This window comes from Schistocerca nitens, chromosome 4, assembly GCF_023898315.1.
Source record: "Schistocerca nitens isolate TAMUIC-IGC-003100 chromosome 4, iqSchNite1.1, whole genome shotgun sequence".
Lineage (NCBI taxonomy): Eukaryota > Metazoa > Arthropoda > Insecta > Orthoptera > Acrididae > Schistocerca > Schistocerca nitens.
This window is the reverse complement of record NC_064617.1, coordinates 855,959,194-856,103,372: the sequence shown is the minus strand read 5'-3', so window position 1 is coordinate 856,103,372 and position 144,179 is coordinate 855,959,194. Positions and strand designations below refer to the sequence as shown.

The 144,179-nt window shown below is 42.4% G+C and overlaps 1 protein-coding gene across 2 annotated transcripts; it reads right to left on the bottom strand.

Moving 5' to 3' along the window:
• Window positions 1-59,039: 59,039 nt before the first annotated feature.
• Window positions 59,040-140,560, bottom strand: LOC126251856 (isoaspartyl peptidase/L-asparaginase). Of its 2 annotated transcripts, none has more exons than XM_049952534.1 (7): window positions 140,432-140,560; window positions 84,442-84,642; window positions 80,518-80,595; window positions 80,222-80,447; window positions 64,008-64,126; window positions 60,961-61,071; window positions 59,040-59,595 (listed from the first exon to the last, which is right to left on the bottom strand). In XM_049952534.1, the coding sequence occupies exons 2-7, from the start codon at window positions 84,629-84,631 to the stop codon at window positions 59,390-59,392; spliced, it is 930 nt and encodes a 309-aa protein (XP_049808491.1). In that variant the 5' UTR covers window positions 84,632-84,642; window positions 140,432-140,560; the 3' UTR covers window positions 59,040-59,389. The 2 variants fall into 2 exon arrangements, with proteins under 2 accessions (XP_049808491.1, XP_049808490.1); XM_049952533.1 differs by lacking the exon at window positions 140,432-140,560 and adding an exon at window positions 120,593-120,847.
• Between the last annotated feature and the right edge of the window lie 3,619 nt (window positions 140,561-144,179).

The window sequence follows — 144,179 nt, the reverse complement described above, 5'->3', positions numbered from 1 at the left end:
TAAGTTAATAGGATTTTTAACATTAAACGTCAACACTCTTTTATACCAGGAAAATTGAAACAAAGTTCTGGACAAATACCAAATGCAACTCTTAGCCTTGCCAGAAAACAGATTTATGGATGAAAACATAATGAAATTCGAAGGATATAGAACTTTCAAGGGTAAAAATGCATGAAATCCAATGAAAAAATGGATCCCACACCTAGGAGCAGGATTTATGAAAAGTTATTTCTACCAGATTTTTATTCACCAAATGAGAGCCTTTCAGTTTTAACCCTCTGATGTGTGAACGAATCACTTAAAAAACCAAAAAAGTGGCATGCTTCTGGGAAGCTCTTGGCATGAACTGTCTAAAAGGCCAAGGAACAATAAATAATACTACTGGGTGACTACACTGCACAAACAGGAAAACACAAAAATATAGGAAAACTGTTAGAGAATGTTCAGTTCTCTAAACACAAATAAAACTATAAAAGACTCAGAGAACTGTGGAAAAAGTTCAATCTCTAGTTGATGTCCACAACTTTTTAAAAACTTCCAAGGAACCGTAAACACGGAAATCGCCAAATTCACATTTAGGAGAATATTTCATTTTAACCAAGTGGGTACCTCTTTTGTACAAGTTAAAAAGGCAGTAAATATACAGGGTGCATCATAATTAATGGCATAAATGCATACAGTTGAAAGTACATGATACTAGAAACAAAATAGTCTCAGTAAATATAGGATCGAAAATGCATACCTTAAAAGCTAGGAGTAATTTTTCACCTTTGATACTGTTAAACAAATCTCTTCTACTGCAAGTTCTTTGCTCTCCATATTTTGGATAGTGGTAGTATGGAGCAAGAAGAAAAAGTCTTACAAACATGTTCTCTAAAATGCATATCTTAAAAGTTATGAGCATTAGATCATTAAAGAATCGTGTTACAAAGTAGCCAAGATGAACAAGTGCTCATAGCTCTTAAGGAATGCATTTTAGAGCACATGTCTAATGGACTTTTTTTCTTCTTTTGGTCCATGCCACCAGTTCTCAAAATATGGAAAGCAAAGAACTTGCAGTAGAAGAAATTTGTTTCACAGTATCGAAGACGAAAAATTCCTCATAGCTCTTAAGGTATGCATTTTTGACCCTATGTTTGCTGAGATTTTCTTGCTCCTAATATTGTGTACTTTCAACTGTATGTGTTTACGCCATTAATTATGATACACCCGGTATAAACCATTCTCTTACTACCATAAAAATGAAACTCATACACAGAACAGAAAAAATTATCAAAACGTTAAGAATAGATACAGAAATACTGAATATCAAGAAAAATAGAAAAGAAAAGTTGGTGTACAATCGGAAAGTTTGCGCGAAATTCAGTCTAAATTGATCAAGTTAGCTTATGGAGTTGCCATAGTAGAGAACAAAGATACACTGATGGTGGAATTCACGATGTGAGAAAGCATTATAAATAAGAAAACTAACTTGGATTAGCTGCTGGTAAGCCTTTTGGGATGTGAGATCACAGTCCAAGAAACTCTCCTGTTGCTGACGTTTCATCCAGGACTGCGTTGGACATCCTCAGAAGCGCTCTTCTGCTGAGTCTTGCCGACCTCTGAGGATGTCCAGCGCAGTCCTGGATGAAACGTCAAGAACAGAAGAGTTTCTTTTACCATGATCTCACATCCTGAAAGGTTTAACAGCAGCTATGTCATTCGGTCGTGAAAGCCTTCATTCTATAACTTGAATTAAATGCTACTCTTCAAAAAAACAAAAAAAAAACAGTAGATTGTGTTGTATTTGAAAGACAAAGATCGCTGACAGCTAAAATTATGAGATAAATTAAACAGAACCATGACAAGGATCAACTTTTGCAACTTCATGACGAATTCCAGAAAAATAATACGACTTCATCCTACAAGGCTTTTGAATCTAATTTGCAAAAATACCAACCACCAAACCTGTGTTTCAAAGACGAGAAAGGAAGCTTGATCCTAAATAGTCAGGAAAACTCTAAAATACTGGCAATATACTTTCAGAAACTGTAAAGAACAGAATGAGAAATTGCTAAAGCCACTTCCTTAACATAAATTTGATGATTCACAACTGCCTCATTTGCAGGAAATTCTACAAGTTATTAAAGAACTAAAAAGTAGCAAAGCTGTGGGAGAAGACAATTTGGTGGCAGACATGTAGAAAATGCAGGTGATTGAAAGGTCAAGCAACTACAAAAGGAATTGTAAGCGTCTTGGAAAGTGGACAAATACCAGACAAATTCTTTCATTAAACAAAACACATGTAAATAATTATCGAGAGATATCTCTCCCTCCAGGCGAGTATAAAATGTCAAAATCAAACAGGGGAACAGTTAGAGAAACAGAACAGAGAGTTTATGAGATGACAGTCATATGTTAAGTGATGTTAAACCTAAAGCTTTTAATCAGGTGTTAGAAACTTTGAGTCCCAAGTCTTTACATATCTTTTTTATTTTAATAAAGCCTGTTATGCTATCAACAGAGATACACTGGTCCTAGATGAATCTGGAGCTGACAATTGCCCCTTGCGAATTGTGAACAATGTATCTTTACGTCATGCAGGTCGCAGTAGATACTATCGATAGTCAAGCGCCCAGTGTGCAGGAGTAGTCAGTGTTGAGACTCCAAGTAAGTAAGTTGTTGGTTGCTAAACGAGCAGGACAGATTTCGGCAGGACGGCAGACCTTATTTACAAGTGTTTAACGGGTGTGTGCGTCACCCAACACCATGGCCCTGATCTCCAGAAAATTCGTAAATGGCAGTCACTGACTGAAAAGTTAATGTGTTTAAGTGGCCATTTGTGCACAGAGGTTATGCGACAACTGCACTGGGCACCCACGATTTGGATTGTAGTGAGGACTGTGCATTCAGTGTTACTTGAAGAATATTGGTGTCTGACGAAATTAATAGGCGACTTGTGATGAGTTAACCGTTATTATTTTGTCAGACAAAGGGAGTAAATGTCTCATTCATGCTGTTTAGACAATAGATATAGAACATTAACAACAAAGTATGTACCGATTATTGATACCTGACATCGTAATTAGCTTTGTTTGATTTGATACGAAACAACTCCTGTGCAAATATTAACTGATCATCCTTTATCAGTTGCACATGGTCAAACTATTCTAAACTGTTAGGCTATAATCCACTAGCCAATAATGGTGGGTTAATAAGGGAGTGTTTTGCAATGAAACATTGGCAATCATTAAGTAAACTTAGATTAACACAAAACCCAAAGTAAAATTTTTAGGTGAAATATCAAAATCCTTCTAAATTAAAATAGGCGTCAGGTGGAGGGGTGGACTGTCTTTATCGTTATTTACCTTTTTTTTCAAGAAAATGGCATGGGAATGAAGAATGAACGAAAGAAGAGGAAATTAAATGAAACGTGGATGCTAGGGAGAGTACCTAGAGACTGACTGCTTGGCTTTTGCTGATGATTTAGCAGTCTTGACAAAAAGTCTACGAAATGCAATGAAACAGATAAATATTCTCCCAGAGAAATAAAAAAACTGAATTACAAATCTCATTTGATGAAAAACACATACATGGCCAACATTAAAGCTACACCAAAATGGATGGAATCAAAATATGGAGAAATGAGAAAAGTTTCAGAATTTAAGTACTTGTGAGAAACAATACAGCAAAATTCTCTATATGTTAAAGCTAACATAAACAGAGCTAGAAAAATACAAATGGAATTCAACTTAAAAAAGAATGTGTACACTAAAAATCCTTACCTATTAATACAAATCTGAGTTATAACAATGTAGGATTGAAACTGGGAGTCTTTATACCTCAGAATGTCTTACCATAAATTTTGTAGGCCAAAAATATGACAGTGGAACTTGGAAATTGAGAAGCAACAACCAAGTGTATGAAGGAACTAAGGATGTAATAGATACAATGAAAAAGGTAATGATCACATTTTGTGGATGCTTAAAAACAATGGATAGCAAGAGATTTACAAAAAATCATTCAAATTCTTTGAAAAAACCCAAAAACCCAAATTCATGGTTTATAGATTCTAAGAAAGATCACAAGATCAGTAGGAGTTGGGACTAATAGACAAAGACAAAGAAAATGGGAATGAATTCAGGGAAAAGGCACAAAAAGTTAAGGATTTTCAGAAGAAAACGTGAAAGAAGAGAGAAAGCTCATGGACACAACAAAGAAGAGAATGGCAGAGAGCTAGAATGAAGAACCATTAAGTTATAGCATAAAACATATAAATCTGTTGTTCTTGTTGTGTTCTTCAGTCCAGAGACTGGTTTGATGCAGCTCTTCACACTACTCCATCCCCCGCAAACGTCTTCATCTCCAAGTAACTATTGCAACCTACATCCTTCTGAATCTGCTTAGTGTATTCATCTCTTGGTCTCCCTCTACGATTTCTACCCTCCACACTGCCCACCAGTACTAAATTGGTGATTCCTTTATACCTCAGAACTTGTCCTACCAACTGATCCCTTCTTCTAGTCAAGTTATGCCACAAATGCCTCTTCTCTCCAATTCTATTCAGTATCTCCTCATTAGTTACGTGATCTACCCATCTAATCTTCAGCATTTCGAAAGCCTCTATTCTCTTCGTGTCTATACTAGTTATCATCCATGTTTCACTTCCATACATGGCTACACTCCAGACAACTACTTTCAGAAAAGACTTCCTGACACATAAATCTATAATCGATGTTAACAAATTTCTCTTCTTCAAAACCGATTTCCTTGCCTTTGCTAGTCTACATTGTATATCCTCTCTACTTCGATCATTATCAGTTATTTTGCTCGGAATAGCAAAAGTCATTTACAAGTGCTTCATTTCCTAATCTAATTGCCTAAGAATCACCTGATCTAATTAGACTACACTCCATTATACTCATTTTGCTTTTGTTGATGTTCATCTTATATCCTCCTTTCAAAACTCTATCCATTCCGTTCAACTGCTCTTCCATGCCCTTTGCTGTCTCTCACAGAATTACAATGTCATCGCCAAACCTCAAAGTTTTTATTTCTTCTCTATTGATTTTAATTCCTACTCCAAATTTTTCTTTTATTTCCTTTACTGCTTGCTCAATATACAGATTGAATAACATCAGGGATAGGCTACAACCCCGGCTCACTCCCTTCCCAACCAATGCTTTTCTTTTGTGCCCCTCGACTATTATAACTGCCATCTGGTTTCTGTACAAATTGTAAATAGCCTTTCACGCCCTATTTTTGAGCCATGGCGCCTTTAGAATTTGAAAGAGCGTATTCCAATCAACATTGCCAAAAGCCCTCTCTAAGGCTACAAGTGGCAGAAATGTAGGTTTGCCTTTCCTTAATCTATCTTCTAACATAAGTCGTCAGATCAGTATTCCCCCACATGTTCCAACATTTCTATGGAATCCAAACTGATCCTCTCTGAGGTTGTCTTCTACCAGTTTTTCCATTCATCTGTTAAGAATTCGTGTTAGTATTCTGGAGCCGTGAATTATTAAACTGATAGTTCGGTAATTTTCACAGCTGTCGACACCTGCTTTCTTTTGGATTGGCATTATTATATTCTCCTTAAAGTCTGAGGGTATTTCGCCTGTCTCATACATCTTGCTCACTAGATTGTAGAGTTTTGTCAGGGCTGGCTCTTCCAAGGCTATCAGTAGCTCTAATGGAATGTTGTGTACTCCTGGGGCCTTGTTTCGACTTAGGTCTTTCAGTGCTCTGTCAAATTCTTCACGCAGTATCATATCTCCCATTTCATCTTCATCTACTTCCTCTTCCATTTCCATAATATCGCCGCCAAGTACATCGTCCTGTGTAGACTCTCTATATACTCCTTCCACCTTTCTGCTTTCCCTTCTTTCCTTAGAACTGGATTTCCATCTGAGCTCTTGACATTCAAACAAGTGGTTGTCTTTTTTCCAAAGGTCTTTTTAGTTTTCCTGTAGGCTATATCTCTCTTATCCCCAGTGATATATGACTCTACATCCTTATATTTATCCTCTAGCCACCCCTGTTTAGCCATTTTGCACTTCCTGTCGCTCTCATTTTTGAGACATTTGTATTGCTTTTCGGCTACTTCATTCGGCGCATTCTTATATTTTATCCTTTCATCAGTTAAGTTCAATATGTCTTCTGTCACCCAAGGATTTCTACTAGCCCTCATCGTTTTACATACTTGATCTTCTGCTGCCTTCACTATTTCATCTCTCAAAGCTACCCATTCTTCTTCTACTGTATTTCTTGCTCCTGTTCCTGTCAATCGTTTCCTAACGCTCTCTCTGAAACTCTCTAGAACCTGTGGCTCTTTCAGTTTATCCAGATCCCAGTTCTTTAAATTTCCTCTTTTTCGCAGTTTCTTCACTTTTAATCTACAGTTCAAACCCATAGATTGTGGTCAGAGTTCACATCTGCCCCTGGAAATGTCTTACAATTTAAAACCTGGTTCCTAAATCTCTATCTTATCATTATGTAACGTATCTGAAACCTTCCACTGTCTTCAGGCTCTTCCACATATATAACCTTCTTTCACGATTTTTAAACCAAGTTATACTCTGTGCAAAATTCTACCAGGCGCCATCCTCTTTCGTTCCTTATCCCCAGTCCATATTCGCCTACAACTTTTCATTCTCTTCCTTTTCCTACTATCCTACTATCGACTACAAATCTAAAGGTCTTAAATTCAGCTCCATACTTAGGAATTATAATTATGAGTAACCTAAACTGGAACGATCACATAGATAATGTTGTGGACAGATCATACCGAAGGCTGTAATTTATTGTCATGACATTGAAAAAATGCAACAGATCTGCTAAAGAGACTTCTTACACTATGGTTGTCTGCAGTCTTCTGGAGTATTGCTGTGCAATGTGGGACCTCAGTCAGATAGAACTGACAGAAAACATCGAGAAATTTCAAAGAAGGGCAGCTCACAGCTGGTTTTGTACTATTGTGAAATAGAGTGCCACAAATATATTACAGGAACTGGGGTGGTTTTTTCGTTGCAGCAGGCTCTTCTGATGAAATTGCAATTTGTCCTCCAAGTGTGAAAATATGAAGGAATGCTCATAATAATAAAAATAAGGGAAATAAGAGCTGAAGCAGAAAAAAACTGATTGTTCGTTTCTCCCCCATGATGTTCGAAAATGGAATGGTAGAGAAATACCTTAAAGTTGGTTCCATGGATGCTGTGCCAGGCTCTTACTTGCGAATTTCAGAATAGTCGTGTAGATGTAGATGCGAAAAAAGCAAAAGGATGATGTAATGATGTCATGAATCAGCTGTTCCACGTGATCCTGAGTTGGTCAAATTCGAGAAATAATAACAAGATAATTTCAGTAAAATGTTCTGTGGTAGACCTAGCTACATCTTTAATATCTTTTACTGAGCCAACAGCACCACGGCGCTACCAAGAAGAAGCAGCAACTACAGTAAACTTGATAATAACAGCACCAGTAGATGATGAAGATGGTCTGATGCAAGTAGAAGTTCCTACCAGAACATCAATAATCAATCAGCAAACCTCCACTAGGTTGAAGAAACATACATGTCCTAACAGGGAAGATTTTTATGACATGGAATGGAGCCAAGGAAACTAACCTATCTTTTCTAGGTGGAGACAGAGCAACTGGGAATGTTAATGTGGTGGTTGGTATCGGTTCTCACCCCTCAGCACATCAGTAGTAGAGAGCAACTAGAAACTTAAAATACAGAATTACGGCAGAAGGCAAAGATGTAAATTATTCAAAGATTTTTCGCCAGAATTTGCGATTTGTTAGAAATGATATACAGCATTTAAATTTGTTTTTCAATTACTAAGCACTTTCATTACAAGTTGAAGTATGTACTTTATATATACAATTATTATAGTATTATTTAGTACATTTCCATGGCAAGACAGCTTTAAAAAGGGAAGGCTCTTGTATATAAGGAAACTTATCAGCTTAGAGTAGATGTACTTGCATTGAATGAATATTTGAAGTTTGAAACTAGCCATTATAGGGATGTATGTTTTGATCATGCAAGAGAGACAATCACTTATTCTCTTGTATTATAATTACTGTCAAAAAAGGTAATAATAAATTTAAATGTTACCTGTAACACAAACAGATGAAAAACCAAGACAAAAACTTTTTTCTAAACATTCTAAACATTTTCCCTAACTCGGTATTTTAAGTTTCTGGTTGCTCTCTACTGATGATGTGTTGATGGATGAGAACTGATACCAGTCCTCTCCTCAATTATGTGCAACAAAAATGGACTAAAATTAGCATCAGCAACAGACCACATAATAAGAAATATACATAGAGGCTCATGTGATGTACCTATTGTAGATCTAGGCTTCTAATCACCACAGCAACTTAAATATGCAATATTCAAATTCTTTATTAGTCATTTGCAATAAATGCATGCAATAGACTTTACAAGTGCTCTTAATTTATTAATAATTTGTAATGTCAAATATTGCTTGAACGATCACTGTGAACCTTTACTCATAGTGGCTAAATGACTTTCTAATGAGTAAAATGGGTTTTATATTAAAAAGCTGTGCAGTTTTTTGTTAAATGGTTTGACTAGAAAGCTTTGAGTGTATTTAGAAAATTTATTACACACTTTGACTATTATATAAACGTGGCAGTAGTTAATATTCGTTAAACTGAAAGCTAAAGCTCTGTCTACTGATCCTGTCATGCCATTCAGTATGGAGCAGCTACGGTGTCATCCTTTGTGAATGGCATCAGTCAGATGGAGTGTGGAGAGGTACGAAGGCAGCAAACCACGCTGTAGACAATTGTCAGCGGTCCAGATCTTAGAACCAGTACTTCACATTCAAGCAGCTCCTCAAGTGCAACAAAAGGCTGCGTGCACACTGTTCTGGTCCTCTGATTAAGGAAAAGTCCCTGACAGTTTTTAGAAATCGAACCCAGGTCCTTCAGACATCAGTCAGACATCTGAACTATTGAGGTGGTCTTTAGTTAATCTGGTTCGTGGTAGAACTGGAGGTGTACTGGCATTAGTGTTACACTTGTGAAATACATCATCACTTAAAACACACATGAGAAAGTTCATGGAGTCTGGAATGTATGAGATCTCTGTTGACTTCTTGGTTGAAAACTTAGATGGAGTATTTGCTGCATATTCATGATGAAAAATAGAAGGAAAGGCAGCAAAAGTATTGACATCTACAAAAATGAGAAATAAATGCATTTGGGTGAGAGATGTAAGCAAAATATCATTGAATTAAACACAAAAATCAATCTAATTTTTCTTCATAACCACATAAAGTATAGAAAAATACACAAGACTGTATTTATTCCTACTAAAAACGATCTAACATCAAACCTATTGAAAACTCTGATGAAAATAATTGATATTCTTTCTGGGACATTGCAAAGAGGGACACCAGGACTCATAAATTAAATTATAATTTCCATTATACAAAATAATGACAACCATGTAATTCAATCAAGCAAAATTTATAAAATGGTACTTCTCTAGTATTGCTTTGAAGCTACAGAGTAAAAGTAAATGAAAATTATTAATGTAAGGTATTATAATGAAAATATTTTGCCATTCTTTCCAGTGACAGAATCTGAGTTAGTAGCAACACTGCAGAAACTGAAAAATACAGTCTACAGGGTATTTTAATCTATAATTTTGTAATGGAAGAAAATGTACACAATCTGGAAACGGCTCTAGCCAACATAATCGATGAATCATGAACAGTCACTATCCTACCAGAATATAGAAGACTTGCAAGAATTTTGCCACTCAAAGGAGAATCCAAACAAAAAAATTAGAATGTATAGACACCACAGCAGGCCACCAACCTCACTAAATTGGGGAAGTTCCCCATTGCAGTGGAACTGCATTCCACACTTAACTACAGTAAAGAGGTAGTAATAGGCAGTGACATCATGCATGCAGAGACTGGAGAGTTTAAGGAGGAGGGAGGTAATGAAGATGGTCCTGAAATTCAAAATGTAATGAGATGAGTGAATGGATCGTTATATAAAATAGTATCATTTCCACTCATGATTCATTCTCCAGTTTTGCTAGCTTATATGAAAGCTAGGTTTATAATAGTAAAATTAAGGCCATGCATCAGAAACCACATGAAGTTTTTCAAGTGCCAATAATTGAGGCAGACATCTATGGGATGAAAGTGTGGAATTGTGGAAAGTGTCGAATGGTCCCTCAAACTGAAGGAACAACATTTTCCTTTCTTGACTTCTGGGTTAATTGCCAGTCCAACATACAGCGTGCAGCAGAAAGTGTACTCTCTTTGGAGAAGCAAAAAAGTTCAAGAACTAGAAGTAACTAAGTGTATATCACAAGGTGAGATGAAGAAGTTGTACAAAACTCTTGAGCCCTTTACATTTGCAACATCGTTTGTGGCAGTGCTCATCAAAATAAAACAGTACTTCCACACAGACATCATCAATCGATCCAAATAAACTACATATGTGTGTACACTCATGTTCAGGAGAAACTGAATGCCTTGAACGAATAGAGATAGGTCGTTCATATTCAAAGAACATGTACATGTTCTGCAGAAATGATTAGTATTTCAGGCATCTTGGATCAGCATGTGTTGTGTTGCCTAGTAGGCACAGGGTCTACCATGGTCTGTGATAACTTGTTCCATGCATGATGGCATTGATGTGTACAAAGCGCGAATGGTGTCCTGCGGTATAGCCATCCACGCTGCATTTGTGTCGTTCCAAATTTCATCTGTGGTGGTTGGTATTGAGTCACAGCCCTGTACCCATTGTTTCACCATACCCCATATCCCATCTGCAAAATTGCATCCGGCGATCAGGATCTTCATCATCAATTGTGGGCAGTAATTGTGAAATGTAAACTTTCCACTTTGCAGCTTTCAGAATTCTTTGTACACTTGTACTGCTAACCCCACTTCAAGAGCACATTGCGTAGCAGACTTCTGTGGAGAATTAACAAACGTTTCCAACACGAGAGACGACGAAGCTGGACTTGTAGCTGTAAGCAGTCTTCCTGGTCTTCCTTTGTGAATATCATAAATCGTTCCATGCAATTCAAACTTGTCAGTGATGCATTTAATTGTTATGTGGGTTGGTGGTTCTGTTTCAAACTCCTGACTCAACTGACATTGCACTTGAACAGTATTATCAAGCTCGAAAAACCGCTTCACAATACATTCGTTGCTCGAATGTCAAGCGTGCTCCAGCCATCTTGTTTTCTGAATACCGAGATGAAAGTACTAACATATGTTGAGCCAAAGATCATACTACAACATACTTGTAACTCAAATCGAATGACAACATCGATATCTCGCTAGAGCCTGACAAAGAGTGTATACATTTTTTTGGCGGACTCTGTAAATGGGAAGTGGTTCTACAATATTCACTTAAAACGCAGACTGAAAATACCATTACCAAATCCAGTAAAATTACGTTAAGAGCTATTTGAGACCGCAAAATCTAAGTCCATTTCATGATAATACACAAAAGATTCACCAGCTCTAATTAGTTCAGAGTTCAACATGATGATTCACAAACTGACACACACAGTACGAGGTAGAGTCTTGTAGTGGCCATTCACCATCCACAATCAATCAGCTATAGATTTGAACCAAACATGTTACCATGTTCTTCTTCCAGCACTTAACATCAAGTGTCCCAATCATTCCCTTGAGCTCTTCCTTCGAAAAGTCCCAATCTCCACTTGATTCCCATAGTACTCCACTACTGTCTGCTTCTGCATTTGCTGAAGGCCATCCCCACCAAAAGTACATCGTCCTTACATGCTACAAACATGATCTGACTCATTTTGATAACCTTCCCACATTAAACTAATTTATTACAATAATATATAAATAAAAGCTGTGTTATAAATATTCGGTTACATTCGGGTCATTTACAATAAATAGAGGGTGATTTTTTCACCATGTATAAACTCTAGGGATTTATTGATGAGAGGATACAGAAAGGAGAAAGTCTAATGTACTTATGTCCGGCAATGCAAGCTTTCCATGCTAGAAATCATTTATGCAGCCATACATTGTTACAGAGACTGTGGTCAAATACATGGTGTACCATGCAGTCACAGTTACAGCATGCATGGTTTCCTCGTAGAGTGTGGTACTCTTCCTCATACATTATCTCATAGCACCCTCTCCTGCCATAGTCATTGGTAATGTTGTGTCCAATTCACTTCTCTTGCTGACTCACCTTGTACTGCATGTGATACAGCATGGTTCCATATTCGGATCGAGAGCTTGCCAACATGGTGTTTACCTCTGGAAAGGCAAATGGCAACGAGTGGCGAGCAGTAAGGTTGCATCAGGAGACCTATCCCCACAGACAATAGTTACAGCATTCAATTTTTGCAACAGTATTTCGATGTCTGTCTAAAAAAGGGTCATTCCAAAAAGCAGGAAATCATGAGGGACATACCTGAAATGTTCGGACACCAGACTTGGAGGAGAATTTGATTAACATTGTGGAAGGCGATTTCCATGTCAGTACCAGGCAGTTGGTGTGTGTAGGGCTTACTAGCGACAGACTTTGCACATTGGGAGCAGTTTTGTCGCTAGTTTCTTGTGAAGTCAACCATGATTCCAGGATTTGTGTCATCCACCGTATTCACAGACGAGGCGACCTTTATGTGGAGTGCTATCTTCAACTTCCACAGCAGTCATCTGTGGGATAATATGCAGGGCCCTCATGGTCTGGTGACAGCGAATCATCAGCATTGGTGAAGCTGGAATGAGTAGGCTGGGATAACTGGCAACCATATTTTGGGACAAGTCTTCTTTCCATGTCACCTAACAGGTTGGAACTGTTGACATTTCTTCTTGGTGATTTTGCCTCGCCTGCTGGAAGATGTGCCATTGATGATTCGAATGGTTATGTGGCTGCCACATGATCCAACCCACTTTGCTGTTAATGTACAGACGCATCTCAATCGTGTCTCCTGTGGTCGACGGATCAGATGAAGGGGTCCAGTTGCATGGACTGCCCGTTCACTGGATTGCAACCCGTGCGTTTTCTGATGTGGGGCCATGTCAAAAGTATCATGTATGCAGAGCCCATTCCAGATGTGGAGGCACTGGAGCAGCGTATTTGTGCTGCCTTTGACACTGTTTGGATGCAGCCTGGCCGATGTGAACATGTGATGACGTGCAAATGAATGCGTTGAGGCACATGGAAACCACTTTCAACACGTTATGCATGGTACAGCACGTATTAGATCGCAGTCTCTGTAATAATGTATGGTTGAATAAATGGTACCTAGCATGGAAACCATAGAATTCTGGACGTAAGTTCATTAGACCTTTTTTATTCTCATGGATCAATCCTTAGAGTTTGTACATGGCGGCAAAATCACCCTGTATAAATAATAGTTGATTCATAAATAAATAAGGCAGTTTTATTTCGCAAGTGGGCTCACATTAAATGACTACAGATTACTGAAAGTATTGTTTAAATAATTATTTATGTCTACTTGACAGAAACGTCTTTTGACACTGTTTACAACAGTAGTGACAGCTAACACATGTGGTTGACCAGTTTCAAATTAGAACAATTCTTAATAGAACCTGTGATCCACATTTAAATAGAGTCACTGGAAAAATAGTAAACGGTTCATTAAATAAAACCACAAGTATGACAAAGTGTGAGGTATTGATGCTGTGTTAAATCTCATGAAACGATTAAAAGTTGTTAGTTCTGTGAAAATGTTAATTCAGCATGAAATATTATTAACTTATGTAGCTTTAAAGATATTGAAATACTGTTGTGTCTTTAGGTACACCTCATTCATCTGAGATCGCCGGTCTATTCAGATCTACATTAATACTTGATGTGAGTTATTGTCGAATCTCAAAGAACTGTGACTTAGCCATCTTCAAGATTTTCTGACACTCCCCATTTCTTGGAGCTTTGTCGCCTGCACAAAGGGAGTGCGAGCGACAGCCGTTCAAATTCCTAGCATTGGGATTTACCCTTTCCTGGTGACGCTACTCGTCCCTGCACCTGGACACGCCTGGGTTGGTCACTTGACGTTGTCATCCAGCCAACTTCGAGCCACCCCAGCAGGTAAATTCACCTCTCCTCAGTACCAGTACGAGGTGGACGAAATATGCTGTCTCAGAGCGACTAGAGGAGTACAGCGGTGTCCTTCAGGGATCTGTTTCAAGTTTGACTCCATGTATTGTAGTGAGCAACAGTATTATGTCCACAGGAAAATCTCTTCTTCAGTGTTCATTGTTCATATATGGCTTTGACATATTCTCCTTCTCCTCTTCCTCCTTCCCCTCCCCCAGCCACACAAACGACTAATCGTCAGTTGCAGTTGATCATAAAACGATTGTAGGAGTGGGCAGATAGCATTGGTTTTAAATTTTCGTGAGACAGGTGTATGTGTGTTAATTTTAATTTTTACCTTCGTTTGTAACCTACATATCCTTAAAATAAGGGAACTGTTATCAATTCTGAAAGCACAGTTTTAGATTTGATGAGCAGCTGATGTGGTCACTGCAGTTGAAATATATATAGGTGGAGGACTAAGGGCAGTGAATGTATTAAAATGCGCTAGCCACAGGTCGTGGAAGTTAATCAAACATAACTTCTCCAACTCTACAACGCTTTTGTGTGAATGAGGGGACTAGGATGGCAGTCTGATTTCCCGCCTCTGTGTTGAAGCTGGTGAACCGCCATTTGTCATCCCACTACTCTCGACCATTATGGTTGCCAGCATTCCATACCGTTGTCCACCTTTCTGTGACACATATATTCATAATACTATGGCGCGGAAGAGTAAGTGGTAGAAATTAGAAAAAAAAAATTATTAAAATTGACTCACACCGTTTAAAGGCACATTTGCAGGATTGGTGTTGATATATAGCAAAAACGTAGATATAAGTTGAGACTATAAACAAAGAATTACTTAAGATATTAATTAGTATAAGTGGTTGTATCTATTATGTAGTGAAACTGCTGAAACATTAGAATAATTACGCATTTCAGTTTTCTTGCCGAGAAGACAGCATCTTTTTTGTTCTGGTGGTGCTCCAGATCGGACACATATCTGCAATCGCAGCAGAGAATTATTTGGCACACCACAATTGTTCTATTTTATTGGGACGCCATCTCACTAGGTGTACTCATAGTTACACACAGCAACAGTGTTGATGTAAGTGTCTATGTAATTTAACTTAGTGTAATATTTTGTGAATACAATGATACTATTTAATCTTGTGTCTTATTTATGTTGCAAGCTATTGTTCCAATTAAACGGCGTCTTGGCATGGCTAAAGGCTCCGTTTTACAAATCTTATGAATCGTCCAGCGCGAGCCAATGCTTTGGAATTATGTAATCTACAAAGTGCTATGAATAAATATTTTCAGAAGAGTCACTCACGGTCAAACTTACAATGAACGGACCTTACGCAAAAAGCCATTGTCAAGCGCCCAAAGTTTGTATTAAGCAGCATCAGAAATTTGTCTTCTAATCACATACTATTATCACTATCTATTATCATTTGTTTGTTGGTTGATATTCACAAACCAGACCGGAAAATCTGATAAATTAAAACTGCCACAGGCAAAGTCATGTCATGCTGGAAACAGAGTCGCAAGAAGGAAGCAAACCAGTATGTTAAAATGGGTCAGTACTGTCTGCCACGTAAGTATACTCATTCAGCAGAAAGGATACTGTGACAGAAAGCCAAAGGAAGCGAGACAAGCATATTAGTTAAAACATAAGACATGTTGCAGGAAACTGTATCTCTTTCATAAGAGCATATAATGAGGGACTGACACAGTAGTTATCAGCCTGTTAAAAGAATGTAGCAGACTGAGTAGGACACATCTGGTCATTACGAACAAAGGTTTGCATTATAGTCTCATGCTAGCTCCCATTAAATACTCCAGCTCTCGTCAAGAGTTGACCATTGGGAACAGTGACATTCACAGTAATAGTTCTCAATTCCATGACTGCGATTCTGTAGTGAATCTATGTTCTAAATGCTCCAGCACAGCATATGAACATGCCAAAGATGTACTAATATGATGGCTTTCACTTCCTGCTGCTCGATGCCATCTACTGATGGAGAAACTGACTGTGTTTCGACGACACTATATTGCAGAGTGCTCCCAATAACGGACTTCAAGAAGGAACCCAGCAACAGGGTCTCCTGGGGTCCACATTCCTGTTCAACACTCAGGCACCATCGGGTGCTGGCACATACCAAGGGTATCTGAATGCTAAGGAGGCAGACGTTGGGGAAGAGTTGTCTCACAACAATCAACCAAAACTGCTTAACAGAGAGAAAGGCATCTGTTCCACAGCGGTTATGTGAAATAACTTGTCCCCATTCTAGCAGCAATTACTTATAGGTCGCTCGAGCAACGAAGGTTCCTTAATGATATAGGAAAGTTCTGGCTTACAAATTTTCAATAAGAGTTCTTGAATATATCTTCTGGTAAACCTTCCGGGATGTAAGGTCGTGGTCCATGAAACTCTTCAGCTCCTAACGTTTCGTCCAGAGCTGCGCTGGACATCTTCAGAGGGGTGTTCCTCCTCCGGTGAGTCTTGCCAACTGACGGGTCGGACGTCTGAGAGCGACTTATATATCGTAGAAAGTGGGCGTGGCCAGAGTTACACATGATATGCAGAGATAATCTTTGTCAGAGATAAAACTTAACTATCGATCGTGATCTCGTCACAGATAAAACTGTCTAGCAATTCTGTAGTGCTACTGTCCAAATATCACTAAGTTTCATGGTCTCTTCTTTCCGATTAAAATTATCCCTATGTTTATATATTTCAATTGCTTCTCTACAAAGATGTCCAGCGCAGCTCTGGACGAAACATTAGGAGCTGAAGAGTTTCATGGACCACGACCTTACATCCTGGAAGGTTTACCAGAAGATATGTCATCCGGTCGTGAAAGCCTTCATACTATAGTTCTTGAATGGATCTTCATAATCATAGCTAACTTCAATCTATCAAAGAATTATGAAACATCTTTTATGTTCATGGACCTTTGCCAAGAACGAAAATCTACTATCCACACGCAAAAACCTTACCTTACACAGGGGACTCTGTTGGTCCATGAGATCCAGGGCACCATAGCCAAAGGTATCTCGCCTGGTGTCGAGTTCCCTGACGTCTACAGGACTTTTGATACTGTTCTGAAGTGTCATTTAATGAACAAACTTTAAGTCAGCATGTAACGGATGGGTTCATAATTAGATCCAAGACTCCCTAGCGAATAGAACATAACGCAGTCTTCACTGGACGATAATGACAGATTTCACTATGTGACCAAAACTATCCGGACACCTGGCTGAAAATGACTTACAAGTTCGTGGCGGCCTCCATCAGTAATACTGGAATTCAATATGGTATTGGCCCAACCTTTGCCTTGATGACAGCTTCCACTCTCAAAGGCATACGTTCAATCAGGTGGTGGAAGGTTTCTTGGGGAATGGCAGCCCATTCTTCACGGAGTGCTGCATAGAGGAGAGGTATCGATGTCGGTCGATGAGGCCTGGCACGAATAGGATACAGGTCAGGATTATGTGCAGATCAGTCGATTACAGGGATGTTATTGTCGTGTAACCACTCCGCCACAGGCCGTGCATTATGAACAGGGGCTCGATCGTGTTGAAAGACGCAATCGTCATTCCCGAATAGCTCTTCAACAGTGGGAAGCAACAAGCTGCTTAAAACATGAATGTAGGCCTGTGCTGTGATAGTACCACACAAAACGACAAGGGGTGCAAGGCCTTTCCATGAAAAAATGACCACACCATAATACCACAGCCTCCGAGTTTTACCGTTGGCACTACACACGCTGACAGATGACGTTCACCGGGCATTCGCCATATCCGGACCCTGCCATCGGATCGCCACATTGTGTACCGTCGCTCCACACAACGTTTTTCCGCTGTTCAATTGTCCAATGGTTGCGCTCCTTACAGCAAGCGAGGCGTCGTTTGGCATTTACAGGCGGGATGTGTGGCTTATGAGCAGCCGCTCGACCATGAAATCCTAGTTCTCTCACCTCCCGCCTAACTGTCACAGTACTTGCAGTGAATCCTGATGCAGTTCGGAATTCCTGTGTGATGGTCTGGATAGATGTCTACCTATTACGCATTAAGATCCTCTTCAACTGTCGCCGGTCTCTGTCAGTCAACAGACGAGGTCGGCCTGTACGCTTTTGTGCTGTACGTGTCCCTTCACGTTTCCACTTCACTATCACATTGGAAACAGTGGACCTAGGGATGTTTAGGAGTGTGGAAATCTCGCGTACGGACGTATGACACAAGTGACACCGAATCACCTGACCAGAAGTGCGTTAGTTCCGCGGAGCGCATCATTCTGCTCTCTCAGATGTCTAATTACTTACTACTGAGGTTGCTGATATGGAGTACCTGGCAGTAGGGGCAGTACAACGCACCTAGTATGAAAAATGTATGTTTTTTGGAGTGTCCGGATTATTTTGATCACATAATCTATGAAAGTAGTCCAAGTGTTCCCAAAGGAGTTTCGAGTCCTCCCTCGGGCATGGGTGTGTGTGTTTGTCCTTAGGATAATTTAGGCTAAGTAGTGTGTAAGCTTAGGGACTGATGACCTTAGCAGTTAAGTCCCATAAGATTTCACAAACATTCAAACATTTTTTGAGTTCCCCAAGGAAGTGTTGTAGGGTCATTTCGTTTACAATAAACATATATGATGTAGTGGATAGTATCGAAAGTTCTTTGCTTCTGTTTGATAACGACACCGTAGGACCCGAAGAGTTTCAATTTTTGCAGAGACTGGCAACTGATCCTCCACATAAATAAATGTAATGTTTTTTCCACAACTAAGTGGAAAGATCTATCATTGTCGAATCACGCCATTGTTGATAAATCACTAGAAACAATGAAAGCACAGAATATGAGGAGTGACTGTCAAGAGATCCCCAAAATGGAGTGGCTATTCTAAACCAGTTGATGGAAAAGCTGATGCCAGTCTGTCGCACTGGAAGAACCCTAAAGTAACGTAATTCATCTGTAATGGGAATGCCTAATAGAACAATCGTTCGACAGATTCTTGAACTTTCTCCTCTTCCAGATGTTCTAATCTAGCGAAGTATTCTGGCAGGAGTGGATCTGTGGATCTTATTTGGGGACAGTCGCACTTTTTCACTATCTCTCTCCACCTCATCCAAATATTATTTGCCATCGCATCTATATATATCTGTGGTGCCTGTTCTTTTGGATATGTCCAAAAAAATAGAAAACATTTTGATCTAGCAGTTATTCTGATTTAAGATACAAAGAAATTACAGACATTGGCTGTGAGCGGACATTGATTGAAATCGGTGGGAAAAGTGGAAAATTTATGCTGTACCAGGATTTTAACCTGAGTCTCTTACTTACTAGGCAGACACTCTGATCACCTTTTGTATATATGATTTGTTCCCTATGGACAGTTATGGGAACTACAAAAAGAAGATCTACTTGCCACAGCCACTTGTGACATAAGGAAAAATGAACTGCACCACTTGAGGCATTGGCGCTTGTCTGTGCCTATCCCAAAACAGCTAACCTATTACTAAAAGGAAGGTAGGAAAGGAAGAAGTTAGAGGAAGAACACACAGGAGAGCGATAAAATGTACCAGGATTCCGGCAGTCGCTCGCTGCTACAGATGGTGGAACATATAAACTTGTCTTCTCAAAATTTTTATGGAAGTTCGGTTTGTAGTTCGCTCAGAGCATCTTGTCGGTGAAATAACCATTAGCATCTTATGGCCTGGCGGTTCTACCTGGAATGCGGGTCATGAAAGGCGCTCCATAAAAAAATTTGAAAAGAACTGTTTGTATCTGAGGTTGCGAACAAGTGCACACCGTCGATCATTAAGATACGCCCAATGATACAGTTTTGATTTCTCATCTGGGGCCAAAAAGGTTGCGGACAGTAAGGCCATGTATCCAATTCACAACGATAGTTTTCGTTGCACGATAATGAATCAAGTCTGGGAATAAAAGCTTCCAGAAAGTGATCTGGACAGGTGTCTGTCGGATAGGGAAAGCCAACATATGTTTCCTGAACCTTCAGACGTCAGACTACGGTCCAAGTGAGAACCAGTGGGCGTCTGTATAGTCCACATCTCAGTGAACACATAGGCGTTTTTCAATAAGGTGGGTGTAGTGCAGACAAAACTGGTTTCCCTGTTTGCCATCAATGGTGATTTACGAGGCAGACTGGACTCTGCTGTCGAGAAAGCCTGCATGCACCACTTTCCATACACGATGCTACATGGTCTGGAGAAACTTGTGTTTCATGGGAATGGGAGGCCAATGCATTTGCCGCTCAAGAGGCATATTCCACTGTTACTACATGAACTGGAAAACCCATGTGCTGGAGGACCGACTTCAGAAAGGTGTGATCAACATGGTTGAATGCCTGACTGAAGTGAAGCAATGCCAATGCAGATATCGCGACCTGAATAGTGCAATCAGCTCCCTATAACAGCAATGGGTCATATGAATACTGGTGTCATCACCCAAGGAAGTCTATCAAGAGACATAATGTTTCACACTGCCTTCTTCAATCATGATGCCAACAAATGCATGAAAATTTTCATGTCGCTGTTGACTACATTGATGGGCTGGTAATACAGATCTGTGATCGTCTATGCAGTTTAGGGACCGGGATAATGACCTACCAAGGAAGGTGGATGGAATCGTCGTTTTTGGGGACATCGGTTCATGACAGATGGACATCCAAATATGTACCAACACATAGCTAAAACACTTGTAAAATTCGACGGAGAGGCCATCAGGTCCTGGAGATTTATTGGCGGCTCCCACCTTGATAGCGTCTAGGACTTCATCTGTGGTCACGTGTTCCTGAAGTTCCTGAGCCACGTCCTCCAGTACGGTATTTACGGTGAGTGCTGCTACTTCCTCAATTAAGGGTGGATGATGCAGGATGGCAGTGTACAGCTGGGTCAAATAGAAAATGGGAGCGTGACCAATGGCGCATTTTGCGGTATATCATGGTCCTTCCACATGAGTGAGGTTGTGTATGAGAGCTCGACAACAAAGACAGCATCCTGTGAAGAGGTGCACACTGAAGATGTTTCATGATGCATATGGTCATGGGTGTGAGACGTGGCTAGGATCCCTTCCAAGCATCACTGCATGAGTGAAGTCATATGCACTTTAGCATGATGCTCTACCATCTGACAGATGGAAGAGAATGCCATCGAAGTGCAGTCACATAGGATTACATTATAAACGTCCATGGCACTCGCATGCAAAGCCTTGATGTCTTTTCCATATACCATGAATACCCTGGTTTTGTGCAGTATAGCCACCAGGAAAGGGTGCATTTGTAGGTGGGGCAACATTGAAGGCAGAGGGCCCAATTGTCCTCAACGATTTGCCAGAAATCAGGGGCACTAAAGTGCGAAACATTAAATTTCTACTGGCCATGACTACCACACCTGTTGGCGGGCGAGGGTGACATGACAGATGCAGGCCTTGTGGTCAGAGAAAGCAAAAGGCCAAACTTCAGCATGTTGAGTATTGTCAACAAGGGAACATGTGAGGTAGACACAGTCGAAGTGAATGAACCAGTGTACCATATAGTAAGTTATTTCCACATAGGTACCATGGACCATATATCGACCAGCAGAATTTGGTCGATGGTGACAGAGAGCGCCATATATGGGGAATGTCATGGGAGTTGACCAGTAGACTCTTCTGTAGAGCTGAAGTCCCCACTGAGTGCCAGATCGTCCAGGAGACCCTCAGAAAGTGCCATTACCTCGTCAGAAAAGAAGATGTGTCGTTTATGATGCCGACTGAAGCCAGACAGTGCATATACATCGAGGATGCAAACGCTGAACAGTGTAAGAGCCGTACCTCTAGTATTAGGAATGTACACTACATCTTCAGTGGGGAGCCCTGCTTGGGGGTGGATAGTCACTCTGCTACTGTTGTCAGAGGCATGGGAGATGTGGGCCATGCAGCTAGTGGGAGCATAGAAATCAGTGGCGATCACTTTTTGGAGGAGGACAATGTCTATATCAGAAGAATAAACAATATCTCTGAACATTGCCACGTTATGTGGAGTTTGAATGGGGGCCAGTTTTATCGCAGCAACGTAGTAGTGTTGTGGATGTGTTCCCCCTGTTGGCACAGAGGGTCCTGCGGAAATGCCAGTGTGGCGTGAAATATCTGAGGCAGCCACTGTGGCTGCAATCACTGGGTGGAAGCTGGATTGGGCGCCACTGTGTGGCACCTCCTGACAGGTGGACCAGCGTCCCAATCTGCTGCATCATCGACATCGTGAGCTCAGGAGATTGCCACAGTGGCATCTGGGAACCTCCCTCCATTAGATCCATCACTATTAGATGGGATCCCAGGCAGGGGAAATGATGCTCCACAGACAAGACATAGGGAAATCACTGTCTAGTATCTGGTCCACTACCTGTGATGCCACATGAAGGAGGGCATTCAACTTCGCTTCTTCCATTTTCAAGACGACCACTGCTTTCAGATGTGTTGTTCTGAGTCAGAATGTGGCCGTTTGTCGTCTGACATTGTGCCTGTCCGAAGGGAAGTAGAAGTAGGCCCCACACTCTGTTCGATATCCATCATGTCAGGCAGGCTGTTCATCAAGCTCTCGAGTGTTGTTGGTCCCTTTGCAGTCAGAGGAGACAGTGTCAGTGAGCTCTTATCCACACCATTGTTCCTGAGGGTGAGTGCCAGCGAGAGAACAGGGGCATTCTGAAGTGACACATCAGGGTTGCACATAGCCAACATAGGCGTTTAGTAAAGAAGTGACTGTCGTTTTTGGAGCTGCATCACCTGTGCGGGTCAGGAGCAAATGGCGATGGAGACAGTTGGACCTAACATGGCTCTCTTGTCCACATCCTGCACGTGTCCACATATGGTCATCATACAAGACGATCGCTCACACACCATCTGTCAGCAGATAGGAAGATACATATTTGGATAGTTGGGTCTTGACTGTTCGAACACCATTTAATATGTGGTATGTCGTGAATGTCTGATGGTCAGTAGGCTTCAACGACCACGCCCTGCAGGCGTTCACACCCCCAAAGGAAGCTCAAACACCTGAACTGTTCAAAGACCAAAACCAGTGTGGTCTATTGTAACCTCCCTAACACACACGTCAGAATATTTGAACTTTAATCTATGTTTGTGTTGCCGATCTACGTAACTGCAAGCTTCCTTCATCGTCATTTTAATGATGATGACGCTGCTGGTGACAGAGAAGTGAATACCTACCACTTCTTATAAGTCCTGGCATAGGTCTTGGTGAATGAATTGTTTGATTTGAAAAGCATGTGCTTGTGCATTTTCAGCTTGAGATGTAATTTTAAGTGTTGCTCCATGGTATGAGTGCACCAAGGGGTACAACATTGATGGATGCTATACAACACAAATACTAGGATGCGGAAATAGACAACTACATTAGTGGAGCACTGCCCAGTGCATGGAGCTGGTCCACACATGGCCATGGCCAATAGCCAACTAACCACTAAGCCATGTCTCCGCAATATCCTTTCTTTCAGGAGTGCTAGTTCTGCAAGGTTCGCAGGAGAGCTTCTGTAAAGTTTGGAAGGTAGGAGACGAGGTACTGGCAGAAGTAAAGCTGTGAGTACCGGGCGTGAGTCGTGCTTCGGTAGCTCAGTTGGTAGAGCACTTGCCCGCGAGAGGCAAAGGTCCCGAGTTCGAGTCTCGGTCGGGCACACAGTTTTAATCTGCCAGGAAGTTTCATATCAGCGCACACTCCGCTGCAGAGTGAAAATCTCATTCTGGAAACATCCCCCAGGCTGTGGCTAAGCCATGTCTCCGCAATATCCTTTCTTTCAGGAGTGCTAGTTCTGCAAGGTTCGCAGGAGAGCTTCTGTAAAGTTTGGAAGGTAGGAGACGAGGTACTGGCAGAAGTAAAGCTGTGAGTACCGGGCGTGAGTCGTGCTTCGGTAGCTCAGTTGGTAGAGCACTTGCCCGCGAAAGGCAAAGGTCCCGAGTTCGAGTCTCGGTCGGGCACACAGTTTTAATCTGCCAGGAAGTTTCATATCAGCGCACACTCCGCTGCAGAGTGAAAATCTCATTCTGGAACCACTAAGCAGTCCAGACACAGTGGTAATTGCAATTTCATGGAGTATCCTAGCATGCTTCCTGTCGGACCCAGATTGTCAACTTATCCATGCACTTCTGATATGGTTTTCCTTGCCCATTATCCTCATTATTGGTGGCATTTTGCTGGGAAGAACAGACACCACACACACACACACACACACACACACAAACACACACACACACACACACACACACACACACACACACACATATATATATATATATATATATATATATATATGTGTGTGTGTGTGTGTGTGTGTGTGTGTGTGTGTGTGTGTGGTATCTGTTCTATATAGGGCGAGGACAGTTAATGATCTCTTCCATGCAGATGCACAACAGGCTCAAACTCTTACAGGAATTGGCGAAATGTCACAAGTATTGAGGATAATGGACAAGTGGCACTACATTAGAATTTGTGGGAGGTGAGCTAGGGTAGTCCATGTTGTTGCTATGACTACTGTGTCCAGATGGCTTAGCATTTGCTAGAGCATTTGCCTAGAAAGCAGGAGACCTGGGTTCGAATCCTGATCCAACACAAATTTTCAACCTTCCTCATTGATTTCAGTCAATGCACACTTGCAGGAAATGTTTACAATTCTTTTGTGTCTTGCTGACCTACATATATGCATGCATACATATATGCATATACATCCTAATTTTTATAGTAACCTGTACAGTAAAATCAATGATGATACCTTAGTCCTAGACTAATTGGATGCCTATGTTTCCCAAATACCAGAAAAACTCCCCTCAGAAGTCAATCATGCTACAGACAAGATGAAAATAGGGACCACTCCAGGTAGTGATAAACTCTCAGTCGATATTTTTAAAGCTAATGGATGACGATTGTATAAAGCACTTAGCTAAAAAATTTTCAGATTGTTTGCACTGTGGAAAACAACCAAGGGATTTGGAAATAAAGCCAAAAGAATCCTAATTCATAAGAAAGGTAGTACTAAAGATATAAAGAACTATCGTCCTATCACTGTACAAAGTTTTTACTAGAAATTTGACTACCAGATTGAGCAATACATTCGACCTGGCCTAGGCCATTGTGCAAGCTGGATTCTGCACAGGGTTTGATGCAAGTGATCGTATCCTCACTCTACATGGAACAAACAGTAGTAAAAATGAACACCATCCACCTCTTTACCTTGCCTTCATAGATTTTTAAATGACATTCGATTCAGTCAGTCATCCAGCGGTGTTTGAGGCTCTAACACAGCAAGGAATAGAATAGGGCTATGTTAATGTCTTATACAATATACACAAAACCTCCACAGCATTTGCGAATGTAGTTGAAGAAACCAATGAATTTCCCCTAGCAAATAGCGTAAAACAAGGTGATTTTATATCTCCAAAACTATTTTCAGCAGTCCTCGAAAAAGCGATGTCCAAATTAGATTGGAAAACAAAGGGTATACAAATTCTAGGAGAGAGGTTAAATGAACTGAGATTCGCTGATGATATTGCACTATTTGCAAATAGCATAAAAGAACTTCAAATACTGGTTAGTGAATTTACGTCAGTCCGTTCTGAAGTTGGTCTAAAAATTAACTATAGTATAACCAAAATCATGATGAATGAATAGACACTGGAGGGAAATATATCTGTTGTAGGTAAGCAACTGCAAACGGTCACAGAATATGTCTTCTGGGTCAACAGATAAATATGAAGGAGACCTAAAACCAAAGATATTTCGACATATTAAATTAGGCTGGCAAGCATATGGAAGGCGCTCTTCAGTTTTGAAGTCCAAGATTTCGGCCGAGTTGAAGAAAAGTTTTTGACTAATGAATTTATTGGTAGAAAACTAATAGTAGGGCAAAGTTGAGTTGAGTTACACAAAGAAAGGCAGAAAGAAAGCAGTTGATGTCAGACAGACAACAAAGGTCACTGACATAATGGAAAGAGTGAATACCTTAAAATGGGAGAGGTCTGGTCATGTCGCTCGAAGAACAAATGGTAGATGGCCAAAAGAAGTACCAGATTGGAGTCCAGTGTACCAAAAAAGACAAAGGGGGAGACCATTGAACAGATGAGACAGAGACTTGAGAAAGACAGTCGAATTGAATTGGCAACAGGAAGCTCAAGATCGGCAGAAATGGAAGAAACTGCAGGGATCTCATATTAAGCGCCAACTCAGAGAGGCCACATCACCAAATCATCGAACTGGCTGATGATGATGATGACAATGATGATGATATAAAATGTTTAAATATGATCATAATAATTTGTTTACGTAAATGTATAGTGCAGTGGTTTTGCATTTAGACTGGGGGGTGGGGGGGGGCATTATGTTGCTTCCCCACTGTGGCAAAAGTGCATCTGATAGCACCCAAGATGGCAAAACTGGAAATTTTTTACTTCTGTTTCTTTATCTTCACTTACATAATGTTATGTACGTTTGTTTACTAACTTCACTACACTACAGTACAGTAATTCCATGGTAATCAAGTTCGAATTGGCTGTAACCAGTCAGTTGTGTAATGAGCAAGGACCATGTCTTTGCAATCAGGGTTTCGAGTTTTAGAAGGATATAAAATGAGATTGTAGCGAAAAAGTAACTTCAAAGGCTGAGGGAGTAAGCTCTGAAAGAAAATCCTCACATGCATTAAGTTATCAGGTCAACAGAAGAGTAAAAGATATTATTGATTTCAATGAACTAACGAGCGTCAGACTGAAAATACCTAATGATACCATTTCTTGTACCCATGAAATGAATGATGGCTCTTTGCAGCCTGAAGAAAATGTAAGTAGGCTGTTTAGGTTTTTTTTATTGCTAAAGCCACGTAGCGCTCTGTATGAAAATCACTGGCTGTGCTGTGTGCAGTCTGTGGCTGGTTTGCATTGTTGTTGGCTATTGTAGTGTTGGGCAGTTGGCTGTTAACAGCGAGTAGCGTTGCACAGTTGGAAGTGAGCCGCCAGCAGTGGTGGATGTGGGGAAGTGAGATGGAGGATTTTTGAGAGCGGATGATCTGGACGTGTGTCCATCAGAAACAGTACGTTTGTAAGAATGGATGTCATGAACTGCTATATATACTATGACTTTTGAACACTATTAAGGTAAATACATTGTTAGTTCTCTATCAAAATCTTTCATTTGCTAACTATGCCTATCAGTAGTTAGTGCCTTCAGTAGTTTGAATCTTTTATTTAGCTGGCAGTAGTGGCGCTCGCTGTATTGCAGTAGTTCGAGTAACGAAGATTTTTGTGAGGTAAGTGATTTGTGAAAGGTATAGGTTAATGTTAGTCAGGGCCATTGTTTTGTAGGGATTATTGAAAGTCAGATTGCGTTGCACTAAAAAAATATTGTGTGTCAGTTTAGTGTTGATCAGAATAGGTAAAGAGCGAAATGTCTGAGTACGTTCAGTTTTGTTCAGCTGTTTGAAAATCAAATAATGTAAGAGGTTTATCAGCACAGTAATTCAATAATTTTTCTAAGGGGCATTTCATATGTCGACCCTTAGCCGAGGATATCTCACTGGAATCTTCTGACTTTTCCTTGTAGCTTCTGTAATTAGTGTAGCTATTGTTTATTGCTAGCGCGTAATCATAGAGAGAATTTCCTTTCAGTGGTAGTTTTTCATTGTTGTACAGTAAAACAGTTGTGGCATGCATGTAGATTTGCACCAAAGTATTTCGTAGCTGCGCTTGCAATTAGCTAGATATTATTTTCAGTGCTATGTTAATGTGTTTTCTTATTTTGCTCTTCAAATTGTGCTTTTCTGTGTTATCGTGTGAAATATTGTGACAATAATGGCGTGTGAGAAACGTAACACTAGGCTCCAAAGTAAACTGAGAAATAATATTGATGACAAGCGTAGCTTATCAGCACCACTGTGTAATGAATTAACAGACATTCAAAGTGGTAATTTGGTAACTGTTGTGATATTATTGGATTTCAGACATTTTGCATATGAGAAAAGGACAGCCATCGAGCTGCAGTTTGTAATGATACTAAGCATGACAACGCGAGAGTAAAGAAACGAAATCTGTTTATAACGTGCGCCTATACCAAGAAGCGCGGCCAGCGTTTAAAAGGTACTTTTAAACACTATGACTCGCTGGGAGCAGATATTTAAAATCATTGCCGCAGCGCTTGATAGCTAGAAGCTGCGAAACAGAAGAAAGAACAATTTATCATTTGTTAGGAAAATTCTAGTTAGTTGTACTTCTGGTCGCCGATATGTTAACATGTACTTCATTACCTTTGATGTTTGGTCGCCGACTTGTTAAGACGTGTTGTGTAGCACCGCTACAAGTTACACTCCTGGAAACGGAAAAAAGAACACATTGACACCGGTGTGTCAGACCCACCATACTTGCTCCGGACACTGCGAGAGGGCTGTACAAGCAATGATCACACGCACGGCACAGCGGACACACCAGGAACCGCGGTGTTGGCCGTCGAATGGCGCTAGCTGCGCAGCATTTGTGCACCGCCGCCGTCAGTGTCAGCCAGTTTGCCGTGGCATACGGAGCTCCATCGCAGTCTTTAACACTGGTAGCATGCCGCGACAGCGTGGACGTGAACCGTATGTGCAGTTGACGGACTTTGAGCGAGGGCGTATAGTGGGCATGCGGGAGGCCGGGTGGACGTACCGCCGAATTGCTCAACACGTGGGGCGTGAGGTCTCCACAGTACATCGATGTTGTCGCCAGTGGTCGGCGGAAGGTGCACGTGCCCGTCGACCTGGGACCGGACCGCAGCGACGCACGGATGCACGCCAAGACCGTAGGATCCTACGCAGTGCCGTAGGGGACCGCACCGCCACTTCCCAGCAAATTAGGGACACTGTTGCTCCTGGGGTATCGGCGAGGACCATTCGTAACCGTCTCCATGAAGCTGGGCTACGGTCCCGCACACCGTTAGGCCGTCTTCCGCTCACGCCCCAACATCGTGCAGCCTGCCTCCAGTGGTGTCGCGACAGGCGTGAATGGAGGGACGAATGGAGACGTGTCGTCTTCAGCGATGAGAGTCGCTTCTGCCTTGGTGCCAATGATGGTCGTATGCGTGTTTGGCGCCGTGCAGGTGAGCGCCACAATCAGGACTGCATACGACCGAGGCACACAGGGCCAACACCCGGCATCATGGTGTGGGGAGCGATCTCCTACACTGGCCGTACACCACTGGTGATCGTCGAGGGGACACTGAATAGTGCACGGTACATCCAAACCGTCATCGAACCCATCGTTCTACCATTCCTAGACCGGCAAGGGAACTTGCTGTTCCAACAAGACAATGCACGTCCGCATGTATCCCGTGCCACCCAACGTGCTCTAGAAGGTGTAAGTCAACTACCCTGGCCAGCAAGATCTCCGGATCTGTCCCCCATTGAGCATGTTTGGGACTGGATGAAGCGTCGTCTCACGCGGTCTGCACGTCCAGCACGAACGCTGGTCCAACTGAGGCGCCAGGTGGAAATGGCATGGCAAGCCGTTCCACAGGACTACATCCAGCATCTCTACGATCGTCTCCATGGGAGAATAGCAGCCTGCATTGCTGCGAAAGGTGGATATACACTGTACTAGTGCCGACATTGTGCATACTCTGTTGCCTGTGTCTATGTGCCTGTGGTTCTGTCAGTGTGATCATGTGATGTATCTGACCCCAGGAATGTGTCAATAAAGTTTCCCCTTCCTGGGACAATGAATTCACGGTGTTCTTATTTCAATTTCCAGGAGTGTATATTTCATTTAGTGTGAAAAACCACGTTTTCACCAAAAGAAAAAAAAACGCTTTTGTAAACCTTGTGACCATAAAAAATACTTACGTGCACTCCAGGACATTTAATTTTACAAGATATCACACATACAACAGCAGCAATTGTTGGACTGCTCCATGTATGAGAAAAACATAAAAATGTAAGTTTTGTATTCATTGTAAATTTGTTGATGTTTATAGTTTAACGCCTTTGTTCTTTGAGAATATATTGATGCTTCACTGTACAGAAAATCTATGCTTATTCTTTTCTTTAAATTAAACATAAATAATGTTTGTTTAAATGAACTTTGTTGCAGGTTCGCTCTTTATCGCGGTGTCTCGATTGTATTTGGGAGACCATTAATGTGTTCAATTTCCGATCTGACAATTTTTTTTACAAAATTTCACTGTTTTTCATTCATTTCCAGTTTTTTTTTATTATTCAAATAGGTCCCTTAGGTAATTTCATTGAAGATTCTGACTGCGTGAAACCAATCCGGGTTAAGAGGTCATTTGAGAAACTATTTTCGCGCAATCAATCTGTACGTCCCTGAACACAATCGAGAACCGACGCATCGGCGATCATTCATTAATTTTTCTCTTTTTCCAAGTCGTACCAAAAAACGGCCAAGGAGAACTGCCGTGAGTACGCAATCTAGTGTTAAAGGTTGCATTCTTTATCTTGTCGGCAAACATTGCCATAAATTATCATCATCAATGTTATATTTGGTTAAATGAGAAAAGCAAAAAACCTTTTAACGCTAGATTGTGCATAGGGAAATGGAGCGGGCGGCAAATAATGGCGTAGACAGTGAAACAATTAGTGAACAGGCAAGCATTATCGATCGATCGGTCGGCAACAGCTCGCCTCAGGAATCCGAAATGACAGGACGCAGTCTCGCAAATACTGTAGATTCAGGTTTTGGGTCCTCACCGTTTTCTCAAATAAGTCAAGACACATTTTCTGTTTGTCAAAATGTGAATGTTGCGAGTGCAAATTCACTGCCGAAAAGCACTGAGGAACATGTTTCAGACACCAGTGCATTGTTATTACAATTAATATAACAAATGGGGCAAACACAGCAAAAGCTTAAAAAGTTAGACAAAATGCAACAAAATCTTCGAAAGTTAGACACAATGGAACAAAATCTTCAAAAGTTAGACACAATGGAACAAAATCTTCAAAAGCTAGACAAAATGGAACAAAATCTTCAAAGGTTAGACACCACGCTTGAACAATCACGTGAAGATTTAACTACTGAGTTATATAAAATCGAATCTAAATGTCAAAAACTCTGTAATGACGTAAAAACACAAATTTGTGAGCATTTCCAACCTAAATTTTCGCGGCATGAAAATACATTACAGAATCACGAAGCAGCCATAAAAGAACTGCAAACTATTGTTCATGAAAATCATGAGACTTTGCAAGCTAAGATTGACTCAGTTGCATCTACCGATTCGGTTACGCAACTTGCAAAAACTAAGGAAAACTTAAAGGACACAGTAGATACTCTGAAACTTGGTTCAGAAAAACACACTGAGAAAATAAGTTCACTATCGGAGAAAGTAGCTAACTTATCCACAAAGGTGGATGATGAGCTGAATGACACAAGACCTGTAGCCTTCACTGACACAGAAGTGTACGAACAAATTAGGAAATTCAAACAAAATCAGGATCAAATTAACACGCAACACCAAAGAGAAATCCGGGAAGATCAGTTGACACAGGTAATACAAGAATTACATACTTCAGAGGACATTCGCGCTCTAATACGCGAAGAGGGACATAGAAATACGGAACAGCCACAAAATAATAACACAGGGCACTTCGGAAATTGTGAAAGAAATTGGCAAGGTGCACCGAATTTTGAGATGGAACCACCGAAACGACATAACAATGACCGACATGCGACTCGCCGACATGATGATTTTGACTATACGCTGTTTATTACTACATGTAAATTCAAAACATTTAAGAATTCCGGCAACGACATTCATCCACAAGCGTGGCTTCATCAATTCTCTCATTGTTTTCCTCCCAACTGGTCATTAGAGCACAGATTAGAATTTCTGTGTGGCTACTTAGAGAATGAACCAGCTGTAAGAACGCGATCGGTCATTCACGATTGTCACAGTGAAGGAGAATTTTACCATGCCTTCCTCTTAGCATATTGGTCTCAAGCCACACAAGACCGATGAAACATTTCGAACAATCTGAATTTTCCAGTCTTGTGGAATATTTTGAAGACATGTTGCACAAGAATCAGTACTTGTCAAACCCTTACAGCCCCTCAGAACACATCCGTATTTGCTTAATCAAATTGCCTGACCATTTACGGCATATTATTTTGGCAGGACGTTGCAAAGACGACATTGAAGCTTTTCAGGGACTCTTACAAGAATTGTAAATCGACACTGATAATCGCGGGACGCGAAAACAGGAAAACAATCATTACAGGTCACATCCGTCACAATTCCGCAAGGAAAGAAATAATAACTGGACACGACAAGGCTATTCTTACAACGTAAATCGTGACCAAAACAGACACCACCCGTATGACAACCGTTGGCAGAGTAGTAATAATTAGAGGGAAAGATCACCTCTCCGTGGTAATGACTATCACAGACAATCAGAGAAACAGACAATATGGGAACCAAAACAATTATTATCAAAGGAGACAGAATAACTTCAGACACAACGGTCCTCCGCGCAGTTACGATTCAGGGAGAAATTCTCCACCACGTGACCGACAAGAAAGAAACTATGGAATCTACCGACATGACGACAGACGATATGATCGTAACGACAGACCTGAATTGCATCAGAACTGGCGGGATTCAAACAAGGGCAGGGCCCTCTCGACAACGTGAATTTGTAGAAGTTAGGTCTCCAAATCCCAATAACGACGCGCGCCATCAAAGAAACAGACAATGAGTCGCACCACAGGCAGCCACGTGCACCGGCTGGCTCAGAGAAAAATAACATAGACGATAACCTTGAGAAAAATTTTAGCATTCCTTACCGACGTACACTACATGATAATTGCGTTGAAGTTGAAACTCTGCATACTAGGAAGAGTAAAGGATTGCACCACATTTCACATGTAAAACCGTTTATTGAAAGATAATCTGCTTTTTAACTTTATCTTTGCCATAAAACTTTTCACTTCACATTTCTAGTATGCTTTGTCAGACTTAGAATCTGTTAACATGTAACAATGTTTGAAGTTAAATATCCAGTCAAGAACCAAGAGAACTTATTTAAACAGAAATTACGAATGCATTGTTATAGTGAACAGAGGACACGGTGTTATTGTGTGTGTACATTCTTGCTTGTTAATTGCACGATTATATAACGACTATAAGGCTTACATACTTAGAACATGTACTGCTAATGAGATTTTAATGCAACATTTTGGTTTAGTTGAAAAGACATTCTTTATTTGAAGTACTTTCTGTGAGATTAAATACGACCTAGTATTTGGTTTCTTTGACAGCTACACGATTATATAATGACGCTACTAATGTGTGACACAATTTACATTGTTGCCTTTGCAATGTATCTGTATTATATCTGCACAGTTTTTATGTATTATTCTGGAAAGTGAAACATGGTTTAGTAGCAACTTTTGTGGTATAGCTACAACGAGACAGCCTTTTCCATAGCACAACAATACGTTACAGTACAGTACTTTCTTATCACGGCAATAAGCATAATATCTACGATATCTATACGCAAAGCATTTCACTTTTGTTTATGATGAGGTGAGAACATTGACTTCAGCAGAACTTTGCTTACAGAGGACGATAACTACGACACTTCCACAGGATTATCTTACAGCAAGACGCACATTTAGCGCTACAGGCCACGTATTTGAGTGATTAATTTTGTACTTAAAACATTTGTTTTTAAAGATTTTTGAATTACAAAGAAAGTTTTCCGTGATACATTTCATTCCATTGCTGTAATCTGTAACACCTGAGGGTATAATTAAATTAATCCTCAGGGGGGTACACGTTTACTTTGTGTACCATGTGTTTGGCAAGCACAAGGAGCCCTCGCTAATATGGTATTTGCTTATACAACTTTACACATCGGTACCATATTTCTCTAACACATAAATTACACAACTATGTGATTATTTAACTGAGAGAGACAAACATGTTTTTTTACTATGTCAGTGACAGATGTTTATGCAATTACACAGTTGGATAACTTGATACTTATGAAATTGTATTTTGTCTGTACTTTGTGACCTGTTCATATTTTTTCAGAACCATTGTGATACTATGAGAGCTTTGAATGATGTATTTGGTATGGGATCATGATTTTTAAAGTATGTTTGAGGTAGATGACACTACTGAAATGAGCAGAGAAATTTCTTTAGGTTTTGAAATTATTGCAGAAAGCTACGACGTTTTTGAGATTTAGCTGAGTTTTTATGATGTTATTATTATGATGACAATGTGTATTATGCTGTTGAGGTATATTTATAATCAATAAGCTGATGCTATATGAGGAATTTGATTATGCTATGTATTTATTATGATGAAATATTGAAGAAGTGTCGACGAATATGTATATGTGTAATAAGTAAGTGGTTAGGGACCCTCACTTGTGAAAAAGGATGTTGGAAACCAAGAATTGTACTTTAAGAGTTATGAAATGTATGTACATGTGTGAATGTATCACAATGCCAACGAAAATTTTGTGGACACTGTTATATTTATAAGATTTTGTTTCTACAGATTTGTAACGCAAATATTTTGACCTGTGAAATCTTAATTGTATCAAACCGTCACTGTAGCGGAAACTGATGTAAATATTTCGGTAAGGAAGGTAGTCACCTTGACGTAATGCACTGTAAGCACCCAGCTGCGTGACAGTCGCCTGGAAAAACGCCATTAGTGTGTGCCTATCAGAGGCACAGATGGAGAAAAAAAGAGGCCATTATCCTCGCTATTGACATTACTTTGTAGAAAGCATCGCAAAAACGACACGCTCATTACTTGGAAACATACTGTACTTTGTGCTACTTACTGAAATGCTTATGGACTGGTTGGAAATATTCTTAAATCTGCACACCTGATTATGACAAGTGTCTTTCTACGAGAGTTGAGAGAATTTCTACTAACTTATGAAATGCCACATGACTATTGAATGATATTTTTATGCTTCGCTTTAGATAATTGCGTATTTCATTTGATACATAATGTTAGAGGTTTATCAGTACAGTAATTCAATAATTTTTCTAAGGGGACATTTCAAAAATCCAATTAATGCAGGAAGAACCACTGATAAAGGACGAAAAACTAGAACTCAACACAAAGATAAAAACAAGCTGAGTGTGGGGACATAGAATGTAGTAACGTTGACAGTAAAGAGTGAAGAGATTGTAAACATGATGGAGAGCAGAAAGATTTGTATCCTTGGAATGAGTGAAACTAAATGGACGGGAAATGACTCAAAACAGCTGAGAGGTGGATACAAATTATCCTGGCATGGTTGCAGTAAAATGGCAAAGAATGGAGTGGGCCTTGTGTTTCACAAAGACATTGACCCCATTACAGATGTAAGCTTTATAAGTGAAAGGATAGTTAAAGCCAGAGTGAGCCTGGGAAAGAATAGTTTCACTATACTCCAAGAGTATGCACTTCAGGTGCAGTGAGGATGAAAGAGTAAAATTCGTTGAAACACTGGAAGATCAAGTAGGAGAGGCTAACATTATGATAATTTGGGATTTGATTGCTCAGACTGGCATTGCTAGAAATGGATACGAGGAAGTAATGGGACCTTTTGGATATGGAAAAAGAAATGTTGAAGGTGAAGAAATTCTGAATCTGTGCACAAGGAATAAGCTTTTAGCGAAGAATGTACTCGTCAAGAAACGAAATATCCATATGGTTACTACATGTGGCTGGATGGCAAATCTAAGACAGTTGTCACCTATGTGTTAACAGAAAAATTAATTGGAGGAAAAGTGAGGAACACCAAAGTAACTATTAAGTGAGTGTCTGAATAGTGGTCACAGGTTACTAGTAGCTCATCTTAATTACAAGATTAAAAGAATGACTGCTGTATAAAGAATACGCAAAATGAAGAAATTGAAGGTGAAAGAAGAAGAAAATAAGGAAAGTTTCCAAAAGTCAGTAGCACAAAAAATTTCCAGGAACAGAGCCTGGTAGCATGGTCGAAGAACAGAATCTGTTTAGAACATCAATAGTGAATAATGCCATGCAAGTTTGTGGTAAAATAAAAGGTAAGATAAAGGAAAAAGAAACCAGTTGCTGGAACAATTGAGTAAAAGATAGAATGAAAGGATGCAATGCAACAAAGAAAAACATGGAAGTTGAATAAAGAGATCAGAACCAAGAGCTGGTGTCAAAAGACGACCACAATTTGATAACACTGGAGCAGGAATGTTGATAGACGAAACTCCAAACAGAAAGAGTTATGAAAGAAGAAAAGGAGAAGAGTTGGGAAATATTCACTCAGAAACTAGAGGAAGACAGCAAGGGTAAATAAAAAACTGTTATACAGCCTGCTGAAATGTGAAAAATCTGAAATTTATTGTATTTTAAGGCTTTCATTAAGGCGAAATTACCGACAGTAACAATAATAATGATAATAATAATAATAATAATATAATAATCGTGTAATTGGAGTTGATTTGAAGGATGTAGGGGATTCAATGGAAAATCTACCAGGAGAAAGGGACACAAACTCCCAGTTCCAAAATCTCTAGAGGGCTCATGAGGAACTGTTTCTACTCCTCTTCCCACACCATCCAGAAACATACTTAGAAATTTATTTGATTTACAGATAGAGCCAGGGACAAAAATTATGCTATATGTCAGCAATTATGTGCTTAATAATTTCGTTACCAGCTACATCTATCAGAAAATGTAAAACATCTGACAGCTCCATGTACATTCTGTCCTGTTTTTCTTTTCTCCCTGTTAAACTCATTTTCAGTTCATGATTTTTTTTTAAGTCTTGAGTTTTCTGGCTGGTTTGATGTGATCTGCCATGAATTCCTCACCAGCTGACAGAAATATTATCAGGGCCATGGAAGTCATAAGGGAAGTCATGAAGAATTATTCTGAAATCATACTGAATGGAGAAACTGAATAAGAAAGTGACACCGAAGTCATTGAAGCAGAGGAGGAACAGCATCCAGTGTTTGGGGCAGAAACTGAAAATGCCCTGAAACAGACAGAAGGTGGGAATGCGGCAGGAGTGCATGAGCTGACAATGTATATGATTAAGGCAACTGGAATCCCGGGGATACAGTCGTTATATGGGGTGCTTTGGGTTGATATACACTCCTGGAAATTGAAATAAGAACACCGTGAATTCATTGTCCCAGGAAGGGGAAACTTTATTGACACATTCCTGGGGTCAGATACATCACATGATCACACTGACAAAACCACAGGCACATAGACACAGGCAACAGAGCATGCACAATGTCGGCACTAGTACAGTGTATATCCACCTTTCGCAGCAATGCAGGCTGCTATTCTCCCATGGAGACGATCGTAGAGATGCTGGATGTAGTCCTGTGGAACGGCTTGCCATGCCATTTCCACCTGGCGCCTCAGTTGGACCAGCGTTCGTGCCGGACGTGCAGACTGCGTGAGACGACGCTTCATCCAGTCCCAAACATGCTCAATGGGGGACAGATCCGGAGATCTTGCTGGCCAGGGTAGTTGACTTACACCTTCTAGAGCACGTTGGGTGGCACGGGATACATGCGGACGTGCATTGTCCTGTTGGAACAGCAAGTTCCCTTGCCGGTCTAGGAATGGTAGAACGACGGGTTCGATGACGGTTTGGATGTACCGTGCACTATTCAGTGTCCCCTCGACGATCACCAGTGGTGTACGGCCAGTGTAGGAGATCGCTCCCCACACCATGATACCGGGTGTTGGCCCTGTGTGCCTCGGTCGTATGCAGTCCTGATTGTGGCGCTCACCTGCACGGTGCCAAACACGCATACGACCATCATTGGCACCAAGGCAGAAGCGACTCTCATCGCTGAAGACGACACGTCTCCATTCGTCCCTCCATTCACGCCTGTCGCGACACCACTGGAGGCGGGCTGCACGATGTTGGGGCGTGAGCGGAAGACGGCCTAACGGTGTGCGGGACCGTAGCCCAGCTTCATGGAGACGGTTGCGAATGGTCCTCGCCGATACCCCAGGAGCAACAGTGTCCCTAATTTGCTGGGAAGTGGCGGTGCGGTCCCCTACGGCACTGCGTAGGATCCTACGGTCTTGGCGTGCATCCGTACGTCGCTGCGGTCCGGTCCCAGGTCGACGGGCACGTGCACCTTCCGCCGACCACTGGCGACAACATCGATGTACTGTGGAGACCTCACGCCCCACGTGTTGAGCAATTCGGCGGTACGTCCACCCGGCCTCCCGCATGCCCACTATACGCCCTCGCTCAAAGTCCGTCAACTGCACATACGGTTCACGTCCACGCTGTCGCGGCATGATACCAGTGTTAAAGACTGCGATGGAGCTCCGTATGCCACGGCAAACTGGCTGACACTGACGGCGGCGGTGCACAAATGCTGCGCAGCTAGCGCCATTCGACGGCCAACACCGCGGTTCCTGGTGTGTCCGCTGTGCCGTGCGTGTGATCATTGCTTGTACAGCCCTCTCGCAGTGTCCGGAGCAAGTATGGTGGGTCTGACACACCGGTGTCAATGTGTTCTTTTTTCCATTTCCAGGAGTGTAGAAAGAGAACAAAAAGTTGTGTTACTGGAAAAAGGGAATTATGATACCATTGGTAAGGAAAGGAAGTGGAAAGAAGTGCACCATCTACTGAGGAATCACATTGCTTTGAGATTGCCAAAAAGGTAATGGAAAAGATCATAGAAAAGAGACTGAGAAAAATCCTAGAACATCAATTTGAGAATCAACAGAATGGATTCAGAAGTAACAGGGGAACGATGGATCTCACTTTCCACTCTGCCCATTACTGGAAAAGTACTGGGAAAAAGGAAAGGATCTGACAGTAGTATTCCTGGAACTGTACAAAGGGGCAAAATATGAGAGTACTTGAGAAAACATAATGTCCCTGATCATTAATTTAAAATGTTCCCATATTGTATGAAGGTTGTGAGAGCAGTATACAAGTATGAGATGGAAGATCTAAATGGTTTAAGACAAAGAGAGGTATTCAGCAAGGCAATTCACTTTCCTTACCCTCAAGGACCCAATCATGAAAGAAATTAAGGATGTAGAAACAAAGATCTCAATACTTTTCCGTTTTCTGATATCACCATTTGGGAAGAGACGGAAGTGAAGATTCAGAGGAGACTTGTTTACTGGAATAAAAAGATCAGACAATTCAAGTTGACTGTCAGTAGGAGGAAAACAGTAGCAATGAAGATGAGTAGGGCACCCACATTCTGTTACATCATACTGAAAGGAAAGAATGTTGAATGTGTAAAAAGTTTCAATTGTCTCAGTAGTGTCATATCAGATGATGGAAGTGCCAAACTGTAAGTTTCAAGCACCAGCTTCTTCCGCCAAGTGAAAAACCTAATCTGGAACAAAGTAGTCCTTTTTTTAAGATCAAACAGGCCATATATAACCTCTTCAGGCCCAAGAAAAAGTTTTCTATTATTTTATTTATCTTTTGATAAGGGTGTGGCGTGGTGCTCTTATAAATGAGCAGTGTAACGATAATTTTTTGTTACTGCTCATCCAGATAGAGATTTTCCTATGTCCAGCCAGCTAGACACTGGTACTCAAAGCGTCTAGTCATGATATACTCATATGACCATGAAAGGAACGAGATAAATGTATGTTTTTAAAATATTTATTTAAATTTAGATACATCAGTTATAGAGTATTATAAATACATGACACAAGAAAAGCAGTTTCAGTCTTCAACATTTTTGAAGTTCTGGTAGTACATCGCAATCACTTTTCAGCTGTGGAAGTCAATGGTCTTTCTCACCTGAAAAGTCCCCTATGTCACTCAAATCACTGCGCTCTTTTATTACATTTAGCAGCTCTCTCTCTCGATTTCAACTTCTGTAAGTGGTTCATTCATGTCTGTGTTCGTTGGGAGAAAAAGATGTAGTGAACTTCTAAAGCTAATTACAAATTAATATTTGCAAAAGAATTATTGTGATTTCCAACGAACAGGTAATTTCATACAGCCCACAAAGCACAGACAGCTTTTAGAGTAGATACTTCGCAAAAGAAAAAGAAAGAAAGAGACATTAGTCACCAATCAAGAAGGAACGAAACTGCGACCACCTGTCCAGCTGTCTGGACTTCATTGCTTACTCTTGGCAATAATTAAGAAGTTTTGCAGGCCTAAACCATCGACTCTACACAATGACCAGCGCAGCGCTGCGAAATGGCATCAAGAAGGCACTGACCTGCGCGCCAATGGAAAGAGCGAGCAGCGCCACGTCTCCATGAAGACAGAGTTCAGCACCTCCTGTCAATGCTAATTATTTAGCCGCCCATCGCTGGTCGACCCAGTTCGGCCACTGACTTCGAGAGCATCAGTACTCAGTAACAGGGAGACGTTACTTGGCCTGCGTTCTGTGAGTAGTAATAGCAAGTAACGTAATTGCATATAGGAGATACAGCAGTCCCAAGAAGTTAGGTTTTTTTCATTTTAGAAATAAAGAGTTATATTAATCAGCATGTGATATGTACAGATCATTTTGGATTCCTGCCACAAGCAATCGCAACTTCTCCCCTTCGTTGTCTGTGTCCGTGCCGAATCCCACGGTAGCCAACACAGCAGAAGTAACTGTATTAGGTCACTACATAAACTGTGACATTATTTGTTGAAGTATTTACAACAATGACAACGATAAATAATAACAGAAAACTGAGTATATGACATTTGTACCAAAACATCAGTGAAACGCCCCACCCCCCTTGCTGCACTCGCTGGACAGTGTGTCTAAGGCTTTCAGCCTGACCGGGTTACCTCCAAACACGTCTCCGACGATTGTCTGGTTGAAGGCATAAGCGACACTCATCGGTGAAGAGAACGTGATGTCAATCCTGATCAGTCCATTCGGCATGGGCCCATTTGTACCGTGCTGCATGGTATCATGGTTGCAAAATTGAACCTCGCCAAGGACATCGGGAGTGAAGTTGCTCATCATGCATCCTATTGCGCACAGATTGAGTCGTCACATGGTGGCGTTGCTGTCAGGGTTCCTCCGAGTCATAATCCGTAGGGAGCGGTCATTCACTGCAGTAGTAGTCCTGTCTCTCTGTATCTCCTCCATGTCCGAACAACATCGCTTTGGTTCACTCCAAGAAAGCTGGGCACTGCCCATGTTGAGAGTCTTTCCTGGCACAAAGCGCGATCGAACCGCGGTATTGACCGTCTAGGCATCTACATGGATACTCTGCAAATCACATTTAAGTGCCTGGCACAGGGTATAGTTTGTTTTGATCTTCTGATGAGTTTATTAGTCGATAAACGACAGCGTCATCTGCAAACAACCGAAGACGGCTGCTCAGACTGTCTCCCAAATCGTTTATATAGATAAGGAACAGCAAAGGGCCCCATAACACTACCTTGGGGAACGCCAGAAATCAATTCTGTTTTACTCGATGACTTTCCGTCAGTTACTGCGAACTGTGACCTCTCTGACAGGAAATTGCAAATACAGTCACATAACTGAGACGATATTCCATAAGCACGCAATTTCACTATGAGCCGCTTGTGTGGTACAGTGTCAAAAGTCATCTGGAAATCCAGAAATACGGAATCGATTTGAAATCCCTTGTCAATAGCACTCAACACTTCAAGTGAATAAAGAGCTAGTTGTGTTTCACAGGAACAATGTTTTCTAAACCCATGTTGACTGTGTGTCGATAGGCCGTTTTCATCGAGGTAATTAATAATGTCCAAACACAATATGTGTTCTAAAATCCTGCTGCATATCGACGTTAACGATATGGGCCTGTAATTTAGTGGATTACTGCTACTATCTTTCTTGAATATTGGTGTGACCTGTGCAACTTTCCAGTCTTTGGGTTTGGATCTTTCATCGAGCGAACGGTTGTATATGATTGTTAAATATGGAGCTAATGCATCAGCATACTCCGAAAGGAACCTAATTGATAAACAGTCTGGACCAGAAGACTTGCTGGTTGAACTACAGACAACACGAGCCGTGTACCTCCTTCCTAGTGGAATGACTAGAACTGATCGGCTGTCGGACCCCCTCCGTCTAATAGGCGCTGATCATGCATGGTTGTTTACATCTTTGGGCTGGTTTAGTGACATCTCTGAACAGTCAAAGGGTCTGCGTCTGTGATACAATATCTATAGTCAACGTCTATCTTCAGGAGTTCCGGGAACCAGGGTGTTACAAAATTTTTTTGATGTGTGTACTTGATTGAGGTTACTTAACATAGAAATATTTATAGCTGATTAGGTGGAAATGAAGCAACAACAATAAAGAATGTATAACTGTGATTAATTTCGTGTGTAACATATACAAAATGACTACTACATTTTGTAAACAAAGCTCCGGACGTCTTTGAAGAAATGCGTTATTTCCGTGTTTGTGAACTGTTGGGAACTTGTGGGGTATTTTTAAATGTATCGTAGTTCTTTAATAAAACATACGCACGTTTCCAAATAGTATTTTTATACAAAAACACTGAGGCATGGACATCACAGTCAGTTGTATTTACATAATTTTCTGTTGCTAGTAAAATTTCAAGGACAAATTCACTGACTAGAATTTTGTTTAATGTAACTCCTTTTGAGTAGACATCCACTTTCAAATATTTATTTATTTATTTATTTTATTTATGCATTTATTTTACCTGGCAAGATTAGGGCCTTCAGGCCCTCTCTTACACCTAACCAGGCATACTCAGATTCAACAAATTTCAGTTTCTACAGAACATTAAGGACATATAACATGTTATACAGTATTAATGTTAAAGAAAAAAATAGAGATTACAAAAGTAGTACAATGATAATTATAACAATCAAAAAATAATTATAACAATCAAGAATAGTGATAATAGTAATGACTATGTATATGAAAGTAAACATATTTTTCTTTTATGAATGTCAGTCCTATTGCTAGTTGGGAATTTTCTCGTTATATTCTTGCAGCTTGTGAGTTATTCTCATCAAGCAGAGACATAAGACGATAGAATGGGGTGAAAGAGATATAGAAGAGGTAGATTGGATAAAGGAAGAGAAATAGTATGGTAAAATTCGAAGCTATGATGGAGAGGAGAAAGAAAGAGATGAGAGGGGCACACCAATGGTGGCTATACCGTCCCTAATATGTAAGTCTTGAGTTCCCTCTTGAATGTTGAGTGGTTCTGGATAAGATGCAGATCACAGGGGAGCGCGTTCCATAGTCGTATGGCTGAGATGGAGAATGACACAGAGAAAGATTTTGTGTTATGTAAGGTACAGCCAAGATGCTAGACGTATCCGATCTGGTATTGCGGTTGCGGTTGTGCTTATCAACCATAGAATTAAATTTTCACTCTGCAGTGGAGTGTGCGCTGATACGAAACTTCCTGGCAGGTTAAAACTGTCGCAGGAACAGCACTTCAACTTGCGACCTTTCCCATTCGCGAGCAAGTGTTCTGCCAACATTTTTTTTTTTTTCTTGTTCGTTGTATTTGGTCGTAGCGGACGTCAGACGACATCTATTGAAGTTCGTTGTTGATCCTTTCACTCAGTTTTTTTTAAATACAGAGGCCATCCAGCCCTCTGACTGAACACGCTGAGCTAACTTGCCGGTTCATCTGAGCTACCCCAGCACTACTCACGACCCATCCTTAAAGCCAGATCTTGTCTCCTACCTTCCAAACTTCGCAGAAGCTCTCGTGCAAAACTTGCAGAACTAGCACTCCGGGAAAGAAGGATATTGCGGAGACATGACTTAACCACAGCCTGGGTGATGTTTCCAGAATGAAATTTTCGCTCTGCAGAAGACTACGCGCTGATATGAAACTTCCTGGATGATTAAAACTCTGTGCCGGACCAAAACACGAACTCTACCACCTGCCGCCGAAAGGCAATGGTCCCGAGTTCGAGTCTCGGTCTGGCGCATCGTTTTAACCTGCCAAGAAGTTTCAGTTATCAGTCACAATATCCACTAAGCAATGGGACTGCGCACATATTCACAGATCAATACACACAAAAATAATACACTCTTCTTTCATTATTTTCACTCACTTCTGTAGAGATATTACATCAGTTTTTATCTATCAGTTCCTGAAGCTGATATATGAATTTCTTTTTAAATAATCATTATCGCTGGCTACACTAATCTTGATGCTTTCCTGCACTGCTGCTGCCTCGAAGCGCTCCTTTTTTCTTCTTGTCTTTCTCTGTGTAGTTCTGCAGCTGAAGATAGGTGGGCTAGACGGATCGGAAAAATGTCTGGCACGGTACTTGAATCAAGCCGAGGTTTACAAAGTGAAGCAGTTAATGATTTTTGCGTCTGTGTCTGATTCTTTCCAGATAATGTCGCTAGCTTCTAAATGCCTGTGACAACCTAAAAAAACGAGGAGTAGATTAATCGTAATATATTCAAGCCAAGCAATCTGGCAGACACAAGTATACCACAATCGATATGATGCATTACTAAATTACATTCAAAACAAAACTCACCACTGAATAATTAGTAACTGCGAAATCCCGCCTCGGAATTGAATGAAGCCATTTCTGTCTCATCACATCGTCTTCAGGAAATTTGAAGACATGGACCTTGTTTCCTGCTGCGTAATTTCCATTACCTTTCAGTACGCAACACTTTATAACCCTGTTGAAGATGAAACTGCATAACCGGATATTATGTTGCGCAAACTCACACAAAGCTTAGTAAGACATAAGATGATCCCTATGTGCCGGCCGGAGTGGCCGAGTGGTTCTAGACGCTTCAGTCTGGAACCACGCGACCGCTACGTTCGCAGGTTCGAATCCTGCCTCGGGCATGGATGTGTGTGATGTCCTTAGGTTAGTTAGGTTTAAGTAGTTCTAAGTTTTAGGGGACTGATGACCTCAGAAATTAAGTCCCATAGTGCTCAGAACCATTTGAACAATTTTTGATCCCTATGTACTTGAATAACAATTTCGTAACCATCACATAGCACAACGGGTTTTTTATATTTCCTAGGGTAAACTTTCCCGTCGCCAGAAACTCCGTCACGCCACTAAGTTTTAATTTTGTGAAAGTGGACAGCGTACAGTTTAAATCAGTGCATTCTAGTTTGAATATTTATCTCGTGTAGTAACTTTTCGGTAAACAGGGTTTCTAATACCAGGTATCTGTAAATACTTCAACTTCAGTAAACAAATTTATTTCTGTTTAATAGTTTGCGGCCTCAGAGTACAGTGGGGTAATCTGCACAGCAGTGTATAGTGTTACTTTATTCTCCTTTGGTATGTTTTGTATTCACTTCAAATTCAGTAGCGCCATTTGAGACTTTATCTATTTTATACACATTTATTTCATTATTTCATTAACAGTACAGAGTAACCCACTGACTTGAAATGTAAGGTGGGTCGGAAGCTTCAGAATCCAACAGCAAACACTTCTCATTATTACAATGTTATTAGTATACAGTTGTTAATGCTTTTTTTAAAACTAATATAAAGAACATAACATACAAAAATTTCTCTAAGGTAACAGTGAATTGAGTGCTTCATAGTTGTTAAAATGGTTCTAAATAATTTGTTTCTGCCTATTTGATGAGAATATAATTTATACAATGCAAAAATCAAAGAAAAATAAAAAGAAAAATGTAATACAAAGAGTGTGGGGAAAATATTTGCAATATGTAGAGGGAAGTGATATACTATATCTGGATGTGTAATGTAGCCTGTATAGCATGTTGGTTGGTAATGGCAAATTTCTACCTATTTCAGGTGAGAAAGTCTCGGTAGAACCTCGAGCTTTTCTCTTTTGAAATGGTTTGTGCCTATGTATGTTTACTGTGTTTGTGTGTAGTGGTATATTGGGAGTGTTGCACGTCAGGACACTACATGATATTCAGCAGCTGTTTGTCCTACTGTTGGTAGTTGCGGTATATTCTGTGTGATACCTTACATACATGCACCTGGTATTATACAGATTAAATACTGACTGAGCATTTGATACATGGAATACATGAATTTTAGCTTTACATGAGAAATACGCATATGTTTGTAAATTTGTTAGTACAAATAGAATGTAGTTCATTGCTACCTGAATACATTGTTCCTTAAATAACTTAATACATTACATTTTTAGTTTTATACATACTTTATACAGAAAATACATTTGATGTAGAAAATTAATTCATTGTAGCTTTAAATAGAGAAGAGAATATACTTCTCTCTATACACAATAAGACGAACAATACATTACTGCTTGTGCGTGGTATACTTTAAAGACGTATGCAATATGTCGTTGGGGAGTAGGAGCCTCGGAATAAAATTTCTTCGAGCCTTCTCCTCCCAAGCGACATTACGTTATTACTAGAGTCTTAGTATGTGGTGTCGGTGTTTGTTTTACTATTGTTACTGCCTGTTGTGTTGTTTGTGACTCTCTTGTGGCATGCAGTGTCTTGCATTGTTGGTTTGGGTCCCTTACGTGTTAATCACTTCTGAGTCATGTTCAATTCGTGTGTTGGTTCCTTTCTCGGTTTCGGAATCTGTGGTTGTGCTTGTGTCCGCCCATGTGGTTTGTTGTGTTGTTTGTGCTTGTCTGCGCCTCCTTCCATAAGGGTTTAGGCGCTTGCATTCTTCATGCAGTGTGTTCGATACATTATTGGCTACGCTATTTATTGTGTTTCAATCATCGGGATTACGTACTATTCTGGTAATGTCACTGTCGTTCTGTATAGGTCTCACTTGAGCCAGCGTGTTGCATAGCAGTGCCACATGTTCCGGTGTCCCAGTTTTTCTGCAAACGCATGTTTCAAAGTTAGTTAGTCATATGTGGTTTAAATGTACCGGATACGGCCCGTGGTCTGTCAGGAAATGGACCATCCCCCGGCTTGGGTCGACATGTTTCAGTTGCAATCTTTGACGTACGAGCCGGCGCTTCAGTCCGGAAATGGGCTGCTGCTGCAGTCGCAGGTTCGAATCCTGCCTCGGGCATGGATGTGTGTGTTCTCCTTAGGTTAGTTAGGTTTAAGCAATGTAAGGGACTGATGATCTCAGATGTTAAGTCCCATAGTGCTTAGAGCCATTTGAACCACTTGAACCATTTCACGTACGTCCGGAAGGAAAGAGTGTACTCGGCGACCCTTGTCGAATGCGTCCCACTCTTTCTGCCATACTTGAATCCTCCATTGTTTCATTTGTGTTTTATTCATAATGTTGGTTCCTGTAATTTCGGTTACTTTATCAAGCCTGTCCCTCTTGAGCCAGTAAAGTGCAGCTCTGTACCGTATTGTTACGTCTATAGGGCAGGTCCCCATCACAACGCAAAGTGCCTCTAGTGATGTGGTTTTGAAGGCTCCGCTCATTCTCACGAGTACACTACGTTGACATCATCTTGCAATTGTCTTGTTAGTCTGTATGTTCAGTCTATGAGCCCACGCACTTGCGGCGAAGCATGCGATGGATTCAGATATCGCATGTCGTGGGTCCTTATCGTCTTAATAGGTAATTTGTACTGAGTTGTGTTGAGTCTTGCTAGTTTGCGCATAATTTTGGAGGCTTTGTCAACTGCCAATTTGATATGAGAGTTAAATGTCTGTTTTTCATCAAGATGCAGTCCTAGATAACGTGTGGCTTGCTTCCTCTGTATGCTTGTATTGTCTAATTTTAGATTTGGATTCCTCTGTAGTGTTCCTCTGAGCAGTAAATACACAGTTTTGTTGGGAGCGATTTTTAATTTATTTTCTTTGCACCAAGTGTTAATTTTCTGAAGCAGGTGCGTGCCTTATGTCTCTAGTGCTGCTCTCGAGTTGGCTGACACCACTACGAGCAGGTCATCTGCGTATGCCACCAGGCCTGCTTGTTCAGCAAGGGCTCGACTGTGATAGCCCAGAATAATGGTCCGCAGATCGAGCCCTGTGGACAACCCTTCGTTATTCTCTTGACAACCTTGCGTTTACTAGCCCTCCACTCAGCCACTCTGCCTCTGCAGTAGTTGAGGAGGCTATTGTAGAAGGAAGCTGATAGCCTCATTTCCCTTAACTTGTCGGAGCGGGACGGCCACCACAGATTGTCAAAAGTCCCGGCTATGTATATTAGTATGGCGGCCACGCATTTGTCACTGATGCTATTTGTAACTGTCAGTGCTCGGTTAACGGCGTCTTCTATTGATGTACCTTCCCTGAAGCCGAACTGATGGGGCGTTAGCCCAAGGAGGCTTCTGTGCGATTGTAAGCGGTCACACAGGAGCCTTTCCTGTACCTTGCCGTGACTGTTTAAGAGTCAGATCAGTCGGTACGTTTTCGGGTCTGTTGGCTCTTTGTCTTGTGATTTCCTGATTATTACTTCATTAGCAGTTTTCAAGAGGTTTGGAATTCTGCCTGTTAGTAGTGCCTCGTTGAACATGGTAGTAAGAGAAGGTGTGATTTGTGTTACTGTTTGTTTTAATGTTTCTGAAAGTATTTTGTCTGGGCCGGGTGCTTTTCGGTTTTTAAGCCCGCTGATTGCCGTAAGGACTTCTTCTTGTGCGAATGTATGGTCGCCTCATGCTCTGTCTTAGGCCAGCGTGGTGTCGCTCGTCTTGTGTGGGGTCGTCATCTGGGAGGAGCCTGTTCAGAAGATATTCTGCTGTGCTTCTTCATCCTCTGGTGATTGTGCCGTCAACTTGTTTTAGTGTTGACAGAACTGTCGGTGCCTTAACTCGTTCTGTTTCTGTTTCGAAGGGTTGTTCCGAGATGTCGTTCTGTAGCTGGGTTTTGACGAAACTTGTCGAGTAGTCTTGCCTTGTTAAGTTGTTTTTGGTATTTCTGTTTAGCGTCACGATACACGTCAAGTCTTTAAGGAGATGTCTCCTCTTGTTGGTAGTACTTTCTTTTGTCCCTTAATCTTTGCCAGTTCTGTCGACCACGGTTGTTTCTGTCCCCAACAATTTTTTGCCCGTGGTATAGCTGCTTCCTGTGCTCTTTGTAGGACCACTGTCACTACATGCGTTTTGTAATCTATACTGCCTTGAAGAGTGTTTAGTGACGATGCCTCAACAATATCTAGAACTTTTTGCCAGTCGGTTTTTCCTATGAGTAAATGCTGCTGTTCATGGCCCATCTTATGTGTATTGACAAATCTGTCTGTGATTATGACGATTGCGTTGTGGTCGCTGTGCGTGGCTCTATCCAATACCCTCCATGTGTCGATTAGTGGAAGAGATTTTACGTTCCCTAGAAAAAGGTCTATGTTACTTAAACCACTGGCTTCTCCTCGGTAGGTAGGTGGCTGACATTCCCTATTCAGTATGAAGAGGTCGCATTCATTTAACACGTTAACCACTGGTTGTCCTCTGTCGTCAGTAATATCTGATTTCCACAAGGGGGATTTTGCGTTGATATTGGTTAGAATGAGCAGCCTTTTTCTTTCTGAGTGTTGTGCAATGTCTTTTATTTAGTCTAAGAAAGGTTCTATATCATACGGGTACTGAGCGTAAGTAGACAACATGAGCCATACATCCTGTCGGTCTGTTATTTCTGCTGTGGCGATGTGTTCAGAGCAAAACTAGGTGATCTGTGTTACTACAAGGTTTTTATTAACTACTGTTGTCGTAGCTTTCGCGTTTGGTGTTCCTGCTATTGTGATGTAATGTAAGGGGAGCCCTGAAATATTCCCGCCTCGCAGAAAAGTTTCCTGAACACATACGTAGTACGATATGGCTAGGGACTGTGCTTGTTGTGAGCGGACACAAGAAGAGTTGGCCACTGTCCGTAAATAGCTGGAAGCTGCGTTGGCTACCGTCGACAAGCCTCTACCTATTGCTCAAAGTTGCGGTGACGTCGGGGTGCCATTGACGAGACCTGCGATACCTTTGGTGTCACTGGAATCCCCTGCTGGCCCGGACGTCAATGTGGCTTCCGATACACAACATCTGACCTGTCCGTCTTCACTCCGGAGTGGGTGGCAGACAGTGGTGGGTTCGCGAGTCACTGGGCGAAAGGCGAAAGAGGGAGAAGGCCGTGCGGCTAGCACCCTACGTCTTAGCAACAGGTACGAGGTGCTTCCCAGTGTTGATGATAACTCTGACCCAGCACGGGAAACCTCTCCTGTTGGCCATCGCTTGATTTTCCTGCCAAGTCCGGACAAGTGAAGAGGTTGGGTATGCTTGTCATTGAGAGTTCCAGTGTTGGACAGGTGATGGAGCCCCTCATAGAGATAGCAGGCAAGGCGGGAAAGAATTCCAGTGCGCATTCGGTATGTTTACCGGGAGGTCTCATCCTTGATGTGGATGTGGCCCTGTCGGCAGCTATCGAGCGCTCTGTGTGCAACCGGGTGCATGTAGTGGCACATGTCGGGCACGAATGACGCCTGCCGCTTGGGTTCTGAGGCCATCCTCGGCTCCTTTCGGCGGCTGGCTAAGGAAACTAGCAACGCACGCGGGGGGCAGGCTAAGCTGTCTATTTGTAGCGTCTTACCCAGGGTTGATCGCGATCCTCTGGTTTGGAGCAGAGTGGAAGGTCTAAACCAGAGGCTCAGACGAATCTGCGACGGTATCGGATGCCAATTTCTCGACCTCCGCTATCGGATGCAAAATTGTAGGGTTCCCCTTAATAGGTCAGGCGTGCACTACACGCAGGAAGCAGCTACTAGGCTAGCGGAGTACGTCTGGCCTGCTAAATCAGCCACAGTGACCTCTGAGAATTTTGGTCCTTACAGATTAGAAATAGAAAAGATTACTATGATTTTAGTGAACTGCAGGAGCATCCGAGGAAAGGTCCCAGAACTAGTATCGCTTACTGAAGGTTATAATGCACATATAATGTTGGGAACAGAAAGCTGGTTGAAACCAGACGTCAATGACAACGAAGTCCTACGTTCAGACTGGAATGTTTATCATAAGGATAGGTTAGTCTCCAAAGGTGGCGCCGTGTTTATTGCAGTAAAAAATTCGATAAAATCTAGCGAGGTTATCACGGATTCCGAATGTGATTAATTGCGTGAAATTAAACATCAAAGAACGGTCAAAAATGGTGATCGGATGCTTTTATAGACCACCTGGGTCAGGATCTATAGTTTTAGAGCGCTTCAGACAGAACTTGCAGAATATCAATAGTAATTTTCCTGATCATGCCGTTGTAATAGTGGGTGACTTCGACTTGCCAGGTAAAGTTTGGGAGTGTTATGCCATCAAAACTGGTGCCAGAGACAGGGATTTGTGTGGCACTGTTCTAGATATCTTGTCCATAAATTACCTTGAGCAGATAGAGACACAACTCGTCAGGGTAACGTCTTCGACCTCCTGGCAACAAACAGACCTGAAGTTATCGAATCAGTTAACTTAGAGGAAGGTATGAGTGATCATAAGGCTGCGACAGCATCTATGACGACGGCTTCTACAAGGATGTTAAGAAAAGTAGGAAGTATATTTGCTCGGCAATGGTGACAGGCTACAATTTTCAGAATATCTCAGCAGTCACCATCAAATATTCGCTGATGAGGACGAATATATGGAGTACAAATTGAAAAAAATTCAAAGGCATCGTTTAATATGCCCTAGACAAGTATGTTCCGAGTAAGGTTTTAAGGGATGGGAAAGATCTACCACGGTTTATCAACCGTGTTGGAAAAGCGCTATATAAACAAAGAGCACTTCAGCTCAGATTCAAGAGAAGTAAAAATCTAACTGACAAACAAAAGCTGAACAGCGAAAATGAGTGTAAGGAGAGAAATGAGAGAAGCCTTCAATGATTTTGAAAGTAACACGATGTCAACCGACCTGAGTAACAAACCCTAAGAGAGTTTGCATACACTCATTCTCTCAGCGACCACACCGGCGCCGAAACTGAGGATAACGGAGAGAAGTCCGAAATACTGAATTCGGTCTTCCGAAGTTGTTCCACCGCGGAAGATCGTAACACTGTCCCTCCTTTCAACTGTCGTACAAACGTCGAAATGGCAGATATATCACAGGTTTGCGACATTAAAATTGTTTGAAATTTATTAAGCGATTTGTATAGTGTTTTCAACGCTGATTTCTGGAAAAATAGTGAAAAAATTCCATCGCGTACAGTTATTTCACAAACTGCTTGTCTAGTTTTAGCTTTTTTCGATATTTCAGCGCTCTTTTTTAGGATCTCCATAAACTCTCATTTAGCCGTTTTTATACTAGATATACCTAAAACAAAAAGAAATTAGGAAAAACTAGCAGTATTTTCATGTCAGTTCCTGTGGCGCCGCTCCTTCCCCCGTCATCACGCAGTGAGCTTCTAGTATTGTCCTTCAGTTCACAGTACCTCTTCACTCTGTGCTGTTCACGAGTTGTTGTTACTAGTGCTTTAAAGTAATAATTGTTTTCTTGTGTTGTGAAGTTGTTTTATGGACAATGGGCAATGGCTACCAGAAGATGTATAGACTCGCCAGATTGCTTCTGCTACATTTGTGGTAACTATACCGTTAAAAAGCAACAAAGAAACATTTCTGATTTTGTTGAAAAAGTATATTTCGCCTATTTTGGCATAAAGTTAGGCGATCAAGACAAGCCTTGGGCTCCACACAAAGTTTGTTCCATGTGTGTTGAAGAACTGAGGTAATGGTTTCAACGTAAAAAAGCAGCCCTTACGTTTTGGAATACCAATGGTTTGGAGGGAGCCCAAAACTCATAGTGATGACTGCTATTTTTGTTCGTGCAACGTACGATTTTTCAATTTGAAAAACAAAAAGGATATTTCTTACCCTAACATTCAATCAGCCATTCGCCCTGTTCCTCATGGACCAGGAAGTACCAATACCCTCTCCTCCAGATTCTTTGGATGATATAGATGATCACGAGCCACTGGCTCAACAAGGTGATAGTGAAGAAGAACCTTCAACATCGCAGAGCGTCAACAATCGTTGGTTAATATATTAAAAAACTAAAAACCTGCCTCGATTGCGAAAAAAGCACCTAGTGTTAAGTGTTAACCCAGGTTTCGGAGCAGATAACTACACCTTCTTCAGAACAACAATAAAACCCACAAGTGCCTAAGAAGCCCTTTGTCAATGATTAAAAGAACACCATAGCTATATGATAGTGAAGAAGACAGAGATTGCTACTATCCTGGCACAACCAATCCCATTCCATTCTCACAATCTGAACTGAACGATTTAGTTAAAGACCTAGGCCTTTCTAAAGAATCGGCAGAGGTTTTAGGATCTACACTGAAAGATAAACATATGTTGGCTCCGGGTACATCCTTTTCTTGGTCTCGATCGAGGGAAAAGGTGTTTGTATCTTTCTTCTCTCAAGAAAGTGACCTGGTGTTTTGCAATGATGTTCCTGAATTTATGGCACGTTTCAAAATAGAATATGCTCCTGATGAGTGGGGACTTTTTATTGATTCTTCAAAAAGAAGCCTTAAAGCAGTACTTCTACACAATGGCAAATATGCTTCTATACCAGTTGGACGCTCGATTCACTTAAAAGAATGTTACGAAAATCTTGAACTGGTTTTAAGCAAACTCTGCTATTCAGACCACAAATGGACACTATGTGGTGATTTAAAATTGATTTCAATGCTGTTTGGTCAACAAAGTGGCTGTGCAAAGTTCCCTTGCTTTCTCTGTGAATGGAACGATAGAGACAGAAAGCAACACTACATAAAAAAAAACGTTTGGCCCTTGAGAAAAACCTTACAGGTAGGGGTTAAAAATGTTGAGATGAAAAGCCTTGTGGATCCCAAAAAGGTGTTACTTCAACCACTTCACATTAAGTTCAGGCTGATAAAACAATTTGTTAAGGCATTGCCAAAAGAAAGGAAGTGTTTCAGATATCTTTGTGGACAGTTTGCTGGCAAAGCTAAAGGAAGGAATCTTTGTCGGACCAGACATTAGAAAACTAATGACAGATCCCAACTTTTTGGACAAAATGGAGACAAAAGAAAAGGTAGCATGGACCTCTTTTAAATTAGTTGTTATCGGTTTCCTAGGAAACAAAAGAGATCCAAACTACAAGACAATCGTCGCAGACATACATGCTCGACAACTTTAAGAAGCTGGGCTGTAACATGAGCATTAAAGTTCATTTTCTCCACTTACATCTTGACTACTTCCCTGCAAACCTTGGTCATGTAAGTGAAGGGCAGGGCGAAAGATTCCACCAAGACATCAAAGAAATGGAAAGAAGATATCAAGGAAGCTGGAACGTCAACATGATAGCGGACTACTGCTTGATGATAAAAAGAGATGATCCTCAACGTGTCCACAGCTGGAAAAACAGTAAAAGAAGCTTCGACAGAAAGCGTTATTATAAAGACTTGTGAGCTTAAAGAGAAATTGAAGTGTACTGGAAATGTAGTTTACAACATGATTTATAAATAAAATAAAATTTTATAACGTTGGAAAAAATGTGATAATTGCTTAAATTTTGTTATTATAGCCTACCTAAAAACACTCCCTTTTTGTGATAAAACCTGACGTGATAGAAAAAATGGATTGAATTTTTGAAATCACCGCTGAAATTACATAAAAGTCAGTTATCAAATTTCAAACAACTTTTAAAATATATGTTTTTGCAGTCCTGTGTATTGAGATAACCGTTCGCGGAATTGAAAAGCAGCTACAGTCGCTTAACAGTAGAAAGGTGAGATACCTATAAAATTCTATAAAGATTATGAAAACGAACTTGCTCCTCTTCTAGTAGTAATTTATCGTAGATCGCCTGAGCAACGAAAGGTACCTAACTACTGGAAAAAAGCTGCAGGTCATTCCCGTTTTTAAGGAAGACCGTAAGACAGATCCACACAATTATAGGCCTATATCATTGACGTCAATCTGTTGTAGAATTATGGAACATGATTTATCCTCAAGAATTATGAGGTTTTTGGAAAATGAACATCTCATCTATAAAAATCAATATGGATTTCACAAACAGAGATACTGCGAAACTCAGCTCGCTCTGTTCCTCCATGAGATCCACAGAGCAGTGGACAACGGCGCTCAGGTTGATGCCGTGTTCCTTGATTTTAGTACGGCATTTGACGCCGTCCTGCATTGCCGTTTAATGAAAAAAATACAAGCTTACAGAGTATCGGAGCAGACTTGCGATTGGATTCAAGACTTTCTTGCCGATAAAACTCTACACGTCGCTCTTAACGGAGCTAAATCAATAGATATGAAGGTATATCCAGAGTACCACAGGCAAGTGTGATTGGACTGTTGCTGTTTACAATATATACAAACGATCTAGCAGAAACCGTCGGATGTTCTTTAAGGCTTTTCGCAGATGGTGCTCTTGTCTATACCAAAGTAGCAACGCCAGAGATAGTAAGAATTTCCAGAACGACCTGCAGAGAATTGATGAATGGTGCAGGCTCTGGCAGTTGACCCTGAACGTAAATAAATGTAACATATTGCGCATACATAGAAAAAGAAATCTACTACTGTCCAGCTACACTATTGTTGACAAACAGCTGGAGACAGCGTCTGCCGTAAAATATCTAGGCGTAACATCCAGAGTGACCTTAAGTGGAATGAGCACATAAAACAGATAGTGAGACAAGCAGATATCAGGCTCAGATTCATTGGAAGAATCTCAAGGAAATTAAATTTATCCACGAAAGAAGTGGCTTATAAAGTGCTTGTTGCCCCTTTCTTAAATACTGTTCATCTAGCTGGGATCCCTATCAGACAGGACTGATAGAGGAGATAGGGAAGATCCAACGAAGAGCGGCACGTTTCGTCACGGTATCGTTTAGCTGGCGAGAGTGCGTTGCGGAGATGCTAAACAAACTCCACTGGCAGACGTTATATAAGAGGCGTTGTGCATCACTGAGAGAATTACCATTGAAATTTCTGGACAGCACTTTTCAGGAGCAGTTGGACAACATATTACTTCCCCCCAAATGCATTTCGCGTATTGACACGAGGAGAAAATTTGAGAAGTTTGAGACAATACAGAGACTTACCGGCAATCATTCTTCCCACGCACTATTCGAGAGTGGAACAGGTTTGGAGGCATCAGATAGTAGTACCGAAAGTGCCCTTCGCCACACGTTATTAGGTAGCTTGCGGAGTATAATGTAGATGTAGATGAACACGTTGTTGATACAACACAAGACAGCTGTAGAATTTCTCCGATTCTTGATGACGTCACAGTTTCCAATTCTTACTGTTGTTCCGCCTGTCCATCAAGGTGGTGTTGTACGAACATGAACCTCGATAGCGGTCGGCAAATGAAGAACTCTGGATACACCATATTGTATATCTGTGTTTTCATATTATAACTTTGCGTGTTACGGCAGTATGGCATTTCAAGGAAACGGCGCACTGAACATTTATCGCCAACCGTCACTGTTGCAACCGTTTGTTATAATTAAATTTCAGTTAATGGCACGTCAATGACAAAAACTTTCAGGAGATCCTAAGTTAGGAGGCACTGTTGTTAACACTTCTGTGTGTAATGATTAGAAGTGGAGTTACAGAGTTTAAAAGGGTAATTTCGTGCCATGCCATATTTTCAGGTTTTTTATATATCTTCGGGTTTGTAAAGGATTCTGGGACTTTCTTATTAATGTAATAAAAGTACTTTCTTCAGTATTCGACGTTTTTTACATACAAGAGCACTTTCTCTCGGAGGAGTGATTTTGTAACTTAAGTCTGATTTAAAAACGAAAGGCGACATTTATATTCTTGCTTTTCACAAATATTTGGTTGTTTATTTCCAAATATGTCACCATTTCCGAGGGTGTTGTTAGGTAGGAACCTAGGGGCACAGCTTAACTAACATTTATATTCTTCATTCTTGTTGTCACAAGTATATGGCTGTTTATTTCCAAATACGTCGCGATTTCCGTGGGTCCACCTTCACATAGGAGAAGCTTGTGTCACCGATTACTGAGTCGACTGCTATCGAGTTTGGTGGTCGCATCGAGTGAAACCTCGTTCCGATGTCAATTCACTTTAAGTGGGCAGTGAAACTAGCTTCTCCCCTTTGGGATATTGTAGTTCGCACATATTTAAAGCATCTTCCAAACAGTTGCATCAGTTGTCCTGGATATGACGACGCCATTTTCTGCTCCTGGGCATCTGGATCTCTAGACCTGACGCTTATGGATTTCTTTTTATGAGGGTACTTGAATGACCCTGTGTATGCTTCCTTTAATGAAAACAGTTCCAGAATTCAAAATGTGCATTTATAACGCGTTGGCGTCGGTGACTTCACTTAAGCTTCAAGATGTATGACGTGAAGTGGATCATAACTTTGATGTCCATGTGACTGAGGGAAGCCATCAACCCACCTATGACGTACATAAAAAAATAGAATTTTCTTTTACATTCTGTGTAATTCTAATTTATGTACCTTATGCAATGAATAGTTATGACCCTTTGTAATCGCTATATTAATTTCGAATTTCCCCGTACTACAATTTGACAGAACTTTGTATGGCGCAAAAGGAAGGAAGGAAAATTAGGGTTTAATGTCCTGTGCATCACAAGATAATTAGAGGTGGAACACTAACTAGGGCTGGGAAAGGATGAGGACCGTAATTGGCTGTGTTTTTAGCAAAAGAATTACCTCAAAATTGGTCAAACGAATCATCTATTCAGATGACCACCCTGACACCAAAACGAAAGATAAGATAGAGAAAGTACTGAATTCACTCATCTGTAAGTGATTCACTGCAGATCGTAACGCAGTTCCTCCCTTCAAACATAGTGCAACTGATGGTTTTCTAGAAATGAGAAAAGTGGTAATGGGATGGAAAAATCAACTAAAATCGTCCAACAGAACAATGTAATATGGACCAGATGAGATAACTGTAAAATTCTATACAGATTATGCAAAAGAACTTGATCCACTTCTCGCAGAAATTTATTGTGGCTCGCTGGAGCAACATTTACCCTACACCTGTGTACTGTAGTGTTGGGTAACAGTGGTACTAGACACAGCTGGGGCTCACTGTATGAAGTGGCTGAAACACAATACTCCAGTTATGATGATGGTCTCTGCCACTATATCTCACCTTAATTCATCCAAATGATGAATGTAAGGAGAGTTGTAATGCCAGGATATTGTCAGTTAGCCACTGATGATAAAACCAAGAGAAGTGTCTTCCAGTGAGAACCAATGTAGTCCAGATACAGAGGAGCAAAGAAGTATTTTGTGAGGTAAGATATAACTCCTACTTAGACACCGATACTAAAGCAAACATGCTTTTATTGGCACAGCACTGTCTCAGGTAACAAACAGTTTGTGAACAGAGACTAAACTGATACAATAACATTGTAATTGCATCATTTTTTGCTCTGATTTGAACACATTACTGTTCAGAAGAAAATATAATGTTTCATTTAGGTATTACCTAAAAAATCCTCAACATTCATTCTATTGTGTCAGTTCTTGCATCTGCATTCTTCATTTCTGACATTAATATGTACAACCAATAACACATTCATGGAATTATTATTTTTGTATTGATGTGAATGGTAGAAATTTAGAAAATGGATGATGACAATTCACTATGGTTCAGAATAGTGTCTTTGTGTAGTCACCTATTGGTAACTAGCTTCAGATAATTGTATTATAATGAAAAACAAAAGTATTAATGGAAAAATTATTTTTATACGTTTCTGTTCAACTTCTATGCAATTTATAATATGAGTTTTCATAATCTCTGTGACATACAATAATAACAAAGAATAAAAGCTTGTTTTAAATTAAATAAATGCGCATATTACATTAATAACAGAATTTACAAGACAAAGGATATATGAACAAAACTGAGGAAAAGCAATCAGTAGCTACGAGATGTATAAGTGCATAGAAATGCACATCACCACATAAAATCTGAACAATTACTAGTATTTACTTTTTCTAAGGTTAGTAAATAATTTAAGCACATTTTTCATAAACATGGCATGCCACAAGTACAGTAAGTGGTAGTACAAGTAATTTATCATTAATGTAGTTAACAAGTAATACCATAATTTCAACATAATCAAGGTAAACAATATTATAAGGGGAGATGTAACACAGTGATAATAACAGTAAACAGTATTACATAAATCAGATTTACTAATTAAGATCTTTTATTAATCGAGAAATAGGTTACAAGCAGAAACAGTCAGTTGCAGTGTGATCACAAGTCAGTGTGACTGAGTGTCTGTAGAACTGTTTTTGAGGAAATATACACATGTACTAAGAAAAGTGTTGTAGCTCAATAGGAAGTAACATGTCTGTGTTGTTACATGTTTCGATGTTTCATACATCATGCAACTACATATGAGTGACTGAAGTTCCTGATTTTTGTTTACTGTGTCCATAATATACAATTATGTTGTGTGGAAAATAAACTTTAACATAATTCTGATGTTGCTCAACTGAATATGAAGCTGGTGATTCTCGAAGGCAAAATTAAAATTTAATTGATCTGTTCTATAAAGTCATCACCATCTCTGATACCATAATGTACTTCATTGCCTTTCTGGTATGCCCAAGCCATTTTCTTTGAATTGAACCCAATCCCAATATCTCCTGCATTAGAAAGAGTTATAGCACCTGCTGTTTTACCAACCCTATTTGTCATTTCATTAACCGCTTCGATTGTTGCTTCTTGAGCAGTTTTACCTGAAAAATAATTTAGTTCATGAGGGAACATTTTCGTGGGTACCTCAAACTTATTATACTATTGTTTGTCTGGCATATCATTACTATATCCTCTGATAGGCAGATATCAGATATAAATTAAAAAAACTTTATGATATTCAAAAATACTGTTTGAAAGTAAAGAAATGTCTATTAAAAAGTGCCAAAACAAAAACGACTGAAGCTGGGCAATAGACTTCAGAATTACTTAAAATTTTTCTTGTACAAAAATAAAGAGTGAGTCGCTCAGGTGATGGGTGAAGTGAAGGGAAGGTAGTTCGAGTCTTGTATCAGTTATAAGGATAATACACGTAATGTAATTACGAAGTAAGAATGGAGTAACAGTAGTATTTATGATTCAGAATATAAAGGCCTCCTATTACAGAGATCAATAAATAACTATTTTATTACTACCTAGGTTCCACTTTTTCCTATTGCATATTATTTACATTGTTCAACTATGATGGCATCAATAGAGTATGCATGGTGGTCAAAAATAGATCTATATATTGCAAACTTGAAAATTGGAAAAAGTTTGTGACAGCTGAATTTCAGCATAAACTAAAAAATAAATATGAGTAAAAAAACTGAAACAAAAATTAAGTAGATGCAGGAAAAAAATTAACAAAAATTTACAAAGGGTCCAAAAATGGAAAAAAGCTATTAAAATATATAATAATATCACTAAGTAATTGGCAGCAGACAACTACAATTCAGATTCCAAATTCCATCTTTGCAGTTTGAGTGCACTTGTGCTGGGTAGAATGATGCAAATGATTTTCATGTTGAAACACTCATATTCCTCCTGTTACCATAGTGTCACCAGAACATGGTACCGTATGCTGCTAGTGTAGTCAATACATTGGTGGTCGTAAAACCTACTACAGGTTCCATGATAGCCATTCCAGCATAAAAATTTGAGAGATTAACTGTACCCTCTCACAAGTGACACTTCCTTCGATTATGTGAGTTTTTCTACTTTTAGAACAAGACTGGGGTATTGGCAGTGAGACTAACACAATTTCAGCAACAGGAAGATTCAAGAGGACAGCCAAGGCATAAATGATATTATATTATCCATGTAAACTTACGAAACCAAAATCGGTAAATGTTTATAAATTGTAATTAGGAAATATGTTGATTTAAAAAGGAAGGTAAGAATGCATGCATATTTGTAACTGGGACAACTTGAGAAGTAAGAATCCAATTATATTTTAACAGGAATGCACTGTACAGGTGCCATGTTTGATGGTAAACAGATCTGAATTTTATTGTTATGTTATGCATAAGGTAATATATTGATCACCTAATTACATATTAGACAGAAAATAAATTGTAATGTGTTACCTTGTTTCATAATATTCAAAATGAGATGGGCCAGATTAACTTTCATAATAGATTCACCAACACCAGTAGTGGAAACAGTGCCAATCTGATCATCACTGTATCCTCCTGAACCTGCAGTTAATTTGATGGATTAACTTTTTTTAACATTCGCTGTTATTTTTTCTTTATGTAAATACTACAAAACTAAGCATAATAAAACACACTTTCAGTACATAAGTTTTCAACAATTATGTAGTATGATTCTATACATTCACTTGTAGTAATTTCAGTCAGAATGAGGCCCTTTTTTGAAATTCATAAAGCAAGATTGTACCATCATTGCTGTTATTTTTCTCTGCCTCATACATGAGTGTAGATAAGCGTGATTCATATTTCACCTATCTAAAGACACTACAATGAAATATAGGAAAAGCTGGGTGACATTATGTGAAGTAAGAAGCACATCTGAAAATAATACTGACATAAAAAAGAGCTAAAAAGGGAGTAGTAAGTGTTGATGAAATCAGTGTTTCATCTTATATGTCTCATTCTAGTAACTTAAGGTAAGATTATATTAGAGTAGATTCAGTTTTCATTCTGTAAACCCAAAAATGAGATGATTCTCATGGGTGTGGAACAAGTCAGAATATATAACTTTAAAAAACGTGAAACATTTCAATATAATACTCATTACCCTCATCATTTGTCAGGAGATAGTAAAATAGGCAAATAAATTACAGAAAATTGGAACTGCTAATATTTACAGAATTAATACACTGAAATATTGTTATGCACTTTTAATAAATTTGTCATACACAAAATATCTAATCTTGAGTGTTGTGACCAAGTGCTGTCAAAACTGAAACCTAACAGACATTTGTACTCAAGCTGGTCTAACAGTCCCTGTAAGATACTCATCTATAGAGTAGAAGTAGTTGTCTATCAAAACGTCTTTCAAAATCTGTTTAAATCGTGCTTCATCTGAAACCAAGTTTTTAATGGTTGCTGGCAATTTATTGAAAATGTGTGTTCCTGAATATTGGACCCCTTTTTGGACCACAATAGTGATATTAGGTCTTTATGTAGATTGTTCTTATTCCTAGAATTGATGCTATGTTTTGAGCTATTGGTTGGAAATAGAGATATATTACTTTCAACAAATTTCATTAAGGGATAAATATACTGAGAAGCAGTGATTAGAATACAAATTTCCTTGAACAGGTTTCTACACGATATTCTTGAATTTACATCACAAATGAGTCTTATTACACGTTTTTGCACACTATAAACTTTTGCTTGGTTTGACGAGTTACCCCAGAATATAATCCTGAATGATATAATAGAATGAAAGTAAGCAAAGTATGCTATTTTTTATATTTATATCTTCTACATCTGACATCATTCTCATTGCAAATACAGACTTCTTTAGACGTTTCAGCAATTCGGTAGTATGCTCTTCCCTACTTAATTTACTATTGAACTATAATCCCAGAAATTTAACACTGTCAACCCCTTCGATCTGTATGTCTTCATCTGTTATACACATGATGGAAGGAAATTTCTTACAGGTTAGGAACTGCATGTAGTGGGTCTGTTCAAAGTTTAATGACAGTGAATTAGTTTATTAATTATTTGTTATTTATCAATGCAAGAGAAAATTTGATTAGTAGCTATTTCTAAATCTGTACATGATTTGCTACTTATTGCAAATCTTTGTATCATCTGCAAGCAAAAGAAACTTAGCATGTGGCAATGTAACAGACGAGAGATCATTAATGACCTCAAGAAAAAGCAACGGGCCCAAGATGGACTCGTGAGGAACACCACATGTAAATAATCAGTTGAAGAGTGATTGATTACTCTACATGTGTTTTACAATTACGCCCTTTGTTTTCCGTTAATTAGGTAAGATTTGAATCATTTTGCAGCACTGCCGGTGACATAATATTCTAATTTACTTAAGAGGAAGCTATCTTCAAGTTCAAGGTTGCTATGAACATCACTGTGAATTCTAAGATAAGGTCATACAAGGTAGCTATGCCCTTGTCTTCCTCTGAGCTCACTCATCAAAGCGGTTGATGTCTGCACACAAGTCACACAATTCCTGCAAATTACATGCCAGTGGTTTTGGGACACATGGCTGGCACTCGATAGCACTCCAGATGTGTTCCATCGGGTTCAAAAAAGGCAAATTCGGTGGATAAGACATCAACGTGAGCTCACTGTAGCACAATTCTAGCCTTTTAAAACATACTGTTATTCTATTGGAAAATGTCATCACCGTCGATAAAGACATCAACATGAAAGGGTGCGAGTGGTCAGCAATGATATTCGTCTAGCCACAGCGATCCTGGTGCTTTCAATTACTGCCACGGGTCCCATGAAAGCCCAGTAGAATGTTTCGTGCAGCAGTTGGGCTGCATCCGTGGCATGGTGTATATTTCGAGCATTCATTCGCCTGGATGTCGACGTGTATGGTCTCGTTCATGAAGCAGGTGTAACAACAAACGTGATTCGTTACCAGGCGTTATGTGACGATTCATCCACGGCTGTGTTTTCAAGATATTGTGCCCTCTGCCATCGTAACTGACGATGACATTTGGGTCAACATGGGAGCATGTAGGGTCGTTTGTTGCCAAGCTTCGTGTTCAAGACTGTGCACTGAATGGTGTGGCACAGTTCCATTTCTCATCAAACTTTCACAATTAATGTTTTTAATCATCATTGCTGCATCAGTGATAAGTATCATTTATAGCACATCTGCAGGCAGTGTGTTTAACCACAATATTTAACAGTGTATTCACTTGCGATGTACATTTAAGAACTGTTTCACATTTTTTATATAAGTTTTAGGCAACACAGAAGAAAATGTACACACAACTTTTTGGGAAATTTTTTGTGTGCTTTTTCTGATATTCATATGATGAAAGGTGATATTTCTGGAAATTTCAAGATAATAACATACAGTAAAACTTGAAAGCAAGTCAGCGGATTTGGAATTATATTTCCTTGCAAATTATTTCTCGACAAATTTTCCTTCGAATACGCTCAATATAAAGTAAATTTACCTGGTATAGGAGTGTCTCCAACACGTCCAACCATTTTGCCACTCGTTCCACCAGTGGAGGTTGCACATACTACATGACCCTCAGAATCCACAGCTACTGCCCCTACAGTGCCAACACCTCTGTGGATTTCCAAATTATATTATAATTTTATAAAAAAATTTGAGAAAGTAAATATAAAATATAAATGTGCTATTGTGTAAATGTAACAAGTAATCCACACAAATCTTGAAACATAGGAAGATGGAACGGCTCCATTTCCTACAATACCACTCCTAACTCGAATATTATTTTCTTCTGTTCATCTTTCGGTCTTTCACGTATGTTATTCATATCAAATGTGTCCCCATAATCAAAGCAACTTCTTAGAGCATCATAACATACAAATTAATTGATCAAATTAAACTATTATCACATTATTTCATGATACAATTCAAATGCCTTCGACGACTCTACAGGCTCAATCTCGTTCTTTCGACGAAATTTCCCGTAACTTTTCGCCATATTTGCACCTATAGTTTTGAAATTACACGCTGAATCATGGCCTGGAGTTGTGAAAGTGCTCGTAGTTTGTTAGTGTACACAGAAGATTTCAAATGTCCCCGCAGAAAGAAATCTCATGGTGTCAGATTACAAGATCTATGTGGGCAATTCACGTCATCTGCCACAGAACCTACATCTACATTTACATCTACCTGTCAAGTCGAATGTTGCAAACGATGGCTGATGAGTTGTGCCATCTTCATGAAACCAAAACTCTTCAGTATTCACACGACCCCATTCGGATCACAGAAACTCTATTAAAATATTGCGGTAGCAATACGCCGTCCAGTGGTTAAGCGTTTCTGGCGCCATCTTGGAAGAAGTACGGCCTAATTACGCCCTCAGCCCAAATGCTACATCACAGAGTCACCCGTTGTGGATGTAATGGTTTCTCCATAACTACTCGAGTGTTTTCTGTGTCCCAAATCCCACAGTTTTGCTTGTTCGTGAAGCTATTCAACAGAAACTGCGCCTCGGCAGTGAACGTCATTCTTTGATGAAACTGTTGCCCTCTCTTTGTTCCGCGAGCACCAAATAGGCAAACGCTTGGCAATTTTCGTGATCGTTCGGATTTCCTTCTTGTGCCAGTAGGATTATATAACCCCAAAGGCACAGCCCACCTTTGAGAATTCGTTGCACGCTGGTTCTGGGAATATACAATTGTTGTGAAGGTCAGCAAGTACTCTTCATTGAACCAAGAGTCACATTATTACACAAAATGGCGACGTTCTGTGCACAACGACTAATACAAGGACGCCACGAGGGTGTAATACCCACAACCATACAGCTTTTCTCAAATTTAGCAGTCAGACTCATCTTGGTCAACTTATTCGGTGCATTACATTGACCAAACATTCCACGGAGTTTACAAACTGTCTCTGCTCAATCTTCACAGCATTAGCGACAAGTCGTCACTAGGCCAACACACTGTTCTGTCGTGTACTGCTTTATTACTTACCACAAAGAAAACAGATGTCAATCACGCAACCATCAACCATCACTGCTGTCAACATACTAGAACAGGAATGGCAGGCATTTTAAAAGTGTGTTCTCTATGGGACACTCTTTACTACAAGAAATTCCTATACAAGATGCATTTTTCTATAACTTATTATTCAATGTATTGCTTTCAAGTTGCTGATAAATACAACGTAAATAGTTCTTGTAGAAACACTTTATTAAAAAAATATTCAAAATTTACAAGTGGTGAAAACTAAATGCTCCTGAAAATCAGAGCCCACTCACAGTTGTTTGTTTTGTGATTGAACTACCTTATAAAAATCCCTCATTCTCGTCCTTCTAAAGAACATCTGATCTTTTCTGAAAAGTTAAAAAGTTATCTTTATATAAAGTTGTTGATTTTCAGAACGTTCGAAACTTAGAATGCAATTCTTTCAAAAACGCCATAGTCTGTAGTCCTATCTTCCTCTTTCCAAAAATGTGCAGTATTACTGGGATAACATGTTATTTAATGAAATATTCAATTAAAAAATTTGACGTTCCTGAACATTTTTGGTTGGTTTTTATAAATCCAACGGTAAAAGTGTGGATATAAAATGACGCACATGAAAGTAATACATATCACTTTTGCCATCTGAACAATGTACAATTTATTGTTAATCAAAATACTCTCAATGTCTGTTGCATATATGTATTTTCATTCCGTCAGAATTACTGATATCCTTGGGAGAGACAAAACTATTCCACCTGATGTGCAAGATGTATGAGACAGATTTCAAGAAGAACGTAACAATTCCAGTTCCAACGAAAGCAGGTGCTGACATCTGTGAATATTACCGAACTTCAGTATAATAAGTCATGTTTGAAAAATACTAACACGAATTATTTACAGAAGAATAGAGAAACTGGTAGAAGCTGACCTCGGAGAAGATCAGTCTGGGTTCCAGAGAAATGTTGGAACACGTGAGGCAATACTGAGCCTACGACTTACACAGGGTGTTACAAAAAGGTACGGCCAAACTTTCAGGAAACATTCCTCACACACAAAGAAAGAAAATATGTTATGTGGATATGTGTCAGGAAACGCTTACTTTCCATGTTGGACCTCATTTTATTACTTCTCTTGAAATCACATTAATCATGGAATGGAAACACACAGCAACAGAACGTACCGGCGTGACTTCAAACACTTTGTTACAGGAAATATTCAAAATGCATCCACCCTCCGTCGCATGGAATCCCTGATGCGCTGATGCAGGCCTGGAGAATGGCGGATTGTATCACAGCCGTCCACAATACGAGCACGAAGAGTCTCTACATTTGGTACCGGGGTTGTGTAGACAAGAGCTTTCAAATGCCCCCATAAATGAAAGTCAAGAAGGTTGAGGTCAGGAGAGCGTGGAGGCCATGGAATTGGTCCGCCTCTACCAATCCATCGGTCACCGAATGTGTTGTTGAGAAGCGTACGAACACTTCGACTGAAATGTGCAGGAGCTCCATCGTGCATGAACCACATGTTGTGTCGTACTTGTAAAGGCACATGTTCTAGTAGCACAGATAGAGTATCCCGTATGAAATCATGGCGGTGAATCGAGGAAGTACAGTACATACTGACGAAACTAAAATGAGCTCTAACATGGAAACTAAGCGTTTCCGGACACATGTCCACATAACATCTTTTCTTTATTTGTGTGTGAGGAATGTTTCCTGAAAGTTTGGCCGTACGTTTTTGTAACACCCTGTATTAGGAAATAGTTTAAGGAATAGCAAACCTACCTTGATAGCACTTACCGACTTGGAGCAAGCTTTTGACAATAATGACTGGAATATGCTCTTAGAAATTCTGAAGGCAGCAGGAAAAAAATAGCAAAATGTTATTTACCACTTAAGAAACCAGAAGGCAGTTACAAGAGTCAAGGTGCATGAAAGAGAAACAGTGGTTGAGATGGGAGGGTTGTAGCCTATCCCCAGTGTTATTCAATCTGCACATTGAAGGAGCAGTATAAGGAAACAAATAAATATTTGGAGAAGCGATCAAAGCTCAGGGAGAAAAAATATAAACTTTGAGGTTTGTCTGTGATTCTACCAGAGACACGAAAAGACTTGGAAGAACAGTTGACCGAAATGGACAGTGTCTGGAAAAGAGAATATAATCAACAAAAGCAAAACAAGGATAATTAAATGTAGTTGAATTAAATCAGGTGCTGCTGAGGGAATTAGATTAGAAAACGAGACACTTAGAGAAGTAGAAGTAGTACACAGTATACTAAATGATGATGGCCAGAGTAAAGGATATGAAATGTAGAATGATAATGGAAAAAAAGCGTTCCTGAAGAAGAGAAATTTGTTAACATCGAATATAGTTTCAAGTGTTAGAAAGTATTTTCTGAAGGTATTTGTCTAGAGTGTAGTCTTGTATGGAAATAAATCATGGACGATTAACGGTTTAGACAAGACGAGAATAGAAGCTTTTGAACTGTGGTGCTACAGAAGAATGCTGAAGATTAGATGGATACATTACGTAATTAACTAGCTTAAAATACTAACTTGTATTTTAATATTTTACGATAACTGTTACACCTCATCTTTAAATAGGCCCTGTGCACGAAGCTGCAGTTTCGGTTGTTCATTCATTGAGCTATGTTGATAGTCAGTATTGGATACAAATGTGAAATGACTTCCCACTGCATGGAATATCTCATTAATTTCTCTGCTCAGACTAGTTAATAGGGCTCAATATAAAACGCACTTTAAGAAAATTAGCTCCCTTTCTCCTGTCTTTCTTGCTACAGTGATGGCGTATCGGAATATGTGAATGCACTCAAGTGAAGGGAGAGCCTGAATGCCCAGACTTGGCATTAACGCAATCTGTCACATTTCAAATTAAACCAGACTGCCACATTTTCTGACTGTATCTCAATATATCTCTAGAGAAATTGCATCCTTTTGTTGAAATGATACCATATCAAGTTGCAGCATCCTCACCCACAAAACACACAGTTTTATTACTTGGATAAAATCAGGTCTTTCACAGGAAGAAAGAATAATTAATACCGTGCACTTGCTCCAGTCATATGGCAATGAACCAAACACAACTAACCTAAGTAATAAACTTTAGCTTGTACTCTTGAAGTTATTTGTATACAGACACAAATGAATTATAGACATTGGCCGTCAGTGGGAAGTGGAAAATCTGTGCCAGATCGGAATTCGAACCTGCGTCTCGTGCTTACTAGGCAGATGCTCTGACAGCTGAGCCATCTAGACGCAGTAATCATCGTGACTGCACGGGCTGCCCTAACACGCCTGCCATCAGACCTAAACTCTCACCTTATCCATACACTACTAACGTAGTGCCCCTTGCCCATTATCATCATTACTCACAGCATTTCGGCGATTCCTGTAAGAGTCCAAGCTTGGTGTGCATCTGCGGTGAAGAGATCATTGGCTGCCTTCCCCAGCCTTTATGAATTAAGACACAAAGGAATTACAGATACGTTCGAAAGTATAGACACCGCATATACATATATACAGGGTGATCATAATTAAAGATAAACTTTCCAACCACTGTAGAAATAACACCACTGGTCAGAATGACGTCAAATTGCAACGGAATATTATCGGTGAAGGGGTAAAACATATGGCAGATGAAAAATAAATAGTTACAAAACGCAGCAATAGATCGCGCTGTAAGCATCATAATTTAATAGTGGTCGACTACAAATGACAAATGTATCATACAACACTGGCCAAGGTGTACGTTTGACGTTAAACAAACTGTACTATTCAGTGTATATGGGTGTACAGGTGTGACACTCTTACTTACGTAAGCCCATCCACCACAGCAAAATCGTATCACATCGGATGGGAAAATGCTTTTTAATAGTCCCGAGGCCAAAAACGGCATAAAAAGCATCAATCAAAATCAAATCGGATTATTAATTTCCGTGTGACTGGCGCAAAACATGTTCACTATGTTGTCCACCGTTTTCTGCATCAAGTTGATATCGAGAAACAGCATGTTCCACAACTGATCGAAGTGTTTCTGGGGTCACGTTCTGAATGTGTTGCGCAATGCGTGCCTTCAATGCAGCTAAGTCTGCGATCGGAACATTGAACACATCTTTCTGATAGCCCCACAGCCAGAAGTCAAACGGATTTAGATCAAGTGATCGGGACGGCCAGGCTGTAGGGAAATGGCAGCTGATAATTCTATCATTTCCGAGATGGCGCATCAGCAGCTGCTTAACTGGATTTGCAATGTGCGGAGGTGCGCCATCTTACATAAAAATGATCCCATCCACACATCCACGCTGTTGGAGAGCTGGAATGACGTGGTTGTGCAAAAGACAAAAATGGTTTAAATGGCTCTGAGCACTATGGGACTAGAACTAAGAACTACTTAAACCTAACTAAACTGAGGACATCACACACATCCATGCCCGAGGCAGGATTCGAACCTGCGACCATAGCGGTCGCGCGGTTCCAGACTGTAGCGCCTAGAACGGCTCGGCCGCAGAAGACACTCATAGCGCTTGCCAGTGACGGTACAGGTAACAGGACAGGAAGCACCTGTCTCTTCTAAAAAATGTGGTCCTGTGATAACTGATGCCGTAAACCCGCACCACACAGTGACCTTTTCAGGATGAAGTGGTACTGGTTGATTTGTGTGTGGATTTTCCGTTGCCCATATTTATTCGACAATTCTGTATATTCACATATCCTGTGAGATGGAAGTGGGTTTCGTCTGTCCACAAAATCTTCCACGGCCAATCATTGTCTACTTCCATACAAGCAAGAAATTCTACATCTACATCTACATGTACATTTATACTCCGCAAGCCACCCAACGGTGTGTGGCGGAGGGCAATTTACGTGCCACTGTCATTACCTTCCTTTTCTGTTCCAGTCGCGTATTGTTCGCGGGAAGAACGACTGTCTGAAAGCCTCCGTGCGCGCTCGAATCTCTCTAATTTTACATTCGTGATCTCCTCTGGAGGTATAAGTAGGGGAAGCAATATATTCGATACCTCATCCAGAAACGCACCCTCTCGAAACCTGGCGAGCAAGCTACACCGCGATGCAGAGCGCCTCTCTTGCAGAGTCTGCCACTTGAGTTTGCTAAACATCTCCGTAACGCTATCACGGTTACCAAATAACCCTGTGGCGAAACGCGCCGCTCTTCTTTGGATCTTCTCTATCTCCTCTGTCAACCCGATCTGGTACGGATCCCACACTGATGAGCAATACTCAAGTATAGGTCGAACGAGTGTTTTGTAAGCCACCTCCTTTGTTGCTGGACTACATTTTCTAAGGACTCTACCAATGAATCTCAACCTGGTACCCACCTTACCAACAATTAATTTTATATGATCATTCCACTTCAAATCGTTCCCCACGCATACTCCCAAATATTTTACAGAAGTAACTGCTACGAGTGTTTGTTCCCTTATCAAATAATCATACAATAAAGGATCCTTCTTTCTATGTATTCGCAATGCATTACATTTGTCTATGTTAAGGGTCAGTTGCCACTCCCTGCACCAAGTGCCTATCCGCTGCAGATCTTCCTGCATTTCGCTACAATTTTCTAAAGCTGCAACTTCTCTGTATACTACAGCATCATCCGCGAAAAGCCGCATGGAACGTCCGACACTATCTACTAGGTCATTTATATATATTGTGAAAAGTAATGGTCCCATAACACTCCCCTGTGGCACGCCAGAGGTTACCTTAACGTCTGTAGACGTCTCTCCATTGAGAACAACATTCTGTGTTCTGTTTGCTAAAAACTCTTCAATCCAGCCACACAGCTGGTCTGATATTCCGTAGGCTCTTACTTTGTTTATCAGGCGACAGTGCGGAACTGTATAGTACGCCTTCCGGAAGTCAAGGAAAATGGCATCTACCTGGGAGCCTGTATCTAATATTTTCTGAGTCTCATGAACAAATAAAGCGAGTTGGGTCTCACACGATAGCTGTTTCCGGAATCCATGTTGATTCCTACAGAGTAGATTCTGGGTTTCCAGAAACGACATGATACGCGAGCAAAAAACATGTTCTAAAATTCTACAACAGATCGACGTCAGAGATATAGGTCTATAGTTTTGCTCATCTGCTCGACGACCTTTCTTGAAGACAGGGACTACCTGTGCTCTTTTCCAATCATTTGGAACCTTCCGTTCCTCTAGAGACTTGCGGTACACGGCTGTTAGTAGGGGGGCAAGTTCTTTCGCGTGCTCTGTGTAGAATCTAATTGGTATCCCGTCAGGTCCAGTGGATTTTCCTCTGTTGAGTGATTCCAGTTGCTTTTATATTCCTTGGACACTTATTTCAATGTCAGCCATTCTTTCGTTTGTGCGAGGATTTAGAGAAGGAACTGCAGTGCGGTCTTCCTCTGTGAAACAGCTTTGGAAAAAGGTGTTTAGTATTTCAGCTTTACGCATGTCATCCTCTGTTTCAATGCCATCATCATCCCGGAGTGTCTGGATATGCTGTTTCGAGCCACTTACTGTTTTAACGTAAGACCAGAGCTTTCTAGGATTTTCTGTCAAAGTCGGTACATAGAATTTTACTTTCGAATTCACTGAACGCTTCACGCATAGCCCTCCTTACGCTAACTTTGACATCGTTTAGCTTCTGTTTGTCTGAGAGGTTTTGGCTGCGTTTACACTTGGAGTGAAGCTCTCTTTGCTTTTGCAGTAGTTTCCTAACTTTGTTGTTAAACCACGCTGGGTTTTTCCCATCCCTCAGAGTTTTACTCGGCACGTACCTGTCTAAAACGCATTGTCAGTGCCGGAAAAGAAATTTTCGTTTTGATCTGTTAGGTAGTCTGAAATCTGCCTTCTATTAGTCTTGCCAAACAGATAAACCTTCCTCCCTTTTTTATATTCCTATTAACTTCCATATTCAGGGATGCTGCAACAGCCGTATGATCACTGATTCTCTGTGCTGCACTTACAGAGTCGAAAAGTTCGGGTCTGTTTGTTATCAGTAGGTCCAAGATGTTATCTCCACGAGTCGGTTCTCTGTTTAATTGCTCGAGGTAATTTTCGGATAGTGTCACTCAATGCTCTGTCCCTACCACCCATCCTAAACATCTGAGTGTCCCAGTCTATATCTGGTAAATTGAAATCTCCACCTAAGACTATAACATGCTGAGAAAATTTATGTGAAATGTATTCCAAATTTTCTCTCAGTTGTTCTGCCACTAATGCTGCTGAGTCGGGAGGTCGGTAAAAGGAGCCAACTATTAACCTAGCTCGGTTGTTGAGTGTAACATCCAACCATAATAATTCACAGGAACTATCCACTTCTACTTCACTACAGGATAAACTACTACTAACAGTAGTATGCAATCTATCCTTTCTAAACACCGTATGTGCCTTTGTAAAAATTTCGGCAGGATTTATCTCTGGCTTCAGCCAGCTTTCTGTACCTATAGCGATTTCAGCTTCGGTGCTTTCTATCAGCGCTTGAAGTTCCGGTACTTTACCAGTGCAGCTTCGACAGTTTACAATTACAATACCGATTGCTGCTTGGCCCCCGCATGTCCTGACTTTGCCCTGCACCCTTTGAGGCTGCTGTCCTTTCTGTACTTGCCCGAGGCCATCTAACCTAAAAAACCGCCCAGTCCACGCCACACAACCCCTGCTACCCGTGTAGCCGCTTGCTGCGTGTAGTGGACTCCTGACCTATCCAGCGGAAAACGAAACGCCACCACCCTATGGTGCAAGTCGAGGAATCTGCAGCCCACATGGTCGCAGAACCGTCTCGGCCTCTGATTCAGACCCTCCACTCGGCTCTGTACCAAAGGTCGGCAGTCAGTCCCGTCGACGATGCTGCAGATGGTGAGCTCTGCTTTCATCCCGCTAGTGAGACTGGCAGTCTTCACCAAATCAGATAGCCGCTGGAAGCCAGAGAGGATTTCCTTCGATCCATAGCGACACACATCATTGGTGCCGACATGAGCGACCACCTGCAGATGGGTGCACCCTCTAAAGCAAAGATCTCTCTTGCTGGCAGGTCAACAGGAAGCAACTTGTGCACGTGGGTGATTTTGAATGGATAGTAAACAAGAATGTTTCGTAGGATTTTGCGCACCGTGCTCACGGGTATGTCCAAAGCTCGGGCAATTCTCCGTGCACTACACGTTTCCACACCACAATTCGTCTCCTCCTGTATTGCTGTGGCCACTGCTTCCAATGACGTCGAATCAATTCGTTTCCTCCCTCTACCAGGTTGCACACCAAAAGAACCCATATTTTTCGAATTTCCGTATCATTTTTTCCAGAGCCGCGGCAGTCAACGGACCAATGCCTTTTTTCAAACCCTTCTGTGTCCGGATCTTCTGCAGAGCGACGTGTGCACAGTCATTATTCTTGTAATACAGCTTTACAAGCAGAGCGCAATCCTGCCTTGAGACAGTCATGACGAACGTCGCAGACGCGGAAGGAGGAAAAGCCGTGTACCCGGCGTGTTTATACCAACCTCAATGTGTCGTGTGCATGACAGATTCTGACACACACAGCGCCATCTATTGATCAATTTTCACACTATTTTTTCTTCTTCTGCCATACGTTTTCCCCCTTCTCCGATAATATTTCGTTGCAATTTGATGTCATTCTGACCAGCGATGTTATTTCTACAACGGTTTGAAAATTAAACTTTAGTTATAATCACACTATATATATAACTGAGGTGAGACAGCCAATGACCTATCCAGTGAAGATGCACACCAGGCTCGAACTCTTATGGGAATCGTTGAAATGCCGCTAATAATGAAGATAATGGGCAAGGGGCACTACCCTGCCGCCTTGATCCCCCTAATCCCCTGGTTGCTCCTCTCCTCTCCAACCCCTCACCCCCTGGTTGCTCCTCTCCTCTCCCATCCCCGCCCCCTGCCACGTCTTCACCGTTGTGTCCCCGCTACCCTCCATCTCTACACCCTACATCTCCTTTCCCAAGGTGGCTTTCATCAACTCCCCCTCCCAGATGATGCCCTCTCTCCCTCAATTTATCCCTCCTATCAACTCTGATCCTCACTCCCCCTCCTTTCCTCTGTCCTTTCCCTGGGCTCCCTCTTCCCCCCTTCCGTCCTGTTTTCTCCCCACTAAACCTCTCCCTACCTCCCTTCTCCCCCCACCAAGTCCTTTTGTATTCCCCTCCTCTGCCTACCCCACTCCCTGTCGCGTCTGCCCAGCGCCCCCCACCCCTCTTATGGGTCCTCATCCTCCATCAGCTCCTTTCTCGGCTCCCCCCTTTTTTACTTTCCCATCATCTGTCCAGTTTCCCCCCACCTGCTCTTGGCTGTGGTACGTCACATTTGCCAACTTTTTAGTGCAGTGTTCCAGTGACTGTTCAGTGTTGTTCGTCTTTCTCGTGTTGCGAACAGAAACCATGCTGTTGCTGGGTGTGAATTTTATGTCTTTTGCGAACAGAAACCAGACTGTCGCCGTGTTTTTTTTTTAATTGTCTGTCTATTGTTTTACCTGTCTGCTTTGTATGTATTTTCTTAGCGTCACCATCCCTCTGTTCTTTGTTTTAAGTTCAACGATTTCTTTTTGCCATGTTACTCTTTAAGTCTCCGATTTTATCGCCTGTTTTTCTTATTTATTCTCTTCATCTTTCTAACAAAGTCTGTAGGCTGAAGAGCGGCATACTAAGCTGCTGCCAGCCCGCCCCCTTCGGGGGGAATTGAAATTCAATAAAGGAAAAAAAAAATCCTCTCCAAGCCCCGCCCTCTGCCACGCCTTCACTGTTGTGTCCCCCCCCCCTTCCCCCCATCTTTACACCCTTCATCTCCTTTCCCAAGGTGTCTTCCGTTGACTCAGCCTCCCAGATGATGTCCTCTCTCCCTCCATTTATCCCTCCTATCAACTCTGATCCTCACCTTCCCCTCCTTTCCTCTGTCGCTTCCCTGGACTCCCTCTTCCCCCCCTTCCATCATTTTTTTGCCCGCCTACCTTCTCTCTACCTCCCTTCTCTCCCCTGAGTCCTTTTTGCTCTCCCCTCCATTGCCTTTCCCACTCCTTTTCGCATCCGCCCAGCCCCCTCTTTTTATGTTCCCTCCTTCCATTGGCTCCCCCTTTATCTTTTCCTCTCTTCCAGCTTTTTCCCCATCATAGGTCTGGGTCCTCCCCCCCCCCGCCCAATCTGACGTCGTGTCATCTGTATAGGGCTGTTATAAGTGAGTGTTCAGTGTTGTGCGTCCCCTGTTAGTATTGCGAACAGCCGCCACACTTACGCTAGTTGTGTTCTTTATCTCATGCGAACAGAAAGCAGACTGTTGCTGTGTTTTTTAATTTTGCCTGTCTACTTCTTCATCTGGGTCATCACCACAGTGTTTTTATATTTTGAATTCCACACCTTACCGCCATTTTACAGTTTTTTTTACAATGCCACTGTTTCATCACCTGTTTTTCTTGTTTGTTTCTATTCTCATTATGTTTTTTAACTTTTCTGTAGGCTGTAGAGCATCATATTACGCTGCTGCCAGCCCCCCCTCTAGGGGGGGGGGGAATTGAAATCCAGTAAAGAAAAAAAAGGGGGGCACTACATTAGTAGTGTGTGTGGCAGTTGAGAATTTGGGTCTGACCCGGGTTCGAATCCTGATCCAACACATATTTTCAACTTGACCTCTTGATTTTTATCACTGTTTTCTCACAGCAAAGTTCTATAATTCGTTTGTGTCATAATTTATAATGGGTGCTCGATCAAAATGGTGTGGTGCTGATAAGTTCCTGTGTGACCAAATTGCTGAGGTTATAGGTCCCTAGGCTTACACACTACTTAATCTAACTTAAACTTACACTGAGGACAACACACACACCCACACTGGAGGGATGACTCGAACTTCCGACGAGGGGAGCAGCACGAACCATGGCAAGGCGCCTGAGACCGCGCAGCTCAAAACGGTGTCCAAAAGAAAAGACACCTCATAGATACACAGGGTGTTTCCGCAACAGCGTGCAAAAATTTACCGGGACGTAGAGGATGCACCACTAAACAATTTGATGTAGTGAAACTGGGATAGGAGAAGCAGTTTAAGGAGATAGTAGGACTAATTTTTATTTACATTAATTAACTGCAAATAACATCAATGGTGCAATCAACGTACGATTTGTACTGTATCTTAAAATATGTGCTGAAACAGACAGCCATCAACCTCAATGCAAGCATAACATCAGCGAACAAGATTCTGACGCATTCTGACAAATATCCCTGGTGTGTTTCGAATCACATCACAAGCAGCTATAATTCTGGCATCTAATCCCTTCTCTGTTTCCACTGGGGTCTCATACACAAATGATGTTACACTACTGTCATTAAAATTACTACACCACGAAGATGACGTGCTACAGACGCGAAATTTAACCGACAGGAAGACGCTGTGATATGCAAATACTAGCTTTTCACAGTATTCACACAAGGTTGGCGCCGGTGGCGACACCTACAACGTGCGGACATAAGGAAAGTTTCCAACCGATTTCTCATTCACAAACAGCAATTGACCGGCGTTGCCTGGTGAAACGTTATTGTGATGCCTCGTGTAAGGAGGAGAAATGCGTACCATCACGTTTCCGACTTTGATAAAGGTCGGATTGTAGCCTATCGCGATTGCGGTTTATCATATCGCGGCATTGCTGCTCGCGTTGGTCGAGATCCAATGACTATTAGCACAATATGGAATCGGTGGGTTCAGGAGGGTAACACGGGACGCCGTGCTGGATCCCAACGGCCTCGTATCACAAGCAGTCGAGATGACAGGCATCTTATCCACATGGCTGTAACGGATCGTGCAACCACGTCTCGATCCATGACTCAACAGATGGGGACGTTTGCAAGACAACAACCATGTGCGCGAACAGTTCGGCGAAGTTTGCAGCAGCATGGACTATCATCTCGGAGACCATGGCTGCAGTTACCCTTGACGCTGCATCACAGACAGGAGCGCCTGCAATAGTGTACTCAACGACAAACCTGGGTGCACTAATGGCAAAACGTCATTTTTTCGGATGAATCCAGGTTCTGTTTACAGCATCATGATGGTCGCATCCGTGTTTGGCGACATCGCGGTGAACGCACACTGGAAGCGTGTATTCGTCATCGCCATACTGGCGTATCACCCGGCGTGATGGTATGGGGTGCCATTGCTTACACGACTCGGTCACCTCTTGTTCGCACTGACGGCACTTTGAACAGTGGACGTCACATTTCAGATGTGTTACGACCCGCGGCCCAACCCTTCATTCGATCCCTGCGAAACCCTACATTTCAGCAGGATAATGCACGACCGCATGTTGCACGTCCTGTACGGGCCTTTCTGGATACATAAAATGTTCGACTGCTGCCCTGGCCAGCACATTCTCCAGACCTGTCACCAACTGAAAACGTCTGGTCAGTGGTGGCTGAGCAACTGGCTCGTCACAATACGCCAGTCACTACTCTTGGTGAACTGTGGTATCGTGTTGTAGCTGCATGGGCAGCTGTACCTGTACTCGCCATCCAAGCTCTGTTTGACTCAATGCCCAGGCGTATCAGGACCGTATTACAGCCAGAGGTGGTTGTTCTGGGTACAGATTTCTCAGGATCTACACTCCTGGAAATTGAAATAAGAACACCGTGAATTCATTGTCCCAGGAAGGGGAAACTTTAGTGACACATTCCTGGGGTCATATACATCACATGATCACACTGACAGAACCACAGGCAACAGAGCATGCACAATGTCGGCACTAGTACAGTGTATATCCACCTTTCGCAGCAATGCAGGCTGCTATTCTCCCATGGAGACGATCGTAGAGATGCTGGATGTAGTCCTGTGGAACGGCTTGCCATGCCATTTCCACCTGGCGCCTCAGTTGGACCAGCGTTCGTGCTGGACGTGCAGACCGCGTGAGACGACGCTTCATCCAGTCCCAAACATGCTCAATGGGGGACAGATCCGGAGATCTTGCTGGCCAGGGTAGTTGACTTACACCTTCTAGATCACGTTGGGTGGCACAGGATACATGCGGACGTCCATTGTCCTGTTGGAACAGCAAGTTCCCTTGCCGGTCTAGGAATGGTAGAACGATGGGTTCGATGACGGTTTGGATGTACCGTGCACTATTCAGTGTCCCCTCGACGATCACCAGTGGTGTACGGCCAGTGTAGAAGATCGCTCCCCACACCATGATGCCAGGTGTTGGCCCTGTGTGCCTCGGTCGTATGCAGTCCTGATTGTGGCGCTCACCTGCACGGCGCCAAACACGCATACGACCATCATTGGCACCAAGGCAGAAGCGACTCTCATCGCTGAAGACGACACGTCTCCATTCGTCCCTCCATTCACGCCTGTCGCGACACCACTGGAGGCGGGCTGCACGATGTTGGGGCGTGAGCGGAAGACGGCCTAACGGTGTGCGGGACCGTAGCCCAGCTTCATGGAGACGGTTGCGAATGGTCCTCGCCGATACCCCAGGAGCAACAGTGTCCCTAATTTGCTGGGAAGTGGCGGTGCGGTCCCCTACGGCACTGCGTAGGATCCTACGGTCTTGGCGTGCATCCGTGCGTCGCTGCGGTCCGGTCCCAGGTCGACGGGCACGTGCACCTTCCGCCGACCACTGGCGACAACATCGATGTACTGTGGAGACCTCACGCCCCACGTGTTGAGCAATTCGGCGGTACGTCCACCCGGCCTCCCGCATGCCCACTATACGCCCTCGCTCAAAGTCCGTCAACTGCACATACGGTTCACGTCCACGCTGTCGCGGCATGCTACCAGTGTTAAAGACTGCGATGGAGCTCCGTATGCCACGGCAAACTGGCTGACACTGACGGCGGCGGTGCACAAATGCTGCGCAGCTAGCGCCATTCGACGGCCAACACCGCGGTTCCTGGTGTGTCCGCTGTGCCGTGCGTGTGATCATTGCTTGTACAGCCCTCTCGCAGTGTCCGGAGCAAGTATGGTGGGTCTGACACACCGGTGTCAATGTGTTCTTTTTTCCATTTCCAGGAGTGTATACACCCACATTGCGTGAAAATTTAATCACATGTCAGTTCTAGTATAATATATTTGTCCAGTGAATACCCGTTTTTCATCTTCATTTCCTCTTGGTGTATCAATTTTAATGGCCAGTAGTGTAGATATCCCCGTAGGAAATAATAAGGGGATTCAGGTCAGCTGACCTTGCAGACCATGGAATAGGACCTGTCCTTCTAATCCAGTGACCAGGAGATACTGTACCAGTACCACTCCATCATAATGTACTGTACATCTCTGAATAGCACTGAGTAATGAATGCGTCTGTCATTGATAGAACGTTTTGTCATGGGACAATGTAAATACAATACAACAGAGCCACCTTATGGACAAGCAAAGTACAGAAAAAACGTGCATCATGACTTCGTGGTAATCAGGCTCGTCCTCCTTGTTACCTTGCAGGAAATAAAGAATGAACATGTAAATAAGCAGCACATTACATGTAAACTTGTACGCATGTTAGTTGTAAATAAGCCGGAAAACAGTAATACTAGAAAAAGCGGAAGGCAAGTTTACTTCCATATAAACTTAAGCTGGCTTCTCCGATCCCAGGTTCCCTGCCTCAAATTGTTCAGTGGAACATTCTCTACGTCGTGCTAAATTTTTGCATGCTCTTACGGATACACCCTGTATATATATTTGTATACAATGCGAAAAATCAGTCAAGATACTATAACATTTACATTACCCCAGTTCTGTTCGAGTTGGATCATTACTTTTGCTCTTCTTAAATTTCTCCAAAGCATCTTTTGCTTTCTGCGTTATCAGAGATTCCATAGGCACATCTGGAACTCCCATATCATTAGCGAAACGTTTTGCACCATCACCAACGAGTAAAACATGCGATGTGTTTTCCATCACCAGTCTGGCTACATACACTGGGTGAGATACATTCTTGATGGCACCAACAGCTCCTGAAAATTAATCTCTTTAATGTACAGATAATTTCTCTGTATTCTGTATTACTAAAATGAATTGTTGTACCTGCATTAAGTCCTGTTCCTTCCATAACGATGGCATCCATTTCAACCTCTCCGTCAGCATTAAGAACAGAGCCATGTCCTGAGAAAAAGAAGTGGAGTAGGGTATTATTGTAATGAAAAAGCTTTCCACATATAGTTTGTTCGAGATATTGCGAACAGTTCATTAACCGATCAATGCAAGGAAGAAATTTCTTATTGATATAGAAGTTCCATTGCTGTCAGCCACCACTCAAATTACTTAGAAAGCAGGAAAACTTCTTTAAAGATGTGTAGAAGACACTACAGGGTGCAATATTCTCTGTCTTGTGATATAATAATGTGAGCCACTTAATGATTGATGTACCTGGAAAACATTGTCAACACAAGTCTCATTCATCGTTTAGTCTCCTCCAAAGCTTTCCTTGATTCTGTCAACGAAACATACATAGAGGACTTTTTGTAATGGATTAATGTTAATAAAGTCTTTACCGCTTTACTATTAGTGAGTTAGCGGCACTTGTTTATCACGACTTTTTTCCCGCCAATAAGGAGACCTAACATTCAAGATGGGAAAGAAGTGATGTTAATAACGTTATATCAAAAACATAAGGACCGCTGCTATGAAGGAAAAATACCTCTTTGGTTCCCATAGCAGTGTATCGTATGGACTCTCTTTGGTATGACAGTCTGCTCTCTGACTTGTAATGTGCTGGTCGCACTTTGTGTAGGTTATAATGCTCGATAATAAATCGTCATTTAGACTGATCAGCCAGAACATTATGACCACCGATCTGCTATCGATACAAACCCGTCCAGGTGATAGCAGCAACATCTGGCGAGGAATGACTGCTAGACAGACACATGCATGGTGCATACACGTAGTTTCAGTGAGTGTGCTGTCAGTATGTAGAACAGGAAAGGCGCGCGAGCTGTCTGAATTTGACCAAGGGCATATTCTGACGGCCTGCAGGTTCAGCACGACCATTTCGGAAACGGCAGGACATGTCCGGTGTTCAAGGATTGCTGTAGTGAGTGTCTTGGACACGTGGCGAAACCAAAGTGAAACCATGTCCAGATGTCGTGAGATTGGTAAAACAGGACACATGGCGAACTGCGGAGGAACTAACATCAGACTTTAACGTTGGGCAGAGTACATGTGCATCTGAATGCACGGTGCACTGAACACTCCTAGCGTCAGGCCTCTGCTGCCATGACCCATGCATGTTAACACCACGACATCGGCAAATACGACTGACAAGGGCATGTGACTATCGGCACTAGACGTTGGGGCAGTGGCAGAGTGTTACATGGCCTGCTTAATCCCGATATTTTCTTCATAGTGCCAATGGGAGGTCGGGAATCAGTCGTCTTCCAGGGGACAAGCTGGCGAGGGCTCCATTATACTATGAGGAACATTAATGTGGACATCCATTGGTCCACTGGAGCTCGTGCAAGACAGTATCATATACTGGTTGCAGACCACGTACACCCCTTCATGACAATTGGAAACATGTTGCCTGGTCCGACGAGTCTCGTTTCAAATTGTATCGAGTGGATGGACGTGTACGAGTATGGAGACAACATCATGAATCCAATGGACCCAGCATGTCAGCAGGGGAGTGTTCAAGGTGGTTGAGGCTCAGTAATTGTGTGGTGCGTGTGTAGTTGGAGTGATATGGGACCCCTGATACGTCTAGATACGACTCTGACAGGTGACACGTACGTAAGCATCCTGTCTGATCACGTGCACTCATTCATGTCCATTGTGTATTCCGACAGACTTTCGCAATTCCAGCAGGACAGTGCGACACACCACACGTCCAGAATTGCTACAGGGTGGCTCCAGGAACACTCTTCTGAGGGTAAACACTTCCACTGACCACTAGACTCCCCACACATGAGCATTACCGAGCATTTCTGGGATTCCTTGAAGCATGCTCTTCAGAAGAGATCTCAAACCCCTCGTACTCTTCCGGATTTACGGACAGCCTTGCAGTATTCATGGTGTGCATTCCCTCCCGCACTACTTCAGGCGTTAGTCGAGTCCATGCCATGTCGTGTTGCGGCACTTCTGCGCGCTCGTGTGGCTCTACGCGATATTAGGTAGGTGTGCCAGTTTCTTTGGCTTTTCATTGTATCATTATGCATGAAATATACCTTCAAATTACAGGTATTTATTGTGAAGAACATGCAAGCAAGCAGGTAAGATCCACGAACTGCGACATAATCGCGTATATAAACAGTGATCAAATACTGTAAAATGCTTTTTTATTCCAGTCTCTGATCACATATTTTAAAACTATGTCACGATGCTATGCTGATTATATTTATACACTCCTGGAAATGGAAAAAAGAACACATTGACACCGGTGTGTCAGACCGCCCATACGTGCTCCGGACACTGCGAGAGGGCTGTACAAGCAATGATCACACGCACGGCACAGCGGACACACCAGGAACCGCGGTGTTGGCCGTCGAATGGCGCTAGCTGCGCAGCATTTGTGCACCGCCACCGTCAGTGTCAGCCAGTTTGCCGTGGCATACGGAGCTCCATCGCAGTCTTTAACACTGGTAGCATGCCGCGACAGCGTGGACGTGAACCGTATGTGCAGTTGACGGACTTTGAGCGGGGGCGTATAGTGGGCATGCGGGAGGCCGGGTGTACGTACCGCCGAATTGCTCAACACGTGGGGCGTGAGGTCTCCACAGTACATCGATGTTGTCGCCAGTGGTCGGCGGAAGGTGCACGTGCCCGTCGACCTGGGACCGGACCGCAGCGACGCACGGATGCACGCCAAGACCGTAGGATCCTACGCAGTGCCGTAGGGGACCGCACCGCCACTTCCCAGCAAATTAGGGACACTGTTGCTCCTGGGGTATCGGCGAGGACCATTCGCAACCGTCTCCATGAAGCTGGGCTACGGTCCCGCACACCGTTAGGCCGTCTTCCGCTCACGCCCCAACATCGTGCAGCCCGCCTCCAGTGGTGTCGCGACAGGCGTGAATGGAGGGACGAATGGAGACGTGTCGTCTTCAGCGATGAGAGTCGCTTCTGCCTTGGTGCCAATGATGGTCGTATGCGTGTTTGGCGCCGTGCAGGTGAGCGCCACAATCAGGACTGCATACGACCGAGGCACACAGGGCCAACACCCGGCATCATGGTGTGGGGAGCGATCTCCTACACTGGCCGTACACCACTGGTGATCGTCGAGGGGACACTGAATAGTGCACGGTACATCCAAACCGTCATCGAACCCATCGTTCTACCATTCCTAGACCGGCAAGGGAACTTGCTGTTTCAACAGGACAATGCACGTCCGCATGTATCCCGTGCCACCCAACGTGCTCTAGAAGGTGTAAGTCAACTACCCTGGCCAGCAAGATCTCCGGATCTGTCCCCCATTGAGCATGTTTGGGACTGGATGAAGCGTCGTCTCACGCGGTCTGCACGTCCAGCACGAACGCTGGTCCTACTGAGGCGCCAGGTGGAAATGGCATGGCAAGCCGTTCCACAGGACTACATCCAGCATCTCTACGATCGTCTCCATGGGAGAATAGCAGCCTGCATTGCTGCGAAAGGTGGATATACACTGTACTAGTGCCGACATTGTGCATGCTCTGTTGCCTGTGTCTATGTGCCTGTGGTTCTGTCAGTGTGGTCATGTGATGTATCTGACCCCAGGAATGTGTCAATAAAGTTTCCCCTTCCTGGGACAATGAATTCACGGTGTTCTTATTTCAATTTCCAGGAGTGTATGTTTTGACGATGCCATTATGGCCGTATCACTTTAGGACATGGTGTAAAAAAGATCTGAGGATGGTCGGTACAGACTGAAACCGTTCATCGTCTAAAGAATTCATTTGTGATCAGAGACTGGAATAAAATAGCATTTTAGGTAAGATCCAGCTTGAGAGGGAGAGAGAGAGCGCTGTGGTGTGCGGGTACCTGCATTGAAGGCCTCGTCGTCCTCCATGACCTCGACGGCGGCCTGCACGGCGTCCAGAAGGCTGCCGCCCTGCTCCAGCACGGCGTAGCCCGCCTTGGCGGCCCGCCTCACGCCCTCCAGCTTGGGCTGGTCCTGGCTGTCCGGGATGTCGCCGGCGCCGCCGTGCACCAGCACCACTGGCTCCACCATCCTGGGGCACACTGCGCGGGTCCGCACAGTACACAGCGCAATTACTCAACACTGCCTTACTACACTGTTTGGCTTTAAAACAGCACAACCACGAAGCTGGCATGCATGCATCGAAGTGTACCAACGCAAAGTAGCCAGCGTAACATCATCTACCGTCTGTATACAAGAAAAAATTTAACGGATTTCTCACTCAGAAACCACATTTTAATGTTGTTTGATTGTGAGAAGATCGCGTTTTTGTTGTGGTTGTCTTGAGTCCGAAGTAGGGCAATACATAAACTATCGATATACGAGGGTCACTCCAAAAGAAATGCACACTATTTTTTTTAAATCCATCTTTTATTCTACATGTTTGAATGGTTTACCGTGTATAGATACATCCTTTAGGAACAATATTTTCATTTCTCTACATAATTTCCGTCCCTCTCAACTGCCTTACGCCATCTTGGAACCAGCGCCTGTATATCCGCACGGTAAAATTCTGGACCAGCCTGTTGGAGCCACTGTTTGGCAGCGTGCACAAGGGAGTCATCATCTTCAAACCTTGTTCCACGAAGAGAGTCTTTCAGTTTCCCAAAGAGATGATAGTCACATGGAGCCAGGTTAGGACTGTAAGGCGGGTGCTTCAGTGTTGTCCATCCGAGTTTTGTTATAGCTTTCATGGTTTTTTGACTGACATGTGGCCGTGCATTGTCATGCAACAGCAAAACATCCTGCTTTTGCCGATGTGGTCGAACACGACTCAGTCGAGCTTGTTCTTCACTGTCGTCACACATGCATCAAAATTTGTGGTGGTTCCACTTGGATGATGTCCACAAGCAAGAGTCCTTCGGAATCGAAAAACACCGTAGCCATAACTTTTCCAGCATAAGGCGTCGTTTTGAATTTTTTTTCTTGGGTGAATTTGCATGATACCACTCCATTGATTGCCTCTTCACCCCTGGTGAAAAATGATGGAGCCATGTTTCATCACCTGGCACAATTCTTCCAAGAAATTCATCTCTACCATTCTCGTACTGTTCCAAAAGTTCGCTGCATACCGTTTTTCTTGTTTCTTTGTGAGCAACTGTCAACATCCTGGGAACCCACCTGGCACAAACATTTTTTAACGTCGACACTTTCAGTATTCTGCAAACACTTCCTTCCCCTATCCCAGCGTAGCGAGACAAATCGTTCACTGTGATGCGTCTGTCAGCAGTCACCAACTCGGTAACTCTCTGCACATTGTCTGTAGTGTGGGCAATACGAGGCCTGCCGCTGCGAGGACAATCCTCAATATTGCCGTGCCCGCTTTCATCACGTAACCTGCTTGCCCACCGACTTACTGTTCTGCGATCGACAGCAGCATCTCCATACACCTTTTCAACCTCTTGTGGAGGTTTCCCACTGTCTCGTATTCACAGCACAGGAATTCTATGACAGCAAGTTGCTTCTGACGAACGTCAAGTGTAGCAGCCACCTTGCAGACATGCTGTGACGGCGCCACTCACGAGAACAGGTTGAACTAAATTTGAAAACAAGCGGAAAAGATGTATCTACACACTCTAAAACTTTCACAAATGCGGAGCGAAAACTGTATTTTTACAAAAATAGTGTGCATTTCTTTTGGAGTGACCCTCGTATCGATAGTTTTCCTAGATTACATTGATACACATCGGTGACCTTTTACCATCAATATATCGATACTTCTATATCAGAATGGCAGTTTTGAGTGCCGATATTTTTATTTCATGTTATATTTTTCTTCACAATTTTTGATAATTATTCGAAGCTGTTCTTTTGACATTGTAGTAGAACATAATTTTACTTTCATTGTGTGAAGGAGTCTTACTACTTCTTGAGCTTTCATCACGTACAATATTTCTCCTTGACTATGTAAGGCAAGTATATGTGGCGCAAAAGAAGTCCGATTGCACTGGGAGGATTGCAGTGTGAATGAAATAACAAGATTTCCGAGGTGAAGAAATAGCGCTGTGTTGTTTTTTCACATCTGCATTCTTCAAAGGCAGTAGCTGAAACTGATGAACAAGAATCTAAATGTCAAGATTGGTTTTTCGGTGGGCGGAAACTTGTGAGGGGAAATGCTCAGTAATCGGCGCTCGGTGCTATCAACAAAAACTGCAACGTTTAGCTTCGCCACTAAATTTTGATGCTGCGACTGCTAAGTCACTGGCGTTGGCATAAATGAGAAAACAGGGAAGTCGATATGAAGTGTTTTGGACAAACCCCTATAGGTGACGAAACCGAATGACAGACCCATCGAACACCTTCTATTGTGCTATGTACATGCAGTTACCATTGTTAGCAAAGTGATTATCGCATTTTAATGTTATTTGATTGTCAGAAGATAGTCTTTTCCTCGTGGTGGTCTTCAGTCTGAAGTAAGGCTGTTCTTAAAATATCAGTGTATCGATTATTTCTAAGAAGATATCGATATACATCGTAGATATTCTCCCACAAATATATCAATACTTCGAAATCAGATTGGCTGTATCGAATGTCGATGATTTTATATTATATTTCTTTCATAATATGTGATATTTATTTGAGGTTGTTCTTTTGAAATCGTGGTATAACATAATTTTTCTTTCACTATATGAAGGGTCCTCAGCTCTTGGCCTAGTGGCTAGCGTTGCTGCCATTCGATCACCGAGTCGCGGGTTCGATTCCCGGCCAGCTTGGGATTTTCTTTGCCTGGGGACTGGTTGTTTGTGTTGTTCTCATAATTTCGTCATCATCATAATTTGTGGCAGTGTCTAGAGTGGACTATGAAAAAAACTGGACTATGTAACCATTGGGACTTCGTACGGGCGCTGATGACCGCGCAGCTGAGTGCCCCACAGACCAAACATCATCATCACTGTGTGAAGGAGTCTTACTACTTATTGAGTTTTCATCACGTCCAATGTTTCTCTTTGTGTGAAGCAAGTATATGTGCCAGGAAAGAAGAAGTCAGATTGCACTGTAGGGGGGGGGGGGGGGTGAATGGAATAACGAGATTTCCGATGCTGTGAAGACATTGCACTGTGCTGTTTATTCACATCGGCATTCTTCGAAAGCAGTTGCTGTAAATGATGAGCAAACATCTAATTGCCAATATTGGTGTTTATGGTAGGCGGAGAGGTGTGAAGGGGAAATGCTAACGGAATACGCGCTCAGCGATACCAACAGCCGGCCGCTGTGGCCGAGCGGTTCTAGGCGCTTCAGTCCGGTACTGCGCTGCTGCTACGGTCGCAGGTTCGAATCCTACATCTACATCTACATCTACATTTACACTCCGCAAGCCACCCAACGGTGTGTGGCGGAGGGCACTTAACGTGCCGCTGTCATTACCTCCCTTTCCTGTTCTAGTCGCATATGGTTCGCGGGAAAAACGACTGCCGGAAAGCCTCCGTGCTCGCTCGAATCTCTCTAATTTTACATTCGTGGTCTCCTCGGGAGGTATAACTAGGGGAAAGCAATATATTCGATACCTCATCCAGAAACGCACCCTCTCGAAACCTGGACAGCAAGCTACACCGCGATGCAGAGCACCTCTCTTGCAGAGTCTGCCACTTGAGTTTGCTGAACATCTCCGTAACGCTATCATGCTTTCCAAATAACCCTGTGACGAAACGCACCGCTCTTCTTTCGATCCTCTCTATCTCCTCTGTCAACCCGACCAGGTACAGATCCCACACTGATGAGCAATGCTCAAGTAGAGGTCGAACGAGTGTTTTGTAAGCCACCTCCTTTGCTGATGGACTACATTTCCTAAGGTCTCTCCCAATGAATCTCAACCTGGCACCCGCCTTACCAACAATTAATTTTATTTGATCATTCCACTTCAAATCGTTCCATAGGCGTACACCCAAATATTTTACAGAAGTAACTGCTACAAGTGATTGTTCCGCTATCATATAATCATACAATAAAGGATCCTTCTTTCTATGTATTCGCAATACATTAAATTTGTCTATGTTAAGGTTCAGTTGCCACTCCCTGCACCAAGTGCCTATCCGGTGCAGATCTTCCTGCATTTCGCTGCAATTTTCTAATGCTGCAACTTCTCTGTATACTACAGCATCATCCGCGAAAAGCCGTATGGAACTTCCGACACTATCTACTAGGTCATTTATATATCTTGTGATAAGCAATGGACCCATAACACTGCCCTGTGTCACACCAGAGATTACTTTAACGTCTGTAGACTTCTCTCCATTGAGAACAACATTCTGTGTTCTGTTTGCTAAAAACTCTTCAGTCCAGCCACACAGCTGGTTTGGTATCCCGCTGGCTCTTACTTTGTTTATCAGGCGACAGTGCGGAACTGTATAGTACGCCTTCCGGAAGTCAAGGAAAATGGCATCTACCTGGGAGCCTGTATCTAATATTTTCTGGGTCTCATGAACAAATAAAGCGAGTTGGGTCTCACGCGATCGCTATATCCGGAATTCATGTTGATTCCTACAGAGTAGATTCTGGGTTTTCAGAAACGACATGATACGCGAGCAAAAAACATGTTCTAAAATTCTACAACAGATTGACGTCAGAGATATAGGTCTATAGTTTTGCGCATCTGCTCGACGACCCTTCTTGAAGACAGGGACTACCTGTGCTCTTTTCCGATCATTTGGAACCTTCCATTCCTCAGAGACTTGCGGTACACGGCTGTTAGAAGGGAGGCAAGTTCTTTCGCGTACTCTGTGTAGAATCGAATTGGTATCCCGTCAGGTCCAGTGGACTTTCCTCTGTTGAGTGATTCCAGTTGCTTTTCTATTCCTTTGACACTTATTTCGATGTCAGCCATTTTTTCGTTTGTGCGAGGATTTAGAGAAGGAACTGTAGTGCGGTCTTCCTCTGTGAAACAGCTTTGGAAAAAGGCGTTTAGTATTTAAGCTTTACGCGTGTCATCCTCTGTTTCAATGCCATCATCATCCCGGAGTGTCTGGATATGCTGTTTCGAGCCACTTACTGATTTAACGTAAGACCAGAACTTCCTAGGATTTTCTGTCAAGTCGGCACATAGAATTTTACTTTCGAATTCACTGAACGCTTCACGCATAGCCCTCCTTACGCTAACTTTGACATCGTTTAGCTTCTGTTTGTCTGAGAGGTTTTGGCTGCGTTTAAACTTGTAGTGGAGTTCTCTTTACTTTCGCAGTAGTTTCCTAACTTTGTTGTTGAACCACGGTGGGTTTTTCCCGCCCCTCACAGTTTTACTCGGCACGTACCTGTCTAAAACGCATTTTACGATTGCCTTGAACTTTTTCCATAAACACTCAACATTGTCAGTGTCGGAACAGAAATTTTCATTTTGATCTGTTAGGTAGTCTAAAATCTGCCTTCTATTATTCTTGCTAAACAGATAAACCTTCCTCCCTTTTTTTATATTCTTATTTACTTCCATATTCAGGGATGCTGCAACGACCTTATGATCACTGATTCCCTGTTCTGCGCTTACAGAATCGAAAAGTTCGGGTCTGTTTGTTATCAGTAGGTCCAAGATGTTATCTCCACGAGTCGGTCCTCTGTTTAATTGCTCGACGTAATTTTCGGATAGTGCACTCAGTATAATGTCACTCGATGCTCTGTCCCTACCACCCGTCCTAAACATCTGAGTGTCCCAGTCTACATCTGGTAAATTGAAATCTCCACCTAAGACAATAACATGCTGAGAAAATTTATGTGAAATGTATTCCAGATTTTCTCTCAGTTGTTCTGCCACTAATGCTGCTGAGTCGGGAGGTCGGCAAAAGGAGCCAATTATTAACCTAGCTCGGTTGTTGAGTGTAACCTCCACCCATAATAATCCAGAGGAACTATCCACTTCTACTTCACTACATGATAAACTACTACTAACAGCGACAAACACGCCACCACCGATTGCTTGCATTCTATCATTTCTAAACACCGTCTGTGCCTTTGTAAAAATTTCGGCAGAATTTATCTCTGGCTTCAGCCAGCTTTCCGTACCTATAACGATTTCAGCTTCGGTGCTTTCTATCAGCGCTTGAAGTTCCGGTACTTTACCAACGCAGCTTCGACAGTTTACAGGTACAATACCGATTGCTGCTTGGTCCCCGCATGTCCTGACTTTGCCCCGCACCCTTTGAGGCTGTTGCCCTTTCTGTACTTTCCCGAGGCCATCTAACCTAAAAAAAACCGCCCAGTCCACGCCACACAACCCCTGCTACCCGTGTAGCCACCTGCTGTGTGTAGTGGACTCCTGACCTATCCAGCGGAACCCGAAACCCCACCACCCTATGGCACAAGTCGAGGAATCTGCAGCCCACACGGTCACAGAACCGTCTCAGCTTCTGATTCAGACCCTACACTCGGCTCTGTACCAAAGGCCTGCAGTCAGTCCTGTCGACGACGCTGCAGATGGTGAGCTCTGCTTTCATCCCACTAGCGAGACTGGCAGTCTTCACCAAATCAGATAGCCGCCGGAAGCCAGAGTGGATTTCCTTCGATCCATAGCGACACACATAATTGGTGCCGACATGAGCGACCACCTGCAGATGGGTGCACCCTGTACCCTTCATGGCATCCGGAAGGACCCTTTCCACATCTGGAATGACTCCCCCACCCCACCCCACCCCCCGATATGCACACGGAGTGCACATTGGTTTTCTTCCCCTATCTTGCTGCCATATCTCTAAGGGGCCCATTACGCGCCTGATGTTGGAGCTCCCAACTACCAGTAAGCCCACCCTCTGTGACCGCCTGGATCCTGCAGACTGAGAGGCAACCTCTGGAACAGAACAAGCAGCCATGTCCGGCCGAAGATATCAGCTGCAGACAGAACCTGAAACAGGTTCGTGAGACAAACTGGAGAGGCCTTCCGTTCAGCCCTGCCACACCTCGAGACGACCTCCCACTCTACCACAGGTGAGGGGTCAGCCTCAATGTGGGCAGTATCCCGGGCAGCCACAGCCATAGTCCGATCGGGGGATGCGTGGGACGAGCTGGCTGTCCATGACAAACCCCATCCGGACCCCCACAGTGATGCCCATTGGCAACAGCCTCAAGCTGTGTGACCGAAGCCAACACTGCCTGAAGCTGGGAGCGAGGTGATGCCAACTCAGCCCGCATCCGAACACAGCAGTCGCAGTCCCTATCCATGCTAAAAACTGCTGTGCAAAGAACATCTCAACTAATCTACAGAGAGCACAAACAATTCGACACAAAATTTAAACGGTTATTAAAATACAAGATAGCCTAGTAAATGCAGTAATGCTGCTACTTGCGTACTGCTGACACACTGCTCAGCGGCAGAGGCAGACTACGCGATTTTACACTATTCAGGTACTAAAATGCGATTCTACAACTCTCAAATACTACAATACGCCCGAAATTTATGAATTAAATAATGCAAGTACCCAAAAACACGCAAAGAAATTAAGAATTAAACTATGTAACAAATAAGTGAGCTAAGAGTATACGACTTGCTGCTGGCAGCTGCTTATCCAACGGCGGCAGGGAGCACACTGGCTGTGACCAACCGACACTGGCCGTTCAAAACAAAAACAGAAGACAGACAACTACGCGAATTTACAGTATTCAGGTATTAAAGCGCGATGCTACAACTCTCAAATACTATAATACGCGCGAAAATTATGAATTGAACAATGCAAGTACCCAAAAACACGCAAAGAAATTAAGAATTAAACTATGTAACAAATAAGTTACATGACTCGGGCATGGACGTGTGTGATGTCCTTAGGTTAGCTAGGTTTAAGTAGTTCTAAGTCTAGGGGACTGATGACCTCAGATGTTAAGTCCCATAGTGCTTAGAGCCATTTGAACCATTTTTGATACCAACAGAAATTGCAGCGTTTAACTTCGCCACGTAATTTTGACACTGCAGCTGCTAGGTTGCTGGCGTTGACAGAAATGAAAAAACCGGGTAGTCGAGATGAAGTGTTCCGGACAAATCCGATATGTGACGAAACTGAACGACGGACGCATCGGACACCTTTTATAGTGCCACTTACATGCAGTTAACATTGTCAGAAAAGTGGTTATCGCCAAGTGTGAACTTGCATCGTTTCCCTTTCAGTTCTTGCTTTAAGACAAATAGGCAGGCTGATAGTTTGTGGATATACTGGATATCTAATAATAAATCAATTTATGTATTTACGAAAATGTAAGCTCTATGCCTGGCAGTATACGAGTGTTTACAATGTGCAGCCGATATTTTTTTTTGGCTGGTACGTCGATTTTTTTCCGTCGATGTATCAATATATAGAGACAATTCCCGTTATCGAGAGATCATTATGACATTTCTTTTTAAACATCGGTGTATCGGATTCCCGATATTTGTAAAAATATCAGCAGTACTAGTCCAAAGACTTGTTTAATGCATCTCTTCACACTACTCTATCCTGTACAAGCCTCCACATCTCAGAGTAACTACTGCTATGTACTTCCGTTTCTTCCTACTTAGTGTACTCGCCTGTTGGTCTTCCTCGGCAATTTTATACCCCTCCCCCCTCCCTCCCCACCGCTTCTCTCAAATAATTGTTTTGAAAATTTTTTAATGATGCTGCAGCCATTCGTCTGCAGTAATTTTTATTTTATTGTTATATGATTCAGATTTCGCCCTTGGGCCATTTTCGATTACAAAAATTTATTTGTATCTCAAAAGACATCAGAATGGTACGAAATACGAATCCTTATTGAAAAAGCATGTCTGGTCATGAAGTGGGAACATCTGACTTTCACTAATGACAGATCTGACCTATATGTCCAGATATGCTTTCTCGACAAGAACTTGTATTTCGTACTAGCCCGACGTCTTTTAACACATAAATAAGTTTTTGTACTTGAAAATGGCCAAAGGCTAAAATCTGAATCGTATAACAATAAAATAAAAATTATTACTATTGTGTCTGCCCACTCGTCTAATATAGGGTGCCTAGGAAGCTGTTTTCTCGGATCGCTAGGCAGCAATTCAAGCAAATCGCATTAATGGAGTTTATTATAGTAATTTAATTTAACAATACTTTAACTTTGCGTATTCACAAAGGTGTGTCGCAAGCAAATGGTGACTTGCAAATAATCAATGCCCTTCGGTGTATACAATTCTAATGCAAGCAAAACAGTACAGTTCACAAGTCACTGCTGTAACGTTTATATGACGGCTCGTTTTCCACTCCAGCCACGGCTATTTTTTTATTTATTGTTATTTTAATACTTTGTACAAAAGGTAGGCCGGCAGCGGCCTATCTACACCTCTCTTCGGCCACAGAAAACCGTAAAACAGGTAACATGTAGACATATATACAGAAAATATGAATATGAAACAACAGGTGACACATATAATGATAAACGAAGACGTTCGAACTGAAGACACTGAATTTCATAAGCAAGTGCAACCGTACATGAAGGCACAATGAGTACACTGTCAAACAGTGGAGGACACTGAAGAGACACACTTGCACTGGGATGGAGAAACACTGCACAGAAAACATTGACGATGTTCTTCGACGCACTGCACACACTATTGCACGAAAAAAGGGGGAGGAGTGCCTGCCATAGGGAATAGGGGAGGGTAGGAGAGAGGTGGGGAGGACGCCAGTGAGAGAGAAGGAAGTGAGGGGGAGGGTAGAGGTAGGGTTGGGTGTGGAAGCCCAGGGAGGTGAGGAGAGGGAGAGAGGAGGGGGAAGGAAGTTAGGAGGGAGAGAAGGGAGAGGGAGCCCTGGAGGAAAAGCTCAGGAGGAGGAAGGGGCCGCGGTTAGGCAACGCGGCGCTTATATTCTCTTCTTGTAGAGGCCGCTCCTCTCTTGGTGTCATCCTAGTCAGCGTGCTATTGGCTGACGTCGTCTCACAGCCCTCTCTGCTATTCCGTTCTTGATCTTCGTGCAGGCTCTTGTCATTACGCCGGAACAATTGCAGTCAAATTGCGGCAGCATCATTCAAAACTTTACCATGCAGGGGGAATGGGGCTTCTGTTCCTCTGAAAATGACGCTGTGGTCTTTCCCTAATCCCCATAAACGAGTAATGGTTGGGGACGACTGGTCTCAGCTCAAGGGCGAGTAATTCCTGTGACGGCCTGTGTTTTCCAGCACTCGCAGGAGAAGTTTTAAACGTCATGACGTGATCTCCCACCGATGCAGATGCGATTGCCGAACACTTTGCTGAGCTTTATGCTGGAGCCTCTGCGTCAGCAAACTACCCCTCCCCCCTCCCCCCCCCCATCATTTCGCACCCTCAAGCGGCGGATGGAAAGGAAAGTCCTGTCATTCAGTACACGCTACAGTGAACCCTACAACGCCCCTTTACAGAGTGGGAGCTCCTCAGCGCCCTTGAACATTGCCTCGACACAGATCCTGGGCCAGATCGGATCCATGGTCAGATGATTAAACATCTCTCGTCTGACTACAAGCGATATATCCTCGTAATCTTCAACCAGATCTGGTGCGATGGCATCTTTACATCGCAATGGCGTGAGAGCACCATCATTCCGGTGCTAAAACCCGGTAAAAATCCGCTTGATGTGTATATCTATCAGCCTCACAAACGTTTTCTGTAAGCTGCTGGAACGTATGGTGTGTCAGCAGTTGGGTTGGGTCCTGGAGTCACGTAGAGTCGCTCTACCACTGATAATCTTGTGTCCCTCGAGTATGCCATCCGAACAGCCTTTTCCCGATGCCAACACCTGGTTGCTGTCTTTTTTGACTTATGTAAAACGTACGACACGACCTGGCGACATCATATCCTTGCCACATCGTATGAGTGGCGTCTCTGGAACCCACTCCCGATTTTTATCCAAAACTTCCTGTCGCTACGTACTTCCAGTGTCCAAATTGGTGCCTCCCATAGTTCCTCTCCCCCACCCCCCACCCCCTCCGTATTCAGGAGAATGGCGTTCCGCAGGTCTCCTTATTGAGTGTATCTCTATTTTTAATGGTCATTAACGGCCTAGCAGCAGCTGTAGGTCCGTCGGCCTCCCCTTCACTGTACGCAGACGACTTTGCATTTCTTACTGCTCCACCAGTACTGGTGTTGCTGAGCGGCGCCTACAGGGAGCCATCCACAAGGCGCAGTCATTGGCTCTAGCCTACGGCTTCTAGTTTTCAACCGCGAAGTCGTGTGTCATGTACTTCTGTTAGCGTCGTACCGTTCATCCGGAACCAGAACTTTATCTTAATGACGATCCACTCACTGTAGTGGAGACATATCAATTCTTAGGACTGGTTTTCGACGCCCGATTGACTTGGCTATCTCACCTTCGTCTGCTTAAGCGGAAGCGCTGGCAGCTCATCAAAATGGCTCTGAGCACTATGGGACTTAACATCTATGGTCATCAGTCCCCTAGAACTTAGAACTACTTAAACCTAACTAACCTAAGGACATCACACAACACCCAGCCATCACGAGGCAGAGAAAATCCCTGACCCCGCCGGGAATCGAACCCGGGAACCCGGGCGTGGGAAGCGAGAACGCTACCGCACGACCACGAGATGCGGGCAAGGCAGCTCATCAATGCCCTCCGCTGCCTCAGCTATACCGACTAGGGTGCAGATCGCTCTACGCTGGTGCAGTTCTACAGAGCCCTTGTTCAATCCCACCTTCACTATGAGAGTTTGGTTTACGTTTCGGTGGCGTCCTCAGCGTTGCGTTTACTCGACCCAGTGCACAATGTGGCGTTCGCCTAGCGACGGGAGCTTTTAGAACGAGTCCGGTGACCAGTGCCCTGGTGGAGGCCGGGGTCCTTCCATTGCGGTCCGACGTGCACAAATGCTCGCCAGTTATGTTGCACATATTCCTAGATCTCCTAAGCATCCGAATTACCATCTCCTTTTCCCACCCGCGGCAGTTCATCTCCCGCATCGGTGGCCCGGGTCAGGGCTCACGATTGCGGTTTGCGTGCGATCCCTTCTCTTTACCACTTCTTTTCTTTACCACCTCTGCCTGAGGTCCATTCACGTACACCTCCACGGTGTACACCTCGACCGAGGCTTCGTCTGGACCTTTTGCATGGCCCTAAGGACTCCATTAACCCAGCCGCTCTCCGCTGTCACTTCCTCTCGACTCTTGACGTGTTCCGGGGCTCTGAAGTTGTTTGCACCGACGGCTCGATGGCTGATGGTAATGTTGGTTTCGCCTATGTCCACAGAGACCATATTGAACAGCATTCCTTGCCCGCTGGCTGCAGTGTATTCACTGCAGAGCTTGTTGCCATATCTCGAAAACTTCAGTACATCAGTTACTGTTCTGGTAGACGTTTCTTCTCTGTTCTGACTCCTTGAGCAGCTTACAAGCTATCGACCAGTGCTACCCTCGCCATCTTTTGGTAGCGAACATCCAGGAGACCATCTCTGCCCTGGAATGGTCCAGTCGCTCAGTGGTGTTTGTGTGGACCACGGGACACGTCGGAATCCCAGGCAACGCACTTACTGACAGGCTGGCCAAACAGGCTACGCGGAAATCGCTCCTGGAGATGGGCATCTCTGAAACTGACCTGCGTTCTGTCTTACGCCGCAAGGTTTTTCGGGTTTGGGAGACGGAGTGGCATAACAGTATGCACAACAAACTGCGTGTCATTAAGGAAACTGCGAATATCTGTGGGTTTCTCGCAGGGAATCGGTTGTCCTTTCTCGACTCTGCATTGGGCATACGTGGCTCACACATGGTTACCTCCTCCGTCGCGAGGACCCACCTCAGTGTCGCTGTGGCTCCCAAATGACAATCGTCCACCTCTTGCTGGTCTGCCCACTTTTAGTCGCTCTGTAGTGGACTTTTAACTTTCCCAGCACCCTACCTTCGGCGTTGGGCGACAATGCCTGAACAGCAGCTTTAGTTTTACGTTTTATTCGTGAGGGTGGGTTTTATCATTTGATCTGAGTTTTAGCGCATGTCCTTCCTCTGTGTCCTCCACTTTAGGACTTTTAGGATGGAGGTTTTAATGTGTTGCAGAGTGGATGGCTACTCCTTTTTTATTCTCATGGTCAGCTAGCCATGGTAATCTGCTTTCTTGTTTTTAATCTCTTCTCCCTGTTTCTTGCATCTCTCTGTGGTTTTCTTCTCCTGTTTTGTCCTTTGTAGTGTTTGTTGACCTTCTGTCTTTCTTTTGTTTCTTCCTTTCTCCTGTTGTTGTGCCATACGTCTTCTTTGTTTTCTTCTTTCCCTTGGGTAATTGTTCTATTGGGAACAAGGGACCGATGACCTCGCAGTCTTGAGGTTCAAGTGGCAAAGCTTGGTACCTCTGCAATGGAACTTATGTTTCACTCACTTATGTTTCACTCGGGGTGATAAAAGTCATGGGATAGCTATATGCACTTATACGGATGGCGGTAGTATCCGTGCAAAAGGTATAACTGGCCGGTGCATCGGCGGAGCTGTCATTTTCGCTCACGTGATTAAAGTGAAAAGATGTCCGACGTGACTATGGGCACGACGGATATTAACAGACCTCGAACGTGAAATGCTGGTTGGAGCTAGATGCATGGGACATTCCATTTCGGAAATAGTTGAGGAATTCGGTATTCTAGAGGTCCACAGTGTCAAGAGTGTGCCGAGAATACCACATTTCAGGCATTACCTCACACCACAGACAACGCACTGGCCGACAGCCTTCGCTTAACGACCGAAAACAGCTGCGTTTGCGTGGAGCTGTCAGTGCTGACAGACAAGGAACACTGTGTGAAATAAGCGCAAAAATCAATGTGGGGCGTACGAGGAATGTATCCGTTAGGATAGTGCGACGAAATTTGGTGTTAATAGGCTATGGCAGGAGACGAGCGACCCGAGTAGCTTTGCTAACAGCACGAAATTGCCTACAGCGCCTCTCCTGGGCTTCTGATCATATCGGTTGGACCCTAGACGACTGGAAAACAGTGGCCTGGCCAGATGAGCCCCAATTTCAGTTGGTAAGAGCTGTTGGTTGGGTTCGAGAGTGACGCAGACCCAACGAAGCCGTGGACGCAAGTTGTCAACAAGGCACTGTGCAAGCTGGTGGTGGTTGCATAATGGTGTGGGATGTGTTTACATTTCACGGAACCGATCAATGACTGGAAATGGTTATGTTCGGCTACTTGGGGACAATTTGTAGCCATTCATGGACCTCACGTTCCCAAGCGAAGATGGAATTTTTACGGACGCCATTGGTTTAAAGGACATTTTAAATAATTCGAGCGAATGATTTGGTCACAGGGGTCACCCGATACGCATCCCAGCGATCATTTATGGGAGAGGTTAGTTCGTGTGCAAAATCCTGCACCGGCAACACTTTCGCAATTATGGACCACTATAGAGTCAGCATGATTCAGTATTTCTGAAGGGGACTTCCAACGACTTTCTGAGTCAACACCACGTCGAGTTGCTGCACTACACCGGGAAAAAGGAGGTCGGGCATAATATTAGGAGATGTCCTATGACTTTTGTCACAACAGTGTGAGGTGGTTATAATTTCGGAAGTCGGGTGTTAGTGATCCTCCGCGACTAACGAGATTACTTTTCCAGTCCCGAAAGCTTACAAAGCACTGGAAAGTGCATTTCCGTGCGCTGGCATCGAATTCCGCATAGGCAGACCACCTTACTGGTTCTCTCAGCGAGTGCCTTACGGATTAGTGTGTGGACGTCTGCAGTCAGAAGAGGCCCAGGAGCAGACTGCATTGACATTAGCTAACTGGAGGCTGTGTTAAATGAAAATGGTGGACTTGACTGGGGCTAATAGTTCCAATAAATTTCATTTGCTGCCGTGTAAATTTGAGTGTGATGTTTTTGTGAGACTTTTTCGTTTCTTGACGTAGAATTGGATTACTGTTTTGTTGTGTTGAAGATAATCGACGGAGGTTGTAGCGGCCGATTAGAGGCTGTGTATGAGCTGTTAGTGGTGAACATATTGAAACCCTGTGTTCGGATCACATAATCTTTGTGAAAGTAGTTTGATTGTTACAGGGCTTAGTTATCAGTTTGGAGAGGTGACAAGTGTAAACCTGCCTCGCACGTCAAAGCGAGTCTTCTTTATACTGAATTAAGATACGTAGCAATGCAGAGAACTAATCTGCATCCACTAACAGACATTTCCAATTGATCGGAGGAGGAATACATCGCCGCACAGTACCAAGAGTGCAGTGGATTCTGACCACGGCTGTGTGTGTGGTTTCACGTGACGCTACGGAATCTCCAAGCCACGGACGAAACGAACGTTTCAACCTGAATTACAAATAGCTTAAAAGGTTAGCGTTTCCTGACGTGAGGACACTGGCGATATTGGTAGGAAATTTATTTTTAAGTTGCTTTGCTATTTTCTGACCGTCATACCAATCACGCGAAAGCAATTTACGACAGACCCCACCTTCACGAACAAGTTGGTGGGTCAATAACGCTTATCTTGAAAAGTTAACTGAGGTAGTTTGCCGGACGGAGCGCACGCTAATCATTGGCGTTAGCTGTCTTCAACTGATTGATCAATTTGGATACCACAGTCTTCTGGTACGTAAGGGAGGAGGAAGAGGGAGAGGGTTGAAGATTGCAGGTTATGTACTGGAGGCTTTCTCCTATTCTGTTTCTTCCCATTCGCTTTGGTTTTAAGTTCAGGGATGTGTTTAGGGGAACTGAAACCGGAAATAGTGCAGGGAGTGGCAACTGTCCCTTAACATAGACAAATGTAATGTATTGCGAATACATAGAAAGAAGGACCCTTTATTGTATGATTATATGATAGCGGAACAAACACTGGTAGCAGTTACTTCTGTAAAATATCTGGGAGTATGCGTGCGGAACGATTTGAAGTGGAATGATCATATAAAATTAATTGTTGGTAAGGCGGGTACCAGGTTGAGATTCATTGGGAGAGTGCTTAGAAAATGTAGTCCAGCAACAAAGGAGGTGGCTTACAAAACACTCGTTCGACCTATACTTGAGTATTGCTCATCAGTGTGGGATCCGTACCAGATCGGGTTGACGGAGGAGATAGAGAAGATCCAAAGAAGAGCGGCGCGTTTCGTCACAGGGTTATTTGGTAACCGTGATAGCGTTACGGAGATGTTTAATAAACTCAAGTGGCAGACTCTACAAGAGAGGCGCTCTGCATCGCGGTGTAGCTTGCTCGCCAGGTTTCGAGAGGGTGCGTTTCTGGATGAGGTATCGAGTATATTGCTTCCCCCTACTTATACCTCCCGAGGAGATCACGAATGTAAAATTAGAGAGATTAGAGCGCGCACGGAGGCTTTCAGACAGTCGTTCTTCCCGCGAACCATACGCGACTGGAACAGGAAAGGGAGGTAATGAGAGTGGCACGTAAGGTGCCCTCCGCCACACACCGTTGGGTGGCTTGCGGAGTATGAATGTAGATGTAGAATGTAGATGTAGATGAATAGTAAGTGCCCGTCTTGCGTCGCTTCCTTTATGGGGGGGTTCAGGAATTCGTCCTTTTAGTAATTTGTTTGCTATGGTATCTACATCTACATCTATATTCTGCATGCTATTGTACTGTGTACAGCCCAGTGTTACTTCTGCCACCACTATGTTCTTTCGCCTTTCCAGTTTCTTTTGCGAATGATTCATGAGAAGACCTAAGTCTCTTGACTTTCACCGAGCGAGGTGGCGCAGTGGTTAGCACACTGGACTCGCATTCGGGAGGACGACGGTTCAATCCCGTCTCCAGCCATCCTGATTTAGGTTTTCCGTGATTTCCCTAAATCGCTTCAGGCAAATGCCGGGATGGTTCCTTTGAAAGGGCACGGCCGATTTCCTTCCCAATCCTTCCCTAACCCGAGCATGAGCTCCGTCTCTAATGACCTCGTTGTCGACGGGACGTTAAACACTAACCACCACCACCACCACTCTTGACTTTCTCGTCGTTGTCTGGGAGGAAGCAATGTACAATGCTCGACCCTTCATGAAACGTACGCGCTCGTAATTTCAACAGGAAATCTCTCCGTGATCCACAAGGCCTCTCTTGTTATGTCTGCCACGAGAGTTAGTTGAGCATCAAGTTTCCATTAGTTTACGTCTATGGTCACAAACTTTTTGATAACAGATTACTGGTTTCGGCCTATAATGACCATCAACAGATCTGCAGCAAAAAATGGGAAAAACATAAATACACTCGCAGATTGTCTACTGCTTAAAAACAATAAATAGGTCATAATGACAAGTGCTACTGCCAAATAAATGAATTTGTGCGCTTTAAGTATGTACTGCAGCCATAGTGGCATCGTCAAATGTTAAATGCAGAATCAGCACCAACATCGTCAAATATATGTTAATAACATCATACACACGAGTCATGTTGTCAGTAGCACTACTGTTCAAAACAAGCTGCCGTACAGTAGCCACAAGATGTTTGCCCTGTAAGTTCACCAGATGTCGCTAATGTCGGCATACACTAGTTTTCAATAATTAAATGAACAGCGAAAATAAAGGGGGATACAATAGTTGAAGTCTGTAATGAGCTTATAGCGTATAAAAAGCAATGAAATAGAACACGACAAAAGTAAGATTGTGAAAAAGAGGAAGAGTTAAGAAACAGTTGACATATGCTCTAGTGTCAATATTCTAGATAATGACATACATAATAAACACCCTAGATAGTGCACCAGATAATATTAAACAACCATAAAACAAATCGCTAAAGAAGCCACAATGAAAGAAAACATAGTGCTGCACATAATCAGCGCCCTCTGTTAGCGCTAACGCTAGAATTCCGCATAGGCGGGAAGTAGTTGGAGGAACGTCACCGCCAGAGGGCCCCTCGTACCCTGCGGCACTCCGTTGCAAGAAAAGAATGATTAAATTCCGTAACAGTGTATGACCCACATTATCTAGGTAATGCAGTCTATGAAATGAACAGAGAAGGAACAAGAAAACACTAGAGTCATGCATAAAACGTACGAAAACGAAGTAAATATGTGAGGTACTCAATAATAGGTGAAACTATCAACAAATTATATATAACAGAGGCGTGCAGTGATTAAGACTCTCTTTGTCACAAAATCTGTCGGCTGAAGAGCGGCATACTAAGCTGCTGCCAGCCCGCCCCCTTCGGGGGGAATTGAAATTCAATAAAGGAAAAAAAAAAAAAAGATTAAGACTCCTCCTGCAAACTCGATCCTCGTCATCCGCTTGTCTCAACCATCCTCTCCCACCCCCGCCCGCTGCTGCGCCTGTATTCCCACGTCCCAACCGGTCTCCACCCTCCTTACCCTCTCCCAAGGTGGCTTCCGCCAGCTCCCCCTCCATGATGATGTCCTCCTCCCCTCCATCTACCCTTCCTACCAACTTTTATCCTCCCTCCCTCTTCCTGTGTCTGTTCCTTTGGGCACCCTCCCTCCCTCCTCCCTTTCTCCCCACTCCTCCCCCGGGCCTCCCATCCCCTGTCCCTCTACTCCTCCTCCCATCTCCTCAGCCATTGGCATCTTTGTTCTCCCCTCTCCACCCCCCCTTCACCCCTCTTCCCCTCTTGGTAGGTCCCCGGACTCGCACACGCTACGTGGACTTTCGCGCGCCGGAGATCATCGCCATCAGTGTCTCAAAATGGCTCTGAGCACTATGGGACTCAACTTCTGAGGTCATTAGTCCCCTAGAACTTAGAACTAGTTTAACCTAACTAACCTAAGGACATCACAAACATCCATGCCCGAGGCAGGATTCGAACCTGCGACCTTAGCGGTCTTGCGGTTCCAGACTGCAGCGCCTTTAACCGCACGGCCACTTCGGCCGGCATCAGTGTCTCGTGTGTGTGACGTCGTTTTGTGTTTTTAGTGTCCGCCGTCACGCTTCTACGTTCACTTGTGCCGTCGGATTCATCAGTGTTATGAGCGCCGTGCCAACGTGTTTTCAGTGTCGTTATCGTCGAGTGTGAACGGCTCCGTGTTTTTTTGTGTATCTGTGACCACTATTTTTTGCCCGTCACTGTGTTAATTCTAATTCTCCCTTCTTGTACTGTTATTGTTAACACTATGGCTGAAGAGCGGCGTAGCATGTCGCTGACAGCATACCTGATTGTTCAGGTATTCAAATAACAATAAAGGGAAAAAAAACAGTGATTAAGACACCTCCCGCAAACTCGATCCTCCTCACCCGCTTGTCTTGCCCATCCTGTCCCGCTGCCGCGCCTGTATTCCCACGTCCCACCCGGTCTCCATCTCTCCACCCTCCTTACCCTCTCCCAAGGTGGTTTCCGCCAGCTCCCCCTCCATGATTATGTCCTCCTCCCCTCCATCTACCCCTCCTATCAACTTTTATCCTCCCCCCCACACTTGCTGTGTCCTTTCCTTTAGGCACCCTCCCTCCCTTCTTACATAGTGAGTTCTGAGGGAGATAAATTTAGGTAGAATACTCCATCTAAGAGCATTGTGAAATGATGAAGATCTAATAAGAAATGAATATATAATGGGGTAACCAGTGCGTACAGCGACTAAGGAAGATATTATTGCTGCTTTAGTACATATGTCACTGTCTTTTGAACCTGAAGCTGTTATTCAGCTCTGATATAATGACGGAAGTATTCCTGGGTCGGATTCCTGATCCTGAAAAGGATTTCGCAAACGCGGTTGACCGATGACGTGGGACAGAATGAATTTTGTTGTTGTCGGAACGAGTGTTTCTACCACGTTGCTTAGACAAGAGCGTTAAGTTCGAGGAGAGATACGACGGGCAGTATACGTTGATAAGACAGTAGCGGAGATAGAGTGTATGGAAATTTCTGCGCTTATCTGCACGTAGTCAGGACGGCTGTGTTCAAAATGGTGAACTATGTCTGTGACGTTGATCACAAAGAGTCGAACGTTACAGATACACTACTGGCCATTAAAATTGCTACACTACGAAGATGACGTGCTACAAACGCGAAATTTAACCGACAGGAAGAAGGTGCTGTGATATGCAAATGATTAGCTTTTCAGAGCACTCACTGGCACCGGTGGCGACATCTACAACGTGCTGACGTGAGGAAAGTTTCCAACCGATTTCTCATACAAAAACAGCAGTTGACTGACGTTGCCTGGTGAAACGTTGTTGTGATGCCTCGTGTAAGGAGAAGAAATGCGTACCATCACGTTTCCGACTTTGATAAAGGTCGGATTGTAGCGTATCGCGATTGCGGTTTATCGTATCGCGACATTGCTGCTCGCGTTGATCGAGATCCAATGACTGTTAGCAGAATATGGATTCGGTGGGTTCGGGAGGGTAATACGGAATGCCGTGCTGGATCCCAACGGCCTCGTATCACTAGCAGTCGAGATGACAGGCATCTTATCCGCATGGCTGTAATGGATCGTGCAACCACGTCTCGATCCCTGAGTCAACAGATGGGGACGTTTGCAAGACAAAAACTATCTGTACGAACAGTTCGACGACGATTGCAGCAGCATGGGCTATCAGCTCGGAGACCATGGCTGCGGTTACCCTTCACGCTGCATCACAGACAGGAGCGCCTGCGATGGTGTACTCGACGACGAACCTTGGTGCACGAATGGCAAAACGTCATTTTTTCGGATGAATACAGGTTCTGTTTACAGCATCATGATGGTCGCATCCGTGTTTGGTGACATCCCGGTGAACGGACATTGGAAGCCTGTATTCGTCATCCCCATACTGGCATATCACCCGGCGTGATGGTATGGGTTGCCATTGGTTACACGTCTCGGTCACCTCTTGTTCGCATTGACGGCACTTTGAACAGTGGACGTTACATTTAAGATGTGTTACGACCCGTGGCTCTACCCTTCGTTCGATCCCTGCGAAACCCTACATTTCAGCAGGATAATGCACGACCGCATGTTGCACGTCCTGTACGGGCCTTTCTGGATACAGAAAATGTTCGACTGCTGGCCTGGTCAGCACATTCTCCAAATTTCTCACAACTGAAAACGTCTGGTCAATGGTGGCTGAGCAACTGGCTCGTCACAATACGCCAGTCACTACTCTTGATGATCTGTGGTATTGTGTTGAAGCTGCATGGGCAGCTGTACCTGCACACGCCATCCAAGCTCTGTTTGACTCAATGCCCAGGCGTATCAAAGCCGTTATTACGGGCGGAGATGGTTGTTCTGGGTACTAATTTCTCAGGATCTATGCACCCAAACTGCGTGAAAATGTAATCACATGTCAGTTCTAGTATAATATATTTGTCCAATGAATACCCGTTTATCATCTGCATTTCTTCTTGGCGTAGCAATTTTAAAGGCCAGTAGTGTATATCGAACGCAGGCGTTCATCAATACCACTTCCAGATGCCGTGAGTTTTCCTGAGAAAGGCCTGCCAGAATAACATCGCTGTAACCAATAGCTGGAAGTATAAGTGTTTGTACAAGTTTCTTTCTCAGTCAAGAGGGAATAGCTTTTTGTATTTTCGTACGGCATTGGAAAGCTGCTGGTGCTATGTGTTCAGCCTCATTTAGTTTTCCACCTATTATTGCTCCTCGGCTCTTTGCTGAAGGAGAGAAGTTTGTGTTTGTTCCATTGAGCATTAAATATGGTAGGTATTTCAGATATTTCAGGCTAATGAACCTAGAAAGACCAGTCAGGACCTTTCGTGTTTTCAATTGGTTGAACTTAACCCCATATCCTGTGCCTAGTTTGATAGTGCACACAGGTCTGTATTGAAATCCTCGACAGACATGCTCAATTTATTGGTTTTTTTCCTTAGACCCAACTGGAGATCATAGCATACATTGGGTATTTACAGTAGGACAAAACTAATAACAGATCATTAATATACAATTATAAGAGTATAAACCCAATACCGAACCATGGGGGACGTCTGACACTGCCTGTGACCTTCGTGACTTTATGGTGCCGGACATGATGCATTCCATGCGAAACGTCAGGTACGAACAAAACCACTGCACTGCATTTGGAGAGAAATTTAGGCTGCTGAGTTTGGCTAGTAAAATATCGAAGTTGACAGCATCAAAGGCTTTGCTAAAGTTTAAGAAGCACATGATAGTCGCCTCTTATCCACCCGTGGGGAGCTTCAGGCCGTCTGTTGTTTTTATGAAAGCAGATGTTGTGCAGTGATGTTTGTGAATACCCGATTGCTATTCGTCAAGTAGGTTGTTCTTAGTTAAGTAGTTGGATAGTTGCAGAAGAACGCAAATAAGTCGCTAATCAGACGGTTCCATGGAAACGATCTTTTTAGGCAATGCCTTAACAAGCCCCCGTTTCTGCTCCTCAGGCAAAACACTTGTGGTTAAGAAGTGGCTGGAAATATCTGTTATATGGGCAGTTGTGGGTCAGTAATAACATTCATCATATGGACTGTGATGTCATCGTGTCCGCCAGATGCTGATCTCACACGCATGGTGGATTATTTAACGGTGTTGCCAGGGAAATGTTTAGGACAGAATTTAGTTTATCTCCATGAAGTAACCAATAAGTCTCTGTTTTGTTAGCGGTCCCTTCAGTTGTGGTTGTAGGTAAGGTCAAGTACCTTTTCAGTTCCTCGACTGGGACAATGGAATCAGCTACAGGTTTTACTTTGCCTATACCAATACCACGCGGGATTTTCCCATAAGACACAGCTGATCAGTGTCTCTTGAAGGTTAACAAACGGCCACAACTGAGTTTTGCATTTCTGACAGCTTGACTGAGGCTGTTCCACTTCTGTGTCCGTTGACGGTTAATGTTTGGCTATACCAGAGTTTGCATTTCTCCACTTTTGCTTGTAAGCAGTACGATTGTCAGGCGTGGGCGCAGTTTGTATGCCAAATGAACACTGTCTCTGAGATTAATGAGCTTTTTTAGCTAATCAATCAACTGAGGTGCAGGTTTCCTTCTTCCAGTGAATCTCAACCTTTCATCTGATTTTCCTACAACAATATATATGTGACCATTCCGTTAGGACTCAAAACAGACGTTACGCCTTGGTGTTTGACGGTTGTTACCGTTTCCGGTGATTTATCATCAGTAATGTACGGCGCAGTAATGGAGTCCTTCGCCTTTTTATACGCACTATGTTACCTTCATTTACACTCAAGATGAACTGACGGCGCCCATAAGGAGACCTTACGCTGATCTATTTCATACTCCATTTGTCAATTTCCTACTCTTCGTTTGAAACTTCAGACAAAATGTTTCTCTCAAATCACTAATTAAATTTTTCTCAGTTACCATTCACGCAATTAAATCTTTTCAGCAAAACTAGATCTCATGTTTGTCAATATGATGCTCAATTTTTTTTTCATTTCCCGTTCTTCGTTTAGCTATGAAAATTCGGACAAAAATCCATTGTGCAAATTCTAGGGGCTATTGTTTTTGCTACGGTAAAACATTAGGTCAAAAATAAGGAGCTACACACATCTGGTTCATCAATTATTTTCGACCCGTTAGTGAATTATTTTAATAGTTAAGACTGATGGATTGAAGTCGGACATTGTACTGGCCCTTGGTGTGTGTGATGGTAGAAATGTGTGTCATCGCCGCAACTGGTTGACATGAGACCGTTGGTGTCCGATGTGAATGAGCATTATTTGTTCACGAAGAGGAACTCCGGGCCATTTGCACCCCTGTAAAGTCGCACAACCTCTGATTGCAGAAGGTGGTTTATGCATCTTTTGGCGTTAACAGTATTTCTGTGATCTCCAAAGAAGACATAAAACTCCTTACATACACCCAATGTGGTATCTCTGCATATAAAAAGCCTACCTTCACCAACTTGATCACTTTCGCAAAGTCTGGAACCACGCGACCGTTACGGTCGCAGGTTCGAATCCTGCCTCGGGCATGGATGTGTGTGATGTCCTTAGGTTAGTTAGGTTTAAGTAGTTCTAAGTTCTAGGGACTGATGACCTCAGAAGTTAAGTCCCATGGTGCTCAGAGCCATTTGAACCATTTTTAACTTTTCCAAGATCTTCCTGCCCTGTACAAGCAATCACTTTCCATTCAATTGAATATATAAAGAAAGGAAAAAGAATGGAAGCACAAAGTTGTAGACCAACATCCTTAATGTAGATCAGCAGTAAGCTAGATTATAATTTGTTCCTTAGAGAGAGATAATCTCCTGTCGATATATCAACATACATCTAGAAATCGTCGTCGCTCACGTAAACAGATCTCACCCTTATCACAAACGATATCCTGTGAACCAAGGATGAAGGCCAACAGACAGGTTCTGTACTCCTAGATTTCCCGAAAGCTTTCGACGTTGTGCCACATTGCAGACTGTTGACAAAGATTCTAGCATACGGCACACGTTCTGAAATAAGTGGCCAATTCGAACACGTTTCGAATAATTGCGCACACTACGTTGTCCTGGATGGCGAGTGTTCATCAGAGTCAAACGTAACGCCCGGAGTGTCTCAGGCAAGTGTGCTAGGATCGCTCTTGTATTCAGTGTAGATAAACTATCAGTTGTATAGGGTATGCGTCACTCTGAGACTATTTTCAGATGACAATGCTGTATACGGAATAGTGTCTTCCTTGCGTGACTGTAGCGATATTTAGGAAGACTTGGACAAAATTTTTATTTAGTTTCGAGTTGTGATCCGGCTGTCGACGTGCGGTACAGTCGTGCGTACATCAGCCGGCGCGAAGATTGTTTTGTTTCCATTTATGACGTACATAAGTTTTGTCATTGAAGATTTCAGTCACCATCTGGAATAGAGGGCTGATGATGCCGTATTTTATGGCTGAAACCGGTAGCCTACAAAATAAACTGGAAAAGAACTTAGAGCTTACGGTTCTTCTGATATTTATTACTTACATATCGATTTCTGTTCCGCCATCAAGCAGAGCAAGAATGGATGCACCCAAGAATTTCTATTTGGTGCAGTGCACTACACCTAGTTTTAAAGATGGAAAAATGTAAGTCAATGTGGATGGTTAGAATGAATTTCCTTTAATGTTCGAATACGGTATTGAAAGTCACTTCGATTAAATATCTAGAAGTAACATTACGAAACAAACTGGAATGGAAGGAGCACATAAGATCACTTGTTGGGAAGACGAAAGGCCGACTACATTTTACTGGGAGAGTTCTGGGTAAGTGTGGCGTAACTATAAATAAGATCGCACACAGAACACCAGTACCACCCATTCTTGAGTACTGCTCGAATGTTGGTGATGCCCTGCAGGTCGATTTAAAGGAAGACATCGAAGTAATTCAGAGGTTTGCCGATACGAGAGAGTTAGGAAAATTGTTCATGAGCTTAGATGAATATATTGGGAGGCAAAAAAGACCATCTTTTCCCGAAACTCTACTGAAGAAGTTTAGACAACTAGAATTTGCGACAGACTGAAGAACGATCTACCGCTTCCAAAGTCCACAAGGACAAAATAAGAGAGATTAGGACTCGTACAGAGGTATACAACAATCTTTTCCCCTGGCCCCATTTGCGAATGGAACAGTGGAACAGGAAATGGAACTACTAACGATAGTACAAAGAATATCCTGCCATGCTGTGACTTGCTGAATATGTGTAACATAAAACTGGAAGTTGAGAAAGTGTAACACAAGCTGAATCAGTGTTCATACGAGAAGACTACATCCCTTCACACATTTATGGCCCAGTCCTGAGCGGGCCACACATTGCTGGATATTTGGCATACACACCAACTCCTCCGAGCCTCCGATACGTAGTTCGATGGATTGCCACAGCCTACACAGCGTTAAAGATACACAGACCGTTGTATAGCAGGCATCGGTTGATTTCGCAGTTACTCTAAGCTGACCTTGTACTATCGTACGATGGAAATTTTCTGATTCAGAACAGTCTCCAGAGCCACCTCATAAGACTTTGTGACACTTTCATAAACATTGAGCTTCTTTGACCTCAAATTGTGAAGTGCTTCATCAGACATTCAGCGTATTATCGCAGCACCTGTTTGTTCCACATCTGCCTCCGTCTCTTTGTTCAAGCATTGGGACATGTCTTCTCTGTCGTACCATCTGCTGCCAACCTCGTCATTGATTTTTACGTAACAGAGGGATTCCATACGCATGTGATGGGTTTTTATTCTCTGTAATAAGTCTTAATTCTCCTGTATGTAGCATAAATTTTTCTCAAGACCACTTCATTTCCAGTTCCTTTACCTGCCTCCCTCATCCATTCTACGAGGGTCATTTTTAAATTAAGAATCGATTAGCAATGGAGTAAGAGAAACTTTATTTATGAACGTATTGTGTGTGTGTGTGTGTGTGTGTGTGTGTGTGTGTGTGTGTGTGTGTGTGTGTGTGTATGCGTGTATGTGTATTGTGTATTGAACTGGGGACCTAGAAACGACGGAGGCGCTTCGTCCCCGCCGTAGCCCTCAGTTGTTCACAACCCCACAACAGGCTACAGCAGTCCACTCACCCCACCGCCGCCCCACACCGAACACAGGGTTATTTTGCGGTTAGGCCCTCAGTGGACCCCTCCTGGGAACATCTCATACCAGACGAGTGTAACTCCTATGTTTGCGTGGTAGAGTAAGTATGGTGTACGTGTACGTGGAGACAGTGTTTGCGCAGCAATCGCCGACTTAATGTAACTGGGGCCGAATAAGGGGAACCAGCCCGCGTTCGCCGAGGCAGATGTAAAACCGCCTTAAAAACCATCCATAGGCTGGCCGGCACACCGGACCTCGACACTAGTACGCCGGGCGGATTCGTGCTGGGGACCGGCACGCCTTCCCGCTCGGGAAGCAGCGCGTTATACCGCGCGGCTAGCCGGGTGGGCTTTATCAACGTAAATTGTATCACAAACTACAGTACGCACATTTTTTCACTTTTCGACATAGTTAACATGAACATTTAAACATTTTCAACTAGTGGCAGCAGCTTTTGGATACCAGCATCAAAGAACTCTGCCACCTGAACATTAAACCATTTAGTAACAGTTTCATTCAACATGTCATCAGTTTCCAAGCGCTTTCCATCAAGAAATTCCTTCAGTTTTGGAAACTGCTGAAATTCTGATGGTGCTAAGTCAGGGCCGTATGCTGGATGATCCAGTGATTCCTAGTGAAAGTTGACCAGTTGCGACTTTCTTCTTGTCGCAACATAAGCAGAACGCCACCGCTGTAGAGCTGTACGCAACGGCGATTTTCAATAGTGCGCCTAAGCTTTAATAATGTTTCACAGTACCTCTCAGCGTTTATTCTCACTCCTTTTGGCAAAAAAATTTAACAGGAGATTGCCTTCCCGGTCCCAAAAAACTGTTGCCATGATTTTCTTTGTTCAAGATTTTTGTCTGAATTTTCGTGGTTTCGTTGGGGAGATTGAATGATGCTACTCACTGTATCGACGTTTATTCTGTGGACTGTAGTGCGCAATCCATGTTTCAGCACTGGTCACAATGTAGCTCAAGAATTGGTCACCATCCTCGTGATAGTGCTCCAAAATGGACAAAGAATGTGCCATTCGCTTTGTTCAGAATCGTTCAAATGGCTCTGAGCCCTATGGGACTTAAAGCCTGAGGTCATCAGTTCAAAAATGGTTCAAATGGCTCTGAGCACTATGGGACTTAACTTCTGAGGTCATCAGTCCCCTAGAACTTAGAACTACTTAAACCTAACTAACCCAAGGACATCACACACATCCAAGCCCGAGGCAGGATTCGAACCTGTGACCGTAGCGGTCGCGCGGCTCCAGACTGTAGCGCCTAGAACTGCTCGGCCACTCCTTCGCTTTGTTATGTGTTCTTCTGTCAACGTTTTCCGCACCCATCTTGCACACTTTTTCTGTAGTGAAGTTTATCAGTAACAATGTGAAAAAAACTACTGATCTTGAAACTTGTGAAATTTTGATGCAGCTAGTCAATAGTGAAGCACCGTTTTGGCGAACTGCCTCATGAACGTTTTGTGTCAAGTCTTCATTCATGACAGTAGGTCGTCCAGATCGTTGTCCATCATGAACTTTTATCCTTCCTTCATTAAACAGCCTACAGCATTTGTGCACATTTCCATTATTCACCTAAAACATGAACTTCAATAAGCTGCTGGTGAATTTCAGCAAGACGAACATCTGCACTATAAATCATTTAGCTGCTGGTGAATTTCAGGAGGACCAAGTTGTTTTGCATTTAAGAATCGAATAACCGAGTGCACTTAACAATCGATGGGATTACTGACTGACAGCGACAAACGAAGCAGTATAACCCTACAACAAACTCGGGCAGAGACGTGAAACGTAATGGCGGCGTAGTGCGAGACTGGTCAAGAGTGGCCGACAATGAATGGACGTCACGTGACAGAAAGCGCAGGCACGATGTGCTATCGGTTCTTATTTTAAAAATGACCCTCGTCATCATGCTTCATTTTAATTTCCAGTGATGAATTGTACTTCTTAGTAACCTATACTGCTTGCTTGTCAATTCATAATACATATTTTTGCGTTTACTCTAGTCATTAATAATTCGGAGTATGTCTTTAGTTATTCACATTTTATTCGTCTCTGTTGGTGTTGTCCCGTTGAATTTCCGTATATTTCACGTTTCACTTCTCTGTTAAACAACCCATAGCACTTTTACTTCTGTCATTGGTAAGTGCTTCAAAGTATTTTCATTTCTTCTCAGTCTTTCGAAAGTTGACACTATCCTACTTCCTTGTAGGTATCTTCTTTATTGTTTTTAGGGTTCCGAACATCAATCCGTGAAAAGGAAACCTTATAGGATCACTCTCTCGTCTGCCTGTCCGGCAGTAGAAAATCCTTTTTTTCAGTAACGGGTAGGCATATCAAGTTGAAATTTATGTCTGTGGTCACTTGGCGGTCACAAAATTGAAGCTGTAAAGTCAACGCAATCAAAAGATACGGTCGTTCATGTCACATAATTTGATACTCCCAAACCCACTCATCAAAACCTGTAGGGTACTTTCAGTTGGCCTGGAATCATAAAATTTGGCAGGAAGCAAGGTTTCACAGTACAATTAAACGAAAAAATCCGAAAATTATGAATTTGTAATAATATCAGACGAAAAAATATTTCTTTTTTCATTTGTTAACTAACTTTAGACTTACAATTAAAACATTCTCGAAAGTGTGGGAATTCCCCAAACCGATGTCTTGTCAGAATTACTGACGACAAGGTGCAAAAAAAATCATCGAGTTTGTCGACTCCCGGGGTGGATTAAATGTCTATATATGTAATTAATTTTGCACCTAACCCCCCAGCGGGGGTCCTCCTCGCACATGGCCATTGTTTTTTAATACAAGCCTGCTGTTCGTCATTAATATGGTATGTTGTGAATATAACAGAGAAAATGATGATCGACCTGCAGTAGCGAGAAGATTTTGGATTACCGTTTTCGTATGAAGATTAAATTTAGCACGACGTAAATCGCTTAAGTTGAGAATGTTCACAACTTAAGGTGATTGTTGAGTCGGCAAGCATTTCAGCATGCCTGTACTAGATCCTTATTTCTTCTTCCTTAAAGTAGATTCTTGTAATCGATTTCGTTATCGTACCTGCTGAGAAGTGTTTTAAGAAAAGCACTTTCAACACGGGAGGATCATCTTGTGGCTGCGATAACTACTAGTCTTTCATGCATTGAAGGCTAACTGAAGTCGAAAAGATCGGGAACATACTCTGACTCTCTCTGTATGTGCTTGGATAGACCTGAGTCACTACATTCTACAAAAGGGTCGCGATTACTCTTGACGTTGTGTAAACGTATCTTCATTCAGTTGTCCATTCTCCATAATATTTCGTCATTGAATTCGTTTCAGTCTTCTATGTGCGGTGTCTCAGCCACCCACTGTCTAATGTAACTGTGCTGTCAGCCACTGAGCTGATTTTATGGCTTTGACTGCCTGTAGGAAGGCATTGTTATCATTGAAAGTAGTAAATCTGCAAGGCCTAATTTTTCATGTTATGCCCCTCCCTTCGTTTATTTATTGTCATGTGCTCCTGTCCTAACCTGTCTACTTTGCTACAGTGTCTTGGTTGGTGTGTTTTATGTTTCTGTTTGGTGCGATTTTCTTCTTAGTCAGTCTTGGTTTAGGAAAAAAAAGAAGTTTCGTTGTTAACCGTACGCTTTCTCACGGGGTACAAGGAAAAGCGCTATACCCACAGGAGAGGAATCTGTGCATAAAGCCACGGGCAGAGCTCTACCGTTTTGGCAACACTTGTTATGACATTCCAGTCTCCGTCTGCCATATCACGTTAACGTCATAGTCTAATGCCTTTTTCACGAACAACCTGTTTCTCTGCAGCCCACGTAGTAGTATTACGATCCCTACGTGACGCAATTTCGCCTTGCGACAGACCACATTCACAAAGATCGACCGTTTCTTCCCATTCACAGTCGTTAATTGATCGTCTGGTGCTTGTTGCCACCGAAGAGGTTTAGCAACTACTGCTCGTGACAAAGTACTCGTATAATAATCAACAGCTACATTTGTTCTCAACGAATAACTAGAAAATACGTGACTGAGGGTACCTTTTGCACCACATGTTATGTTTTTTTCGCTGTACAGTAAAAGCAAAATTTTTAGGGAAGAATACAGAAGAAAAATAAAGGAAGAATAAGGTTTAAAGCGCTATATACAAAGAGGTAATTAGGGAAGGAAATCAGCCGTGTCTCTTTCAGAGGAACCATCTATGCATCCTTCATGAATTTCGGGTAATAACGGAAGGTTTATGTCTTAGTATCCGTGTCACGGATTTTCTTTACTCCTGTTCGCGAGTCTAGTGTCTTAACCATTGCGCCAACTCGGTCAGTTGATGTTCAGTTAGATAGGCTACGGGCATTTGAATTGTAATAAACAAAGAAGCAGCAACAAACATTTGACAGCCACAAACATTTGACAGCCCGCACCTTGTACTAGATGTGACATCTATAAACTTTCGATCTTTGATTATGGAATTATTTATCGAGGATCAATGAGACAATAATCGGACACAATTTTTAAGCTAGAGAAACAACAACAGAAATAGTAATCAGCCATATTGTAAAGATCGAGCAGCAAGCTGTTAATTCTAGCTGCTCTGTGTGTGTACATCCACCAATCCGTAACGCAAAATGAGACTAACTTCAGTGATTATGGTATCAGCAAGGAGGCAGGATGTTATTGAATTTAGCATATGTTAAAATTCAGGGGTAAGTAAGAAAAAATTATTTTTTTTTGTTTTCTCCAAAAAAATTCCTGCCCCGAGGTACAGGTGCCCAAAGATGACACTGCGAACACGATTTTGAAGATACGGATTCCGGAATTTTTTTTAAATGCTGTATCTCTGCAACACTAGATATTTTGTTATAGTTTTTTCTATTTGAAACATAATTGCTTTATGATTACAATGGTATCTACCGTTTGGACAAATTTGTCAAAGTTCTTTTAGTGTCGCCTTTTGAATTTTTTTATAATGTACAGAAAAAAATTGTTTTTTCAAAAATGCCAAAGCAGAAAAGTACGATTTTTTTATGTTGTGTAGTACCATGTAGTACTGTATTCTCCGTAAAGGAGAGCTTCCACTTTTAAGTTAGAAAGGTTTTATTTTAAAACACCATTTTTTAACTTTCAAGGGTAATGAATGTCTTCACTGAAGTTGTTTATTACTATTTTCTTTTTTACAGTGTTTATTTCTATTGTCTTTGCCGCAGTTATTTCTTATCACATTCTTTTTTGCAGTTGTTTCTTTTCACTTTTATTGTTGCAGATACTTCTTACACTTTGTTGTAGTTTCTTCTCAGTTTCTTTTGTCGTGGTTGTTCATTGCAGGTTTCTGTATTGTAGTTGTTCACTGCTAATTTGTTTACTGAAGAGGCCTCTAAGAAATCTGAGACCATCCAGCGTGTTCTGTGTTTTCGTGAGTAATTTGCCAGTTGCAGTGTGTTTTGTGAAAAGGACTGTTTGAAATGTCTTCTGACTGGGGCCACAGGCGAGTGAAGTGTGCTGACTATTTGAATATCCATAAAAGAGTGATATAGGAGACAAAAAAATAGACTTTGTTCAGGTTAGGAATAAGTGTTCTCATTTGAAGACTCTGTTTGAAAGTGAAGATGTTTCCAGTGACGACTTTTTGTGTTGTAAATGTTTTGACAGAGTAACATCAATGTTAGTGAAGCAGATTTTACATCAGTAGAGGAAGAATTAAATACCCTGAATCAGTCAACTACAGAGGTAGGTGTTAGCTCCGTTAAGAAACCGAGATCAGTGAAGTTGTGTCATAAGCTCTATGCATCTAGAAAGCGCAGAGAAATTACTAAAGCTATGGATGAATACACTACAGCAAAACTGACCACAATCTTCAAAGAAGAAATTCCATCTTCAGAAGAAAATGAACCAAAGCACTCTTGCAAGGAATTTTTCACAAATATCAATTCAGCTGTTGAATATTGTACATCCTACAGCGAAAAGGTACAAGTTTTAACTATTATTTCAGAGACATTTTCGAAGAAAACAATTTTAAACCACATTCAATCAGTATCAAAGTACATGGTAGACAAATAAAGAAATGTGAGGTCTGTAAAAGGAGTCTTTGGAAGATCAGATCCCTATTATAGTCATCCTGTAGAAGCAGCTCAAGTTAAAATAGTGCACTCATTTTATCTGGAAGATAAATAGGACTGTTCTTGCCAGAGTGCCAACAAAAAAGACACTATAACTGTAAAAGTTGAAGGTCATAAAGTTGTGAATGTGAAGAGGTACATGACTCGCAGTATTAAAGAAACTTTTGCAATTTATAAGAGCAACTACACAATTTCACATACTGAAAGATCAAATTTTTATGCACTACGACCTAAGTGGGTGGTTCCACACTCACCTAGAGATGTCTGTTTATCTGTCTACTACACGAATTTTGAACTTTGTGTGGTAACTTTGAAGAACTTATTGGAGCACACGACATATGACACCTTGGTTGGGGTGTGAAGTCATTTGTAGTCTGTGATGTAAACCGAGAGACTTGTTTGTTTCTAGAATGTGGTGACTGCCCTGGAAAGGAAGAGCTGTATTTACAGACACTTGGCCTGGAAGATGTAGCAGATAACTCTGCAGAAATTACTTATGCGATATGGGAGGAAAATAAACTAATTAAGAAAACTGTTGCCTTTGACAGTTTCATTGATGAACTTGGTAAATGGTCAGTGAAAGCAGTAACGCACTAGCATCTGCAGAAATTGCAACAATAATACATTGCAGAAGTGAAGTATGCAGGCCGATGAGCTATGTTTAGTACTTCACTGTGGTTTTGCTGAGAATTGGTTTGTAATTCTCCCATAAGTACAAGGGTATCGTTGGAGTAATGACCAGGTTTCAATTTTTACAGGAGTGACATATTTTCAAAACAAGACCACAAGTGTTGCAGTTATAAGTGATGACACAGGTCATGACTCAGCACATGCTTTGCTGGCAATGCGCAAAACTCTTGAACTACAAACAGGGGCAGAGATGATCATCATTATTTCTGATGGTGCTCTTAGTCGTTTTAAAAATCGTTACCAGCAGTTTGAGCTGAGTAAGTCGCTTGTGCCAACTGACTGGGTATACAGTGCTACTAGTCATGGGAAGGGGCCTTGGTGTAGGAGGCCTGCTGAAGCATCATGCTACAAAACATAATACTCCCAGACCAAATACAGCTGCAATTCAGAATGCTGAGTATTTTACAAGATTCGTGAAATCTTACACAGCCACAGCCATCATTCTTTTGTCCAAAGAGGAAACCGATGAATTCCGTGAGCAGAGAAAAGAAGGATGGTCCAAATAAACTAATCCTATAAAAGAAATTCAGATGACACATTTTTGGACTCAAAATGATGGGCTAACTCACATTGCACACACTTTAAAGAGCAAGAAAGAATAAATTTCGTTCGTTCGGCTAACACCTCAGAAACAGCAGGATAATACTCAGATTCACAACCTGACAAGGGGGATGTTTGTGGCGTGAGTGTATGACTGTGACTGGTGGATTGCAGAGATTATCGACACCAGTTATGTGTTAAACGAAACTGTAGTGACCTTTATGCTACCACACGGACCAGCTGCTGGATATAGGTTTCCAGCTGAAGGACAGCACCAATGCCATCAGTGATTACTTCCTGTTCACAATGTTCTGAAGATTGTAAGTGCTCCAGTTCCTACTGGTTCAACAGGAAGGCATCACTCTATATCAAAGGAAGATACTGAAGCAGTGGAACACATTTTTAGTTCATTAACTGGCTGATTTTAGTACAAAACAAGGTGGCCAGAAGTTGTATAAGTTGAAACCTTTGGACCTTTCACATACATTTTGGAACCACTGAAAATGCGTGAAAAATGAGTCTCTTACTCATCATTCAAAACTAAAATTATGTTAAATAAGCTTAGGTTTTGATTTTCATGAGCTTGTTTTGTGATAATGCAGTAATAAAACAGGTTTATGTGTGGCAAAAATTTCAATTGTTTATAAAACCTGTTCAACCTAAAAGTGGAAGCTCTCCTTTTCAAATGGTTCAAATGGCTCTGACCACTATGGGACTTAACTTCTGAGGTCATCAGTCCCCTAGAACTTAGAACTACTTAAACCTAACTAACCTAAGGACATCACACACACCCATGCCCGAGGCAGGATTCGAACCTGCGACCGTAGCGGTCGTGCGGTTCCAGACTGTAGCGCCTAGAATCGCTCGGCCACCCCGGCCGGCGAAGCTATCCTTCTCAGGGAATGTAGAACTATACGACACTAATCAACAGAAAAAAAATCAAAATTTTATTGATTGGTATTTTTGAAAAAAAAATTCCATAAATTATAAAAATAGTTCAGAACCCTATAGTAAACGAACTTTGACAGATAAGTCCAGATGGAGGATTACTTTGTAAAGATAAAGCAATTATCTTTCAAATAAAAAAACCAACAAAATATCTAGAACTGTTCCAGAGATACAGAATTTTAAAATTTTTTCCAAAATTCACATTTTCAAAATGGTATCTTTGGAGGGCTGTATCTCGGAGCAGAAATGTTTTTGGAGAAAACAAAAAAAGACGTGTTCCTTACTTAGTCCGTCATTTTAACATGTGCTGGATTCAATAACATCCGAGACTATGAAGGTAAGATTTTTTCCTAGCCTTGCTGATTGTATCAGCAAGGAGGCAGGAGCCAGATTTAACATACATTTACAGAGAAAAAGTAATCGATCACTGCATCTCTCGTTTTCTAACAGCAAATAAAGTTACTGTGGTTAATAAGTAACTATTGAATTAATACATACAGTAGTCTCAAAGACTGTACTGATAACACTGAGTGGCAACTGGAGAAAAGTAATATAACTTAATAATAAAAAACCTCTATTATTACACAACGTACTCGCGAAGTTTATTCCACCTTTTGTTTTAAGCTGATTTATTGCACCAATATGGTCTGTACGTAAACTACTACAGTTTTTTGTTTCACGTGGAAAATTATCGGTGAACCTCAAGTCATGACGAAGAGAGAATTTTCCTTCATTTTCATAGCGACTGAAATTTTGAAAATTTCACCTAGCTGTTTAATTTGGTGGTCTCTAAAACTATAATATTGGACACACTACACGGCTGATATGTCCTGTGTTCTACCTATTGAATTATCCCATGTAATATGAAGGGAATTATTAAAGGCACTCGTAACTTTGATAGTCGAGAAACTTCGGAAAAAAGATGAATGTATAGACGAATTAACATCAAAAACAATAAAACTTCTGTGTCTCTTATTATTCGAAAAAAATACCTCGACTTTGATTTATGAACAGGACACTAACTTATTCTATATATCATAGTATGAAGGCTTTCACGACCGGATGAAATATCTTCTGGTAGACCTTCCGGGATGTAAGGTCGTGGTCCACGAAACTCTTCAGCTCCTATTCTATAAATGTTAGATATACGTGCAACAGATCGTTTTGCTTAGTTCGAACGATATATATGCCGTTTAAAGCCAGCCTTCCTCAATAACTCAATTGCATAACGCTAAAAGCGCCGCAATATTCAGTTTAAAAAGAGTATGAATTGTGTTTGTTTTTGTGTTAAGTAAGCTGTATTGAGCTATTATAGTACAGCCACTTACATGTACACCATAAATATACTACACACTAAAGATCATAATTGGCTGGTGGAAAACAGATTACAACAATGATATTGCTTTAGAGCTACATACTTTCGTCGCCAACGACCACACGGCTGATGCAGATGATATTCACCAGAACAAGAACTTTTGCTAACTCCATGCTGAATATCACACAGCAGACTCTTTGTACTAGAATCCTATGCAACAGTCGTGATATTCACTGAACGAAATAAAACACCGCAGTTTAAAGTGGCACTGGAGTGAACGAGTAAGCAATTACAGCGACTATCTAGCTAACGTATCGCTGCCTCTAGATTCCGCGACCTCATTATCGCAGCATTCGTAACACTCAATAGGTGGCCACTCCACAGCAACGCACTGTGATTGGTCAGCCAGTTGTGGCGTCAGCGACTGGTCAGTTCCGCCGCCTCTTTCGACTTTCTTTTACCCCAGCAGCTGAAACTGCACTTTCTTTCCGAGCGTCCCAGCTCACAGCTAGACCTCAAGAGGATATATTTAACACTAAAGCTTACTGGGAAACGTGAAATAAGGTGAAAAAGCATGTCGTAAGTTTTACATTTACATCAGATGTAAGACATTTTCACCAAATGATCTAAACGTTCAGTTTCCTACGAGTACACGTCCAGACGAAAGACCGTTGTCATCTAAAATCTCCAAAGAAGTGTAGCTCGTGCAGACATTTGTCAAGGCGCTGGCTCAAATACTTCTATCATTTATAACCTTCTACAGAAAGCTTAAATAATAACGTAACGAAATATTAATGAAGTAGGTTGTAGGTGTAGTGAGTTGAATGAAAATACATTTATCTTCTGCACCAGAAACTGTATCGTATATATAGTGCGTTACTCTTCTGAGATGCTTCTAAATTCTGACCATGTACACAATTTTACCGTCTGCACATGTTCCACTTCTTCATCTGCTGTTTCATGTTAAGAATGTTTTATTTTATAAGAAATCTATTTTTGACGCTCAAGAGAGGATTGCTGTTTTCAGGGACGATACTTCTTTCTTCGATGTTACGTTTTGCTAACGCAGATCAGACAAAGAGTCTAATTCATATTGTCTTTTTCAGTCATATTTACGTTTAAGAAAACTAAGCTGGGCGACATCTTCGCAAGCACCTTCGACGTACAGCATTTGTTCCGCTAGTCATCGATCTTGCACCTTGTTTGGGATTATCCTCCGTCTTTCCCTGTCTTGCACTAATGTTTTCATCTTGACGTAACTGCTACACCCGATTCTACAATCTGCTTTAAATGTTCTAGTCATTGCCTGTCTCTACAGTTATTTCGCTCTACTGTTCTCTCCAACTTCAACAATTATGTATTTCAGATATATATTTTCGAGCAATTCTTCCTCGATATCATACAGATATCTGATACCAGTAGAGGCCGTTTATTGAAGAAAACTTTTGTGCTATGACGGAATATCACTGCTACGGAAAATATCCTTGCTTCGACCATCCTGTGTAAGCTTGTTTCCAATAGAGGAGAATTTATTTATTTCTTCCACTTGTGCGTTGTTGCCAAAATGTTAAATACGTGGTTATTCTGCTTTCCACTACGCTTGATCATCATCTTTGTCTGAAGTGCAGTATGCTGTTCTCTTGCCATCGGTGCCTGTTTTCGTTGCTCTTCAATTACTCTTCTGAAATTCTCTTTCTGTTACTGCGAGTAATAGAAGTACAGCTTGAACAACAGCAGCGATAAATTGCAAACGTGCCTCGTACCTTACTGAACACAAACTTGTCTTCCTTGAACCATTGCTTTTATTATTTGGAGTTGCTTACTGTATATCATTATTTTGCGTCTGTGCTTTCCCTTCTATCTTCGTAGGACTGTAAACGTCTTATTCCAGCTTAAAATTGTAAAAGGTCTTCTCTAGATCCATAAATGCTGAGAGCATATCGTGATTTTTCTTCTGTCTCCTATTACTAAGCACATGTCAGAATGCTATTTTGACGCCTTATCGCTTCAGGAAATCAAAGTGATCTTTGTTCTGTACGTCTTCAGCATTTTTACTGTTCTTCTGTGTTATTCTTGCCAGTAATTTTGCAAGCGTGACGTGTAAGAGTAATCATCAGAGCCGCAGGAAAGTCAGGTCGCACATCGTCGGATGTTGTATAGATAATGTCTTCTTTACTATTATGTAAACAAATTTTTTCCTCATAAAACAATTGTTGTGAAGCCATCATACAACTCTGAGGTCATCAGCACGGAGATAATAACGCAACAAATGTCGATAATGTGTAATTCACTCGACACATGTTTCTGGACTACATTATCCCATTATCAAGTTTTTAAAATTAATACGCCATCATGTACTGTCGAAACATAATAAATAAGCAGCAAGCATGCATTTCCAAACACATCTCTTGGCGGCAACATACGTAGGAAGAGAAGCATTTAGAAGTTGCTAGAACTGAAAAAGGCAGGCTGGATTTTTTAAACAATTCTCACAATGAAGAAAGTATGTTTAATGAATGAAGGTCCGTGGACAGCCTGCATTTCGGTTTTTAGATTTTACTTCCCATATGTACCGTAAATGAAATCAAAACTTTAATCTGTTTGTTTTCGGTTTTTTTGTTTCATTTCCTTGCTTCGGCAATAAAAATTGAAAACCGAAATGCAGTCAGCGGCCTTTTTATTTATAAAATATCTATGTTTTACTCTTTCTGTGTGCCACATGAAAACATTAGTGATTCGTTAAAAAACGAAACAAGCGCCTCATTCCTTGTACCTTTATTGCTACGCTCCTCCCACGGCGTGCCCCACAAACATCTGCATTCTTCAGACTTCTCCAGAAAATCTTTCAGTAAAGTTTCGTCTCCCTCGCGCTCTGTCACGTTAGCCATATTTGAACAGCTTTTATTCCGGCGAATTAACGTCGAGCGGTTGGCACGACAATGCTGTTCTGAACACACTCCACAATTTGTTGGGTTTAGTGGTAGTGGGGAGGATGAGGTGTGGTAGTGGTTGGGAGGGGGGGGGGGAGGAGGAAGTCGGCTATCGGGTGTCCTTACCCAACCGACCAACCGACAAGCAAAATCGATCTCGATCTCGATCTGTCTGGACGCCCGGCTGATAAATTTATGCATATCGATTTTACGAAAGTCAGTTGTTTTATATAAATGGAATCTATAGCTCAACTGTCTGATTTCGTCTGCTCGAAGAAGTAAGCTTGTCAGTAGTTTATTCAAGAAGAAGTGTTTGAGAATCTTACTTACGATGATTAATGCTTTAGAAACTTAGGCGCAATGTGTAAAAAGAGTTCAACGTGATCGCTGAGGGAAGATTATTCTGTTTCAATTTTTTGAAGTCTTTCAGACGAGTAAAGACACAAAGTATTGATTGTGTCCGAGGTCTTTGCCACTAAAAGAGGGAATGGATACAGCAGTTTACAAATTAGCCAGCTACGAGCAGTGTAAGATTGGTGCCAATCATTATTTACATTGCTTCATTCATGCATCCCTTACCACCTAAGGAACGGTAAGTAGTTATCTTCAAACAAATAAAGAAATTAACTTCCAGCTCGGTTGAATAATCCTTCTTTTCCATCACAGCACATAAAATTGATTCGTCTGAATCAACTAACATTTCTAAAAGCAAGCTGAACAACGAAGCATGTTTCAAAAACAGTTGAATGCTTAGATGGGAGCGAATATCGATTGTAGAATAGGATAACTGGGAGATAGTATTTCCAGATCGATATCGGAGTTTTTAAATAACCAGCTAGGAATGGTATCGGGAAATCGGCTGACGAAAATGGATTAGTGAGTTCCACGTAGTAAATGTCAACTGCTGAAGAAATCCGTTAAGTATCAGCTAAGCAGGAAGTACCACCTAACTATATAACACTTTCACTTACCGCAAGAACTATCTGGATTTCCGTGATGGAAAGCGCGCTTTAGGGCAGTATTGTTAAATTCACGAAGGAAGTATGCGGGGTTGTACTATTCTTGTGGCCAAATGCTTTAAGTGCACAATTTTTCGCACTGAAATTTTGGCGGTTTACGACTAAACGTATTGTCGCGTCCAGCCGCAGTGAAATAGTGCGAACAATTTGACCAAGGCCGCACAAGTTGGGAAGTCCAGGCCTTGTACCACGCGATATCCACCTCTTCCGTAAGCTAGAAGAGCTCGCCCGGCTAGCCGCGCGGTCTAACGAGCTATTTCCCGAGCGAGAAGGAGTGCCGGTCCCCGGCGGATTAGTGTCGAGGTCCGGTGTGTCGGCCACCGTATGGATGGTTTTTAAGGTGGTTTTCCATCTGTCTCGGCGAATTCGGGCTGGTTCCCCTTAATCCGCCTCAGTTACACTATGTCGGCGATTGCTGTGAAAACAGTCTCCACGTATGTGTACACCATAATTACTCTACCACACAAACATTGGAGTTACACTCGTCTGGTATGAGACGTTCCCTGGGCGAGGGGGGGGGGGGAGGGGGTATACTGTGGGGCCGAATAGCACAATAACCCTGTGTTCGGTGTGGGGCGACGGTGGGGTGGGTGGACTGCTGAGGCCTGTTGTGGGGTGACCGCGACCGAGGAACGGATTTTTATCGTCGAGGAGTTCTATGACTGGTATAAAGTTCCGATCCTTGTTTACAGAGCCTTGGTGACTGTGTTTAAACTAGTGTTATGTATCTGTGTCACTTTGAAGTATTACAACGTTCAATAAAAGTTATTTGATCTGTCATAATAATGTCTAAATTATTAATTGAAGGCTTCTCGCAGTAATTTGTTTGTCGGCTCGAGAATTCAGAAGGATCTTGCCATCATTCTTAGCTTCTAAATCAGCCAATCTCGTTTAGGCGTTTCGGCTTTCGAGTAGCAATATCTATAGAGTGAGCAATCAGAGGCACAGAACATAGAGTATACTCTATGACACAGAACAGGATTTTCGTCCTTAACATCGAAGGGTAAGTAAGTTTGTGGTACTTACCTACGAACTCTCGTACTTCGATTTGTTTTCATGGCCTTAACAATCACTCGCCAGTGCTATTATAATAAATAAGCGTGTAATAGCATTACAAATACGTATAATACGACATTTTTTGTCTTAGAGCAAAATGTAAACAAATGGCGTTACATGAATTTTAAAATTTTCCCGGCGAATTGAATTTTCAGACAAATTTCGGGCCTGCAGCCGGTCGTCGGTCAATACGCTCCACACTATCTGAACTGTGTAGCTGCCAGTAAAATCTTCCTTACTTACAATGGCATCATTGTATTGCACATTGAAGGTGTGGCAGTGGGATCTGAAGTGCCGTACCACACACCGATGCTGGGAGTTCAAAGCTCTGCTGGTAGTAGGTGAAGAAGTGACACAGCTACATAGGATAGTGATGATCGTAAGACCAACTAGCTGGGTTGCGTCTCCTTTTTTTTTTTTTTTTGTACAGGCTGTAGAACGACGTGTCATCGTCTACGACGATCCAGACCTCATGGTGACACGTAAGTAGGTGCTTGGGTTCACTATATTCTGGATAAACTTTTGAGGTCACCTTCTTAGGGCCTGTACATCGGTCTGTAAGATACTGCCAATTGGAGGAATGGATTAGGATGTCGTAGTACCAAGGAACGTGGTAACTTATATCGATGCCATGGGAGAGGTATTATACCACCCAGAATTCTTATGTGGTACACCGAGTTTTGCGAAGTGCCTACTTTGTTCTGCAGGGTCGTCGTCCGTTTGCGAACTGCTTCAAGTACTGTATCCATATGGAGGGCTGTGAGCAAGTCAAAGATGCGAGTATAGCGGCTGGCTCGAAGTATCCATTTGAGTACCATAGTTTGTAAAACTTGTAGATGGTCTGTTAGTGTTGGACTGGCAAGACCCCAGATGGTTCAAATGGCTCTGAGCACTATGGGACTTAACTTCTAAGGTCATCAGTCCCCTAGAACTTAGAACTACTTAAACCTAACTAACCTAAGGACATCACACACATCCATGTCCGAGGCAGGATTCGAACCTGCGACCGTAGCGCCTAGAACCGCTCGGCCACCCCAGCTGGCCAAGACCCCAGACCGAGCTGCCATACAATATCTTAGAGAGAACCGTCGCTTTATATAATCGAAGCATTGCTGTGTTATTGAGATCAGTACACTTGAAAAAAGGGAGGAGTTTCTTGGCCATACTAAATGGTTTGTTCCTGAGAGAGTCAGTATGTTTATGGAGGAAGAAGAGTTTGTCCAAGGTGACCCCCAGGTAAGTCACCGTTGCTCCCCTATGCAGTCTCAAGTTCGTAAGGATCGATGAGCGTTTCTTGCTGAAATTGATGGCTGTCGTCTTGCCGGGATTGAGTTTCACTTTATTGGTTTTGCACCAAGCAGCTATGGCATCTAGATGGTACTGAAGGCTTTGAATATTGGCGTGCGTATGTCTTCCGCTGGTGAAAAAGGCCGAATCATCGGCAAACTGTGCAGTTTTGTACCCCTGTGACAGCTGACATGTCATTTACATAGAGATTAAATAGTAAGGGGGATAAAACGGATCCTTGAGGCAACCCCACCTGCGCCAGTTGGGTATCAGACGATTGGCCCTCTACTTTAACAATCATCTTTCTGTCTGTCAAAAAACTAGCGATAAGTTTCACATAACAATTGGATGTCGACGACAGTTCATTCAGTTTCCGAATTAGTTGTTCCCTCCTTACCTTATTACAGGCCCTTTCAACACTTAAGAAGACTGCTGAAGTAGCACTAGAAACATCAAAATTTCTGGTAACATGTTCAAACAGACAGAGTTGCAGGTCTGCGGATAGTTTACGTTGGAAATCATACTGTTCTTCCCCGATTGTACCATCTGGCACCATTGGTTCCAAAATGCGGGTCTGGATGACTCTCTCGAAGGTTTTGCCCATACCACTAAGAAGACTAACGGATCGGTAATTCGTGGCTAGCGTAACGTCCTTCTAGACGAAGAATTTTTTTTTTCTTTATTATCATTTCATTCCCCTGCCCCATGGAAGGAGGCGGTGGCTGGCAGCGGCAAAATTCGCCGCTCTTCAGCCAAGAGATTACGCAAAATATCGTAGGAGAACATTACATGTATAAAATACAGGGATAAATGAAGAAATGTACACATGGGAAGGGGGAAGCAAGTGGAATTAAAATGTTAAAAAAAGGGTTAGTTGGATATATGTAAAATACACTTAGTTAAAATGGTACCGGAAGACGATGTAGCACGTTAACACTAGCAGGTGAACAGCATAATTAAAAACGGTGTTCACAGCATGAGACGATTACACTGAACACGCACTGTACTAATGTGATACACACGGCGAACACCATAACATAACAAAGTAACTGCAGTAAAATTTGAAGGGCCTGCCAAAGAAGTAGAGGTCAGAGAGGAGGGAGAGAGGAAGCAGAGATGAGGGGGTTGATGGAGGAGGGGAGGGGCAGGAATGGGGTGGAGGAACGGAGTCTGTAGCACACCAAGGGGCTGGAGATGGGGAGGGAGCGCTAGGACTGGGAAAGGAGAAGTGAGAAGGACAGGGGGGAGGAGGGAGATGACAGCAGAGGGTCAGAGGAAGCCCAAGGGAGGAGGGGAGGGTAAGGGAAGGGTCAGAGTTGGAAGGAAGGATAAATATCGGGGTGAAGCATGTCATCCAGAATGGGGAGACAGAGGAAGTTCCTTTGTGAAAAGAGGTGGAGAGAGAGGGGGGGACATCGGTAAAGGCGTAGCAGAAAGTGGGGAGTGGAGAGGAATGGTGACACCAAGGGGTGAGGGGATCGAGGCAGTGATTGGTGTAGAGGATACAGATGTGTTAAAGGAAAAGGAGGGGATGTTGGAAGGGGATGAGGTCATAGAGCACCGTTGTGTGGGATGGCAGATGGATACAGAAAGTGAGAGGGAGTGCATGGCGTTCCAGAATTTGGAGGGCTTTATAGAATTTAGGAGGAGCAGAGATCCAGCAACACTGGCACAACAAAGGATGGTGCAGAACAAGGATTCGTACAGATGAAGGATGGTGGAAGGGTGCGAGCAGCATGTCCAGCCAGACAGGAGTTTCATGAGGTATTTCTAGATGGGGGTAAGTTGAATAGGGCGGCCATAGAAGGTGATGCAGAAATCATGAAGCCAGAAGAAGGAGCTGGTACATCCTATAATGATTACTTAGGTTTTGGAAGGATTGATTTGAAGGAGCCACTGGTTGCACCAAGTGGTAAACTGATATTTGTGGGTTTAGAGGGAGCTCTGGAACCATTGGAGGGTAGGTGAGAGGGGAGGGCAAGGAAGGTGGTATCATCATATTGAAGGAGATGGATGAGTGGGGTGGTTTGAGTATATCAGCGGTGTACAGGAGATATAGGAAAGAAGAAAGGATGGAGCCCTGGGGCACATCGGCGGTAGAAGGTACGGGAATTGGTATTATAATATTGGTATTATGAATGGTGACATAAGAAGGACGGCAGGAGAAGAAGGAGCAGTGAGACAGACAAAGTTGGTAGGAAAGGTGTAGGTCTGCTGGAGCTTATAAACGAGCTTGGAATGCCATACACGGTCATACGCGTTCTGGCGGTCGAAACAAAAACAGCAGAGCGACGGGAGTGAAGTAGGAGGAAGAGGAGATGGGTGAGGTTAAGGAGCTGCTTGTCAGCAGAGAAGGAGGGCTGGAAACCACTCTGGGTAAGAGGGAGGAAGTGGTGTTGAGTTAGGTTCTGATGGAGATGGCAGGGGCAGATGGACTCAAAGACCTTACTGGACACGGAGGTGAGGCAGATGGGGTGACAGGAGGAGGTGTCGGAAGATTAGGATTAAGGAACAATGATGTATGGCAAGTCTCCCACAAGTCAGGGTAGAAGCCAATGGAGAGGATGGTGTTGTACAGGGTGGCAAGGGTGGCGAGGAAAGAGAGGGCATTCCTTGAGGTGGCGGTAGGTAATGCAATCATGACCAGGGGCGATGTTGCGTTTTGAAAGGGGGATGCGTTTAATGTCACGAAGACGTTCTCCAATCCACAATATATAGCGCGCATGAAGTATTCTGTGCATGCGTCAAAATCATGATGACGGGCAACTTCCGGCGGCAGCGCCCTGGCTGGTGGAATCGCAAAACTCAGCTGTCCTCTGCGCTACCTCTCGCCGCAGCCGTTGGCGCTGTCTGTTCTTCCATTAGAGCAAATCGTGGATTTGATAGGATACCAAGCAAGGTCATAGCCAAGATTTTGTCAATGGGGGGTCCGATTTGTTGAAGAGGACCTTAAAAAGACTCATGTTTTTCGTTTGTTCTGAAGATTTCCATAAAGAACGATAAGCCTTTTTATTCGACAATGATATTGAAGTTTTCACCAAGCAGAGATATAATCTCGTTATTTGGTGTGTCGTATTTTGGCAAACCACTGAGAAGCAGTCATGCTACAATCTCCCTTCACCCTCAAAGGTCATTTCACACTGAGGCGAGAAAGTGATCTGAAATGAACGAGAACAAGTTTTTCGGGACACCGTGATTATTACCTGCAGGGATTTTGGAATAAGGAGATCTCTGTTCGACAGAGAACAAAGAACAATTTTTTGTGGACAAAAATGCAAAGGATCTGGAATCATTCAATCTTGTACTTTCCCAAATTTCCTCATTTAAGTATGTATTTGCCACTTCTTGCAGTGTAGGTAGATCATTTCCCGGATTAAACAATGTTCCGGCAGAAAAATGCATGAGCATAAAAGAGGAGAACCGAGATTATCATCTATTTACTTTATGGTTTTCAGTGTCAGGAGTCTTCAAAGAGATGTTTGGCTCACCTTCGATGCAGATTTTTTCATTTAAGCAGAGAGGCTGCATCTTTAACGGAAATGGAAATTATCAGGAAAGAAAGGAACTGGCTGCGGCGTACAGTAAGAGACCATCCCCGGCATTTGCCAAAACTGAAAATGGGAAACCGCAGAAAACCATTTTCAAGGTTGCCAGCGGATGGATTCAAACCACCTTGCCTCCCGAATACAGGTATTGCTACCTCAGCGCCTCAACGCGCAGAGTTGCCTCAAGTCTGGAAAGACTTGTTTTTCCTTTAATTGTTCATGTTCGGTACATGATATACTTGTGCACTGTTGTTAAAGTATTGATGTCCTCCTCGCCGTGTCCGGCGACAGCGACTCCGTCAGTTTTCTCTGTCCTTGTTGTGGTAGGCTCGGATGTGGCTCGCGAATCCAAATTTCGCTTTGAATATCCTGTTGCATGAAGCACAGTGAAGTTGACCAGCAGAGTTGTAAGTATACGTGTAGACAGGCTTGAGCTGAGATTTTCGGAGCTCTCTTTTAGCATCCAGGTTCATTAGACGCTTTTGCTCGAATTGTTCGATGCTCTTATGTACAGTTGATCGCCACTCCGATCAGCGCAATGCTAGCTCCTCCCAACGGTTGTTTGGAATGCCACAGGCTGCAAGGTGGCGTTTAATGGTGTCTTTATATCGCAGGTGTTGATCACCTATCCTCCTCTTCCCGCACGAGAGCTGCGAGTAGAACACCGCTTTAGGTAGCCTACTGTCATCCATGCGTACTATGTGACCACTCCAACTCAGTTGATGTTTCATTATTAAAGCTTCAATACCAGCCAGTTTCACGCGGCGCAAAATCTCCGTGTTTGGGACACGGTCTTCCCATTTGATGCGCAGAATTGATCTCAGACATCGAAGATGAAATTTATCTAGCTTCTTAATGTCAGCTTTGTAACAGCACCAGGTTTCCGAGGCATACAGTAAGGTGGATAATACTACTGCTTTGTAGACTGCAATTTTTGTTTGTAGTTTGAGATCATGTGATTTCCATACTCGGTCATTAAGCTTACCGAAGGCTGAGGCTGCGCTGGCTATACGCGCTGCGATTTCCGTTGTCAGGCTGTTGTCACTTCTAATTTGGCTTCCCAGGTATTTGAAATTTGACACATTTTGCAAGGGTTTGTTATTTATCTCAATACTGGAGTCATCTGCATTAAGACCTCTAAGTGGCTGTTTGAGAACTTGCGTCTTAGTGATGCTAATGGCTAAGCCAAATCTTCTGCAGGAGGCATTTAGCAGATTTATGTAAGTCTGAAGAGTTTCGCAAGAATTAGCCATCATGCATACATCATCCGCGTAGAGAATCTCTAAGACGGATAGTTTGGTTACGCGACTTTTTGTTCTGAGGCGAGAGATGTTGAAGACACTTTTGTCTGTCCTTGTGTCGAGACTAATTTGATTTCTACAGGCTTTGGTCGCGTCTCTCATAACAACTGCGAAGTAAAGTGAGAAGAGTGTGGGAGCCAGAACACAGCCTTGTTTTACACCACACGTCACGGGAAACTGTTCTGAGAGCTTGTCCTCATGGCGGATTTTTGCCATCATGTTTTCTTGAAACTGCCGAATCAAACTGACAATTTTGTCAGGGCACCCAGTTTTCTTTAGTATGATCCAGAGAGCTTCCCGTGGGACACGATCAAAAGCTTTTTCCAGGTCTACAAAGCACATGAACAAAGGCCGATGTTGCTCTAAGCTTTTCTCTTGCATTTGTTCGACAACAAATATGGCATCCACTGTGCCTCTGTTTGGGCGAAAGCCACACTGGTTAAAGTATTACAAGAGCATAAATAGATTTTGGACGAAAGGGGGGATTCAGGGCGCAGTCGGATCGGACGAATACAAGCAGCCCGCCAAATAGTCTCTTAGAAACGAATGATCTATAGAATGTGTGGTTATCATACACCCTTTCCGCTCTCCATAAGCCTCTCCTCATCGTTCCATATCGGATCTGAGTACCGACCAGGTGACAAGATTGGCGATATTTTGCCATTTGGGCTACTAATGATAGAATACTGAACTAATGTTTTTAAAGAAATGCAACCATCGCCGTTTTGGCAATATCTGTGTTGATCATCGCGAGTTTTGGGTGACACATGCAAATCCAAGTGTATTTTTAAAGACTGATTTTAGTTTAATGTAATTTGTAATGATATTTACCGCTCCGCTGCCTTTTGAAATACTGCAATCCCAACGCTCTACCTGTCTCTAAATAACGACTTCAGTGATAAAATTAAATTGCTATTGATAGGTATTTAGGTTATTATAGTAGTGCGTACTTACTTTTAACTTACCATAACGCTAGTAGGCGAATCAAAATCTCCTTGTTACAAACTTACCCATAATTAGAAACTAGAAACTGTATCACAACAGCACACAGCATAAAAGCAGTAAACGGCAGCACTTACATTAAATTCAACTGATAGTAAGAACTAAGGTGGTTAAGAGCACAACTGACCTCAACCAAGTATGACTGAAAATCACTACACTGCAGCTAGGTCATTTAGGTGTGATTTAGGGGAGGGGGGTTGAGCGTTTCGGGCCCCTTGGATATCCCGCCCCCCCTTCCACTTTGGTTACATCCTTGTTCCATGCACTGTCAATTGTCACGGATCATCAGATTTTCTGGCAGGAGTATTTCCACGGATTCTTTTACAATGAAATTCCAAGAAGATGTCGCTATGGTCAGAATCATTGTTTTACCATATCCCATTGAATGCCCAGCGCAAATACAATGTTCAGCCATACCACACTGGCAAGATATTTTGTTAGTTCCAGTCTTTCACAATAACAAATTGTCCTCCACAGATGCTAGAATGTCTGCAACCTTAGTTGATTGGTGGAAAACCACTTTCACGTGAAATTTACGGATTCTTGCTATCTTAAACGAAATGTTGCCGACAAAGGGAAGAAAAGCTGAAGATTTTGCTAGCGTGATCGCTTTGTCTGGTTTCTCGTTCTTGGTTTTCAGTGGTAGTGCCGGATAGAATATCCATATTCGCCCCAATACTGTCCTTGAGTGGGCGACCTCAGTTCGTTAAGGTGTTTGGATTAAAAGAGATGTTGATCATATCTGACTGAGTGTTCTACGGTCGCTTAACAGCCCAACAGTATGGAAAGACAACAATGTTTACCTTATTCTTGTCGCCTTCAGCCCGAAACTGATATGATGCAGTTCTCCACGCGATTCTATCCATTGTAAACCTCTTCATCACTGCATAAGAACTGCAAATCAACATTATTCTGAAGCTACTTGCTATCGTCCAGTTTTGGTCTCCCTTTACAATTTTTTCTTAACCCACCACCCCCGTCCTCCACAAACACACTACACTCCTTTATCAAACTGACGATTACTTGATGCCTCAAGATGTATCTTTTGAACTTATCGCCCCTTTTAGCCAAGTTGTGCCCACAAAATTCTTTTCTTCCCAGTTACATTCAGTATCTCTTCATTAGTTATTGAAACTACCCTTTTAATCTTCGTTGTTCATCTGTAGCACAATACAGGGTGATTTTGAAAGAACAGATTTCAGTTGTTGATCATAGAGAAACTGCGAAAGATAGAAACACATTGCGAATGTCACTGGATAGAGAAACGTTCAGAGTTTTACGTTCGCACAGACACTACACAATACACTCAACGTGAGCACCATGCGTTGCTCGAGAAACATCGGAGCAGTAGGGCCTACTCCATTTCACTCCACACAAGAAGCAACAGGTCTCTCTTTATTGAATCGACAGTTTCAACAATTCGATTTCTCAGGTCGTGAAAAGTTTCACAGGTGGAACAAAGACTGTCTTTTATGTACTCCCAAAGAAAACAAAATCGCAGGTCTGGTGACCTGGGAGGCCAAAAACAATGAACAAGATCTTGCTGTCTACCTCTTCCAATACAACGTTGTGGGATGGTGTTGTTAATATAATGGCGCCCATCAAGGTGAAAGTAAGGCGGGACGTCGTCATGCACAAAAATGAAATCATTGGAAACTTCGTGAAGTTGAGAAAAAAAACAGTTTTCCAGTATGTCCAAGTATGACATTCTTTCCACACTTTCCTTTGAAAAAAAAGGAAAAAAAAAACGCCGACACAAAATACATTCAGTTTCCTTGAGTCTCTTTCATGTTCGACCTTGACGCCAGTATTCTGTGACCCTAAAATTCTTACATTATCCCTTTCGTGGGCAAAATTATTGAACAGTTTTTTAATGACTGGAGAGCAGACAGTAGTTAACAGATAGGTATATTTATCATACAGAATATCAAATTTGCTCCAACTGTGAAAGTGAGGTCACACAACAAGGTGGGAAGTATTCTTCCCACTGCCCTTCCTTGGAGTTAAATCACAAAAACAACTTTTTCAATATATGTCATATTTATTTGATAAATTTACTTCTCTTGATGCAATGATTGTTCAGAATTACTTGCCATGAAATTTTCTGAAACATGGGTCTATGCAAAGTGGTATTTGACTATATGTACAAACACAGCAAGTGCTCTTTTCCGCAGCTTTGGTACTACAATGACGGCACGTCTAATAGGTTTCTCCTAAAATGGGTTAATGCTCCCCTACAGCCACAAGACGAAAATCTTCAGGTACTTTACCCTATTTTTCCCAGAAAGACAGGTTTTTCTCCACTCCTTTTTTGGGATGAGAAGCCAGCGATCAATTGTCTGGCTAGATGCATCCTGTATGTGAGCTGATCTTGCTGTCCACTTTCTCTTTCACTTATTTTCCACAGGATATAACTGTTCACTGCAGCAACGTCCACCAGGAAGTAAAATATTCTGTGCCACCATTTTACAAAACGTCTGCCAATAGCATACCTTTCTCGTAATTGATCAAACTTATCGACACCACCCATTATTTTGTTGTATTCTGCCACAACTTCAGGACAAGAAATCTCTGTACTAGTACCATCCTTGTTTTTCCTTTTCACTGTGGCTGTTTCTCGTGGGTCATGAATGGAAGACAGGAAAGTGACTGGACGGTTATCCATCCATTTTACTGCAAAAATTTCTCCTTTTGTTTCAAACTGGAATTCTCCTCATTCCAATTTTACTTTCTCTTCCTTCATAAATTTGGGTAAATCAAAAGTAATTACCTTATACTATAGCTTTGAGGAAAAAAATCACAAAATGTCACGCAAACAGCACTGAAAGGCTCCTCTACAAAGCAACACTCAGCTATACAATGCCTCTGCGCGAAGGTACAGCAAAAATGGCGATAACTTCCGATTGGAAGTAGTACCTTATACTGTTCACTAGGTGGTAGCACCGTACAGAGGTGGGAACTGTGAATCCCACGGGACTAGGAGCGAGTTCATTGTAGTGGGAAGCATGTTTCCCACGGCTCACGAAAGGGTTATGGCGGTTTGCTTTACGGTCGCCGGTATGCAGTCGTGTGGTGTAGTTGCCATGTTGCTACAAACAGCAGCGCAGCTCTGTCAAAATTCTGAACCTATCTCTACCCAGTGAGATGCGCAATTTCTTTATATCTTTTACAGTTTGTCTGGAATAAACAACTGAAATCTGTTCTCTCTTTATGAATCACCCGGTATTTAAAAATCTACCCTTCTCTTCTTGTCTGAAGTGCTTCTCGCCCATGTTTTACTTCGTAAAAGACTAGGGCCTCCAGTTGGGTAGACCGTTCGCCGGGTTCAAGTCTTTCGATTCGACGCCACCTCGGCGACTTGCGCGTCGATGGGGTTGAAAAGAGGATGAGGACAACACAACACCCAGTCCCTGAGCAGAGAAAAATCTCCGACCCAGCCGGGAATCGAAGCTGGGCTCTTAGGACTGACATTCTGTCGCGCTGACCACCTTCTTCTTTTTTTTTTTTTTTTTTTTTTCGAAATCTCATTTTGTTCGCTTTTGTTCGTTGCATCTGCTCGGGACGGACGTCGAAAGACATCCATTGAAGTTCGTTGTTGATCGATTAACTCAGTTTTTTTTATTACAGAGGGCACGTAACGCTCTGACCGAACACGCTGAGCTACCGTGCCGGCACCACTCAGCTACTGCGGGCGGACGTCCTTCTACCTCATACCTTAAGATACACTTCCTAGTACTTATACTTCCAAGTCGTTTGCCATCTCTGACAGAATTACGTCATCGGTAAACCACAAACATTCTTGATGTATCCCATGTGACTGTGTGTGGGGGGGGGGGGGGAGGCACAGTCGCGTTTAAGTTTTTCAAAGAAATTTCCACCATTTGACTGTATATTACTGTCCATTTATTTCACCCAATCATGATTTCGCGTTAACAGCCATTGCCAAGTGCATGCTGGAATGTTACAATATATCTGACCTCGCTATGTGGCATATCACCACTGAAAAAACATTTCTGGTCTTATAAACCATTGACAACACAGGATATGAGTACATATCGAAGATACATGATGTGGCTGACAACGTGCACAGCGAACAGCCATTAACGCAAGTATGACGTATTTAATAGCCAATACGCTGCAGTGACCCTCATTCCTCACATCCATGCATCGTGCCGTCGTTACAGTTTGCGCAGAAAATGCTTACGATTCAAACGTGCAGCTTATGCGTACGCAAACTGCCACTTGCACGACCATAAAGAAAGCATTTCGCCTTGCTTTTGCTTTAAGGAATGCCCCACGTTTCACACGCGACTTCCTACTTACCTTGTTGCAATGTTCTCCACTAGCATGCTCCTGTATGAAATGTGTCTCCTTCCTGTACACCACATGCTGTTAACGCCTACAGCCATTAGTGCCATCTGTGTGTTGCATAACGAAACTGGTTTATTTCGGTCTGCTTGTAGATGGCACAGGCGTCTCCGCAACAGATGTGTCGGCGTAGTACGGTCTCTATCCATGACACTACATTTCGTGAGATGCCTGTATCTCATTACCAGTGAACTACAAAATTTTGTTTCAAGAAAGTAAGAGCACCCTAACCGACAGGGGTCAGAGACGAGTGTTGTTACGCCTTGTCAACGAAAATCGATTGCCATTCCAAAAGAAATTGCTGCTACAATGAATGCAGGTACATCTGCAGCAGTTTCGGAGCTAACACTGCTAAAGCAACTGCATGTTATAGACACTTGGAGTCCGGTATCTGGCAGAAGGACATTTCTCATAGGGGTCCATAAAACTGCCAAACGAGAACTGTACAGATGTTGACTGGAGGCGCATAGTGTGGAGTGTCGAGTCGCCATTTTGCTTCTGTTTAAAAGATGCGAGGTGTCTAGTGCAGCGACATCCCAATGAAACGTTCAACTTGGTCGGTGTGGATCGCGTACTTGATTCCAGAAATGGTTCTGTTATGTTTTGGGCGTGTTTTTCATGCCACGACATGGGCCATTCATTCACGTACCGTGAACACGAGACAGGATATACAATTCAAAACAGTTTTTTTTCTGATCCTCAGTCCGAACTCTGGTTTAATGCAGCTCCGCATGCTACTCTATCCCGTGCAAGCCTCTTCATCTCTGAATAACTACTGCAGCCTACACACTTCTGAATCTGCTTACTGTATTCATCTTTTGGTATCCCTCTGCAATTTTTACCCCCAACCATCACCTACAGTATTAAATTGATGATCCGTTGATGCCTCAGAATGTGTCCTATCAACCGATTCCATCTTCTAATCAGGTTGTGACACAAATTTCTTTTCTCCCCTGTTCTATTCAATACCTCCTCATTAATTACGTGATCTGCCCATCTAATCTTCAGTATTCTTCTGTAGCACCACATTTCAAAAGCTTCCGTTCTCTTCTTGTCTAAACTGTTTATCGTCCATGTTGCGCATCCATGCATGGTTACACTCCACACAAATACTTTCAAAAAAGTCGTCCTGACACTTAAATCTATATTCGATGTAAATAAATTTCTTTTCTTAAGAAACGATTTTCTGATCATGACCCGTCTACATTCTACATCCTCTCTACCTCGGCCATCATCAGTTATTTTGCTGCCCAAATAGCAACACTCTTTTACTACTTTAAGCGTCTCGTTTGATAACCTAAATGCCTGAGCGTTACCTGATTCAGTTCGTCTATATTCCATTATCTTTGTTTTGTTTTTATTGATGGTTGATCTTATATCCTCCTTTCAAGACACTGCGCATTCCTTTCAACTGCTATTCCAAGTCCCTTGTTGTGTCTGATAGAATTACAATGTCATCGGCGAAACCTCAGTTTTTTTATTTCTTCTCCCTGGCCTTTAATTCCTAGCCCAGATTTCTCTTTGGTTTCTTTTAAAGCTTGCTCAGTGTACAGGTTGAATAACATTGGGGGTAGGATACAACCTTGCCTCACTCCCTTCTCAATCACGGCTTTCCTTTCATTCCACTCGCCTCTTGTAACTGCCGTCTGGTTTCTGCACCATTTGTAAATAACCTTTCGCTCCCTGTATTGTACACCTGCTAACTTCAGAATTTCAGAGGGACTATTCCAGTCAATACTGCCAAAAATTTTCTCTAAGTCGACAAATGCTATAGACTTAAGTTTTCAACCTGTTTTCTAAGGTAAGTTGTAGGGAAAAAGAGAAGACCTAGTAGTAATGCTCGTATAACACAAGAGATATTGAATTTAATTGATGAAAAGAGAAAATATAAAAATGCAGTAACTGAAACAGGCGAAGTGGAAAACAAACGTCTAAAAATAAGCTTGACTTCAAAACTATCAGTGATAATGTGTTGCCCTTTCATCTACATCCACATGATGATTATTCCGTGGCTACTCCCGTCATCAAAGAAGACTACAGTCGTGTTTATAGGGTTGCAGATACATGTTCACGGTTTGACGAATACCCAAGCATTCTATAACATCTCCACTGGTCCGCTAAATCATAGTGTCTTAATTCCACATAAAATCTCTGCAACTGCTTGCAATAATGCGTGAATTACATGGCTGTAATTTTTAGTTTTTCTCGATCTAATCATCAATGAGTGGCTTCACCTAGACGTGGTGTACCTGAACAAAGTTGTGGACTCTCTTTCTCGCCGAGCTGAGACTGTTACGAAGATAAAGGCAGTGTGGCAGGGTATTAGATTAGCATGGTGTCTCCTAGGCGTGACAAGTTTTTGTCCGTGTTCTGAGTTACGCGACTGTATACCCAAAACATGCCACCAACAAATAATTGTTAAATTGAAGGGAATAGTTAGTTAGTTACTTAGTTGTTGCGTTGGTCGTTTGACCGATTCTTTCATAGAAATGATATGGAACGAACCAATTTTCAGGATATTTAGGTCTATACCTGACTAGAGTTAGTATGTATAATGAATACATAATTTTTTAGCCGTAATCGTTCAACTACTCTGAAAATGACTTCTTTCTCTCTCTCTTTGTTTGCTTACAGGCTACTAGTTTTTAAAGAGAAATTTCTTTAAAGTTGCCCAGGAGAAATGATTTTAGGTTGGACTTAAAACTTCCTTTGCTACCTTTCACATTTTATGGAATTGAGGAAATAATCAAAAACTTTTGTTGCTGCATTTTGAACGCTTGTCTGAGCACTGACAGTTGTAATAATGGGTGATAATAGTCTTTTTTTTCCTCTGGCGTTGTAGGTATAGACGCCACTATTCTTCGCAAGGTGTGATTGATTATTTATGGCGACTTTCATTAGCAAACATGTGTATTCTGACGGTGCAGTTAAAATACGCAACTCTTTGAATAGATACATGACGACCGTGGGTAAACACCACATATTATTCTTATTGGTAGCTTTCATGCAATCAATACCTATTTTCTAAGTGATGAATTACACCAGAAAATTATTTCGTAGAAATATTCCAAATATATCAGGAGGTTAATTCCTTTTTTCCCTAGACTAGCAATTATACAAAGAGCAAAAGTAGTTGAAAAATGGTTCAAATGGCTCTAAGCAGTATGGGACTTAACACATAAGGTCATCAGTCCCCTAGACTTAGAACTATGTAAACCTAATTAACCTAAGGTCATCACACACATCCATGCCCGAGGCAGAATTCGAACCTGCGACCGTAGCAGGCGCGTGGTTCCGGACTGAAGCCTCTAGAACCGCTCGGCCACAGCGGTCGACAAAACTAGTTGAAGTTAATAGTTTGAACAGTAGTTCCAATTGCCTTTTGTAGAACATTTTCCCGCAGAACAGAAAGTGTAATTAGATAAGTCGCTCACCCGTGATTTGGAGAAGAAAGGATGCTACTGAGAACAGCTTTTCGAATCTTTCGCTGCCGCGCAGGAGTCAGCCGGGGTCGCAGAGTGGAACCAGCCTCGCGTAGCGCCGTTCCTTATCTGGTACGCCGGCCCAGAGCGACACGCTGGCGTCTGCTATCGGGGCCAAAGAATGCAGCGGCGGATTCTTATTTAGTAAGTCTATGGGCAGCGCCTCTGCTAGTCGTTGTTCTGCTGGAAGGCAGAAGTCTGTACTACACACTGGCTTGCCGGCGCCAGGTGACCTTCTCATTTCTCTAGCGACTTCCTATTATTCCCGTCAGTTTTGTTAATTTGTCCTAACTTCCTTATTTTCTAAGAGTTTTCTTATTTTCGACCAGCTTTCTTATAGACAGATAGATAGTCCCACACCCAAGTAATGAATGTAAAAAGAACCGGAATAACATTGCCGTGGGCGGAACTTGTCTAGTACGCTTTCTGCGCAAGGCGTGTATAGGGCAAATCACTGTTTTACGCATTAAGGTTTGCTGTCCTTCAGACGCGTTGTAAATAAAGTATTAGTAAATAGAATGAGATTTTCACTCTGCAGCGGAGTGTGCGCTGATATGAAACTTCCTGGCAGATTAAAACTGTGTGCCCGACCGAGACTCGAACTCGGGACCTTTGCCTTTCGCGGGCAAGTGCTCTACCATCTGAGATACCGAAGCACGACTCACGCCCGCTCCTCACAGCTTTACTTCTGCCAGTACCTCGTCTCCTACCTTCCAAACTTTACAGAAGCTCTCCTCTCCTCGCAGGAGAGCTTCTGTAAAGTTTGGAAGGTGATTCGGTAGCTCAGATGGTAGAGCACTTGCCCGCGAAAGGCAAAGGTCCCGAGTTCGAGTCTCGGCCGGGCACACAGTTTTATTAGTAAATAGTTCAGTGCCGCCTGTGTTGTCGACCTGGCTTTTTCTGTTCATCTGCAGTGATTGATTTTGCTAGCGGTGTTTTGTTTTTGTTGCATTTTTTATGATGGTGACTAGGGACGTGGAAATGGAAATGGATTAATAGTTGCTTGAATAATTGGAAACATTGATTGGAAAAAATAGTTGAGAAAAATTTTGAAGGTAATTTATGAATCTGTGCACAATCTTGGGTGAACTTTAAGTGATAGCGAGATCGACAGACCTTGAACATCATTCAATAAACATAATCTTCATTACGTACTGCTGCTTCCAGTAGTGTGCGGTACCAAATAATCAACATAACCATTGAAATTGTTGATCTGTCTGTAAGTTCTTAAGCACACGAAGCACAATATTTTTAGTATAAGTAAACCAAGTTCAGTAGGTGCCTATCAGGTCACATTAATTCCATTGTGTTTAGTCTTGAGTGTGACAATGTCGATGCACGAACGCTCCTCCAGATATGGCGCAAATTATTCTTGTCTGCATCGAACCTTTTGATGCAGGATCTCGGGGCCAGTGAAATGGTGAACAGATAGGAGTTGACCTCTTAACCGTGCGAATAAATATTCCTTTTTTCTAATAAGTTTTTATAATACTTTTAATGAACTGTTAAAATACACATTTTTAACAATGCTGGTACGACGGATCCAAGCATACGTCCGCACGGTACGACTTCCCCGAACATTAATTAATAAACTGAAGAGCGTAATTTTTACTTTGTTTCATACAGATATTCACGATGTATTAAAACATTATCCTTGCCACAAAACAACTCGTTAATTTGCTTTTCGCTGTGTCGTTGGTTTATAGTTTATTCAGTTTATATATAACTTACCTATAAGAGAAGGAAAGCAAGAAAAATAATATAATACAATGGCAAGTTTAAGTGAACAGCGTGCAGCTGTGAAATTTTGTTCTTTACCCGGCAAAAATGCTACTGACACTGTTTTAATGTTGAAAACAATTTACCAAGATGACACTGTGGGAAAAACTCAAGTGTACGATTGGTTCGCTCGATTTAAAAATGGCGACATGTCGACTGATGAGAAACTTCTTTCTGGACGTCCATCAACTGCCCAAATCGACGAAAATATTGAAAAAATTTGAGAGCTTGTGCAATTGATCGACTGTCACGGATTAGTGGGTTATCTTGGAGATCGGTTCAGCCAATTTTAAAGGAAGATTTGGGAATGAAAGGGGATGGTACTAAGCTTGTTCCTCAGGTTCTGACTAACAGTCAACAGCTTGAAACTAGTTCGGATTTTCTGTCAAAGGTCATTACCGGTGATGAGTCGTGGTGCATTGGTTGCGACGCAGAAAGAAAGCAACAGTCAAGCCAGTGGAAGACGTCATCGACACCCCATCCAAAAAAATGTTGTCAGGTCAAATCAAACATCGAAACAATGCTGACTTGCTTCCTCGATGCGAAGGCCGTAGTTCATTCTGGGTTTGTTCCCCCAGGTCAGACCTTCAATCACACATTTTATTTGAAAGTTTTAAGAAGATTGCACAAGAGTGTTCGTCAAAAAAGACCCAATTTGGTGCAAACAAGAGACTGGTTTTCCATCACGACAAAGCACCCACACACTGTCTGTTAGTTTTTGGCTGAAAAAGGCATGGTTCCGCTGCCCCACGCACCTTTCTCGCCTAACCTGGGTCCGTGCGACTTTTTCTTATTTCCACGTATGAACAGGGGCGTGAAAAGACGCCGATCTGGCAACATTGAAGAAGTCTAGAAAAAAACGAGTGAGGAGCTGTCAACCATTTCTAAAGATGACTGCAAAGAGTGATCCGAACAGTGGAAGCACCGATGGGCCAAATGTATTAGTTGTAATTGAGAGTATTTTGAAGGGGATAAGGTTGTTTTGTTAACAATTTCAAAATACGAGTGTTGGAACTTAAATAGTGGCAACTATTTATTCACAACCGATACAAAAGAGTTACATGTTTGCACCTGTTATTGTCCTTCAAAGTAGTCACCGGAGTTGTGTAGAACACAGCGATGTGGAAGGCGTAGTATACCGTTAGCAGAGCCTGTTCTGCTGATGGTGCGAATGGAGCGGTCTACGGCCTGTCGAATCTCTGGAACAGTTCTGAAGCGAATGCCACGAGGTGGTTCCTTCATCTTCGGAGTGAAATCAAAGTCACAAGAAGTCCGGGGAGTGTGGTGGCTGGTACAGTACTTCCCAGTCCCATCGATCGAAAAGAGCAACCACAGCTAGCGCTGTATGCGCCCGGGCATTGTTGAGCCAAATGATTGTGCACTGACAGCCTGCCGTGGAGGAACGTAATGCGTTAGGATAACACTAACACAGCTGTGCACAAAAATCACCATAACTTTCGCAATACTGGGACTCTGACGCACTTTCGAGTTTCACGGCGACCCATTATGGTGCCATTTGTTAGATTGGCGTTTCAGTTTTTTCTCGTACGATGTGGCCCATGTCTCATCCAGTGTTACGATACGGCGTAAGAAAGCCTCTCCTACGCACTCATAGCGCTCCAGGTGCATCTAAGCATCGTCGTAACGCATCCATTTCTGCATTTCAAGTCATGCGAAACCCATCGTGATGCAATTTTTCGCATGCCCAGGAGTTCCTTCAGGATGCGAAGCGCAGTCGTATGCGCTAATCCGGTTTCGTGGGCGAGCTCACCAATCGCATGGCGTCGATCACTGTCCACTAATGCGGCAACAGCATGCACTTCTCCTTCAGAGACGCTAGGACGACCTGACCGATGCATGTCCGCCACAGTTTATCGATCTTCGTTGAAGGCTTTTACCCAACGTGCCACTGTTCTGTACG

Bases quoted from the DNA above. Each gene is read 5' to 3' on its own strand.
- LOC126251856 (XM_049952533.1), bottom strand. From the start codon at position 120,662: ATGGAGTTAGCAAAAGTTCTTGTTCTGGTGAATATCATCTGCATCAGC. The intron at 80,448-80,517 runs GTACAACAATTC...ATTAATTTTCAG, and splicing joins AGGAACAGGACTTAATGCAG to GAGCTGTTGGTGCCATCAAG. The intron at 61,072-64,007 runs GTAAATTTACTT...AATTAACTGCAG, and splicing joins TGGAGACACTCCTATACCAG to GTTCAGGAGGATACAGTGAT.